At 47.0% G+C, this 144,179-nt stretch overlaps 1 long non-coding RNA gene across 1 annotated transcript; it reads left to right on the top strand.

Annotated features, from left to right (window-relative positions):
* The first annotated feature begins 36,450 nt into the window (after nt 1-36,450).
* LOC144139234 (uncharacterized) lies at nt 36,451-131,742 on the top strand. Its single transcript, XR_013316107.1, has 3 exons — nt 36,451-36,607; nt 130,218-130,317; nt 131,579-131,742. It is a non-coding gene; the product is annotated as an uncharacterized LOC144139234 (long non-coding RNA).
* The last annotated feature ends 12,437 nt before the right edge of the window (nt 131,743-144,179 follow it).

The following is a 144,179-nucleotide window of genomic DNA, read 5'->3' as shown; positions in this document are numbered from 1 at the left end:
AGAGTGTGGACGACGACGATCGCCGAGGGAAGTTTCTAGATTTTTCTTGTTTTCAAGAAATGTATAAAGAAGGAAATCGTGAAGCGTTAACTGCTCGCAGAAGCACACGCACCCGCTGTGCCTGCCCGCACGGCCGACGGTGCGGCTCGAACCGACGCAGGTAGCGGCGGCAACAACTTGTCGCCGCTTTTTAAAATCACACAAATCCGGGAAAATAAGTTCCAGATTTGTGAAAGTGGATGTTAGTGTGATGAAAAATTCTGATAGGTAGTGTCATCAGCTGTGGTTTTCAAAGCGATGCTCAAATAAATGCCGCGATTTAACCTGGCCGGCCGTGTAGGTCGGTCCCGGCAGCGCCGGCCCGTTCACACACGGTGCGGCGAGCGGTCGAAGGATGGCTATGCTTGCGCGCAAGAATCGGCCGAGGCCGTGCAGGAATCTTGATCGTCAATCACTTCAACGGAAATCACCGAGCTCACAGAGTTCCCAGCGCAGTGAAACGTTCTGTTAACGACTGTCACTCGCAACTCTAACGGCGATGAAATATCTGCTGCGACGCCAAGCATAAAGTTCCCAACATCCGATTACGTGCATCCGAAGGCGGCTGCGAGCTGTTGGGGAAGGCCCTCCCGTCGCGCACGCGCGTGTTGGATTTGGGTTCCTCTAGCTCCTTGGGGGCCCGCAACGCTCGGTTCTCCTATTCTAAATCTCCCATTACGCGAAATCATTAACGACGTGTATCGCCTGGTACGCAGCCTCGCCTTCTGTGAGCAGTCGTGAGTTTCGAAATTGATGCTTGAGAAAGGCCGGCTCACTGTAAACATACAAAACACGCTGCAATTATGAATGACCACGCCGAGCACCTAATGAAAACTAAATATAGCCTTTTACAAACCCGCTCGAAGGCGTAAAAAACTCGCGTTCATACCGTTCATACATTGCGGACAAGTTGTGGCCAAAAGTAAACATCATCCGTGCAGAGTACAGGCTACGGAGGTGATCGTTAATCAAATCCGGACATGACTATAAAAACATCGTAGCGGAAATAGGCACTCATTAAGCCAAAATGTAGACCATAACAATAGTTTTAAGCATGTGCGGCGAAGCAATCTGATCACCGTTCTCACATAGTCATTCATTTACCAGGCAATACGAGCAGTACGCGTGGTGAGATCATAAGTGAGCGACGCGTTTCCGTCGTTGTTACAAGGTGTTTCCTTGCACACACATGTCCCGTCACAAGTATTTCATAATGAATTTACAGCGTACTTTTCTCGGCATCAGATGCATCGTCCTTGGCGTTAGCTGGCTGCCTATGTAAGAGCTTTGGAATCGCGACGGTAGCAACTACCTAAACGCGGCGCTATCGCCGGCAACAAGCGAGCCGCTGATTGCTGGCCTGGATTATTTGGTTTACAGAAACATTTTTGGTAATTTGCATCAAATCCAAAAGGAGGGGGCGAGACGGTGGCCACAACAAGAAAACACGCTTCCGCATACGCACGGAAATGTGTTGTAGCAGACGACAACACGATTCGGCGTCCTACAAGTGACGTCACTCGTAGGTGGCGCCACGGTATGTCCTCGAGGCCAATAGACTTCGCGATACTCGCCCACAGGGCTGGAGGTATAGAGTTTCATACAATAATAACTAGAGGGGAAACTGGCGCTAGTGTCAACGCGAACATTGCAGCGGCGCTTATGCTTTAATGGGAATGATGGGTAGTTGTGGAACCGGATTGTGTAGGATCGAAACAAGCTTCTGGCGGCGCAAATTGTGTTTTTTGACAAAAAAACTCTTATTGTCCGGTTCTCCGTTTACAAATTACATGGCGAACACAAAAGTTAGTGACAAAAAACTGGTTTTGTGCGAAATAAAACGCCGCGTTAAATAAAAGCAGACGCGGAGTCGAGGAGGTTTGCGGTGCAGGTTTGCCATTTGCCGCCAAATACAGCAGGACGCGGACTTCTTTAAAAACTACTTGTAAAAAGTTTTGGCGCTGGTGGTTTGTAATAGGAAGCGAAAAGTTTTGTGCTCACAAAAAAAAAAAAAGAAACCGATTACCTTTGGAGAAGTTATTCTTGCCTGAATTAGTGACATTCATCAACCTGCGTTCCTATCAACTGCCGATACTGCTGGTCTACGTTGTAGGAGCCGGCGTTCGCACGGAAGGTGTAGCTGTTCCAAGCGATTCGCAACCGTCGTTAGCTTCGACAATACATTGCTCTGCCGAATAAGCAGCGCCGCAACTCCTTATTCGCAGACAACTTCGCCCCACAGAGCGCCGTCATTTGTGTTTTCGTGGTCGCTGTGCCGGCAACGAATTGATAACCCACCCAATTCGCAACTCTAGTTATAAAAATTTCTACTCAGGGTGGCCTCAGTGTGCGCGCAGCATGCAGTTCAAGGAGAAACGTATTTTTGATAGCTTCTTCCAACACACCGCATAAGCAAATGCGTTCATGTAAATCCACAACGAAAACGAAACTGCCTGCAATCCATAGTAACTTCCGCAAGCCATTGAGCGCCAATCCGAATCCACAACTACCCATCACGCCCATTGAGGCGTACGATCGCAGCGCCAAATTCCCCTCTAGTTATTTGTATGAAACTCTATGGGCTGGAGGAAGCGACAAGAGGAATGGGGGCGCCCTGGGAAGGTACAGGATATGACGCAGGCCTCCGCATATCACGCATTTAGAGTAAAAGGTGACCGGGAGCGTGAAAACCCCCGTTCAGCACGTTCTCTGCGCTTGCAACTGGTGGAGTCTAAGCAGCCGGTGGCCAGCAGGGCCGCCTTCGCTGTGCATAACACGAATGTATGCGCGATGTGATAGTCGATGGGAGACGCGTGGTTACGACCGTTCTACGCGACATCGTCCACGACGACGAAATCTGCGTCCACAGTAAAACATGAATGTTTTTATGATCTCTGTGTACAAGCACAAGTGTAAGGCTTTATTTTAGGTTTATCGCCAGGTATGCAGGGGATCCGTCACCTTTTATATTTGCGCTTACTTTGCAGTACCCAGTCTACACCTATGAGCTAAGAAATGAGTAGAAAGGGCGTGGACAATAAAAGCGAGTTGAACTGTACCCAGTGCTGTTGGGTGATAGTGCTGTTTCACATGTCCGGACCCACACGTAGTTTTTTACGCTGGAATATTCTAATCTCCCTTAGTGACCTGAGACGAGAAAATTACATCGCCGTGTATCTGTGCGGTACCAGGTTTTGGGATGCCTTGATGGCTAAATCTGGGGCAATAACGGAGGCAACGGATTTTAGCTTCGCACAGCGTACATTAACGGTTGGATCCGCTACAGTCTTCCCGTCATATGTAGAGCATTATCAAACAGAAAATGAAACCAGATCCAGCCTGCTAGATTAGATAGATGGTCTTATAATACTAGGGCGATTACTGGAGCTCCGTGATTGCCCCTAGACCTACTGCATAAGTCCCGCCCGATAAATGGAGGCACCTCTTTTTGCTTGAAGCCTACGGACTAAATCGAATAACTGTACGCCGCGGCTTTTTTGGGCATTGTCAGACAGTCAGAACCTTATCATTGCTCATTTTAACTCTTCCACCACAATCAAGGCACTTTCATTTTATAGTGAAAACTGTTGCTACAGGCACAAACCTAAAAAGCGGCTCGATAGGAATGAGCCGCTTTCTGGCGAAGTTACCGAAGCTAGCGAAGCTAGCATTAAATCGCGCAATACTTGAACCGTGGCGAAGATGCAGGATTGCTTCATAAGTGAGCACTGAAGGACACGTCACCACGCACTTGTACAATTTTGAAATTGTTTATTTATATGTTCCGTCGTTGCTTTCGCTGTGCTAGTAGTAGTCATCGTCACGTGCACCGATATCGTCGAGTTCCTCATACCAAGCATTACATGCGCGGTAGCTCTTGACGACAGTGCGCAAGATTTTTTTTTTTTTTTGCTAAAGCCACTCCGCGTGCCGGAAACGCTCGGCGGTCACCGTGAGGAATGCGCTCACGAGTGCTCCGCATTTTCTTGGTATTTTTTCCCGAAACGTCGAACTTGTGGCTTGTACCCCCGCTCCGCTGTTATAAAACCGGGAAACAAAATATTAGGTAATAGCAGCAAACCTGCCAACCCCAAGCTTCCTTGCAATGCGGCCTTCAAGGATGTCGTGAAAATGGACAAGTCCGTAAGGATTAGCGAGCCTAATTTTCGAACACAAAGAATCGAGGGATGGAACAAAGTTGAGGTAAGTGAAACTTAAGCTGGTGTTCACTTTCCTTATTCTTCGAAGCATAGTGGACGAGGTATGACATAGCTGGTATTCGTACCCAGGCCTTGAGGCCTTTCAGAGCATGGGTCTCTGTTTTCATAGCCGCCTACTATCGAAAGCAGCTTCTGGGTGCCGGAGATCTTGACAAAAAAAAAACAAAAAAAACAATGAGAAAAAGAGCTGACGTTCGCACATCGTGACGTTTCTCGGAGGTATAAGGTAAAAACTAATCAGCGGTACCGAAGCCCCAGCCTAACAACAGCTTCAGTCGGATTCTGTGCACTCCGCAGAAAATAGCCTTTCGATCCTTGTTCCCTGGCTTATAGCTATCCCTGGGTGAAATGACGTGAGCGGATAAGAACTCAAATCTTGGCGCCAAAACGATTGCCTGTTTCGTGAACCGAGGCCAGGACTTGTAATGACCTGATCCCTGCTAACTGGAACCATCGGCTGCAATTTCAGAGCTATAATATAAAATGAATGGCTGTCTCACAACGGCGGCAGGTTGCACGCAATGGTAACGGCAAAATTCTGTTTAGTAACTCGCTCGCAGTACGACGTCTTAACGCGTGATGGAGGGTGCTTTGAAGCTGTCTATTTCAAGGGGGCATGTTGGTGGCCATATCCTTTGCGAAGAAACTTAGTTGAGCAGCGTCGACACCGACGAATTGATGTTAGCTGCTAGCCTGAATAAAGGATGTCTTTTTGCTCGACGGGAAATTGCCCTGCCGGTGAAGGCTTATACTTTTTATGTGAAAGCATTAGCTGTCACATTGAACAAAAACTTGGCCTCCGCAAAACGCGACACCGCTGCACTCGAAATATGAAACATGATTCCCCGTTAGCTTCGACGCGTTCAATAGCGCGTACACTAGCAATAATATACATATAAAAGGAGCACGCTGTAAGCGGCAACGCTTCCGCATGCGCCGAGACTTTTAGGGTGTGCCCCAGGCATACAATAAATAATAAAAAAACAAAGCTATCTCCGGCGTGTTCGGGGTAAAAAGAGGCGAAATCGATGGTGGATTTGGTGATTATGTCGACATCACAGTCCTCACGATCATAACAATAATTTTGGCCGTAATATACAAATTACAGCAGTAATGCACAATGTATTACTGGCCGCAATATAAAATTTACAGCGGTCACCCTATCATCCCTAGGATAAATTAAAAATTATCTATAGGGATGACCATCGGCGTGCCCGTATGAAACCGCGAAAGTTGTATCAAAAGTTACAGGGACAAGCAAATTTTGAGAATGATCTAAATTTCGAATAGACAGACATGGAATTACTGACTGTGTTGTATATACACGCACAAGTGACAACCTTTCTTCATTTACTCAGTTTGTGTGAGGTTAGCTTCTTACGTTTTTTGACAACTTAGTAAAATTTCACGTCATTTGAGTGAATTCATTTTCTGGCCTTGTCCGTTAGCCTTAAATGCTCTTTGGTTCCTTGGTGTTACGGTTAAGCGAGTATTTGCCCAATGGAAATAACCGCTCGGTGTTCAGGGCCTGTTGTAGACGGGAGCATAATTTTGAGAGCGAAATTTAATTCTCAGTGGACAATAAAAGGAACATTGCCTGTGTTGCTGGGATATAAAAAAAGAGATCTGCCGGGCACTTTTCGGGTACTTCCTTGCCTGTTACCTTCAAGACATATAATAAACCCACTTTGTTTGTGGAGGAGTATCTCGACAGATTTATTTACGGGAAAGTGAAAACCCAGTTATCAATAAGGCGAATGAGGGCAATCAAATTAAATAACGCAGCCTAACGAAAGCAGGCAAAGTTCAACTCTTACACTACTTCCGCATAATAAAGCTCTTGACAAAGATTAAAGACTCTTAACTGTCTTCGCACTTACATCACTTCATAGATCTATTTATTCATAAGCAAAAATTTCCTTGAATCTTTGAACATTTCATGCGCGCGCACAATTTGCTCTTGAAGAAAGAATATTGTTTAGGGTGAATTTTGAGCAAGCCCATCAATCTTTTTGCCTCTCAGATGGTTGTGTAATCCCAGCAGAAAACCGCGGTTGATTTAGGGGGACGTTGTTGCTAGTTAATTCTAAATAACAGATGGGAGGCATGTTATGTTCTCACGCGAGCCAGTCCCGAGTGTATCCCAGCAGACTAATAATGAAACGTCTGCTATTACCACCGCTAAGTACAAAAACTTTCGTTCCGATTTGCCTTCCCTTCTGAAATTGAATCTGAGGAAGCTTTGGGACACAAGTCCCCCCCCGTAGACCAGATAATAACATTTCTTTTCATGGGGACAATCACTTATTGATTGATTGATTGATTGATTGATTGATTGATTGATTGATTGATTGATTGATTGATTGATTGATTGATTGATTGATTGATTGATTGATTGTAGGGCTCAACGCGCCGACGCAATTCAGGCGATGAGGCGCGCCGTAGTGGAGGGCTGCGGGTGAATTTTGACCACCTGGGGGCCTTAACGTGCGCCGAAATCTCGTACACACGGGTGTTTTTGCTTTTCGCCTCGATCAGAAAAGCGGCCGCCGCGGCCGAGAATCGAACCCGCGGCCTCGTGCTCGATGGGAACAGTAAGTGCGTTTCGAAATCTAAGAGTGTCCGCCGGCATTTAATACATATTTTGCAATGGTTATCACGCGGGAAGATCATTCCAACATCCCTGCACTTCAGGATTTTGTCTGGTCATTCATAAAGCCCATCGACATCACACTTAAGGGAATCGCATCATGAATTACTAACCAGAAAACTTCCACTTCCGCTGGCACAGATGGTATTATTCTCAGGGGCTAAAAAATACGATAGCCATTCCAAGTCAGATCCTCTGTCGCATATTTCAGCACTTGCAGACAGCTGCCCAACGATTGAATAATGGCGAAAGTGGTTTACGTCTTTAAAGTGGCGAAAAACCTTCCTCCGATAACTACCGCCCTATTTTACTGACTTGCATTTGATGCAAGCTCCTCGGAGAAATCAACGCATCCTACATTTACAATCACCTCAGACCTAACAATTTCTTTTTCAATAATCAATACAATTTTAGAAAAGAGTTCTGGTGTGACACTCAACTAGTGGAATTTACAACTGACGTGCACTTTCACATGGTATGGAGATGAAGTGTGAGAACCAACAATGCACAGTTAAAAATCGCAGCAAAAAAAAGAACGATTCAGTGACTGCTCGTGGGAGAAAATGCGAAAGCATTTCACTGGTATCACTGAATTAGACGATGCGGCATTCATTACACACACTCCATAGCACGCTGCAGTCATATTGAGAAGGCGGGAAACCATTCGCGCTCTTTTAATGTGAGCGCTACTTCCCCAGCTTCAATGCCCTCTGTTGCTGGGGTGTATTAAAATCGGAGCTGCTCAACCTGCCTTCTGTCCGTGAATTGGTTAAAAGGGAATCCTGCTCGGCGAAGTGGAGACGGAGATAATGCTAGACCAAGAGATGTGAGGGGAAGTGGCGAGGAGTCAAGGAACCCACGACCACAAGTGGGGAATTCGCGCCTCAACAATAAAATACTAATACACTGCCAACAGCAAAAACTGCCCCCAGACAGGCACCCTATACCACATCGTTTGGGAGGGCTCCCACACGCCGCAACTCACACCAAACCCCAATCCCTCCTTTCAGCAGTGGGTGGAGATGCTGACCAGTTTTGACCTCTCTGACCAGCAAACGTTGGTCGAGAGAGCGAAGAAGGCCGGTAGACTGCAAGGGGTCCTGGACTGAGGACTCCTCTCACCGGGCGGGTGTCCCTAACGCCAGCACCTTGCTGTTTAATAAAAGTTTATTCCTCCTTCTCCTCCTCCCATGGTCGGAATCGAGCCTGGGTTCCTCATTCCTGGGTTCCTGGGTTCCTCGAGCCTGGGTCTATCTCATTTCTCCATCATCGCATTCTTGGCGCTTGTTGTTTCCTTTGGGTTCGTAGAGCGGCCGTCGTCTTTGTGCTTTGGTATAGCTGAAGTGGGCTTTGGCTTTTGACTTTTGCAGTCTGGATTCTGGAATTTTGGCGGGTGAACGATGGACTTTCTTTAACTCACTGAATGGAGAAACGTTGGCTTTTTAACCATCTTTCTTTTAAGAAATCCGCAGACATAAGAAATGCGAAGTTAAATCTAGTGAATTCCACCACCTCCGCTGTTTCCTCAGCCATCGCATCTCAATTCCGGTGGCTGAATTTTTTGTTCTGTTTAAATACCGTCATGCTCGAGTGTCGCCCGATACGACGTCAGGGTCGCTCGCACTAAGCTCCCCTTTGCAGCCCGTGTTCTGATATGGCGTCGTGGTAACGTACTGAGCTCCTTCTCACCATTTTTTTCCCATACAATACTCCAATGCCCAACCTTCTTTTGAAAATAATTCACGTGTTTGTTGTACTTTTACAGCAGCGGCCATCTTTTGTACAGAAGAACGGCAACGCTGGTTTTTGCACAACTCGTGACACCTATTGCTTTCCCAGCACTACGGAGGGACAGGATGAACTCACTTTCAGTTCCATTTTATCTGCAGCTAGTAATGCGCCGCAGCAGCGCTTAGGATATAACGAACTGGGATTTCGTCCTGGGTTTGTAATAGCAGGTCTAACAGGCTGGGGAGCAACCGGTAAACTAGAAACCTTGCTGCGAAGGGGCGGCCGCCGAGGAATGGCCGAGAGTGATAACCGGCTTATTTTTGCATGGCGTCGGTGGCCGGTCCTCGCCGTTCAGGACTGAGCAATATCCGGGTCCCCTTTTTCACGAAGCAGTTTTTTTTAATGATTTGCTGTAACTACGCTTTAGTGTATTTTAAAACGTGCTTCTATTTTATGGCAAGTATGTTGCAACTGAGGGCTAGTGTGCGGACCTAAACATTTTTTTCACCTAAGTAAATAAAAATTGAGTCGCTATCTTGGCCCTACGAGAGTGGAAGCCTGGCAAAGCTGTCGTAAATCTCTACAACTGCTCAGTGGGTTAGGCAATAAGGTATAACTTTACGTGACGGTATTGACAACGGCATTATGGCCACAGTGGTGCACCGCGGTGGGTGCTGCGTCAACTTTGTCTACAGTTTTGGCCATTTCCAAATCCAAATACACTCTTTACCACGTGGTGAATTGATAGGAGTCGCTGTAGCACGCTGGGTTAGACACGTTTCTGATGAAGGTGAAGAAAAAGTCCTGTTTTCCGTCTTTCGCAGTTAACAGTAAAGACACCGACGGCGATACTACTGATGCGTCATCCTGTAGCTTGGTCAATGCGAGGTCCTTGATGTCGTCAATGTCTCGTTTGAATTTGCTTTGTCGGTGACATTGCGGTAATTTAAAAACTTGGACAACACAGAAAATCCGAAGGAAAAAATTTCCCTGCTACAGCCATATGGGAGGAATTGAGCCTCATTACTTTGAAATTTTTTCGTTACTTCCTTGGTCGAAGCCTCTATGGAGTAGCCTAAGTATTCTAGGTATGAGTAGTTGCTGTTTTTTCAAGTTGTTCTGACAAAATGCACAAAACATCAGGGCAGCTTGCGCTCACGCACAAGACTTGAACTGCGAAACTGTTGTAGGTGAGCATTACCGGACACATGTTGAAGTTACTGTATCATTGTTTATTTGCGTAGTTGGTGTGCTGGTAATCGTCGTCATGTGCATCGACGAGGCCGTTCTCTTCTTCACGGTGTGTGGTGGATGCAAAGCATGCTCAGCATTGTTAACTTGCACCAGCTCTTCGTCATCGACTCGAGACAGCGGCCGCAAGATCTGCAATGCACCGCTGGAAGGGTTGGCACACTCGTAGCCATCTATCCAATCATCGATAATGGCTTCTAAAGAATGTGACGGCCACAGGGACCGCTCCCAAGCAGGGTGTATATTCACCTCAGCATTATCTCTGGAGTGTTTTTACATGCGAGGTAGTGCTTGAAGACAGCGCTGGAGTTCTTTATTTTTGTTGCTAAAGCCACTGCCTTGACAAATTTATATCACCTCAACGGGCAATGGAACAAAAAATGATAGGCCTAACATTAAGGAACAGGAAACGAGCTAGGTGATCACGGAACAAATTAGATTAGATTATCATAATCATTTATCCATAGCCTATCTAAGTCCACTGCAGGGCAAAGGCCTCTCCCATTCATCTCCAATTATCCCGGTCCTGTACTAACTGCGACCAATTTATCCCCTGCAAACTTCTTGATCGCGTCTGCCAATCTAATTTTCTGCCACCCCCTGCCACGCTTTCCTTCTCTAGGGATCCACTCTGTTACCCTTAATGACCAACGATTATCTTGCCTTCGCATTACATGCCCTGCCTGCGTCCATTGCTTCTTAATTTCTACTAATATGTCCTTAACACGCGTTTGTTCCTTTACCCACTCCACTCTCTTCTTGTCCCGTAATATTACACCTGTCATCTTCCATTTCATTGCTCGCTGAGCTGTCCTCAAATTAAGTTGAACCCTCTTAGTGAGCCTCTAAGTTTTTGCCCCGTAGGTGAGTACCGGTAAGATGCAGCTGGCATACACTTTCTTCTTCAGGGACAATGGTAGACTGCCATTCATTATCTGAGAATGTCTGCCGTATGCACTCCACCCCATTCTTATCCTTCTAATTATCTTTGCCTCGTGGTTGGGATCCATGGTCACAAGTTGGCCTAAGTAGATATATTCGCTTACCACTGCCATTGCCTCGCCACCTATCTCAAACCGCTCTGCTCTCCCGAGGTTATTGATCATTACTCTAGTTATCTGCACATTATTTTCGCGCCCATGGTTTTACTCTGTTTGTTCATTGCGGTAAGCATGCGTGGCAATTAGTCCCACGAGTTACTTAGAAAGGCAACGTCATCAGCGAATCTGAGGTTACTCAGGTGTTCTCCATTAACCCTTACTCCCACCTGTTCCCAATCCAATGTTCTGAATACTTCTTGTAAACTTGCTGTGAATAACATTGAGGAGATTGTGCCTGCTTGTCTTACGCCCTTCCTTAATGGTATATTACTGCTCTCCTCATGGAGGACAGTGGTAGCTGTGGACCTATTGTAGATATCCTCCAAAATTCTTACATAATGCTCGTCTACACCCTGGTACCGTAATGCCTCAGTGACTGCTGAGGTTTCGACCGAGTCAAATGCTTTCTCAGAATGTATGACGGCTATATAATGGGCTCAGTATGCTCACCGTTGTTCTCTTTCATCCAATTGATCGTGTGAATATGGTCCATTTTTGAACAGAGTTACAAAACCCTGCTTGTTCTTTAGGTTGACTGAAATCTAAGGTGGCAGAAATTCTGTGAGCGATTACCTTGGTAAGTACCTTGTAGACGACTGACAGTGAGCTCATCGACCTGTAATTTTTCGAGTCCTTCATGTCACCTTTCTTATGGATTAGGATGATGTTCGCGTTCTTCCAAGATTCCAATAAACTCGCGGTCATTAGCATTGCGTGTGCAGGTTGGCCAGTTTTACTGGTACAATTTGCCCGCCACCGTTCAAGGTCTGCTGTTATCTCATCTTCACCAGGTGCTTTGCCACCTTTCATTTCCTTCGATGCCTTCCTTACTTCTTTTGTTGTAACTGATGGGATGTCTATCTCCTCTGAACTACTTTCTCGTTCACTGTTATCCTGGATGTCCCAGCTACACCACTGCACTGTACCAGTAGATGATATCATAGTTCTAGTAAACAAAAAAAACGGGCTTGGGCTGGTGATGTAATGAGACGAGCCCAAACCGGTGGACAATTAGGGTAACGGAGGGGACACCACGAGAGACGTCATCGGGAGAGGCCTTTGCACTGCTGTGGCCCTAAGTACGCTCTTGTTGTTGTTGTTTATGATAATATAGATGATGATGATAATAAAATACACCGCGCGAGCCGGAAACATTGCGGTCACCGTGACCCAGGCGCTCTCGAGCACTGGGTATTTTCTTGGTATTTTTCCTGCAACACCAAACGAACGGCTGGTACAACAGCTCCCCTGTTAATACAGCTCTGCGCGCGCTACGGACCTGCAGTGGTTTTCTGAAACGGGAATAAGAACAGCTCGATCAAGAGAAGAAGTGCCCACATGAGTGCCACGCCATTTTTTTTACGCCACCACTCCTATTTTATCAGTTAGACAAATACTACTCCTCTGAAATTTGCAGCTTTTGCTTTCGCTCTTAGTTCATTTCTCCGTTTAACAAAGCCATGAGGAAGTCGTGTAAACAGAGTGGAACTTACGCCTGGTTAGTACATTTTGGACATGCTCAAACAGAGTACGGACAGGTATAAACGAACGTCAGTAATAAAACAGCGCCCCGTCATGCTTTTCCTCCTTTCATTATGTCCGTGACCGTTTTCCAAAAGCCACCAGTAAGCCCCAGTGGCGATCACAACAATATTTATAGAATGTTTTTTATCACCGCCGAATCCGTATAGGCCTCCCTGAACGTTACCTTTAGTCACTAGACTCCGGCGTCGTCACAAAAGACACATTAACCTAGGGAGGCCAAAGGCGTCTGAAATTATTAGGGATTACAAATGGTAAATATTTATTGCACAGTGATTGAAAGTACAAACTGGCAGGGTGGCATTCAGGTGAATAAGTTAAATTAATTGCACTATGACAGATTAGGGTAGAATAACGGGTACTACTGTGGATAAAGATGATTTTGGACGGATTAAAGTCGATAACGGTGAATTACGATAGATCAGGTTGATTAAGCTTGATTGAAGATGGTAAAATACCGTGGCTGCTGTTTCAACGGGTGGATGTGCATATAAGAGGTATCCACCACATTATTACTCCAGGCTGTTGTGCTAAAAGCTCATAACCACACCTAAATGCCCCGGAAAATTCGGGCACTACACATTCAAAGTTCTAAATCCATCATTATACCTATAGGGCCAACTTCGTCAGCTGTGCGTTCCCGAACCTGAAAAGGTCAATGCAATCAAAACAAAAGACATGCCTTCGTGCTGGAAAAGCAGCACTAGGGTAAAAGCAGAAGCATCGTTTTTAGTGATAGCAAACGTCGCCACAAAAATGTTTGGAGTTATTAAGATCTGGATTATTCTCTTCCTCAAAATGAGCCGTTTTTAGATGCAAGGCATCTCTTACACTCGGCCTGTCCCTCCATCCGGCGTCCGTCCGCAACCCTCCTCCTTTCCCCTCGCCCGCCAGCTGCCTTAGCACGTTCTCCTCTCCATGCCAGCTGTGCGTTAGTGCGCATGCGTGTCTCTCTTGAGTCCGTCCGCAACCCTCCTCCTTTCACCTCGCCCGCCAGCTACGTTAGCACCTTCTCCTCGCCATGCCAGCTGTGCGTTAGTGCGCATGCGTGTCTCTCTCTCATCACTCTCTCTCGCAGAGAAGCTATATAACCGCGGTATCTGCAGCGCGCTCCTCGGTCGCTCCGTCAGTCGCTCTTGCTGCTACTGCTCCGACTGCTGCTCCGATGAGTTGAAATGCACACTAACATGCCTGCTGCCGCGTAATTGGAAATGTACGTGTGATTGAGCATCATTTAAGGTTCGCTACACTTCAACCACATTTGGGTAACTAACATAACGGAAACGCGAATTGAACCCCGTCAGATGCCTTGCATCACCCCAGGGTTCCCCTTGCAGAAGATGGTGGCAATTTGTTTTTTATTTAGTGCCTGAACGCTGCTTCTCCGGCGTGTTTCTAGAGCTGTTTTGTTGCGATAAAGAGGAAACGCCACAAAAATTATTTAGCAACGCTCCGCCATACTGTGTCTTTAAAACCACAGCAGCTTTCCTAATTAAATATCTCTACAGCTTGCAGCCTCCCCTCCTCGCATTCTTTTATATCTTAAATTTTTGCGCCAAATGCCTGAGCAAAAGCAAATACACTTATCTTGTTCGACAGGAAGAAACATTGCCCGAAAAAGCGTCGCTTTCCACGAACATGGCAGGTGCCATGGATTTCACCCGAAGGATAATTATTTTGAAGTGTCTCTTTTTCGGGATCCAATCCAATTGCGCCAAAATTAGTCGCACTATGTGTCCGAAAGCGCGAAGTAAAAGATAAGCACGAGAATCAAAACTTCGTGCCTTCTAGGACTCAAAGGGTGGCAAAGAGAGCCAGTTGAGCTGAACCGCAGAAAAAAGGCGGGGCCTTATAACACAGCCCAACAAAACGCAATCCTAAAGCTTTCAGTCGAAAACACGACTTGGGCAGTCCGGCTTGCGTCACCAATTTCGGGTGCTTGTATGCCCTACAGCTCTATTTTCAGCATGACATTGGCGGTGATAAATGACGCTGCGCAAACTTGGCACCGTTTCTCAAGCGTCCTTAGCAAAACTTTATCCTTCTGACAGAATTACAGTGCTGTTCTCTTGACGTGCGCGGAGTTCTTGGAAGTCAGAGGAAGGGTCATCAATACTGATGTTTTGAAAGTTTCTGTCAGCCGCCCAGCAAACAGCGTAGCAGAAAACGGAGTTAAAATCACACGAAGTTTTTGAATTTGTGCAATTTTCAATGGTTAACACGAACGGCTTCTGTACAACACAAATTAAGAAATAGTAATTAATCAGACATAATACACCAGCCATTTTACTTTCTCGATGAGCGTGAACAGATAATCTATTGTGAGAAGAGCTGATGAGTGTGCTACCTAAACAGATAAATGAAAAGGTGCATGCCGCGCTGGTAATTCCCCCGCTACATTTAAAATGATTTGTTTCGGTTATGTGGTGTTCTCGTCTTTATTTTGACCCAACAAACAAAATGATTGATCGTAACACGGGTGCACAGGTTATATTAGTGCTGTAATTAGACGGGATAAGTGTCTATGTATCATTTAGCTTTGCGGAAACGCTATGAAGGAAGGCTACTATAAAGAAATGCTTTGTGGAGCAGTGGGACCTGTCATGTTAGCTTTTTCCCGTTCACAACAAATAGTTTGGGAGTATAAGCTAGCATAAATCGTTGATAAAAATTTCAAGGTCGACTTAAATAAAATTATTGGTTAGCCCTAACGTGCAGTCTGCAGTAATTATTCGGAAATTTCTCCCAGGAATGAAGCCTGCTCACGTGATTTGAAGGCGAAAGCCTAGCGTACTATTGTGACGGGTCATTTTACAAACACGTCCACCCATCGACACAGCGGCAACGCCATTTTTCGATCCCTTGCCCATTTCAATCCCATAATCATTATCTTGAAGTACCAGTCAAATACAAATTATTGTTCACACCTGCAATAACGTGTCATTAATTTCCAGTATTTGGTACAGGTTCCAGTGCATCGCGCTCCTGCGGCGGCTCCATATATACTAGCTTTGTCCTCTTATCAGCCTTTTGAGCAACAGCCGACCGGCCATACGTAACCCGTCTTCTGAAAACTTGAAGCGAAGACTCAGTGCTCGCAGGAGATTTGCGCATCTGAATGCACCTTCGTAAATGCAGTTCAACACTGGAAATTCAAAGGGAAGCTAGCTGATTCTCTCCAACGGAACTTCTACAGCAAGGGTCACTGGGAACATTTCTGAACTATTGAGCTGTTTGCTGGACTTGTCCGCAACCCGCCCAAAACCATCGCTGAATTCGTGACCGAAGCCTATTACCTTCTCACATCTAGCTGCCATCCCCACAATCTACGACATTCTCCACTGATCACTGTGGTCACCCTCATCTGGCACAACAAGCCCTGCCAACAGCAGGGCACACTTCCGTAGTTGACGTTAGAAAGGTGTGTCTCTCTCTCACTTTCGACCTTCCATGTTTTCTCCAAAAACACATAGGCTAGTATAACACTTACGAGTATATTGGAAGACATGCGGTCTCAAAGTGCGTCTTGCTTTAACCACTCAGGAGAACAAAGTTTTGTGCTTGTTTACATTACAGCGCTCTGTCTTAGTATTTTAGCCAGCCAGTCCTGAAAACAGCTGTTGAAATAATTCGTAGGTCGAGGAGAAAGAGTGACATATAAACAAAGGAAGGACTAAGAACGAACAATGTTATAAAACTAATAAAAAATGCTACGCCACTAAATGACCAGGGCCAGGTCGGCCGACAATGTTCTCGCCGTATGTATGACACTGGCGGCACTGCGAAATAGCAAAGCGCACAATTAGCTCGGTACGGCCTTTTCTGACGCTGAAAGCTACGAACACGGCAAAGTTAGCTCGCGAATGACACCGCCAACCTTAGAAACAGGAAAGGACCCCATTTTAAATATCCAAATGCAGAAAACGAAACAAAAATGAGCTGGTCCCCTTCGTTGCGGAACTCCTCTCTTTCTCTTTTATGGCCCTGTGGCTTTTATTACTGCGGAGTTTTCCGCTGGCATTTTTTAAATCTTCAATGACTTTTTTCTTGGGTGGCCGTTTATGCTGTAACGTTCCGGTGGCCACGTTTCATACGTTGTTAAGGGCACCAGATTACTGCATAGCGCTTACGAAACACCCTGACTTCCCAATGCTATTTTCTGCAGGCGCTAAAGGTCGCCTCGCCCTCGCTAACATGTCGCCCAAAAGTTTCGAATAGGAGATATTAGTGTCATTGATACTTAAGGCGACCTTTGTGTCACGTGATATTTGACGACCTTTGGCACAGCGCTGCTTCAAAGGTGTACGAAGTATTAGGTGTACGAAATGAAGTATTAGCGATCGTTGGAGTGATGCTATGATCAGCCGTTAAAAAAACACACGAAAAGAAGTGCCATAGCTTTTATCACTACGGCGGGTATTGCAACTTTTGAGACTTCTTAAACAGCAGTTCCGCGCCAGCCTATGTCGCGTCTCCAGCTCGTTATTGCATGATTCCGCTAAGGTGTCTCGACAAAGCGGAAAACCACAACTATGGCAAAACAGGTTGCTTGAGCACGCTTAGATGCGCTGTGTCGCCGCTGTACGCGTTGATTCGTAGTGGTAAACGGGTGTGAAGTGAATACAGGACCGAGGAGATTGCAAATAAGGCTAGGCTGTGCACGAGAACGTTGTAATGCCGAGACTGCTGAACAACGAAACGAGCGAATGGCTCCCAATGTCGCTGTTAAGTGACTAAAGGTGACCGCTGAGATAGGAGAAACGCATAACACGGTTGGCACGTTGCTTCTACGCGCATGGTAAAGCGCGTACAAGATATACCTAGACACGGTATTTGGAAGCAACTGCAAGGCGTGGCCATCGAACCAAGGGGAAGGGGGGAATAGTATGTGTACCTAGCAAATCAAGAATTATTTTATTATTTCTCAAATACTTTTTTTGTGTGAAATAAAGGCGACGTGAAGTCAAAGCAGATAAAGTAAGACTGTGGCTGAATGTCGCTAACGCCTGAGACAAAAAGTATATTTTTGTTCTAACACATGACACAGACTTGCATTTTGTGGAACTGATGTGTTAAGGTTCTTTAATGGCTTCCTTCAGGACTACGGAGGCGTAAACACAATAAACAAGGCCAAAAATGACTCCAAATCACTTGAGGCTCATGCTAAGTAGCTCGAACCGGTCATGTTAACGGGGGGACTCTTTTTATCAAAGAAGACTAGGTATCGTCCACGGCGAGAACTTGTATGCGACGGAGTATATACTTGATGTGCGACGCCCGAGAAACTGACGATGGAGCGTCTTATCTTTTTCGCGAAGGCTTCTCAGGGAAGGTAAGCGTAAACCTATAGGCGCGTCATCCCGCCTCATGCTTGGCGTTATTGAATACGGCGTTCTTAAGCCTAACTCGATCGGGTGTTATCATCTATGTAAGCTTATCACAGAGCTTTTTTCTGAGTAATCAAGACCTCAGGGAGTGCAACCATTCTAATATTTTTTTCTCTACACACCACGAATTTTAGTCTAAATAATTTATTCTATATTGCTTACCTATACTGCGTACTATGTAGAGGAACCACACCAAAGAGGCGAAACCCTCCATTCTAAAGAAACCGTGGTATATTTAAAGAGTAGGGCTTGAATTCCACCGAGGCAGGAGTTCTTTCTCTAAAATCCTGTGAATTTATCATCACCAAGGGCACTCCTTCTGAGCGACTTTCAAATGCAAAGCACTTACTGCGTCTACGCATGAATCAGTCTTTAAACTAAGAACAAGAAAATTTGCAATCGGTTAGAATAAACGCGAGTAGGGCTCATTGTTTTAAGTGTATGGTGAGGGAAGCGCTAAAACACCAAAACTAGAGCTTTGTTTTCTGTTCTCCCTACCCTTCGCCTCTGAAGCTCCTCTCCCAACATAGACTAGCCTGTTCACAATTTTCATCTCGGCTAATGAGAGAGCGTACCAAAAAAAGGCCCAGTTTCATTATTTTTTGGTAGTCCGAGCAAACATTTCCGCACTATCGTCCAGCGAATGAGAAGCTCAGGTAATTTGTCACGCTTGAGAGTGGAGGAAGAGGGGAAAAACCATTATTGAACGAGCCTTGGGGCTGTTGTTACCCGATGAAGAGCGTCCCTAATCCATGATTCTTATGGTGAATTCCATTGGGCGAACAGGAGCAAGTGGAGCGAGCAGCCAGAGCAGCACACGGGAGTAACGGGGACGTGTGCTTTCGTTCCGCGAATGAAACATACGCGCTGCTCCGGGAGCAGTGAAAAGAGGGGGAGGGCGAGATGTCAAGAGTCATGTGACCAAATGTTTCCCGCGCTCGCTTCCCGGAGCATTTCGCGCGCTCGTGATGTCCGCACGCAGTTATTCCTCGCCAGTTTTGCCAGATACGTGCCGGTGGTTTTGTGTCTGCCTTCCGCATGGCGACGAATGAAGAAACCGAGCGGATGTTCATGTTCATGATAAAGGGGGTCACCATCGTGTCTCCCAAAAATTAGCTGCGAACGATAACAGCGTCCACCGTCTTTTCCAGATACGACTCTACCTTCGGTCTCTGCTCCGGCGGGGTGAACAGGTGCTCGAACATAAACTCATGCAATGCCAAATCGTCGTCGTCGTCGCGGCTGCTGCTGTTCGATGATGAGCTTGCGCTTGAATCTGTGGTGCTTTCATCATCTAAAAGTAGCAGCAATTCCTTGTCCAGACGGCCGCGCTTAGCTGCTGCCGTACGCACTGAGCGACTACCGCGGCTGCTGGATTCCGCCATTTTTCCTCCGCCACCCGTGGATAAAACCAGAAGTGACGCAGAAGAGGTCATGCGACTTCCTCGGCGTTCCCTGTTACTCCGCCGCTGGCGACGGAGCACCGAGAACTGCTCTCGGCTGCTCTCGGCGCCAAAAAAAGTGCTCCTCATCGACCAATGAAACACAACGCCCCTGCTCCTGCCCGACCACTGGAAGACGCCAGAACTCGCGAGAGCACTTTGGGTGCAGTTAGAAGTGCTCCTGTTCGCCCAATGCAAAGCGCTATTAGAGTTTCTGTATATAGCTCCCGCAGACTCCCTTTACAGGCACACAGCACCTCTTGCGATGACCTAGCCTTAGATGGCAACCCAGGCCTTCTCCACCGAAATGCGCGGAGTCTCATGGTCCGGGACTGTCAAGAGCCCGCTGCTTGTACGATGAGGGAGATGGGCTCACGCTTGGGGTCGTTTGTTTTGGTGGCACGACGTCTCTCATTTGTCACTCCTGCCGATAAAGAAAAATTCCCTCTGTCGTTGCTTGGACACGCCTATCATACCGGCGGTGGTTGGGTCGGCGGATCAACCATCGGTGTTTCGGTTCGCTCAATGTCCTTCAATTAGCTACTTTGTCTCGGCATCGAGTTTCTCGAAAGGGAACCACACCCGATATGACGCAAAGTGGGAGGAAAGAATTTGACGTTGCAAGAAAGGCTCTCTCATGCCGACAATTCGGTGGCTTTTCTGTCACGGCGGCAATTCGGTGGCTCTTAGCGAAGGTGGAGGCGACAAGATACGTTTGAAAATGGATGCAATATTGGGAGACAGTCACGTCTGTCGGCTCGCGTCAGTGGCGAGAAACTTGGCTTCGGTTTCACAGCGGGTTTTAGAAACAACTTACGAACGCTGTCGTCAGAAGTGAGGAAAGGTATATTTCCTGTTCGAGCTGTTTCTTCGTGGTGCCTGTCTTGTTTGAAGGCCTCTGAACTCGCGCTTCGAATATCTGACGGACATGTGAGACTGCTCTTCATTTGAAAAAATAAATAGAGAGGGATACCTAATACCTTCTGTATGTTGTGATTCGAAGGCTTCGCATTTATTATGAGCAACGTGCCGATGACGAGTCGTTGGGAGTCTATAGTAAAAGGCAGGGAACACTTGAAAGTATTGTCGCTTACTACAATCATGGCATGACGGCTTGAGTAGGTTGCAGTGGACACGGCACGAATGAAAGCATTGTGGTCTCTCATTATGATAATCTCTCCCGCCATGATAATTCTTGATTTGCGTCGTTTAATTCTTCTGTGTCGTACATCAATAATTGGCACGACCAGTCGCCCCATTTAGTTGCCCTACATTTATATGTAGGGCAAACTAAATTGGGCGACTGGCCGTGCTAACTAGCGTTTTCGCTAACGCTATTTCGCAAACGTATTTTTGTACATCAGTTATTAGCATGCGCAGATCTTTCCTGTGGGTGCCACTACATGTCTTATATAAATTGTTATAAATCGAAGGAAACAACGCTTTCTCCTGGTCCGCCTTATGTCAGCTGCGACCTAGGACCGCCTGTGCAGTAGAGCCCAGGTGGTAGACCAGCCCTCAAAGGGGCCGCGGTTCAGATACGAAACCACAAAATATTTTTTTACTTCACAGGGGGCTGACGCAGTCGCCCGCGCCTCGCTTCAGCGCCCGATTTATGCTGCCAAACTACGGATTGACAACAGTTTACGGCCCAAGCACTGTCACCAGCGTCTGTACAACGACGAAAGGAACCACTCGACACCTCGGTGAGCCTTATTGGATCCCTGCTGCCCAAAGTATCACCGACCGAGATTTGCGACCACGCCGAGTCCGCTAGGCCTACATTATAGGCCCAGCCGCATCGTTTTGAACCAGCGCCGGCACCTCGAGCCCGAGATGAACGACGCGCTTCTTCCACACGCATCGCCAAGCACCGACATGGATACTGACCCTGACAGCGGGCGAACCCTCCCGCCAGACGACCCATGGATTACGGTTCTGAACAACCCGCCGAAAAGACCACTGCTACCACCACGACGTCAAGCGAAGCCACCGGCCAACCCCAGGCACACAAATCGCCGACTCCCAAGCCCTCGACCCGGGAGCCTCCGCCCCGTCTACCGCCTACCAACTACACGGTCATCTTCCGCCCACAAGCCGGCCTCAACGTTGCTACCCTGACCGCCGCTGCACTGACCGAAGCTCTGGCAACCAAATGTGAGATGCCGCTTCCGACTTTCTATAGAGCCGTCACTCGCTTGGTAGAACCTACACCCAATGTTCTCGTCGCAAACACCGCGGATCCTGAGCTGGCCGTAAGGCTGAGCGAGATACAGCAACTACAAATTTGAACTTCGACCTACGAGTTTTCTACGTGTATGAAGCCACCACCGGGAACTTGTCGCGGGTTCATTCATGGCTTTGGCTATTCGTTAAATAAGGACAACCTAAGCACCTACCTCCAAGGCAACTACCCGACCCTTCTCCACGCGCGCATCATGGGCAACACCCGCTCCGCGCTTCTCACGTTCCAAGGGACTCGCGTGCCGTTCTACGTGAATAGGGGCAGTATGCTTCTCCGCTGCCGAACGTTTCGCCACTCCGTGCAAGTGTGCCGCGTGTGCGGTGAATTGGGGCACCGCATGGACGTGTGTCCTAACCCTGACAGCCCAAAATGCTTCCACTGCGGACAACCGACCCCGTCAGCAGACCATGTGTGTATCCCTAACTGCCGATTGTGCTCCCAACCCCCTATCACGGCGGGTAAAGACTGTCCACGCCGCTTTATCCCCAACTCGCCGACGAGCAGGACGTCCACACAAGCCGCCGACAAGGTAAGCTGGTCTGCTCTTGTCTCTCTCGCTCCCACTGCTCAGCTTCCTCCCCAACGCGGTACACAAAACTATCCCCCGCTTTCCGCATTCGCGCCACTTCCCCGCCACCATCCCCCCGGCACTTCTCAAAGTGATTAAAAACCTACAACAAAATGCCTACCTCCCATGCCGGGTAGAAGTCCTTGAAGCAGAGCGAGCCCCCCAGTCTCAACCACCCCCGCCCGTCCCCGTGGTCACCCCTCCTTTCACACAAGCCGACGTAGAGGAAACCATCGACGCACAATTTATGGCTCACAGCATCCCACAAGTTCAGCAGCAGGTACAGCAGTCTACAGAATACCTAAGCAAAATGATCACCGACTCCGCTGAAAGTACCTTCGACCTCTTTTCGAAAAAAATTTTCTTGCTTGAACGCGCCCTACTCTAGGACAACCCACCTCAAGCCAAAAAGTCTAAACCTGATGACCAATAGACCCGCAACGCAAGTGCCCCTGACCATCTACCAATGAATTGCCGATTGTTTAAAAGCAAAAAAGCAGCCCCGAAACTATACGTTCCCCGAAACCCACCGGATATCATTGTATTGCAAGAAACTGACATCCCATGCCCCAGCCTTCGCGGTTCCGATACTTACACAATCCCCCTCACCAGCGCACGGCCATCGCCATCGCCCGGTCACTGACAGCCCAGGTAATACCGATTGCGTCACCCATCGACCACGTCCTCGTTGAAATCCTTCCTCATAAGCCACAAGCACCAAGCCTCTACATACTGAACGTCTACAGCCCGCCCACACAATCCCTATCAGCAATCGAAGCCCTCCTCAGCGCAGCGGTACGGCACACTCGCAAGAACCCCTGCTTACTCCTGGGCGATTTTAACACACCTAATGTTACATGGGGCTATCCACATGCCTCCAAAAAAGGCATGGCTCTGCTACAAGCAACAAAGCACCACCACTTCACCCTGCAGAACGATTTGACTCTGCCAACAAGTCTAGGCACTAGTGCGACCCGAGACACCATAGCGGATTTGACATTTAGCGGCAACACCACCGACCTTGTATGGGATCTGCGACTTTAGGCAGTGATCATTGCGCTCACTCTCCCACTCACGAGTATCCGTCGTAAGATGGGCATGGCGCAGCCCACTGACTGGCAAGCCTTCCGCGAAGCTCCACTTCCAAGCATAGTGCCGACCGATAACCTAGAACAATGGACGCAACAACTCATTGATTTACAAAACTCTCACACCACGAAAATCACGCTCACGCAGGATCTACCGGCAGCAGACAACCATCTCGACCATCTGTGGACGGCACGACGTAGACTACTCAACCCGTGGCGCCGAAATAAACACAATCGCAAGGTTAAACGTCGTATTGCCCAGATTACAGAAGAGGCTCTCAAATACGCCAAACAACTGCAAGCCCAAAACTGGCGCGGCTTCTGTGACCACATGAATGGCACTCTTACAACCAAGAAAGCTTGGTACATCCTACGCCACCTACTGGGAAACACCCTACCAAAACTGCCACTTCGCAAACATCATCACCAACAGCCTATCTACGCCCACTGCAGGGCAAAGGCCTCTCCCATTATTCTCCAATTGCCTCGGTCCTGTGCCAACTGTGACCAATTTATCCCCGCAAACTTCTTTATCTCATCTGCCCATCTAACTTTCTGCCGCCCCCTGCAGCGCTTGCCTTCTCTAGGGATCCACTCTGTTACCCTTAATGACCAGCGGTTATCTTGCCGTCGCATTACATGTCCTGCCCACGTCCATTTCTTCTTCTTAATTTCTACTAATATGTCTTTAACACCAGTTTGCTCCCTGACCCACTCCGCTCTCTTCCTGTCCCTTAATGTTACACCTATCATTTTCCGCTCCATTGCCCGCTGAGTCGTTCTCAATTTAAGTTGAACCCTCTTAGTGAGCCTCCAAGTTTCTGCCCCGTAGGTGAGTACCGGTAAGATGCAGCTGTCATACACTTTCTTCTTCAGCGACAATGGTAGGCTGCTATTCATTATCTGAGAATGTCTACCATATGCACCCCACCCCATTCTGATCCCTCTAATTATCTCTGCCTCATGGTTTGTATCTGGGTTCACAACTTGGCCTAAGTAGATATATTCGCTTACCACTTCCACTGCCTCGCCACCTATATCAAACCGCTGTGCTGTACCGAGGTTATTGATCATTACTTTAGTTTTCTGCATATTAATTTTCAGTCCCACGGTTCTACTCTGTTCGCGCAATGCGGAAAGCATGCTTTGCAATTCGTCCCCCGAGTTACTTAGCAAGGCAACGTCATCACCAAATCTGAGGTTACTGAGGTATTCTCCATTAACCCTTACTCCCACCTGTTCCCAATCCAACGTTCTGAATACTTCTTGTAAACGTGCTGTGAATAGCATTGGAGAGATTGTGTCTCCTTGTCTGACGCCCTTTCTTATAGGTATTTTACTGCTCTCCCTATGGAGGATGATCGTAGCTGTAGACCCATTGTAGATATCCTCTAGTATTCTTACATAATGCTCATCTACCCCCTGGTTCCGTAATGCCTGAATGACTGCTAGGGTTTCGACCGAGTCAAATGCTTTCTCATAATCTATGAAGGCTATATATAGGGGTTCAGTATACTCAGCGCACTTCTCTATCACCTGATTGATCATGTGAATATGGTCCATTGTTGAATAACCTTTACAGAACCCTGCTTGTTCTTTAGGTTGACTGAAATCTAAGGTTGCAGAAATTCGGTTAGCGATTACCTTGGTAAATACCTTGTAGACGACTGACAGTAAACTGATCGGCCGGTAATTTTTCAAGTCCTTCATGTCGCCTTTCTTATGAATTAGCATGATGTTCGCTTCTTCCAAGATTCCGGTACCATTGCGGTCATTAGGCATTGCGTATACAGGTTTGCCAGTTTTTCAAGGACGATTTCTCCGCCATCCTTCAAGAGGTCTGCTGTTATCTGATCCTCACCAGGTGCTTTGCCCCCTTTCATTTCTTTCAAAGCCTTCCTTACTTCTTCGGTCGTTACTGGTGGGATGTCTATCTCCTGTGAACTACTGTCTCGTTCGGCATTATCCTTTATGTCCTGGCTACTGTACAGATCCCTATAGAACTCCTCGGCCACTGTGACTATTTTATCCCTATTCGTGATGACATTGCCTTGCTTATCCTTAAGTGCATACATCTGATTTTTCCCCACGCCAAGACGTCTCTTCACTGCTTTCAGGCTACCTCCGTTCTTTACAGCGTATTCGATCCTCTCCATATTATACTTCCGTATGTCAGCTGTCTTACGCTTATTGATTAGCTTGGAGAGCTCGGCTAGTTCTATTCTGTCAGCTGCGGTGGAGATTCTCATGGTTTGCCGTTTCCTGATTAGATCTTTCGTCTCCTGTGAAAGTTTACCAGTATCCTGTCTATCCTTAGTGCCCCCGACTTCTACTGCACACTCCGTAATAATGCGTGTAAGGTTGTCGCTGGCTTCCTGCGTCGTAAACTCGGCTTCCTCGTTAAGAGCGGAATATCGGTTCTGCAGCGCGATCCTGAATTCTTCTACTTTACGTCTTACTGTTAGCTCATTTATCGGCTTCTTTCGTACTAGCTTTTTGCGGTCCCTCCTCAAATCTAGCCTAATTCGGGATCTTACCATACGGTGGTCACTACACCTTACCCTTCCGAGCACTTCCACATCCTGCACGACGCCAGGGTTGTCGCATAATATGAGGTCTATTTCATTTTTGTGCTCCCCATTCGGGCTCCTCCAGGTCCACTTCCGACTCTCCCGTTTACAGAGGAAGGTATTCATTATGCGTAGGTTATTCCGTTCTGCAAACTCAACTAGTAGGTCCCCCCTGCTATTGCTACAGCCCAGACCATAGTTCCCAACTGCCTTGTCTCCAGCCTGATTCTTGCCTACTTTAGCATTGAGGTCCCCCATAACTGCGGTATACTGTGTTTTTACTTTGGCCATTGCCGATTCCACATCTTCATAGAGGCGTTCCACTACTTGGTGGTCGTGGCTGGATGTGGGCGCGTAGCCCTGCACCACCTTGAGCTTGTACCTCTTATTTAGCCTAATTACAAGACCTGCTGCCCTTTCGTTAATGCTATAGTATTCGTCTATGTTGCCAGCTATGCTTTTATTGAATAGAAATCCCACTCCCAGTTCTCTTCTGTCCTCTAGACCACGGTAACATAGGACGTGTCCATTTTTCAGCACCGTAAAGGCTTCGCCTGCCCTCCTAACCTCGCTAAGCCCTATTACATCCCATTTAATGCCCTCTAATTTCTCGAACAACACCTCGAGACTTGCTTCGCTAGATAAGGTTCGCGCGTTAAACGTTGCCAGGTTCAGATTCCATTGGCGGCCTGTCCGGATCCAGGGATTCTTAGCACCCTCTGCTGCGTCACAGGTCTGACCGCCGCCGTGGTCAGTTGCTTCGCAGCCGCTGGGGACTGAGGGCCGAGGGTTAGTTGGCGTATTCATGGGAGGTTGTGGCCATTACTACACCAGGGTGGCCAATCCTGCTCTGGTGAGGGAGTGCATTACCGGCAATGGTCGCCGGGGTCAGGCCGCACCCCAAGCCCCTTTGTGCAATTCCATCAATACGCGGATTTTTTTTTTAATCCGGTGGGAATCGTCCGGCACCGGGATTCGAACCACGGTCCTTCTGCACGCGAGACGGGTGTTCTACCTCTACGCCATCGCTGCAACCAAACATAGCCCGACTTAAACACAACCACTCTGAACCGCCTGATAAACTACTTTCTCAGATCCGCCACAAGTTATTCGGACCTGCATCACCTCTGACAACTCTCTAGCACCCGGACTACGCTGGCAGCCCCAATCCTCAGCATGATGGCCTTTTTACTAAGGACGAGCTCAGGCAAGCACTCACCCGGCTAAACCGCACAGCAGCACCCGGACACGATTTAATAACGTACAAGCTACTTCGCAACCTTAACGACGACCACTTAGAATCCCTCCTTGCCTGTTAAACCAACACCGAACTAACGGCACAGTACCGCCCCAGTGGAGCCAAGCAGATATCACTTTACTTCCCAAGCCTCACAAACCCATCGCTTTTCACAACTTACGACCGATCTCCCTCATATCCTGTGTGGGCAAACCTTGAACATATGGTGACTCGCCGTCTACCGGACTTCCTTGAAGACACCAATTGGTTACCTCACACCATCACCTCTCGGCTCAAGACGTCCACCTCCAACTCGAAGAACGGGTTCTCGACTGCCCCAGCAAAGTAACCCCAGTTCCGTCCTTGCTCTCGATATACAGGCGCCTTCGATAACGTAACTCACGCAGCCATTCTCCGCCAACTTCAAACCATGGCCTGCGGATCTGCCACATATAACTACGTGAGAGCCTTTTTGACAAATCGAACTGCCACTCTCCACATTGTCCCTCACCAGACAGAGAACTTTCACGCACCGGCAAATGGCACACCACTACTTTTCAAAATAGCGCTCATGGGACACTCGACAGCACTTGAACAAATCCCTCACGTGTCCCACGTCTTATATGCAGACGACCTCAACATATGGTCCAACACAGGCTCTTCCGGACAACAGCAATACAGTCTTCAACAGGCAATCGACACTACGCTCCAATATTTCCAAACCTGTGGTCTCTGCTGCGCCCCAACAAAATCCGCCTTACTCTTCCTCCGAGCACTACCCCGGGGCCGACCACCAAACCCTACCCCCGACCCCTCACTCACTCTCAACGGGCAAGCAATTTCCACTGTCAAGACGCTCCGCATCCTAGGAGTCAACTAGCACTACGACGGCTCCGGGGCCGCGTACCTCCCCAAACTTATACACACAGTCTCCCAACTTACACACCTAATTCAACGAATATGCTCTCTCCGACACGGACTCAAGGAAACATAACTGCCGCATCATACAAGCAATGCTATTCAGCCGCGTCACCTACGGGGCACCTTATCTTACGTTAAAACCACAAGAACATTCCAAGATTGATATCCTAATACGCAAGCCTTAAAGACAGCCCTCGGCTTGCCTACCCTCACTTCTACAGACCGCTTATTGAAACTGGGTCTATATAACACCCTCTCGGAGATTATTGAAGCCCATCTCCAAAACCAACTACAGTCCCTACAGCTCACAACCGCCGGTCGTCATCTGCTCAAAACGCTAGGCCGGAAGGGGCTACAAACTCCAGACTCGCTAAAACGCATACCTCTATCAATGCGACGCAACATCCACGTCCTCCCCATTCCGCGTCATATGAACCCTACATACAACGCCCCGTCATCAGCATCGTACACGCCTCCTCATCAGAAAATACGGCAGCGACCCGACCACCCTCTATACGGACGCCCCTCCCTACCCTCAACGACCCGCTCACGTCGCTACTGTTCCCGCTTTGACAATGCCTTCCTCACCTCGGCAACTGTCTGCACAGCCTCTAATGCTACGGCCGAAGAAGCAGCCATTGACCTCGCAACGACGCAATACATGAGTCCCAGCATAACAATTCTGTCTGACTCACAAGCTGCCTGCCGTCGTTTTGCACTCGGACGAGTCTCGGCTCTTACCCTGGCCATCCTTTCTCAATGCCCCACCCTCTCTCATTCCCTCATATTGTGTGTACCCAGCCACACTGCCCTCCCTGTGAACGAGGTGGCCCACGCCACCGCCCGAGCTCTCCTTCACCGGGCATTCCCAGAACAGGCCGACAACGAAGCCAGTATTGCAAACTCCCTTAGGCCCCCCTCCCCAACCTGCACTGACATCCTCTACCACTACAGAGCAACCCTACGCACCTATTCCCCTCCCCGCCCTTCCCTTTCTACCGCTGCCGCCCGCATTTGGCGCCGACTTCAAACCAACACGTATTACAATCACCTCCATCTCCACCCCATATCTCCTACGAACTATCCGCTTAACTGCCCCCAATGCGATGAGCCTAACATCACAGTTCATCTCGTGTGGCTGTGCCCCACCAACCCTCCGCCACCCAAATCCCCTACCCTTGAGCAATGGGAGGGCGCGTTGCAGAGCTGCCAGCGCGAAGACCAGGAGGCCCTGATCTCTTGGGCGAGGATGGCAGCCGCAGCACGCGGCCTACGGGAATAGGATGGCCGCCCACAGCTCCTAACTCTTTCTCGCCTACCCCGTTCCTGTTGTTTCAATAAACGTTCTCTCTCTCTCTCTCTCTCTCTCTCTCTCTCTCTCTCTCTCTCTCTCTCAATGTTCGGTAACTGTCAGCCGTTTTGAGGACAATTATTTGACTCCCCCGATGCTATACTATAGCCGCGTTTACATGAATGCGACAGAATGCGATAGCAGCGCGTCAGATTTCCTAGCGCATCAGGTGTAATGCGATGCGCTAGCGTTTACATGTCGCGCATTACCCCTGGTGCGATGGTGGCGCCATACGGTGGTGGTGCGATGGCGGCGATGGTGGCGCCATACGCGGCTTATAGCCGCGTTTACATGAATGCGACAAGTGGTGCATCGCATCACATCGCATCAATTTTCTAGCGCATCGCATCCATGTAAACGGGGCTAATGCGCTAGGAAAGCGCGTCTCATTAATGCGCCACACAGGGGTAGATTGAGACGCGTAAGTCGACATTGGAAGTGCATGTAAACGCGAGCGCATCGCATTAGGAATTATGTCGACAAGAAAAGTAAGCCCTGTAAACGCAGCCTTGCATTTAAAAACGTCTAAATAGAGTTTGAGACGCCAGAAAATGCGAGTCGTGAAAAAAGAACAAGAACCAGCCGCGCCGGAAGCTTTGGAAGCGCCAGAAACGCTGCTTTACCTTCGATGTGCGACACCGTATGTCGCCACCATCACCCCAGGGGTAATGCGCTACATGTAAACGCTAGCGCATCGCATTACTCGTGATGCGCTAGGAAACGTGACGCGCGCTATCGCATTCTGTCGCATTCATGTAAACGCGGATAATGGTATTTAGGGAATTGGAGCATTTATAGGCTTTGCCATAAAAATAGTTAAGACAGCACCCGCAGTGTGTGCGCGCGTGCATGCGTAGATGCGTGTTCGTAGGCTCGCTGGTGCGTGCTTGCGTACGTGCGTGTGTATGCAACGTGTGCATCTGACAATGTGCAACTAATAACAGCAGTCGCAGAAATTGCACCTGAAAATTTGCGATGGTTTGAAATGAAGCCTATTACAAAAACCTAGTACGAGAGACAGAACAAGTAACAAAAGCGTTTATTTTCATCTCTGGCGCAAAAGCTGGCTGAAGAGATACGTGATGCTTTCTTAACCGTTTGCCTCCCAGCGTGGCGCGTTTGTGAGTGTTGGAGTGCGCGTCTTTCCACAACTTCAAAGCAGATATTCCTTATGACCCTCTCAGGCAGACACATTCACGTATTCTTGGGAGATGGTAATGTCTTCTCGCAAAAATTAAAATCAAGCATTTAGAAGCTCAGTTATAACTTCAGTAAGCTTAAGAAAAGCTACAGCCGTTTGACAGAAGTTGTGAAAGCAATCTGAGTTTTAAGCAAAAGTACAGAGTCCAGCGTGACCGTAAAGTAGACACTCTTTGTGAATTCTTTGCAACTAATCATGCAACTCTGTTTGCAACTAAAATCATGTATGCCCAGTTTACAGAGTATCATATCCCAGTTACGACAGGTAGCTACGTGCTATCATGCAGGATAGTACAAAATGTGCCGCAGTTTAGAAAGCATTTCAGAGACCCTACACGTTGTACGTAAGCAATCATTAAATCTAGGGCCGCGTTCACATCCGGGGCTGGTAAAGCACCCATCACCATTCACGAATGACGGAGAAGAGAAACGAAAATTGCAGAAGCAGAAATAACCCGCTGGCAAAAAAACTAGCACAAGTTTTGTCTTCTACACAGCCATTGATTGCTACAGCCGAGACATTAATTGCAAGAGTTGCCATTTCACATTAGCCGGAGAAAACGAATGCGAGTGTTTGGTTGCGTCCGATGTTTCCGTGTGAAGTCCGCGTTTTGGGAGCAGTAAGCGAACATATAAAATTACGGTGGTACGAGAAGTAGGAGGCATATGTTGAGCTTGAGGAATAGGCGGCACTCCAACTCGTGTTTTGAGTGCAGCATCACCGAAGCCAAAGGCATAGGAAGCCAAGCACAGGTGCTTCATTAAGTCGAAAACCTATCGAAGCGGAAGCACTGCCCATGCGCCAATATTGGCACACTTGTGTTTGTCGCTTACATGCTGAACATATTGCCATTCTAAGTCGAAATATATACACGCGAGAGAATTTATACAAGTGTTTTTGCACCCTACACCGGAGTACCGCATGCCCGCTTCTTTCAATGGACGCCTAAACTCCAAGGTTTCACAGTACTGCATCGAATTGGTGACAGGTCGTGGAGTCACGTACGCGGAAAAGGGAGAGCTTATATATCGAAGTCGATGGCCCCCACCGATGTCATTCATAATTTCCGCAATCCTCGGAAGCCATTGGTCGCAGCGTTCACGTACGAGTCTGTACACTGCATCAGCGTCACCTCATATGCAAAAAGAAGCTGTTGCAGCTTGTCATCTCCAAAAGATGAACTGATGTGACCTCGCAGCCATTTTGAAACTCTGATGACAACAAGGAGAGATGAAAAAGTGTGAAGCTCGAAATAAACGGCGTCGTATTTAGTTACGAGGACCGCTCATGTGGATTGTGGGAGGCCTCATCGGCTAGCGGGCGTGGAAAGACTGCTTGTATAGGGATAATGATAAACTATGCAGTTGTACGTTTTGGCTGGTACTTCGCGTTTTTCGTCCCAAAGGAGGCCAGGGAAGGGGCTCAAGCCCGGAGGAAAAATTGGCCTCCCTTCTATCTTCTTCGACATCAGCCACACTTCATCTAAACTTCTGCCGCGAAACGGTTGCAGCCGATGTGACTGCTTTAAACTATCCTTACAAAACGGTTCGTTACGTAGCTTAAACATTTATTTTGCATCTTTCAATTGTACTCAGTAATCGACCTCTCGTCATGTGTGACACGAGAGAGTTAATTATACCCATGACATTCTAAATAAATTCTTTGTCTCCCCTGCTGTGGAAGCCACACTTGCCTGTCTGTTCTCTCTCCCTTGCATTTCAAGACCATGAAATTACATCGCCTTTTTGCCAAATCACTGGGGATGCTTCGAATGTACTGAGAGGGCGAAAGCAAGAAGTTAGTTTGACCTTGGGTTGATCCGCGGTTGCACTTACGGTTGACATTTGCGGCGCGCCCGTCACGAACTTTAGCAAAAAGAGCCTTCTCGAGCTCCCAGACCCCATCAACAACACCTGGGAACAAGGGCTACTACCCAAAGATTGGAAAGAAGCCGAGGTACAGTTCACACCTAAACCAGGAAAAACACCACACATCGGCGACATGCGGCCTATCTCCCTCATCTGCTGAGGGGAAAGGTCGTAAAACGTATGGTTCTCAAACCCCTCCAACGACTCCTGGGCGCCACTGGACAGAAGGCGATGACCATGTACGGTTTTCGCGCACGTCTCAGCATCCACAGCGTCCTCCGACAACTTCACGAGCTTGTAATCAAGACTGCGAAAAACGAATGCCAACAGCCATACTGGCCCTCGATCTAAAAGGGGTTTTTGAGAACGTCACTCACGCCAGCATACTTCACAACCTCGAAAAGATGGAAGGCGGTAAGAAAATCTTTATGTACACCAAAGGCTTCCTCAGCAACCACTCAGTAGTCATCAAGATCGGAGAGGAAGCGCCCCAGCCGATCCAGCTGGCTGACAGGGGAACACCGCAAGGGTCCGTCCTTTCGCCCATGCACTTTAACCTGGCCCTTCTACCGCTTCCAGCCATCCGAGGCACTATGGAAAGAATATACCACGCTCTCTACGCAGATGACATCACCATATGGAACTCCAAGGCGGAATCGGGCGGATGGATGGAAGAGGCCCTACAACACGAAGCAACGCTGCCCAAGAATACGCGCAATCATGCGGCCTCAGCTGCTCTCCCGAAAAACCTGAACTCCTTGTAACACCGAGCAGAAAAAAGAGCGAAAGACCTTCCATAACCCTCAGCGCCGACGACACCGACATCAAACCTACAAATTAAGCCCGGATCCTAGGCTTACTCTTCCATGAAAACGGCAAGCCCGGGGCGGCAATCGTCAAACTCAAAACGACATCGCATCAGTTCATCCACATGATTCGACGAGTAACCAATCGTCCAAAGGGACTCAAGGAGGAAGACGCACTTCGGCTGGTTCAAGCCTTTGTAATATCCCGAATAGTATACTCAGCCCCATACCACCAACTCCTCAAAAAAGATATCGACCAAATCGATGCTATAATCAGAAAAGCTACCAAACTGTCCCTGGGCATCCCCGTCCATTCCTCCAACAAAAACCTCCTGGGCACGGCCAAGCACAACCCCATCCGCGAACTAACAGAGGCCCATGTCTCCAACCAACAAATTCGACTCAGTCAGACCCTAGCGGCACGAGCCGTCCTAGCCAAAATCGCATGGAAGGTAGCCTACCACCAAGACAAGGGACCCATACCCAGTATCTGGGCCACCATCATTGAAAGTAAACCAATCCTCCAAAACATGAACCCCGATCGCAAGAAGGGTGGCCGAAAGGTCAGAGTGAAAGCTCTGGCCAAACGTCAGGGCAAAAACGAAGGAATTCTCTAAACAGAGAGAGAGAGAGAGAAAAAGACTTTATTGAATGTTCGCCTGAAGGAGGGACGTGCAAAGGCTCCGCGGAGCCAGCCCGTCTCTCGACGCTGCCTAGGGCGTCCTCGAAGCATTGCCCCGCAGGCGTCCGCCGGTGCGGCGCGCGAGGGGCCTTAGGGGATGTCCCCTCGAGCCCTCCGTCAGCGCCTTCCCGCGCTTCTGCCTGGCGAGAGCCATCTCGAGCTGCCGGACGGCTTGCAGCAGCTTGCCTACCTACTCATTCTACACCTGCAACGATAGCCGTCACAATCGGCAACCTAATCTGCTGCGCTTTTCTCGTCACATCCTCCTCTGAAGAGGCCGAGGAAGTGGCCACAGCGATAGCCCTTACTCAACCCGGCACCAAAACCATCATCACATACTCCCAGAAAGCATACAGCAACTACAGAAAAAGGTGGGTGTATCTCACAGCGACCCGCGTTCTCCAAGAAACAGACCCTCCAAATTCCAAAAGCGAGCTTATCTGGGTCCCAGCGCGCCCCGAAGTCGTGGGCAATGAGTTCGCCCATCATCAGGCCCGCGAAGCTACCCTCAGGGCCAAGGAAACTGCACAACAACCCATCACTAGATACCACGAAATACTCCGTCACTACAGGGAGGGTAGAGCACATTTCCCCTCACCTCACCACTCCCTTACTCGACAAGAACAATGCTTCTCTCGGCAAATTCAAGCCGGGTTCTTTCCGCACCCTCTAACTCAAAACAAAAGTTGCCCCGCGTGATACGACAAGGAATGCCCTTTCTGCAAACGAGTAGGTTAACTCCGCCACGTAATTAGAGAGCGCGACTTTTCCCACACCGTCCCCCCTACCCTCCACCCGGCCTGCACCGCCTTTCTTGAGGGATGGGAAACTGCTGCTCAGCGCCGCCTGGAAGACCAGGTCCTACTTATTTCCATGGGCCTGGAGGCCCGAACAGCATATGGAGCTCGCGAAGAGGCCCCCACTCCATCTGGCGCCTAACGGCTACAGAATTTTTGGCCTAATAAAGTCTATTCTCTCGGTGCACTGGACCAGACCTCTGGACACCACCCTCCGGATCTTGTCCCACCCGCTGACCGTCATCGCCAGGTGCCTCCCATTCGCTCCCTCCGCTACCCTCGCCTCTCAATGTAACTGGCATTGCACTTGCCGCGGTTGCCTACCCCTCTTTACCGCTGCTGTTTTGCTTTCTTGACGCGCGAACCGCAGTTCACGCTCCCCAGTCCGCGCAACTTAACTATCTTTTTTAAATACCAATTTTCTGTGCCTCACAGCGCGCGGGCTTGAAACATAGAGAAATAAGGCTTTCGGCATAAACACCTGCGTCGGCATTCAGCCTTGTTTTGTGGTGATACTGAAGGTCCCGTTGAATATGACGTCAACATACCCGCCCACCATTGTCACAAACCCAATAACGTGTGTTTGCAAGTTAAAATGAAACCTGCCGTCAGATATTCTTCGCCCACATTTCGATTCTCGTTTGGCTTCGGCGAAAGCGGCCACCCGCAAATCTCACGAACTCAAAGAGATGGGACAGTAACGATGACGGCCGCCGTCGAAAACTCACCATCAATTCGCCAGTTTTTGTTGGCTAAGGCGTCAGCATATCTACTCAGAATTTTTAAATACCTACTCGAGGGAATGTGACAGTTGCGCAGGAACTTCCGTCCGAAGCGCGACATTCCGGCCCCATTAAGATCAAAGCCTGGAACTTCTGGCGATATCTAGAACGTTATTTAAACGGGGCGATACACCACACCGTGCCCCTAAGCCAACCTCAAAGGTTGCCAACCTTCTTAATTTTCATAAAGATCAAGCAACAGTTGTCGAAGAAAGTAGCTTTAGAAAAGAAATAGAGAAGAATTGTTGGAACCGCTTGGGGTCAAACTCTGGCCCTTATAGAACAAACCACTATATAAAAGGCCACGGACTCGAAATAGTGGGCTGCCATTACTATTAATCCGAGTGTTTAAATTAAACAGTAGATGGTGCTAGGTTACAAGCCATGCACTTCCTGCATACAGGAAGTGCCTGGCTTGTACCCGTAGGAGAACGGAATGTTGCGTTTCAAGCTCATAACAGATTTCTGTCGGCGTACTCACAGCGTGAAACAAACACAAAATGATATCGCCAATAATTCACTTAACAAGTCTTGAATGTCTCTGCGAATTTTCATCTAAATTTATAACTTAAGTCTTTGTTGTGTTTGGCTAGCTTCAGCGGAAAACGTTCGTGAAGCAATCTAACAATGGTTCGTGTCGCTGACATTGCTCGTAAGACCAAGCGCCGATTGCGCAACGCTACCAACACACGCATCTGACAAATAACACATTCAACTGCAGCACACCCCCGCCTTCTTCCTCTTGCATTTCGCTGAAAAACAAAAAAAAACGTCGTCCGTGTCAAAGCCATTGTGGAAGGAAACGACAAACACTTCACTGGAGGCAGCTGCGGTGATGCGCAAAAGCGCGCGCTCTTGTTTCGCCTTCTTTCACGACTTGTGATTTGTTTATTGCTGTTACTTGCCGTCTGTGTGCCCTTTCTCTCTTCTTTGAATTTCGCCCGAGATGAGGCTGTCCACGTTGCATGACAGGCCCAGACAGGGCGTATTTTCTTGAAAGGAAGACGATGTCTGGCGCCGACAGCGCAAAGCACTGCTTATGAAAGAACGCAGCCTAGTACGTCGTGCAGTAAAGCAAATCCATCAGGTGATGTTATTAAACGCGGTGGTATGATCTTTGAAGACATAGGTAAGCCCATAAACTTTATCCATCTTCTTGTTGTTTTCGTTTGTCGGAGTCTGCACGATTAAAGAAACGGTGTAAGAGCTGTTTTCTCTAACATGGGCGAACAACTTGCTGGCTGGCGTTTAGTTTAAAAACTAAAAATACGGGTAATGGAAGAAAAAATTCGCGCGATGAGAACATTCTTCGCGTTTTTAAGGCATGTTTTGCGTTAAAACATCCAGCGTGACGTGTGTGACACCTGGATGGATATGGATTAAAATTTTCTGAAGTCGCGGGGCCTTTCTGCGAACCACGGTGGCGTGTCTTGTGGCTGCTGGGCGGACATTCTTTTTCTATCTCGCTAGGTAGAATGCCTGCAAGTATTTGGTTTGCTAGGAAACATCCCCACGGACCGAGCACGTAGACAGAAATATTATAAAGTTTACCACATGTTTATAACTTGAACAATTATTATTAAGGCAAAGTTTTAGGCGTCTTATTAAACGCTGAAAGTAATTTCAGTCATTGAAGTCATAGTCTTTATCGCCTTCAGCATCAACACGAAAAGCACCAAAATGGCCATCGCTGTAAAGCGAAATAAAAATGGTTTTATGTAGGATTTGATCCCGGCTGAGCAAAGCAGCAGCCAGCTGCGCTAACCGCAGCGATAACTTTTGCATCGCCAACTTTGTCGAATCCAGCCCAAGTCAAATAGACGCGGCTGCTCGATCTCTAAACGACCGATGTAGTGACGTGTAGTGTCTAGTTGGCTGCTAGTCTTTAGTTAGCTGTCTGGTTTGCTGTCACAAACTTTAGTAGCAATCTTTCTTGAAGCTACCTACAGAGCATTTCCGCTTACGCAAAACCCATTGAAAGATAGCTTAGTTGTGTGCCATTTATGGTTACCTGTCACTTGTTAGCCAAGTCATCCACGCCAGCATTTAAATCACCAGCGGGCATATTGTATTGCATTGAAAGCACTAAACATCCGCTGAATGTTGCCCATAATTTCTACCGCCTCAGGTTCGAACGTAGTGGTAAATTTTTATTTCCTTCAAATTACCTTCGGTGTAATGTTTTCTTTCTTCACTATCCGGTGATTTTTCAGCCATTGTCAAATGTGAGATGTTCCTCAGCAACCTCTTCCATTTATGCCGTTATGTTTCTATATAGGTTTCTAGATGATATGTTTCTAATATGCATGCAAGGTTAGAATCATTGTCATGGTCCAGCTTAGGCCCCACTGGAGCTCGCTTCGAATGCGGCCCCGTCAACCGTTATTTGTGTGGCGTGCTCGTTTGGCAGCCAAACGAAACTCATACCTGTATGTGGGGGCTATAAGCGTAGCTGTGCTTCTTGCGCTACATTAGCTGCTGACCCTGCACTAATTGATGGATTGATTGATCCTTAGTGATATCCCTTTGTAGAGGGGTGATGACGTTTTCAATGGTTGCAAGCTGCATCTAAATGCAGCCTCTTAGTGTTTAGAGCCATCTCGCAGCTCTGCACTACCTCGCAAGAGCCGTTTTCACGTACACTTACCACTGGAGGGTCAGTAATAGCTCGCCGCAGATGAAGAGATTACTTTTGCAAGGTAAACGTCCGCCTGGTCCAGTGAAATTCTGCTTAGAACTGGTCACTAGCAGGATAACGTATCTGCCGTCCATACCGACACTTCTTAGAATTGCCTACACCGATTTGCAATTCAGGTACACACCGAAGCGTTCCCTGCATCGTTATATCCTTATTCCACTAGACACGGAAGCCCTTAATTCGATTCAAACAATATACCAATTAAGCTAGTGCCGGATGAAGAGCGGATGAGTGGATGAGTGACGAGGGTAGTTGTGCGGTACCGAAGTGCCGCGCCCGCCATTACCGCCGGCAAGTACCGAGTGCATCTGTGGATAAAAAGGCCCCTCATGATAAAAACAGGAAAAATATGGTCTTGACAAAATGACTCGAAGTGCGGGAAAGAAATTTGGAGCCCTTCCACTACGGTGAAGCTGCAAGAACAATGAAGCTGTAGTGGTGCAGACGGGAATTCCACAATATTTACAATTTTATTGTGAGCTACGTAATTATTAAAACTGGATATACCTTCCCGTAATGCAAAGTCTTCCTTCCTTTCTTTCTTTCCTTCCCTGGTTTGTTTATTTTTTTTCTGTCTTTCTTCCTTTATTTCTTTTGTTCTTCCTATCCTTCGTTCTGTCTTTCCTTTCTCTTTCCTTCCATCGTTCTCTCTTCCTTCCTTCCTTACTTACTTTGTTTCTTTCATTCTTTCCTTCTTTCTTACTGTCGTTCTTTCTGACCTTCAGTATTTTCACTTTCATTCTTTCTGACTTCCTTACTTTGTTTCATTCTTCCGTTCTTTCTCTATTTTTTCTTTGTGTCTTACTTTCTTTATTTCCTTCTTGCTTTCTTTCCTTCTTGCTTTCTTCCTCTCTTTTTTCCTTCCTTCCTTCCTTCCTCTCTTTATTTCCTTCTTTTCTTCTTTCTCTCTTTGTCTTTGTTCCTTTCTTTGTTGCTTTTTTTCTTTCTTGCTAATCTCTTTATTTTCGTCGGTTAGAAGTACCACGAGCGACAGCCTCAAGACATCGAAAACGAGATACTTGCAATACGGCATGAAGTGGAGAATTTCTCGTTGGTGTATTAGCGAACACTTTGCGTCGCGTGTTCTGCAAAAAAAAAAAACATTTGGACATCGTCGCACGTAACCACAAAATTTCTGCGAACAAAAATGAAAGGATGTATTTGCAGGTCTGCATCGCTCTTGAGCGTGTTCAGCGTTCAACAGCTCAGCTGCTGTTACTGGCCGTAAGTTCGGTGTTTGTGTGCACCGAAAACTCCCCTCGAGGGACGTTATCACGTGGGCGTCGCACAGGTGTGGCATTACCAGCTCTACAACGCACAGACACGTGATAGCGGCCGTCACAACACTCGAGAGGGCCGTGCGCATGCGCTGATTCTCGCAGGAGCCCTTCGCGCTAGACCTGGCGTCGTCATGCGCATGCGCTCAGTATAGCACGAGAGACCTCGCGCGCCACGTCTTCGCAGTTCTCGGCATGGCCCGGCCGCGGATAGTTCGCTTGTCGTGGAAGTGGCCGCGAACCGAAACGCAGGGCGTGCTGCTGAAAATACCTATGTGTCAGTCAATGCTCAACTACAACACTTCGCGATTCAAGTCTTGCGCATGAGTGCAAGCTTCCCTAGATTTTTCTTACAGCATTCCTCGCTTTACTTCGTAAATTCAGCTAGAATCTTCGGTTCTGTCCACGAGCGACGCAAAAATGAAGGAAGCTCAAACTAACGCGTAAGACTTCAAAGTAGCGAATCTGGACGCAACAGTAGCGTGTCTCCTCTTTTTTGTCTCGCGGCGTTGTTTAAGCGTCGCCGCTGTACGAGGGTCCACAGCTGGATGTTCATCCTACTCCATCGCACTCGGCTCAACGCGCACTTAGCCTTCCTTCGTCGCGCGCACTCACCACTGTGGCGGCGGCGTTGCCGCCTTCCTCCGGCAGGTGGCGGCGCGGTTCCCGCGCACTTATCTGGTCCCTCCTCGGCTATCTCTCTCCGCCATCGGGCGCTGCTCCAATCCGGGAGCTTGTGGAAGGGGGTGTGGTTTGACCTCTAGCTCTCAAGGTCAAACCTGTTCACCCCGCGAAGATTTCCCGATATAGCGCACTGTAGCTTTCGCTACAAAAAGGCGATATCGAAGAGAACCAACCACAGGCCTCCAGAGAAGTGTAACAATGCACGCACTGAGAGATCCTCGAAACCTCGTGCACGACGCAGCGGTATCACTTAGCTAGATCGCTCACAACTTCTTCCCTCTGTATACTGAGGGTAGAGAAAACGCATATTTCGCAAAACACGGACAACCGCAGTGTATTCATTCATCAAGTTACCGATAAAATATAATATTGAAGTATGTATAAATTTACGAGGTAGTACTTATCAACGCAGCCCAAATGAGTGTAAGTGTAAGAAAATGTGAAAACCGGTTTTGAACACGGAGGAGGTCGGCCGGACTACGGTAGCCCCTGGGATGTGCCGCGTCATAAATTTCGAGGTTCTCCGCTGCCGGAGCACTCTGAAACTGAGTGACAGCGCTAAAGGTTGCTAGCGCTTCTAGTTGTCTCCTTTTCAGCACAACCGCAGCGCCAAAAGGCAGAGGGACGGACAGGGAACTGCTTGCGCACTGGGCGAAAAAGGGAGGTCATGGGGAGGGGTGGTATTTGTAACCGCTCTCGCCAACTTCCAAACGCACTCACTCCACCTCCAACAGCTTCTGTTCCACGTCTCTCGCCCATCTCTGACACGGCATATCGATCGTCAACGCCGCTCTTTAAGGACTCCAAATTTCCAACAGCGTGCCCATCTCTGAGTTTTTTGCGACTTCGCCTTTCTATGCCCTTGCTGCTTGCTTCCACAAAAACTGTTATGAGTGCCTGGAAAGCACAGCAGACTGACGTAACTCATTCCCGCTGCTATTTTCTTCGCTAGAACTACTCTCAATCGCGTTTTGCAATAAGGGCGCTGAAGAGCTTCGCAAGGAGCATTAAGGAGAAAGTCAGTCGGCTCTGATTTTTCGCAATAAGAATGCAGCGTGAGAACCATTTCAAAAACGGCTCTCAGATGTTTCGGGATAAACGTCGTTTGGCGATAATGTACTGAGTAACCTTTTATGGTTATATAATTTCAACTGAACTGAAAAGATACTTTTCCCCGATACGGCCTCGACTGGGGGGCCCGTGTGCGGGGCGGGCGTATGAGGAGACCCAGTAGCACTAGCCAATCGTTTTTTGAAGAGTGGAGCTGTTGTAGCTGGCCTTAATGGGTGTCTCTAATGCGTTAAAAATATGTACAAAGAAAATACCGAGCGCTCGAGAGCGCGTGCCTAGCTACAGCCGCTGAGCGTCCCCTGGCGCGGGGCAGTGGCTTTATGAAAAAAAAAAGAAAACCAGCCAAAACCCCAAGGAGCACGTCGCGTTGCTAGCAACCAACAACGTCACAGCTGGCGCAACACCTGCTCCACGCCACCTGGACGGGACTTGAGGAATGCCGCGGGTACATCGTACACGTACGTGCCACCGCTGCACCCCAGGTGTCGTCAAGGGCTACCGCGCATGTATTGTTTGGTATGGGAAAACGACGGCATCTATGCATGTGACGAGGACTACTACTAGCACAGTGCAGATCGACTACGGAAAATGCAAAGAAACAATTTCAAACTTGTACGAATGCGTTGTGATGTGTCTCTCAGTGCTCACGTATAAAACAAATCCTGCAGCTTCGCTATTGTTCAAGCCTTACACTACTTAGTGCAAGCTTCGCTAGTTTTTCTTCGGTTCTTTTTCGTTTTCCTTCCTTTTCCTCAAAATGAGACATTCGACATCTGCTCTTTGGATAATAACTATTAACGAATTAATAATTAATTAATTAATGTTTTGTTTAATTATTAACCTTCCCGTCAGAATAAATGAACACGCATCTTACAAACAATACCCGCCCCTTAAAATAACACAACAACGACACCGCCTACGCGAAAGATTCCATAAAACTAATACAGAGAACGTAAGCTCTCTCAAATAAATTCAATGTCTAAAGGGCAGCAAAGCCTATGCTTATAGAGTAATTGTTTTCAGTGCAACGTATGAACACAGAATAAGGACTGGGCAAACCCGAAGGAAATACATTGACTTGTAAATCCCGAACGTCTACCCGTAGTATTTCGGCCCTATATTTGTTAGGGCGGCGTTCTTCAGTAGACAGCAGATTCATTAGTAACGGACTGCTTGAACAAGCTGCACTATGACACCGTGTATCATGAGATACACTACCAAAAGACATGTTGTGGTGGCGAAAGCGTTAGTGCCAAACAGCACCCCCCTACAGAATGTTCACGTGAGCATTTAATTCTGGTTCCTTTGCACAGCAGATCGAGCGCTCGCTTGACAATGGGGAGGTTTGGTATCTGGCACATTCGAGAGACACGCTAGTTCACTCCCGCATGCATGATCCGAATCTCGGATAACTATGTACTCACGACAACAAAACGGTGCGCACTGCGGCATAGGGCCCAGCAGCTAACTTAATTCCATCTCGGTCATTAAGCTACATACTCTAAGCTGCTGTCCCGCACAATGCCTTTGTAACCGATGTTTTGTTACGAGCGCCTCTTACCGCCCGGCTTATGTTATGTTGTGTTCTAAGCAAAGCGCGTGTTCACTTCTTGTGCATTCTGCACCGTATTTCTTGGTTTGATAAAGAAAAGGCAACATGGCAGCGGGCAGCGTTCCTTAATTATTTTACTTCCAAAGGTCCTTCAGGCGTTACGGTTTCTTGCTGATAAATACGTTAAAAAAATCATTGATGAATGAAAATTTCTGTTTTGGCGGCCACTGCAACTCCTTAGCTTGCTCGCAACCTATGGAATGCTTGTCGGTGGTCAACGATGCCACGGATGTAACCCAGCTCATTTATCTTATCCTGGATTTCGAACAGAGCGCCCTTTGGCTTCTTCTATCGTATGCCGCGGCAGGGAAAACTGTTTAAGGGAAAGGGGGTCACCTGTCCGTAAGTAACCTAGAATGTTCTTGTTTGAACCGCCATGTTTTCGATCTATTTCTATGGTTGTGGAGGGAAGAGTGTTCTGATATCTATTCATGAAGATCAAACTCCGCGGCATTCTACTCGCTCACCACCATCTCTGCATGTCACTTTGTTGACTGATCCTTCGACGCTTGTGTATTCTTCAACATTTATTGGGGAGCAGATCTTCGGTCCAACAAACTTTATTCTTCCATACAATCTGCGTCATCCTTGACAGCGTGACGTTACTAGAATGGAACCCAGAAGTCTGAGTCAAAAGTTTAAATTTGGCTTTAAAAGAGCACTCCGGAGCGGTAGGGCTAACTGTTTTGCAACATAACGCGGCATGCTCTAAAACGTGACGTACAGAACAATCTTATTCGCGTTACTATTGAATTAGTTGCGAAGTACTAATCTTTACTAGCCACGACAAGCTCAAACCATCCCTACTGGCCATCTACCAGGGGGCTGGGTAGAAACTTCGTACGAAACACGTTTGTTAAGACTATGCAATGTTCAACTTCCAAGTGGCGCATGCACGTGTACTGCACGGAATTAGGTCTACTTGGCGAACTTTCCCTTAAGCGATGTATTCTGGTTGCCCCTCGAGTCACCAGCCCCTACGCATATGTGGCCACACCCGTCGCTATATCTCCCGTGGATAGAGCTTCCCGTTTCAATTAGAATATTTCCCTCCCTAGCTCGGGAAGGTCGGCAGCTGGCAGAGATAAAGCGCGCATTTTTCTTCCGCTCCTCTCAGCACCTCCCTCAGGCGGGCTGTGTGATTAGTGAGAAAAGGAGGAAAGCGACTCTCGTTACAGGATATCTCCCATGGATTATACTTCCCACTGGGCTTCGCTGATAGTGGTTGCTTCGTAGACGAGTGGACAGGTTTTGTTTCGCGGCCTTCTGAAAGGTACTGATTCATGCGCAGTAAGAAAGAATCGTAAATAACCTACAGGCGCTTTTACGGAGCCTACCTGAGAGACCCGCTTATGATGGTGCAATTCTGAAGCGCGAAATCCTACACCGTTCTTTGAGTGTCTTCACGAGTGCAGATGGCTGTAGCCTGGCATTAAAAAGGGAATGGAGGGGAGGGAGGAACTAATAGCAGAGAAGGGGCAAGTTAACCTTTAAACTGGGCAGGAAGACGCGTATGATTAGGAGAATGTAGGAGGGAATGGAGATGAAATGCGCTGAAAAAGGTTCGTCATCATAAATCGACCCTACACGTCTCTCTGTGAACGTGATTCCCGTTTTCCTCGAAAGAACTCCTGGTACAATCCTAGTTCGGGAAGCACAAACATAAGCGACCCAAGTATTCCCGACGCCGTTATGCCCCAAATAACCAAAACGGTCGTACGAGCTCGCGGGGAGCTTTTTTCGCACGTCCACACCGTCTTCAATTTCAGGTAGTGAATGGTGGGAGACGTTTGACGCGACGCAGCGCCGGACTTCTGAAGTTGCCCCACTTTGCGCGGCTCATTCATGCATTCAGTGTTTGGAATCTGGAAACGTTTACGGTTGAGTTGTAAGGGACGTTAGGATGAGTTCTGCAACTTCCGTAATAGCGCTGACACCTCTTAGAGATAGCACTGGTGCAGATCGACTTAGAACGGGGCCTAGAAACGCGCCTCAGTTATTACAATTATAAAAAAAGGTATCTCAATTATTTATAGACAAGCTGTCAAACACTGTGCGTTCTTCGTCGTCGTCTGCTTCGGCGCTCTCAACTCGCCCTCAAGGATATTATGAACCATTCTGGAGCAGCGTCCTTTCTTCAGTGCTATAACAGCGACCTGCATCCGTCAGTGCAGAGGCAATTAATTTTGGAGAAGAAAAATCCAGCAGACTTCCCGAATTTCGCGAACGTTCTGACGCCAGTTTGAGCAGTCGGCGTTATTGAAATTCAAATCGCCCGCTTTGAAAGTTAGGCCCAAGTCATCTAGGACACGGCGCCTTGTATACGTGGAGTGGCAGGCGCGTTTAATTGTAAAGGAGGTCACGCGCTGAATTTCAGGCCGAACTGTTTGTTTACTATTTATATTGTCTGTAGTGAAGGAGGAGTGGGATTAGCCCGAGGCGCTTCTTTACAATTCCAGTCACAAGGCAGTTGACGCCAGTGTGGTTTATAGAAACCGCTTTTGAAGATTCCATGCTAATCATTCTCGGAAGTACTTTTCTTCTATATGTACGGGATGTACGAGCTAGAACAGGACTTCTGTGAAAAAAACAAACAAAAAAGTGAACGTAGTCTCCCCCCGTATAAGTAACTGAAAGCGAAAGCGCTACTGTAGTGGTTCGACGAGAGCGGCAACTATAAAACAGCTAGTAAGGCGATGAAAAAGGCGCAGAGAAGTGTTCTACATTTGTTTGCGCACTTTCGGTGCTTTTAGAGATTTGATCTCCTTACGCCACATTTCTGATGTTACCAATCACATGTTATGTACTAAGCCTACGGCCCCCAAAAAAGGTTTCGAATGATTATATCCTGCGGATAATATAGTGAGGTCCTCCAGAGATTCCGAAATGGTACGACACAATGGCCAACAGTACTGTGCTCATAACAGAAGGCCAGGCCAAGTGTGCTCGATAACGCCGCCAATCACGGTACACCGCCGGCCAGCAAGATGCAGCAGGTGTAGCACGCAGAAGGAATGAGAAACGGAGCTCATCGGAATGAACATCGTGGCAGTTTTCGAGTAATCCAGTTCTGACCGCCGTCATTCGCCGCGCCGGGTAACCTTCAAGGGCATTTGGAAACCTATCATTGAGGGAATTATTCGCAACGAATCTTTCGTGCTGTGTAATGTTGTTGATCGGTACATAGGGTTTAGAACTGTGTGTTGTTATTCCTGCAGCTTCGATAGTCATCTTCTTCTGCAGAATAGAAAAGCTCAGTGATTTGTACGAAATTATTTTACTTCTCTGTAGTATCAATGGTGTTTGTTGGTGTTGTGAAGAGCTGAGGAGGTCGTTCAGCTCTGTAAACGTATAAACCGCAGTTACGATCTTCGAGGCGCAGTTGTGTCTTCAACCAGCAGTTACCGATTCTTACACTTCGACCAGATTGTGAAGATGAAACGTAGGTCACTGACCAAGTCAAAGAAGCGGTTTGACGTTTCGGTACCCCTACGGGTACCTTGATCACAATGAGCATGTGCGTGGAAAACGAAGCTATATATTGGGCATGAGGCGTCGCAATGAGGTGGCATAGATACGGTGCAGATTGCCGTCTGTTCTGTTGATAGTGTCGGCCGTCGTCTGAATGATGAGGGATTCGAGCAGCAATCGGGAAGACAGATTGCGCTCGGTTGTCAGAACTTTCGCCTCGTCCCAGTCGACCACGTGTCCCGTTTTCTCACAGTGCTCCGCCAGTGCGCTTGTTCTTGCATGGCCCTTGTTTACGTCGTTCCGGTGCTGCGTTATACTTCTGTGAAGATTGCCCGTTTCGCCAATGTACACTGATTTGCAATCGGCGCACGGAATCTTGTAAACAACACCTGGGAACTTGGAGCGTGAGAGGAGGTCTTTTACGTTGACGAGGTCAGAACGCAGTTTGCTAGTTGGCACGTGCGCGATGTGCACACCGCGTTTCTTGAAAATGCGTGCGAGAGCTTCACTGATATGTGGGACGTAGGGAACCGCAGCAAGCTTTGGCGCGCTTCTTATGGACGCTTCTGCTTGCTCACCTTGATGCATAGTTGTGTTCGTCGCCCTCTTTGCCTCTTTTTGGATAAAGTGCTTTGAGTAGCCATTCCGTTGCAGGTCTCTTTCAATCTTCTTCATTTCTTCTTTCAGGCTTTCCGGTTTAGAGCACGTCCGTTTTGCTCTGTTCACAAGTGACGTCACCACTGAACGTTTATGGGACATGGGGTGCGCCGAATAGAAGCTCAGGTACCTTCCGGAGTACGTAGGTTTCCTGTATACGCTGAATGATAGTCCACTCGGGGAGCGTTTTACGAGCGTGTCCAGAAAAGGAATAGAGCCATTGGATTCCTCTTCCACAGTAAAGTTGATTGAAGCCTCTGTATCATTCAGATGCTGTAGGAAGCGTCGAACATGCTGCTTGTCCATGACGCAGAAGCAATCGTCGATGTACCGTACGAAGAGCTTCGGCTGTGGTTGAAATGATTCCAATTCGCTCCGTAAACCGTAAAACGCTCCCCGTAAAACGCTCCTAAAACGCTCCCCGTAAAACGATTCCGTAAAACGCTCCCCGAGTGGACTATCATTCAGCGTATACAGGAAACCTACGCACTCCGGAAGGTACCTGAGCTTCCATTCGGCGCACCCCATGTCCCATAAACGTTCAGTGGTGACGTCACTTGTGAACAGAGCAAAACGGACGTGCTCTGAACCGGAAAGCCTGAAAGAAGAAATGAAGAAGATCGAAAGAGACCTGCAACGGAATGGCTACCCGAAGCACTTTATCCGAAAAGAGGCAAAGAGGGCGACGAACACAACTATGCATCAAGGTGAGCAAGCAGAAGCGTCCACAAGAAGCGCGCCAAAGCGTGAGAGAAGAGAGAGAAAATGACTTTATTGAAGGTTCCTGCGGAAGGTAGGGACCTCGGCCACGGTGGGCCTGCCCTTCCTAGACGAGTATTACGTCGTCCCCGAAGCAGTGCCTCGCGGGCGTCGGCGCGGTCGGTTCGTGGTGGGTGTTCGGGTGTTGACCCGCCGACCCCCCGACGACGCTTCCCTGCGCTTCTGCCCTGCGAGAGCAGCCTCGAGCCGCTGGATAGTTCGTAGTTGCACCTCGTGCTCACCCGAGTTCATGGCATACGTAATGTCCTCGGGCAGGCGCGTTGCACCGTCTGCCTCCAGCGAGTGTCGTTCACATCCCCACAGCAAGTGGGCCAGCGTTGCGTTCGTTCTCGCGCACACACTGCACAGCACACTTTCGTAGACCTCTGGACACACGTGGCGCGCCAGCACCGGGGTGATCACCGAGTTAGTTTGTAGTTGTCTGTATAGCACGGCTTCCGCTCTGGTGAGGTTGGGGTGGGGGGGCGGCTTGAGTCGCCTGCCGAGCCTGTACCACTGTAGTATTTCCCCGTACGACGCGAGGGGTTCTTGTTCGGTTTCTGGGTGCCCGTCCGCCGGGGAGGAGCGCTGCGGTTCCCTACGTCCCACATATCAATGAAGCTCTCGCACGCATTTTCAAGAAACGCGGTGTGCACATCGCACACGTGCCAACTAGCAAACTGCGTTCTGACCTCGTCAACGTAAAAGACCCCCTCTCACGCTCCAAGTTCCCAGGTGTTGTTTACAAGATTCCGTGCGCCGATTGCAAATCAGTGTACATTGGCGAAACGGGCAATCTTCACAGAAGATTAACGCAGCACCCGAACGACGTAAACAAGGGCCATGCAAGAACAAGCGCACTGGCGGAGCACTGTGAGAAAACGGGACACGTGGTCGACTGGGACGAGGCGAAAGTTCTGACAACCGAGCGCAATCTGTCTTCCCGATTGCTGCTCGAATCCCTCATCATTCAGACGACGGCCGACACTATCAACAGAACAGACGGCAATCTGCACCGTATCTATGCCACCTCATTGCGACGCCTCATGCCCAATATATAGCTTCGTTTTCCACGCACATGCTCATTGTGATCAAGGTACCCGTAGGGGTACCGAAACGTCAAACCGCTTCTTTGACTTGGTCAGTGACCTACGTTTCATCGTCACAACCATGCTTTTACCTGACCAGACGGTATTCCGTCAAACTCTGGACTACTTCGACCAGATTATTTTGTTACCCCCTAAAAAAACTAGGCTAAGGGCGGAAAACTACTACGAAGATACTCGCCGGTGATACAGCTTTACAGTCGAGAAAACCGCCGCAGCGCAAATTATCTACACTTCGCTACACTTAAACGTGATTCGGCAAATTCGTGTGCTTATTTCACACTCCTAGCAGGAAGCATTTTCGAAGCTGAGAGCTTAGCGCCACTCTGACTAAAAATGCTGAGCTCACTTCGAAGGCCGAGGACAGAACCGCCACCATCCCGCAGCACCAGCGGCTAATGGAGCCATTCCTCTCTGACATGCTGCCATTCAAGTCTGATATAAAATTTCTGGATTACCTATGCTAAAAAAACTGCCGAAGCTACTGAGCTGCAAACATTCGGTTATTTCAGATGGAATCAGGTCACAAAGCGTTCCGAAGTCCAAGCACGCTTCTCCAGCATCAGTGGACGTTAGCATTGTTTTTTCGCACACAATTGTACAACTTCCAGCAGCAAATCATTGAGATTGGCTGGTTTGTCACAGCTTTTGAGCCTTTCTTTTGTTGTAGACTCACCCTGCATTTCATGTAAATCTCTTGAAATAGCAACTTTTGCGGGGAGTATTTTAATGAAGAAAATAAAAGTACTTTCTTACAGCACAAGACGTGTCCGCTGTTTTTACTGCAAGTAAAGAAAACGTCATTGAATACGCTGCTGAATTAAATTTTATTCGATCTTATATGTGCCCAAACAACAGTATTTGGCACCTATATTTGCCTAAATGGCTCTTTTCTGTTCCTGTTATACGTTCCTAAAACCTTGATTTTTCGTGCCTGAAGCTTCGGTCTCTATTTATAGTATATTTTCCCCCCAGCAAAAACAGAAGAATACACCGTTTAGACGGTGTTTTATCGTTGATTACATCCTTGGAAAAGGTGTTTTTATTTGTTTCTGGATACAGTGTTAGGGTGTTAGACAAAATGGGTGAAAATCAGTTTGCAGTACAACATGGGGACCGAAGCCACAACCTTTAGATTATGCGTCCAGTGCTTTGCCTATGAGTTTTATAACGACCGTGGCTATGACCTATCATCAGATATGTCGAGGTGTGGGTGCAGAGATGATCAACCGGAAATAGTGATAACGCACTAACGTACTACCTGACTATCCCCGCTAAGAAGTTTCGGCTACCCTAGTCGAAGCGCTACCGTTTCAGACCTTGAGTAAAAAATTAGCAGTGGCTTAGCTCGGCTATGCCAAGATATACGTAGCGTGAGTTAAGGTTCACCTGGTTATTCTTAGCTTTCCTGGTTGTCTAGGATTAGCTTGGTTATCGTGCTTACTGCTGCTTCAGTGACACACACACGGTATATGCATAATGTGACACGTGTATATTTATCAAGCGGCTCTGGCGCAGCGTCACCAATCACCGCAGAGCAATGCTGTTTCCACCGGCGCACGGCGGTGTTGCTGCGACGCACGAGCCATCGGTTGCACACCCGGCCACCCCTCACATGATAATCAATTGGACCGGGCCGCCACGTGCGGAACAGAGGTCGTCAGCGAAGACGCTGTGCACGTGGGGTGTGGTTTCACAGGCGCACACCGGTGTTGCTGCGATTCACGAGCCATAGGTTCCCCACCCGACCACTCCTCGCATGATCATCAAGTTGACAGGGCCGCCACGTGCCGCGCTTGCGCAACACGGCTCTCCAGGATCCACGCGAAACTGCTCAACCTCGGCCAGTGTAGCTCACGCTGCAAAACAAGGAACAGAGGGAACAATAGGCCGTGGAAACGACTTTGCATTAAAACAGGCACCATGTGAATAAACCTAAAGATCCCCAGGTTGTCAAAATTAATCCGGAGCCCTCCACTACGGCACGCCTCATCGTCTGCGTTGCGTCGGCGCGTTAAGCCCGACAATCAATCAATCAATGTGAATAAACCGTAAAAGAGTAAAAACGTTCTGTAACTTCAAATAGATGAAAAAGCAATGGTAATGCTAGACAAGAAGCATGAATGGGGTCTGCCTACAGTTGACGCGCGTGAAAGCTAAAAGGCAAAAAAAGTATACCAACATATTCGGCCGAAACAAGCATTGTGAGGATCCCGTGCCCTTTTAGTGGTCCCCTTTTACACCCTTATCTTGTCATTAGGTGGATGGAGCAATCAATCATCGTTACATGTCAGCGAAAAGTAATTAATCCGGTGGGGTTCAGCTTCCTGTCTCCGACTATTTGTCTTTGTTTAACGCCTCCGCTTGGATGCTTCTTCGCGTTGTACTAGCATCGTTGTGAAGAAGGCACTCTTACAGACATTTATTGCGAACTTTCAACAGAAGAACATCCGGGTTATGGGAAAAGAACCCGACACTTCTTTTCAATTTTTCAGGATATCAGCGGGTAAACTTAATAAAGGGCAGTAAAGAAGTCAAAAAGCTCAAGAAATATGAAATTAAATCATATTCGGCTCCTATACCGTCATAAGTAGTTTTTTTTTTGTGAGACTGTTATAGGTCACGGTACGTCTCAATTAATGAAGGCTAAAGCCTTTCGTTTGTTCTTGCGTTAAACTAACGTCCACACAGTGCATGTAAACAGGGCATGCAAAAAAAAAAAAAGAACATTGGCAATTCTTCGATTTGTTCTAAAGTTGTCCGGTTCTTTAAAAATCATTAAGTCTTATTTCAATAGATTGTCCCGGCTATATACAGCGGCTTTCGATGCTTATCACTTCATGTCCGAGGTGTGCCCTCCGCGGTGGCGCAGTGGTTAAGGCGTTGTGCGGCTGAGCTCAAGGACCCGGGTTCGAACCTGGCCGCGGTGGCTAATTTTTTGATAGAGGCAAAAGGTGGAAACGCCGGCGTGTTAAGATTTTGGCAAACGTTAAGCATCCACAGGTTGTGAAAACTAATCTGGAGCCCTCCACTATAGCGTGCCCAGGCGTAGCTTAAGAATTCGGCGCATTAAGCCCCACCATCAATAATAAATCATCATTCATCAATGTCTGTGGTATTGGAACACCCGTCATGTTTCTTGTTCGGATTGAGAGTTTTGAGCTGCAGCTAAAATGTTCCTATATTTAAACACTTTCTCCAAAGGCGTCATTATAAAGAGTGCTTTATTATGAGACACAAAAAACCATATTATAAGACAATATATGAACTAAAAAAATGTAAGTACACATCTTTTTACGTGTTTCGAAGGCAAGAGCTTGGCGTATTGTTATGACAGGTACATTTCACGTACACGTCGACAAAGAAGTCACGGTATTTTATCATTGCTAATCCACCTTCACACATCTTAGTGTACATTAATCCATCCCTGTATATTCTGATTCACCGTATTCTATCTTAATACATCTTTAGCCACCCTAATCAATTAATCACCCTTAGCCTAACCATATTTCAACGTAATTTCACCTTATTTCTCCCTTATCTCTTTTTCTCGCCTTTTTCTAAACTGTTACTATCAATACCTAATCAATCATTATTTCATTTTATACACTTCTTATTACACCTACATTCGGCTAATGCCTCCTAATTCACTGTGATCTATTTTATTCCGCCCAATATTATTACCCTAAATAACAGTACTAATGAATGTTCTTGTTTTAGTAATCATTTGAACTTTTGTTTGCACGGTAGGCTTGTTTTAATACCCTTCTAGGCTTCCTTGGGTTTATTGCCGTTCGTCTAGACGCCGGCTTCATTCGAGGTCAACATTCCATCCGGATATCTAACACTTTCTGCCGAATTAAAGGTTTCACTAGGAGACATAACGCACGTGCGTTAGGTCTCCCATTGCATTGCATTGTATTCTGCAGTATTGCATTCTGTAGTACTACACAATGCAATGCTCTTACACACCCCCTGTGGAGAAGGTAGTGTTGGTGAGGACAATGTCGTACAATGGTCCCCGCATTGACCAAACTGGACAGAATAGACGTGTGCACCCTGGTGATATGGTGACGGCGGGACTCGTTACCCGTTTCCCGAAACATCCCGACTAAGCCAAAAGCACGTACGTGAAAGAAAGATCTTTCAACAACCGCTGATCCCTTTAAGATGCCTTGAGAAGCCAAGTTGAATGGACAGCCCAGATGACTGAATTTGGAATCAGTCAGGAATTCAGGCTTTCTAAACGCGATTTAAGGGTCTTCGTATCACACATGCACAAAATTCTCGTTATTCTATTTCGTTTTCGCAAGGAACACTACTGCAAGTCTAGCTCCGCAAAACACGCATGCGCACGAGTAGTCCCGCAAAGGCAAAGAACTACACCGGGGCAATCCGGGTAAATACCAGGGCGTCGACCGCCGACTCAAGTCTTGGATATTTTATGAGCGCCGACAGAGACTGCAATGAAGAACGCGGGGAAAAGGACGAGGCGACTACGGCTTCACGAATCCTAGAAGAGCCCCCCGGCCGCGTCTGTTGCTTCTGCTGCCGGCGGTGTCTAAAATGTCCCTCCGATCTCGAGAGACTCACTTCGGTGTTGAAAGAGAGACACGGAGGAGGGCGAGCTCGTTATTAAATCGATGTTGGCGGTGACGTTCCCAGGCGATCGATTCCGCGAGCGTGCAAACGCAGAGTGTGGGAGATGTGCTGAGTGCAGCTTCACTGATGCGAGTTTAAAAGGGCTGCGGCGTTGGCACTCCATTTTCTATGCCGTCTAGTCCGGATCACAGGAAACCCGCCGCGGTGGCTCAGTGGCTAAGGCGTTGCGCTGCTGAGCACGAGGTCGCGGGTTCGATTCCCGGCTGCGGCGGCCGCTTTTCTGATGGAGGCGAAAAGCAAAAACGCCCGTGTGTACGAGATTTCGGCGCACGATAAAGATCCCCAGGTGGTCAAAATTAATCCGGAGCCCTCCACTACGGCGCGCCTCATCGCCTGCGTTGCGTCGGCGCGTTAAACCCCACAATCAATCAATCAGGATCACAGGAAGCCTGCGGCGAATGCACTGAACGTGCACCCATGAGGACGTTGGTACAGTGTACTACGTGTTCAGTCGTTAAAGTTAGTGCGCTGCTGCATGAAATGTGAGAAACCAATCATGGGTGACGCAGAAGCCCAGCATGTGTTAGGCTTGCTCACAGCGTCTGGTAGTCCGGTTTCGCATACTCCATTTCACTCTCGTTGTCGCGATTTCCAAATGCTGCACTTGAGTGGACATTTGAACGGGTTATTGGTGTTTATATTTATAGCGCTTACTTTCTGTGCGGTTTTGTGCGTAAAATTGGAATTGGCGCGAACTTTTAGTGGTGCTCCCGTTGTTGAAGCGTTCAGGCTTTAGAGCTTCGCGAAACCATACCTCGTACAGTGTGGCGTTTGTTCCTGTTCTATTCACAATTAATGCTATGTTGAGATTTCCGACGTAACAGGCATGTCACACGCTATGGACGTAAAAAGCGGTGTTTCACGCAATTCGGTTGGCTGAAACCTCACATGACGTCATTATTTAAAGATATTACGACAATTGCGACAACAGTCTGAATCCTGCCTAGTATCGACGTTGTGGGTACCGGGGAGTGCTTCGTGATGGTAGAAAGAATGCGGCCGCTAGAAAGTTGTCCTCGTTCGGTCGGCGCTTGTGGGGCTTGCGAAATGCCGCTCTACACTCACGGCGTTTTGGTTGCATTTTGCTGATGCATTTTTTGTCTTACGCGCTGCCTCATGCTACATTAGCGTTGCTGTAACAACCTCGACAAACTTGCCGGCGTGGAAAAGGAAATTGCATACAACCTACCGACGGTCTTTGCGTCGACTGGGAATTCCGATGCTGGATAGAGAAGCTCCTTCGCCCTTCCCAACTTTTCGCGTTGAAGCAAGCAAAATGTAGCATGTTTAGATTATCCAATCCCTGATTAGCGAACTGTGTACCCACGGAAGTAAACGTGCCTATGGCGACCAAATTGTGCCGCCGAAGAGCGGAGTAAAGATGAATGAAGCAAAATTATGATGTCCCCTCGAGGGTGAATCCAAGGATGCGAAACATATATATTTGCTGAACGTGAGCGATAGCAGTTTCACTAGATAAAACCGGCCTTTGTGATACAACCACTGCGATATGCCCCGCGTGAGCTGAAACTTGTTTCAGAAAAGCTGAAAAAAAGTCCGATGACACTTAGCCATTTGTGACAAGTGGTAAGTGCGAATGCCTTAATGTCGAATCGAATGTTCTGGCAATGACCATTGGCCGTGTAGATATGTCGGAATAGTGGGCGCCCTCACAGAGGAGAAGCGGCCACTGCGCCAGCAGCGAATGCAGTGGCTCCCCTCACAATGAACTACGCCTCCTTCCGGCTTCATGGCTTGGGGGATCAAGCATGTATGTTTGTGTGATTTTTTGTTTTTTGTGTGTTTTGGGTTTTCTTTTTGTGTTTTATTAACGGAGCCGCTTTGGTCTTGAGCGGCGCATGTTGAGCATGACGCAGAGCAACCATTTGGATTTTAACGGGTGTTTCGCTGCTCTACACCGATGCCGACACCAGATGTTTCGCTCAAATGGCCAAGGAGTGCTTTCACATTGCAAAAAAAAAAAAAAAAGACGCTGGTAAGAAGTTGCAGGCGTATATGCCTTATTCAGTGTAAGTGACGTAGAAATACGTCTGTAGAAACGACGTCAAACGTTAACACATTCATTCTCTATAAACGCGTAAATAGAGATCATTGGTCGAATGAATGGTCGAAAACCAATTGCATCAAAAAATACATAATTGGTGAACTATACAAACTTAATTCCTATAGTAGTGCACATCACTGCGTAAACCAATAAAGGAAAATTGTTAAACAATAATATAGCACAATGTATTAGGCTGTTAATAGCCAACAATGGTTATAAACAACTCCCAATAAAAATAAACGGCATAAGCATGCTTACGCAGTAGTAGACAAGTCTCTAAGAATCTGCACATTTTTATTTTTGTTTCCGTGTTCTTTTTTGAAGCCTCCAGACTTTGTAAAATTTTGTTCTCGTTTAGTTAGGGCGCGGTATGAGATCCGTATGTTTGATTTCTTTACAGACCCGCCGCAGTGGCTCAGTGGCTAAGGCGTTGCGCTGCTGAGCACGAGGTCGCGGGTTCGATTCCCGGCCGCGGCGGCCACTTTTCTGATGGAGGAGAAAAGCAAAAACGCCCGTGTGTGCGAGATTTCGGCGCACGTTAAAGATCCCCAGGTGGTCAAAATTAATCCGGAGCCCTCCACTACGGCGCGCCTCATCGCCTGTGTTGCGTCGGCGCGTTAAACCCTGCAATCAATCAATCAATCAATGATTTCTTTACAGTAGCCGAACAATTTTTCTGACCTAGAGGGGAACGAAAAATAGTCCGTACAAAAGAGCAGTCTGAAAAATACGCGAGTCACAAAAACGAACTTTTTTTCATTTAAAAATGGCAGAAGTAGTCGCGAATGGTTCCTTGCCTTAAATTACTCCTTCGAGTGGGAACATCTGCTTTCATCTGTGCAAGCGTCCCATGTTCTTCGTAAACATAGGACAACAACGCCATAGCGTTGGCAATGTCTTGCGTTGACGGTTGCGGTTGGTCGGGAATGTCTTCGTAGGAGTCAGAGTCGCTTTGTGGCGGCGCGGTCGCTTTGCGAACGACCTCGTCGTCCGTTAGCTCCGTGCACAACACTATGTTGCTGCCCCCTGCAGCAAGCACTCGAAATATCTCGAAATATCAGCGTTGGTTACCCCGGCAGGAGTCAAGCCAATCCCCATCCAATATATTTCCGAAGCTAGTTAAGATTCAAAATGGTGTCATCCTGGAATCGCACCGCGGCTCTGCGCGGAAACTTTTTTCCCGAAAAATCGAACTTTTGGCTTTATTTTGTCCGAAATATCCGTCGTTCATATACATTACTCCTATGGGACAACTGATGGTCCCTCGGGAAAGCTCGCAATGTCCCGCAAGTCCGAATTTTTAGAGCCCGAAATACGGTCTGCTATTGTAGTTAATTTTTGCAATAATTTTAGACTAATATCAGTTTGAAATTTTTGTATAATTCTCTTTATTGATTCATCTCTAGTCACTCCAATATAACAAATAAATATGCTATGCCTCCAATTATGCATTTTCGCAAATGCAGGTGTTTTTGTGGTTGGGGCTTCTTTTTATTTATTTATTTATTTATTTATTTATTTATTTGTTTATTTATTTATTTATTTATTTATTGAGGGGAGGCTACTTGGGAAGAAATTCTACGCAATCGACGATGGCCCAAACGGGCCAATATCCCTACGAGACCGCTAGTTGCGCTCAAAAAAATGTTTTGTAGATTGCTGAAAGGCAAAAGTTCCCCGCGAAGCGTGGTTAAGGACGCAGGCATACCGGATATATAGTCGTTTGTTTAGTGGCCCTATCTCGGCGAGCGAGATTAGTGAAAAGGAGGAGGAATGCCTTTAATGATGAGGAGAAGTCAGCCTGGCAGAGAGCTTGGCTTGCTACTCCACATGAATGAGAGGTGCAAAAGTGAAAGGAAGCGATGACACAAAAACTCATACAGACACTACAAACACAAATAGGCACACACAAACTGACCGACGCAGGTACGGCCACTTCACCTGCGATTGAAATCTGGGCTCCATCGACGCGGACTACAATTGCGACCAGGTTAAGCCACAAAACAACATCGACAATTTCAGAACTTGCTGCCTTGCGCTTCGCTTTGCAGTACATCATTGGATTAGTGAAAACTAGGCCTCCCGGCCTACGGAGTGGCACTTCGCATTTACTAAGCTCGCGGTTCCTCCCAGAGGAAATTTCTTAACGCTGTTTGCACACTGCATGGTTCTGCAGGAGTAGGCCCAGCTCTTACCCTTGACACGCGGCCTCCAGAACATCACGGAACTTGGCGGCGCAGCCATTTTCCCATTCACCCATTTCGTTGTGCGGTTGGCCAATGCTCAGGAAAAAACGTTCCTCCGTGAAGGTCATCTTTAAGGTCGAGACATAATAGAGACGACTCGGGTGCTAAGGAAAAAAAACAGATAAGCCTGCTTTCTTATGCTAATTTCCGGCATTAGAGGTGCTTTCTTCTGGAGGTTTGCTGCCGTTCAGGAGTTTTCAGTCAGTGAAAGCGAATTGTCCGGTCTCTTATACTCCCTTCGCCAATCGTAACTGTGTAAATTATGAACGATGTGGAAGCTGGTGAGGATCATTGGTTGTGAAAAGAAATGACATGATTGAACGCTCACCGTACACAAACAAACCCTTGCACAAGCCCTATGGCACGAAACCACTGCAACCGAGTGCCCAAATGTCTGAATTACATAGTTGATGTGACTCGTCCGCGATATGCAAGGTCCCTAGTGAAGTGGGTCGCCGCCCTGTATGCCAATTTCAGCTTGTATAACCCGGTACTGGGAGAGGGGAAGAAGGTCTTAATTATGCGCGATTCGGGGAGGTGGCTCAGGGCCATGGCCCGCGCTTCTTTGCTGAGAGTGGCCGGTACGCGGGAGATGCCCAGAAAGGAAGCATCGGGGTTTATTTCCAGCACCAGTTAAGGTGCGTTTACACTCCGACGTAACGTAGGCCAGCGCGTGGTCCGGCTAGACTACGTCGGCGAATGCGGAGCCCTCTACACTCTGGCGTCGTGTAACCACAGGCGCATTCGGCGGAGCTCGGTGAACTTCGGAAGCGCGGGCGTTAAGATAGGACATGCATCTTTTCCGCACCCAGCGCATCGACGAGCTCGGCCCCGTATAGCAGACTGCCCCTCACCGGACCGCCGGAACTGGGAGCTCGTGCGTCGGCTCGCTAACCCCCGTCCGGGCTAGAGCGGAGGCTCGACCGTTGAGTGAATCTTACGACAGTCGGCACACTAGTTGCGGAACCTTCTGCGCATGCGCCACCAGGAGAGCCCGCTTGGGTGCTGGCTACCATCTGGCTTCGTATAGCTACGCTGCGCCGGTCCTGTTGGAGTGTGCAGAAATAGGAGCAGCCGCTGGCGTAGTCTAGCCGACCGGGCATCGGCGACCGCGCAGACGCGCGCCTGGCCGCTGCAAATCGGAGTATAAACGCGCGTTTAGTTCCGTTTGAGCGCCACAGCCGCAGTCACGTAATGAAGGCGTTCGTTTGGTTTTTGATAACCTGAACGAAGAGGAATGTATTTCTACTGAAGGAGAGGAGTTAGCGGTGACGTTAGTGTCCACTCCTACGTATATTCACTAAGCCCGCATGCGTACATTCTCAATAATCGTGGCTATGGGAAACTGGGGATGTTACGGCTTCCGGCATGCTATTAGAGCCGGCCCACGGCTTGATGCAGAACAAACGCATATGCGTGTCTAAACCATGACGACGAAACATATTATCTGCAGATTTTATTTAGAGCTCTCTACATTCAGTGTTACGCTCCTTGCGATGTGGGGCTCATTCGCCGTAGCCATAACGGGAGCGTAAGCCGGCATGGGAATAATAAGAAGCTAGGCTTCGCCGACAGAATACTGCAATGTGTGTGCCTGCGTATGCATATAGCAATCGCATCGATCGCGTCTTCGTACGAAGCTGCAGCGACGTCGCTGGCCTACACCAGCCGATATTACCGCGAGCGCCGTTAATATGTGTCGCTGTTTTTAAGTGCGAATGCACTTTATAAGCGACCCCAAACCATCCACCGCCGGCGGCGGCGTCGGCGTCCGCAGTGCTCCTCTATATTTAAAGAAGAAACAGCATCCGGCGCCAGGTTTAAGCGACCCCAAACCATCCACCGCCGGCGTCGGCGGCGGCGTCGGCGTCCGCAGTGCTCCTCTATATTTAAAGAAGAAACAGCATCCGGCGCCAGGTTTCGATCCGAGGACTTTGCGGGCCGCAGCCCGACGCTCTACCGAATAAGCCACGGACGCGACGCTGATATTGTCAGTAACGCGCCTTATATCTTTAACGCATTCAAACTACGTCGTCAGCGGCGTGCGTTGGCGACTCAGCGGCGTTATAGCGGCTTGATAACTGCGTGGTGTACACGTGATACTACAAACCCGATGGAAGAGATGGAATAGAAGGTGGCGAGGCGGTGGGCTGCGGGGGCCGAGCGCAAGCGCCGCAAGCGGGCCGACAACCGTGCATTCGCACTTTCACATTCTCCCCCTCGGGGAAATGCGGGGGAATTTTTTTAAGTGTCTTCGCTTCCTGGCATGCCGCTTTGCCGTCGGCCCATAGGGACCGGGCAGCTGGACGGGTGGCGCCACCACTCGGCGCTCCCCTCGTCAGTGGAATGAGCCGGTGCATTGGACTACACAGCCTCCCGTTGTTGTTGTCGTGTTTGCTTCGGTGCTTTGTATGTTTTGGTGGCGTTGTGAGCAGACATGTGAGATGAAACGAAGTCTAAACAGATGTGTTCGGTTCTTAGATGCAGTGATGACTACGTAAACTTGTCGGACGCGTCTAAAGTTGGGTATCGGCTGCAACGGCATGAGTGCTTTTTGCAGCGATCTGCGCTTGGCTCCACCCGTTCTGAGTACGAATAAAACTACTATTATTAGTATTATTTTCTTCTTAAATGCTCTAACGGCTACGCAAACTTATTGGATGCTTGTAAGGTTGGAGAAGGGCTACATTGACACGAGCGCTTTTTGCAGCGCTCTGCGCCTGGCTCCGCGCGATCTGAGTAGGAATAAAACTATTAGCAATATCAGAATTCATTTCTACCACTTAAATTATCTTCACTAGTTTCAATGACTACGGTTTCCACGCCAGCCTAAGCGCTGGGATAACTCGATACGTGTGCTTTAAATAGAAAGGCACCTGCATACGAGATGGATTACCGTGTAGCCGTAGAAATGTTGCGGTAGTTTACACTTTCTGTTACCGTGAGCTTTGTACCTTTGGTTTTGGTGAGCGACACTGTGACAGCATGGGAGCCTGCAAGCCGAAGTGGAAATCCCACGTTTGGGGTGGTCATTTTATCAACAGCCAAAGTTATTCACCAACTCAACAGCCCAAGCTACAAACCATCCCTCCTCCCCTTCCCATTTTACCACCTAATAAAGGCTGGCGCCGATAGTTAAAAAATGTGGCAGTGTTACCGCCAGCTGGTGTTTTTTAATGTTTAAGTATTCTTTACAGAGTACCTAAAAAATCGTGTAATGCCTGGTGAAGACACCAAAAACGCGTGATTACTAGTTGCCTCAAATATGGGTGCATGAGCCCGAGTCCTCCACCACAGACACATTTCCGACACGCTGGAAAAGTTTAGATTTGGAGAGGGGGCATGGAAGTTCAAAATTAAACAGCAAAATCATTTAGCCCTCCGTCTAATGATTATGATGGTTGAACACAAAGCTTTCTTCGTGCGAAATCGAATGGGAAATGGTCAAAGTCAAAGACGCTGCGATCAAAAGACCAAACTGCGCGCTGGTCAAATTCGACGCTTAATTAGTCAAAGTTTAAATCCAGAAGGCAACCAAGGAAACCCATACGATAGAGCTTTGCGATAAACCATCATCGTCGTTAGACGGAGGTGTACATGATTTTTCCAGCGTAGGTGGCAGCTTGTAAACCGACCGCAGCATTCAGTTGTGAAGCTGAGTACAGGTTTCGGGCACCCTCCTGTCTTGCGTCCTTCAGCCACGCAGGAATTGGTTTTTGAAAAACCATTTACCAACTAGCCAGCAACCATTGCAATTCTTGTAAGCAATGCTTCTCCACGACAAGCAATAACATTCTACTATTATGCGGTATTTATTCTATCAACGATTCCCGATGACTGTAGGAAGAGCATTTCTGTGAAATTAAACACGTTTCAGCCGTAGGTAATGAAGTTACGGAAGCGTCGTCCGTCACAATTTCTGTTTTGAGGTAAATCTTCGAAGACACCCTCCAAATTTGTCTTTCGCTTGTGCACGACGTCGATGCCATTTCGTCATCAACTGCCAAAGGCCAGCGCCGCAGCATTCTAGGCTAGATCGGTTGCACACACCGGCTTTTTGGGAGCATTTAGCGGCAATATACTCCTCGATTCGCGAAACTTCATGCAGGCATGAAAAAATTGCATGAAGCAACGAACTTTCACTTCCAGCTTTACTTCCAGCTTGGCGCATTGAGCGTCGTCTGCTATTTGCAAATACTGAGTATGGGTGTAAATAAGTAAATAACACACATGACATGCCTCGTAAACGTCACATCCACACTCAAGATTTACCGATCTGAAAAATGCACGTGGGGTTACGTACGCTTTGCAAGCCGCACCGCAGGAAAACGACAGAAAGACATGCACAACTACGCTGCGCTGACCGCCACCGGCATTCCACTGACGAGCGGTTCGCCACGGACGGCGCTGTTCGCTGAAACGACGGTGGTGCCATACAACGGCCGCCCGGTCCCTATAGTAAGGGTTTCCAAGAGTTCTCAAAAGAATTCGCAACAGTCAAAATAGGCTGCAAAGACATTGTTGCTGAACAGTATAAGCCAAGGCTTCGGTCCCCGAAACAATTCCTGGAGTAAAACGGTGCACTCTGAGGAGACTTACGTACTTGACGTAGTACGGGATCCTAACTTTATAAGTCACCACACAAATCAACGCAGTAGGTCTTACAATAGAGAACCGAGGTTTCCATGGGGTCTTCCTAGGTTGTGCGTCTCTTTAGGATATGAGTGAGTTTTAGTTTAGCGTTTTTACGCTCCACTCCGCTTCGGGTAGCAACGCTAAGCTGCAGTGGAGCGGCGAGCGATTTTTCTCGTTTTAGTTACGCGTAATGCGCAGCGGAACGGACCTTCCGGACTAGCAGCGCCGTCTGGCCAAGTTTGGCGTAATGAAACGGAACCGAAAACCATTTCGCCACTTTAACAAAGTAAAACCAGTACGTATAACTTATTTGTTTATTAAGTATTAACACGTGCAATCGTATTGCGCTACTGGTCAATTGCAATGAATGAAAATAAATTTTCGGCTTGATGATAGCCACGCAATAGCCAATAAAGTTGCGGTCCAGGTCCATTCGAATCATTTTCGACGGCATCGGTCCAACGCGGCGTTTTGTTACAGTGAGCTAAAATATTTCTGTGTCGTTTTCAAATGGGTTCACAGTAGCCACTTCTAGCAGCAAGCACAAGCCCTCGTCGATGCAGAACCGGTTTCACGGTTTGCGCGTCAAACAAGAGCCTAAAGCCGCGGCGCTCGTCGCAGGCGTGCCAGCCATCTTAGAATAAGCAAAGTCGTCGCACGCGCGCGAGAGGGCACCCTCATCGCCCCGCGCCCCGCCGCGCTAGCGGAGAGGGCCGCGATGATTTTAGCAGACCGTGTTTCTCGCTCCGCGAGCCCGCTCAACCGCTAAGCGGACAGTGCAAGCGCAGTCGCACTCCCGCTCCGCTTAGCTGCTGAGCGGAGCCTAAAACCGCAGAACTAAAACTCTATTGAGGTTACCCGGAGATGTTGACCTAAGGTATCAGGGTTGCCATTAGTGTCCCTAGGGTATCCAGAAGATTGAAATAGGCTGTCAAGGCTGTCACGAGGCTTGATTTATCAAGTATTGCTGTATTTCTGGTTCGATTACTTTTTAACGGAGTCACACCATATCATACATTAAATGCTTAAACAGTTCGAAATCAGTAAGCATTCCCGCAGCATTGAGTTCTCTGAATTGTGTATGGTCCCGGAGATGGCGTGTTCAAATTGCAGTGGCGTAGCCACCCTCGAAAGCGTTCGATCCCGGCCATTGAAAGATTCTGTAATTGGCAAACGTGACTCGGTGGAGTTACTGCAGAGCGGTCATTAAAAGCTTCCGCCCCTCTTTGTATTATGCACGGCAGCTAAAATTCCCCACGACTTGTTTCTCCGGATCTGAGCCTCCTTGTTATCCTTGGGGATAGCTATGTTTCGTACCTGGATTTTTAGCTATGTTTAAAATGCCTACACTCCAAACTAAGGCGTGCTCCACTTGACAGTTATTGTGGCATTGCTGCATATCTTGCTCATGGTGGTCAGAAATTTTCATTTTTCAGGCATCTTCTACGGCTCCTAATGAGAGAATTCTATTGTGTTGATATTTGCGTTTCACTGTTATGTCTCTATGTCGTCTCTTCTCCAAGATATTTATATGGTTTGCCGCAAACCTTGTAGTCGTGCTTCCTTAAAAGCGAGGAGTAAGCTAAGCAGCTAGGTATTAAAATTTCCTACCAGGAATAAAGCGAGACTAAACGACAGACTAAATGCAAAGAATAAAATAGAGGTAGTCCTTTTTCAGGGGCCGCTGTCACCCCGACATTACACGAGCTGAACGTTAGCCCTGAATGGGTGGAATTCCGTGCATCCTCGGTCCTACAAAGTGTTTTCCGTCCGTATTACCTGTTTTATAACGTAATGGTGTGTATATCTAGTTAAATCGCACTAAACTGGTTTCTCTAAGCATAATCGTTGGGTATTACACGATGCATTAGAGGGAGCTCTCTAACGCAGCGTCGCTGCAGCTTAACAAAGCTGCCCTCCATAGAAGAGGCCTTTTCTAAAGGCAAAATACTAGCTCGCTTAATTACTCGCTAATGCTGCTTGCCAGAATGCGCGTGTGAATAAAACTGACACACAGGAGACGAGACCAGGAGTGTGGTATTTTTGCTCTCGTCCTCACACTCAATGCCACTGCATCATACGCATTCTCTATAAATCGATAACTCAATCTCAACCGTCCATACAAAACCCCGCTGAAGAAGCTCATCAATGGGGTGCTTGAAATTTGGTTGGCGGGGTGAGTGCTGCTAACCATTGCCAGGGACTTTATGTACAAACCTAGCTCGGGTAAGTATATACCCACAAGTCGATATCTTTCGATAATTGAGTTCCCGCCCTGCGACAGGGTTTCCGGAGCTTCTGGCGGCGACAGTTGCCGCCGGATGGTTGTAAACCGACAAACGCGACAATTTAATAGAGCCGAGGCAGTGGGAGTCGTGGAACGGGTTTAGACTACGCATGCGCGGAATGCGAACAAATGGATGCTTTCACTCGTGACACAGGATAACGGCGCCCTAAATTAGGAATAGTGTTTCAGCGTGTTTCCTTTCCCGCCCAGAGCTGATGGCTCGCTTTTGCATAGCAATATCGTTTCCAATTCAGATTTATTACCAGGTATATAAAGGTGGTTTACAAGGGGTAGAGGTTAAAAAGGAAGACCCCGAAGGGTTCATGAACCGCTTGCTGGACCTCGAGTTGCACATTATTTACAATTGAGAACCGCTAATGTTGCACAAGTTATACTCAATGTAGCCTTGGTATTGCGTTAAAATATAGATGGAATAAACTAATTAATGAACGATGTATTCCTTTGTTTTATTGAGTGACTGATTGATTGATTGATTCAATGAATGAATTATGCATCAAATAATGATTAATTGATCGATCGATTGATTGATTGATTGATTGATTGATTGATTGATTGATTGATTGATTGATTGATTGATTGATTTTAACACAGACATCATGCACGCTGAACACGCTTCGCAGGAATAAACTTGGCAGAGGTGGTACCCTTACAGAATTACACCGCCTCGTGTATAATTGACCTACAAACTACACTGCAAAACGCGCTACTTTTTTGAATTCTGGCAGCGCCAGCAGTCGTCGTCCAAAGGTGCCCGGCATACCTTATCGAGTCTGATGTTGTCGGCATTCGAAGCGACCAGAGGAACGTCCAGGCATCCCAGCAGCTCCGGTACGTACTGCAGGAAAGCCGCGTTGCTTCCGAACACGGCTGAGTTTGTTAGGTGCAGCACAGCGTTGACGTCACCGGGCCGCAGCTCTTCGCACAGGTGTCGCAAGATGTCTCTGCGATGGAAATAGCAGGAAAATGAAAGAAAGGAAACATCACAATAGGCGGCATTCCTCGGTGTGACATGAAACGCGAATTTTAGAACCTCCACAACTTTGACGTTTGTAGAATCACTACGGCGTGCTGGCATCTCTATAGCTGGCTGTTTAAATCTCTGTGCGGTTGCACGGGAATTTCATAAGACGGGTTTTACAATTTTCCGGATTTAATGAAGAAAGTTATATTTATTTTCGGCAGCAGAAAGGTTTATTGCTTTGCCGACTGTACGAAGTTCCTAATTTAACGAAATAACGCGCACGTGTCCGTGAGGTAATAAACAAGGTTTTACAAAATTCAGTTATCGATTCACAGACGGTGGTTATACCGGCACTTTCTGCGACATACTAAATTTCTAAAAACTATAAAAATATATCCTATGGCTCCCGCAACCATTTAGTGGTGCGACGAAAAGCCTAAACGAGCTATAAAGTCTGAGAAACGTTTCATTTCAGCTTAGATTTGGCCCAATCCGCAGCTATTTCGCCCGTTCTTTAACAACATAGGATGCTTCGTTTGTTTAGAAATAAATAACTCAATTAAATATTGATAACTTGTCTCTGGCAGTTTCTCTCGCAATTTAATGGGACGTAAAAGAGTGCGCCGAAATGGAAGGCGCATGGTGGCGCGTCCTAGAAAGCACCCGGCAATAGGTTCGGGCCAAAAAGTATTTCCAAGTACCCTCAAACAAATTGCATGCCGGGGTCCTCCCCATACTCCGCCTTGGAGGCTATTCTGTGAGGATGACTCGTAAGGCATTGGTGTACGGCAGGGTTTTGCTCTCAGCCCAAGCACATTCTCCGAGAGCGTCGAATTCCATGCCAAATTGCTTTCGAGGCGATTTGCGGTAGTGCCGCGCATTTTCTTCCCCCTACATTGTTCCCTCACCCACTCTAGGCATGGGCTTGAGAGACATGCGCACGGTCTTCGCTTGCCCCGACAAGAGCCGCATATAACGCAGGTTGCTGCGCTCAGAGTGGTTCATGACAGAGGCGCCGTCACGAAGCTTCTGCTGGTACTTGCGCTGCTGACTGAGCAGTGACGTATCCGGGAAGATGGCGCCGAATGTCCGGTTCTGCGGAAAAAATGGCGTCCTCCGTCATTTTTCGAGGCGCGGATCAGCGCACGCAAGAGGTTTTTAGAGGCCTCGGAAATGCAGCGGATAGGTGAATGTGTCAGTACGACATCCATATATTTGAGCTCGAAACAGCTGGCCTTCTTGGATGAGCACTTATCATACGTGCTTGCTTGACGAGTGCGTGGGGGGCTGTGCAGTGACGTAATAAACATCGTAGTCATTTGAGCGTGTTGTGCTTCTTTTCTGTTTATATGTCCCGTGGCTGTTATTAAAATTCAGTTATAAGTAGTTTCCAGATTCAGTGGTTTGGGAAAGTTTTACTTATATAAACCTCTACGTCAAGTATTCCGTTACGTTTTGGCCTGAAGGCTAAATCAAGGAACCGACAGACAGACAGACAGACAGACAGACAGACAGACAGACAGACAGACAGACAGACAGACAGACAGACAGACAGACAGACAGACAGACAGACAGACAGACAGACAGACAGACAGACAGACAGACAGACAGACAGACAGACAGACAGACCGAACTTTTTGGTTTGGTGGCCGAAGAAAGACTATGGTCTCGAAAATATGCGTTGATTTTTTATGTATAAAAATAGCTATAACTGCACCTTACAGGCTGGAAAATTTGAGACGACTACAAAGGTGCATGTTGGAAGGGCGAGTGTAATCCGAGCATTTTCAACTTTCTTGATGACAAATATTACGCATTTGGGTTGAAAACTTCCACGGTCAAGCAAACTGAACGTCAAGCTCGCATTAAAACCCTAGCGCAATCAGTCTTATCCATTACGGAAGTGTCTCTAGAGTTGACTTCACGTTTGGTGTTGATGAGAGGCCATGAAGAGAGCTTCTAACTTTTTTTCAGTAAAAAGATTGCCATCCCGGGATAACAAATATACCAAGTATAACCCCAACGGCATTCAATTGAGACTGATAATAAGGAAATCTCAAGGTAGGGTGGCGGCCAGGCTGTCACTTCTTGCACCTAGTGATTGATGTAACTGTTATTGGGCGACGCCAGTAAGGGGGCTGCAGGGATATTTAGGGATGCCGTCAACACAGACGCAAAATATTGTGCTGTTGAGCACGAGGACGCGGGTTCTATTCCCAACCCGGGCAGCCGCTTTTCTGATGGAAGCGAAAAGCAGAAAAGTGGCCGCGTATCTGCTCCTTTCGTTGCAAATGCCGTCAAAAGACGATTGTCTTTATCGGCTTTTGCGAAGTAAATGCCTCTCTTCGCTTTCGCGCTCACCTCTCATGTTGTTCCTCTTGCGTCGCGCTCCTCCCCAGGTAAAGATGCCAAAGGTTTGCTTAAATCATATTAAATTCCCCGCGTTCCACTGCTCCAAACCGGGTGTCTCGATTCCAACGCTGCCGTACTGCGAAGACGCGCGTGAATCGAGGCGCCCTACTTCAACGTTTATAGAAACACGTTTCCCTACTCCACGTGCGTTGAAAGCAGAACGTGGAACCTATCTAGTGGAACCTTGCGTAACTGTTGCCGGTTGATTTCTTAAAATGGCGCCAGAAGCTATAGTGGCGCAGGCGACAGCAGGCGACGGCGGAGTGAATTCTTTTAGGGGCGAAGCTCCTTAAGGCGTGGATCTGTCCATCCTCGACGTATGTATGTAGCCACCTCTAGTTTAGATCTTGGATTGTTTACTAGATGGCGTGGCTACCTCTAGTTTAGTTCTTGGATTGTTTACTAGATGGCAGTACTTGTATATGATGAAAAGATGCGCTTGGATTGTTTACTAGATGGCGTGGCTACCTCTAGTTTAGTTCTTGGATTGTTTACTAGATGGCGGCGAGCGTTGTAATAAAATCCGTTCGCTGTTGGCGCGCGCTCGGAGTCGTCCGATGGATAAGGCTGCAGATGTGCGAGCCCGCGAGGCAGAAGCGCTCCGTGAAGCTGCGCGACGCCGCCGCCAAGATCCTGCCGTACGAGAGCGGGAGGCCGAAGCGTGTCGTCTGGCTGCGCGACGACGCCGCCAAGATCCCAGCGTTCGAGAACGAGAGGCCCAAGCGTCACGGCAACGGCGCGAGGACCCTGCCGTACGCGAAGCGGCACGGCTGCGGCGCGAAGAGGATCTCCAAAACGTCAGAGAACGGGAAGCGGCGAGAAAGCGCGCGTATCGGCAGGCTGACCCCGATGCAGTGAGAGCTCGTGAGGTGTTTGCAAAACGCATCAGGCGAGCTCAGCCCCAAGGTGCCGACGCGCGGTTTAAGCGAGACTTTCTAGACGTTACGTTCGGACACAGATGTAGTGGGCGAACTTTCACTGAAGAGTCACGGTTTTACCGATGATTTCCCCTCAGGAGCTTCGCCCACTCATCATCATTCACCCCGTGGATATGCTGTGAATTTTTTCTGCAGTTGATGAAGTATTTAATTTCGCAAAAGTCAAGCATGTTTGATTTTCTTATAAAGGAACACTGCAAATATCACTTCTGTATTGATTTGTTGTCTCATATTTGCATAATGTCTTGTTCTTCTTCAACAATGTTGACAAGTATGAACATTACACCGGACATAGACGGGTAGATGTAGCTGTGACTATATAAGACTATTGCGCAGGTACTGTTTTGCTTTGGCCGGGTGGCTGAATCGAGTCAGAGAGACACAGATGGACCGACAGACAGACAGACAGACATACAGACATACAGACATACAGACAGACCAAAATTTCTTGGTTTGAGTAGCCCAAGAAACACTATCGTCTTTAAAAACGCCCGTTGCACCGATGCTTCAGGGGGTGTGGCTTTGGTTATGGCACCTGGCATCAGTCTAAACTCAAACAACTCAACAGTACACTGGAGGCCGTTGCAGCACACGTTTATCTGAACACGCTGATCACTGTAATCCTACTTTATATGCCGCCACCGATAATGGGACATTAAAGGAACCTAATGACCTTGCTGACCAACGTCCAGCCCCATTAGTTATAATTGAGGACTTTAATGCCTATCCCTCCCTGGGGGGGGGGGCGACAAAATCAACAGCCGGAGAAAACTAATCGAACAGTGGGTAACCACAAAAGTAAAGTCGTGTTGTGTTCCATAAAGGAGACATTGATTGATTGATTGAAGGGTTTAACGCGCCGACGCAACGCAGGCGATGAGGCGCGCCGTAGTGGAGGGCTCCGGATTAATTTTGACCTCCTGGGGATTTTTAACGTGCGCCGAAATCTCGTACACACGGGCGTTTTTGCTTTTCGCCTCCATCTGAAAAGCGGCCGCCGCGGCCGGGAATCGAACCCGCGACCTCGTGCTCAGCAGCGCAACGCCTAATAAAGGAGACAAGACACATTCTTCTGCGTGTACGGGAAACTTCTCCGCACTAGACCTTTGTGTTGAGAAGCAAGAACTTCAGTTGGACTTTGAGGGGAGTATAGTGAACGATCCACACAGAAGTGACCACTTTTCTGCTGTGTTGCAATGGCCTGAAAAGCTGTTCACCCCGATGGAAGCTCAAAAAGAAGACTGGAAAAAATTCAAGCAACTGGTTAGTTTTGAGGGACTTGATATGAGCAGCATTTCCATTGTCGAGGCAGATGCCTACATCTGCCAGGACCTCCTTGCAGCCGCAAAAGTGGCCGCCCCACAAACATCTGGGCGAATCCATAAGCAACCAAAACCTTGGTGGAAAGATGCCGTCGCGAAGAGCGCAAAAGCAGCCAAGCGGGGGGTGTGTTAAGACGGTACCCTTCCACGGAGAACTGCCTGAGCTTTAAAGGCACACTGAAGTGAATTTGTCAAGCTCCTGTTTTTGCGTGCACTGCGTAGACTGGCTAAAATTAACACACTTTTAATCGTTTGTCCGGTTGATAAGTCGGTAATTATTTTAAAAATTCTAAAGGCTGTGACGTCGGGAGGAGGTGCACTGTGATTGGACAATGTCCAAAATTAGCATTCAAACAAGTTTCGGTTTCGGTTCTGTAAAACAACATGCTCAATATCCGACGTTATCGTTGGATGGGCATTCTCGATATGTCAATAATCGTCATACCGAGCCTCTGCCATGTTGTTGGCTGCAAAATGCGTAACATAAGCCTCCCAAGACGGCTTGAAATCGTAGCAATCACTAGCCAAGGCCTCCGCAGTGGATGAACGCCCTCCCTGTGAGCGCAGACGCTGAAATGCCATGGGCGTTTCTTCCATATTTAAAGCTCGCCTCACTCGTGCCTGTATCGTAAACAGTGTGTTCGCACCAGGCCAAGGGTCTGCTGATCCTCGCCTGTGCCCATCGCCAGCAAGCAGTCAGTGCTTATGGTAACAGCACGCAAACGAGAACTCGCTAGCGCGTCAGTGTCAGTCTGCGTGAGTTCTGAGAACTTGCTCATGGAGCAGTGAACGTTACGGCCCAGAAATGGTGAACGCAGTATATAAAACATCGGCCGAAAACGAAAAAGACAACTCACAAAAAAAAACGAGCGTACCCTCGGGGATTCGAACATGTGACTTGCAACTCAACATACCTAGCGACCACTCGACCACGGGCCAGCGCTGCCGGCTTTGGAAATATAAGGTATATAATGTATAACCAGTTTACACTTTTATTTAGTTTTAGCATTTCAAGTCGCTTAGGTGGCTATTTGTTGTATAACGGTCGTGCAGTAAGCGTCCCCCAAATTTCCACAATATCTCACGTCTAGCAATTGCATTTCTTAGACGGAAAAACGTTCGCAGATGTGTGGTCGTGCTGCTGACCGCTGTGCTTGTTCACCCAGCGCAAAAAAGTGGTTCCTGCTCCATAGTTTTACGCTGTACGGTAAAAGTGTCAGTTGATTTTATTTCCTTAGTACCTATATTGACTTCGCTTGCCCATTCTCTCACCTTCAAGCGGCCTTCAATTTTCTTACTCGCGTACCATTCAGCGAAGCGTCGCATGTGCGCTTGGGCAGAACTTGTGTGGAGCGACCTGGAGTTGGAGCTCGAGACAGTGTAAAAACAAAGTAAAGAAAGGCACTTTCTTCTATTCACAAACTTGTCGTGGCTTTTAGTTTCAACTGGGCGAAGGAATTGCAACGACCTGTCGGCGGCCGGCGGACTAAACGCTGGGCCGACTGACTGCGCTACTGCATGGCTCACCAACTGATCGGCCGGCAAGCCATGCAGTAGCGCAGTCAAGCCAAGTCATTACCTCCTGATGTCACATAAAAACGCCATAGAAAATGGGCGAGGATGCAGAGAGGAGGACAGCATTTTCGAATTGATTTTTATACTAAATAAATTCGCGTAAACGCACTCAGAGTGGTCGATACATGGCCTATGGACTACGGACTGCAATTTGCGCTAGTAATCGCGCAATGTTTACAAATCACTTGAGTGTCCCTTCAAGGCCGCCCGTGCCACTGCCAGGAAAATCAAAATAGCAGCAAAATAAACTCGCGACAAAGCTTTGAACGCACAATAAACCATACCACTCCCACAATGAAAGGTCATGGACCACATGCACAAAGCCGAAGGCCACTACAGACGATTTGCTGTGCCAGTTTTTTCTACCGATGGTGCGTGCGATTTCTTGCAAAATCAAAAGGATATTTAAGGTACCCACTTTGCAGAAGCCTGTAGTGATACAAATTACACGAAACCGTTCTTTAGACACAAGGCTATTGCTGAAACTCACATTAAAAAAGTACCAATAACACTGAGCACTATAAACAAAAATTTACATTGTAGGAACTTCAAAGGCATTAACTCAGTGCTAGGCTACATCAGACAGCGCGAACTCTATTTACAATGCTTTTCTACAGCACCTGAATCACAGCTGCTTAGAAGTGCTCCTGAAGGTCTTTGATAAAATCTGAAAAACAGGTAGGCCGCCCGAAGCATGGAAAAAGGCTGTCGTAATTATTTTATTGAAAGTTGGGAAGCCTCCAGACTGTCCATGAAGCTACCGGCCCATAACCGCAACCACCTGTCTGTGCAAGACATTTGAGTGGATCCAAAATTCTAGATTGGTCCTCATTCTCGTATTCTCGAACGTTCGGGTTACCTTGATAGGATAGGTTGCGATGTGGTTGCCGGAAGTTTCGGTCTACAACTGACCACCTTGTTCGGCTCCAAACATTGTTACGAGATGCTGTCGTTAACAAGCAGTTTTGTCTTGCCATCTTTTGTTTGATATGGCAAAGGCTTATGATATCAATTAGAGGTATGGAATTCTGCACGAAATGGCGGTCATGGGAATCAGAAGACGATGTTTTTCATTGGTACAAGGTTTTCTGCAAGAACGAACCTTTACTATGAGACTTGGCAATGCACTATCCCGTTCTTTCAGCCAGGAAAATGGAGTTCCTCAGGGCAGTGTGTTAAGCGTGACAGTTTTCGCCCTCAAAATAAATTCCTTGGCAAAGGCTATCCGTCCACTTGTTATGTATTACCTTTACGTGAATGACCTGCAGACTGCTTTTTCTTCGTGTAACCAGTGACTCTGTGAAAGACAAGTCCAGACTACTGTCAACTGGTTACAAGGATGGGCGGATGAATATGGTTTCGGCTTTTCACCTGAGAAGTGTGCATGTTTGCGCTCCACTCGAAAACGAGGCGTTTGTGCCAAGCTTGAAATGCAAATTTTGGACCTGCTCGTTCCAGTACAATTTGACTGCAAGTTTTAGGCTTCATATATTTCTTAAAATCCCACGTAAAGAAAATCAAAATGAGCTGTATGAGGACACTTCACATATGGTAATTTTTGTCCCACAAGTAATGGGGTGATGACCGTGCGTGCATGGTCAGATTTCATGGCTGACTTGTATGGTCTCGCCTTGATTATGGCTGTGTTTGTACGGGTCAGCCCGGCAGTCTGTAGTTTCCTCGCTCCATCCAGTACCAAAACTGGGCCTCAGACTTTGCTCAGGTGCATATTGCTGCTCAACCCCTCACCACCCCTCCACCCCCTGTTGATAGTCTTGGCGTTGAGTACAATGAGTGGCCGCTGCGGTACCGTCGAGCGTACCTAGGTGGAATATATGGAGACAAAAAACCGTACATAAATTACCATCCTTCTGCCGGTGAATTGTTTGAGAATACGTACAAGAATTTCTCTATGAAAACAAGCCGCGATTGGTCCGCCCTCTTGCCCTCCGTTTGGAGAAGTGCATATCTGTATTCTTTCAAAATATGCCCGTCAACTCCTGCGTTTATCGGGCGCTGTAGCCCCCTGGGACTATAGTGCAGTCAAATGCGGTCTGCTCTTGTTAAAATATGACTAAAAAAGCTTTTCCATTTCAATTTGTGCGCCAAAAATTTCCTGCACTTTAAGACCAGTGCAGTAGCTATTGCCATCATTTTACTGGTGTTTCCAAAACTGCTGGTCACACTGGTTATGTATTTTTAAACCCAGCGGTGACTGTAGGAGAGAAGACAACTGACGAAGGCAGTGTATTCACTGCAGAAATATTCAGTGTAACCTCAGCTTTTGAAGACATGATGGCAGATGGGGTACGAAAAGTTTCCATTTTTACAGATTCCTTATGCGCCATACGTGTTGTGACCTTCCTTGTCCCTTCAAGGAATGCAGCTGTAGGTATGCTCAAAGCGACTGCGCTGCCTTACATATTCAATAGTTAGTGTCGTGTTTTGTTAAATACCAAGCCACATTGGAATTTCAGAGCAAGAAACTGTCAATAGAGCACCTTCGAAACAGCATGCGAAACTCAATTTCAGTGTACTGGGAAACAGAATGGAATAGAGCAACTGGAAATACGTTACACCTAGTGAAACCATCTAATTGAGAATGAAAACGTTACAGGCATTGAAACCGTTTTTTTTTCAGTTACTTTATGCCGACGGCGAACCATCGCGCCCCATCGACGAGTGACATCACCAAGCGACGGTATAAAGGCCCCGGCCACGGCACTCTCTACCAGTGGGCAATGTGGCAGCAGCAACTGCAGCATGCTCAAGCTCTTCCTATCTTTCACGCAGGTATGTTACTTGAACAATGCGTACTGCGTCCGGTCTGATGATCGCTTTTTGCTGTTGCTGCTTTGCCCACCCCACCTCGCTGCATCGTTTTCAAATGCATTGTATTGTTTTAACGGTCTCATTCGGAGCGGTGATGTCGAAGAAAACCCGGGTCCCCAGAAGGAGGGCCATCTAACTCGCTCCAAGACAGGTGTTAACACCAACTTGCAGGCCCCTCCCGTGCAACCAGATGGCCAAGATAGCACTGACAGCACCTCTGTAGCTTCGATGTTTCAACAACTGCTTGCTACCAAAAAGAAATTGCTCGAGACATAGCCGATATCAAGACGACATTCAATGCACGATTTGAGGCACTTGAGGCAAGGGTAGCCGTACTCGAATCTACGTCAGTTGCGAAGGTAACAGAACCTGCGCGTCACAACTGTAGTACCCAAGACACTTCAGCCAATCAAACTGTAAGAAAGCTCATCTCCAAAGTAGATGACCTGGAAAACCGTTCCAGGCGCAATAACATCATTTTATATGGATTACCTGAAGACAGAAATGAAAACAATGCAACCCTTATGGCCAAAGTCTTCCAGATCTTTTCCGAAAAATTAAACATAGTATCCCCGCATGTCGAACGTCTGCACAGACTCGGTAAATTACGCGCAGAATGCCCCCGCCCTGTGATTATTAGGTTTATGAATTTTGGTGATAAAATAGCGATACTGAAAAATATGCGAACACTTAATGATTCCACCTTGAGCGTTACTGAGGATTTTTCGATAAAAGTACGCGCCATTCGTAAGAAGTTGTGGGAAGCATCCGCAGATTTTCGCAGCAACGGCTGCTCCGTAAAAATGCGCTTTGACCACTTATTTGTTGATGATGTTCGCTACAACTGGGATGACGCTACTAACGCACTGGTCGTGGCTGCCGGTCAACGAATAACAGATACGCAGGAATCCCCAGTCGTAAATTCTTCGTCGCCATCTGCACGATCCGCATCTTCCAATGCTTCCCCTCCAGCAACACCTGCCGCAACTTCCCGTTGACTGCAAAATACAACTACCTCGAATTTAGTCGCACTAAATATTAACGCCAGAAGCATAGCCAGCAAGTTTCCTGATCTGCTTACCCTTATTTCTTCGTATTCGCCTCACATAGTTGGAATCACAGAGACGTGGTTACACGAAGGTGTTTACGATGCAGAGTTCACCCCTCACGGTTACGCCGCAATTCGCGCTGATCGTTCGACAGGAAAAGGAGGAGGTGTCGCACTGCTCGTACGTTCCGAAATAAAATTTACAGTCATTCCGGGCCCATCTGGAGTAGAGTCTGTATGGTGCAAGCTTCATATGGATCGGAATTCTATTGCTGTAGGTGTCTTTTACCGTCCCCCTGGATCTTCCATTGATGGGTTGCATAGCCTTAATCAGTTCATGAACGAGCATGTATTCGACTTTCGAAACCTGGTCCTGATGGGAGATTTTAACAGTCCCGGAATTAACTGGTCCTTCCTTAGCGCTTCCGGGCGTGAAGCAAATATTTGGAATGCGCTGATAGACACAACGTTGTCATTTGGGCTATCCCAGATAGTGGTCGGAAACACACGAATAAACGCTATACTAGACTTGGTATTTCTAAGCTCAAATCTTAACGAAAAAGGCTTCCACTGTGAAGTTATCGATGGAATCTCCGATCACAAGGCACTACTTGTTTCTCTACCATGCGCAGTAAAAAAACCGCACTTTGCTATCACTTCCTTCTTGGATTTCAACCAAGCCGACGATAACTCTATTATCGACATCTTAGCCGAAGCCTTTGAATCCTTTTCAGTCCTAAGCATGAATAGTAATATTGATCTGTTGGTCAGCACATTCGAGAGCCTGGTTAAAACTTGCATCAAACGTTTCGTTCCTACTAAATCAAAAAAAGAAAAATGTTGACGTTCCCTGGATGAATCGAGAAATTCTTCATTTATCGCGTCGCGTTCGCCGACTAAGGCGTTCCAAATCTACTAGTAGCCCGCAGAGCATAGCCAAATTCGATAAGGCAAAGAAAGAACTCGGGAGTAAAATGAAGTGCGCCAAGGATTTCTTTTTCGTAGTAGAGTTACAACGCCTGCTAACAACTAATCCCCGCAAATTTTGGTCATCATTATTGCCTAAAAACACAATGTCAAACTCGTTTCAATTCAACAACGACATTATCAATGATCCCGTTATGATCTCCAGTGCCTTCAGTACTTTCTTTCATTCCGTGTTTAGCCGCGACAACGTCCAATGTCCAGAGTTCGTGAGCCGTAACCCTTCCACATCCTTGGATGATGTCACAGTTAGCGAGGAAGGCGTCCTAAATCTTATCCTGAACCTCAACACAAAGAAATGCAGTGGACCAGATGGAATTCCGAACATGTTTCTTGTTCGGTACGCTCTATGGACATGCCGCTACCTAACTGTCATATTTAAAAAATCACTTGAAACAAGTACAGTCCCGAGTTCATGGAAAATAGCAAAAGTGTTGGCGTTATACAAATCCGGTGACAAGCAACTATTCAGTAATTATAGACCGATATCCCTTTCACCTTATTCAAGCAAATTGCTCGAGCATATAATTTACAAGCACATAATAGAATATTTGGAAAGGAATAACATACTGTCCAACGTTCAACACGGGTTCCGTCGAGGCTTCAGTACCATCACCCAGCTAACCGAATTTGCACACGACATTGCTAACAATCTCAACAACGGAAAGCAAACAGACGCTATATTCATTGATTTTTCAAAAGCTTTCGATATAGTGCCTCACACAAAACTCATCTGCAAATTAAAAGCCATTTTAAATAACACAAAGATCGTCAATTGGATTTCGCATTTTCTCAGCAACCGATCGCAATATGTAGACTATAACGGATCCGAATCCCCAGTTTCCAGTGTGCCTTCCGGTGTTTGCCAGGGTTCTGTACTTGGTCCATTGTTATTCATACTCTACATAAACGACCTGCCTTATAATATCAACTCGAAGATTCGCTTTTACGCAGATGATTGCGTCTTATACGACACTATCACAACAAAACAAGATCACCGCCGTCTCAACGAATCATTCTCAGCATTTTGTGCATGGTGCGAGTCATGGCAGATGACTATCAATTTTAGTAAAACCGTAGTCATGTCGTTTACCCATAGCGCATCACCGTCCGAATTCACGTACTTTTCCAAGGGTGTGCAATTAGAAAAGGTCCCACACTACAAATATCTAGGCGTATACTTTACCAGTAATTTGTCCTGGTCTAAACATATCGATTTCATTTCTAACAAAGCACAAAGAAAGCTTGGCTACCTGAAACGTACACTGCCTCAGGCGCCTCAACACACAAAGTTATTAATGTATAACACAATAATACGTCCGGTACTAGAATATGCATCTAACGTATGGAATCCACATAAACAGTGTGACATTAACCGCATTGAGGCAGTGCAAAAGAAAGCCGTCCGGTTTATCTGCCGCAGATACGACCGCAACTTTTCCCCAACTGCTGCCCTACCATCGCTTAGCCTAAAAACTCGTCTGCCCGCCGTCACGTCGATTCACTAAATTTTTTTCACCGCGTTGTTCATTCTGCGCATCGTTTATCCACTTCCGAATATATCACCCTGGCCAAGCCTTCGACAACAAGAAGCAATAACCCCCTGAACATTTCCCCTTATCACCCACGCATCAACACGTTTAAGTTTAGTTTCTTTCCCCGAACCACAGAAGCATGGAATTCATTGCCAGGCAGCGTCCGTTCTCTTCAATCACAGAAATTTTTGGAAGCACTTGAAAATGACTAATCTATCCCTTGTTAATAATTTTTGTGTTTTGTTGCTTTCGCAAACTTTGTGTATCAGTGCATAGGTGTATAAACGTGTTATTTGTAGGGCATATTGATGAGCGCACGGTATACTTGTGTTTCGTATGTTATGCATCCTCTATCAATATGTACTCATGTGACCTTGCCCATTATAAGTTTTCTTGACTGTCGCGTTCATACCGCGTCCTGCACTGCTAGTGTGGCAAATAGTCTGTATATTTTATTCATGTATGGCTGTACCCTGGTTTTCCCAAATCGATATTTTGTACCTACCCCCACTCCTGCAATAGCCCCAAAGGGGCTGCAGTATGTTTAAATAAATAAATAAAATCGGTCTAACTGTGATCCCACACGGCTTCTTAATCGAAAATGAACAGCAACCGGTGTGCGATCACTGTGGAGATCATATTACTGTATTACATATTTTAATAAGCTCCCCATACCTTGCAGCAGCACATACCAGGCATTTCAGGGCATTATACATCTTTCGCATCCCTTTAAATTCAATGTTTTTACTAAATGATGACCTATTGGTAGATTTTATTAATGTTCACCAGGTTCACCAGCTTTCTACGCCAATTTTAGGTACGTACATCCTTGTGTTCTCCTAAAATAATGGTTTTAGTCATAACAACACCTTGAACAACACCTTTCAATCTTCACTTGAATATTGTACCCTGTGTTTGGCGCATTATAACCGAAAGGACGGTTTGTAAAATTCCACAACTTCATCTTCATCATCTTCATAAAAAATCGCAAAGTTGAGAACACTAAATATTGCATTATTCAAGAATATTTTATTACAAATGTGTCACTTGTCGCCTGCAAGGCTCTTCCAGGCAAGCCTAATGTGGCTTTGGGCTTGATTATGCACTTGATTTCTCTATAACTAATAAATATTATTCTCGAAAGCTGCACAAATCGTTGTAAGGTTCGAGGGAACGCCTGACGCGTCTCCCCACAAATATCGTGAAGCATAATAATAAATGCCGAGTGATGAAACAGATGTATTGTAAGGTTCTACAAACAGCCTGTACCCTTACTTAAATTTAAAGATTTAATGCCAGAAGAATAAACCACTAAATCTGTGGGTCGCACTGAAGAAAAGCTTCTCGTGTGACCTACACGGTTTTGAAGCCCACTCTATATAAAAAGTACGCGCTGCTACACTGAAACAACGTGCTCCCAGCAGCAGTCATGTACGAACTTTCAGGCGTGCATTAAGCTTGAACGCTAACACAGCCTTCGAGGTTAGCCGCTGCAAAGTCAACAATACTCCCGCATATGTCGTCCTGAAAACGATATGAGAGCCCAGCACAGAGAACAGGCTCACCATCAGAAAAAAAGACATCGATCGCTGGCTATTTCCGCTCACAGTATGAACCCCAAATGACAAAAAGATTTTCCGACAGTTCGGTGTTACCGTAGCTTTTACAACCGTCCAGTTAACGGTCTCCAGTAACATCCCTCTAGAACGAGAACGATCCGCAAATGGCAAGTTTGTAGGTGCTCCGGTTCCAGAATCCAATTATTACTTTGTTAATCTTTTTTTTTCCCTTTATGCTCGGGTCTTCGGTCGGCACGTGTGCCTTGAAGACATCCGAGAAAGGGAAACGTACCTTCGTTGGTGCCCTTTGGTCTAAAAATATACCACTGCCGAATAGGGGCCATCTTCCGGAGGCGAGGGTGTACTCTGCGCCGAAATATAAGCTCACGTCTTTGATGTTCAGGCGAGATAGATGAGGTGCTGCTCCAAGCTTAAGCAAAAGCCTAACTTTGATAAATGGGTCACCCACTCTCACATTGCTTTCCTGGGTGAGAAATGCTTAAGGCATAATGATGTCAAATGAGCCCATTGCGGCCGGTATTCACTATGCATTTGCATTAAGGGAGGCATCTGCGTTGTCAAGCTAGCCGGCCTGCCGAAGGCTGAAGGCTTAATGGCTAAATTTACACCGCCGCCCACAGCCATCCCCCCTGAAAAGATCTTTGATTTGCTTGAATGGTGTCTCAATAAAAATCCAGTAATTTACTGAAAATCCTAAAGCTGGTGTGTCTCTATTTCGTTTGCTCGCTATAGCAGTCCGTTTTATACCTCACCCTCGCCATTTTTGGAGGAACCAAAATTCCAATATTTTGTTTTTTAATGTTTCGCTATGTACCTTTACATTATTCTTCCTACTTTCACTGTAAAAGGTAACAACCCATAAGTTACTAGGACAAGCCTACCTCGTTTTCTTGTATATATTTAATAAGAGCTCGTTGCATTGGGCAGATCTGACGGTTTCTTTAAGTACCTTGTCGTAGTCCGACCTGTCAATCATAAAAATGAAGACCATGCGAAGTTAATAGGCAGTTTGCCCGGGCCGGCTCGAGTGATAAGACCTTTGGGCTTAGCATCGTGGCGGATATTTGGTCGTTACTATCTGTGCAACTGCGAATGACAACCCCTAGCACAATTTTTCACCACACTAACACCTACTTTCTCGCGTGTGGAACTTCTTTTAAGCGATCAGATTGATTGCAAGAGTGGCGGCAAGCTGTTGCTACCCTGGTCTGCGGCGGTTCGAGCCGCTTAGAGGGTCGAGCGGGCAGGCGTGGCGGGCGTGTGCGCGGACTGTTTCCGAAGGCAGAAAATACTTCACGATTGCTTTCTTTTTCCATTTCTCGCGAACGACGCGGGGAATCTACAAATTCAGGTCAGCGATCGTCGTAGTTGGCCGTGTTCATCGAGGAACGAGCCGCAGGTTTCGCTTCAGCCGTGGTCACGCGCAGTCTCGCAGGCTGCGAGAGCGACGCAAGAACACAAGCTCCGGCTTTGGAGCGCCCGCTATTTCGGCAAAATAGCGTGCGCGCTAAACGCAAAACCAAACCCCCAAGGACGGCTTGGGTTCTGCGCATGCGCAGTACGGCGCCCCAAGGCGCTTGGGGGCCCCAGAGCGTTGGGGCCCCCTATTCTGAAACTCCCTAATATTAGCCTGGTGCCAAAGAAGATGAGCAGCCAAATATGAGAAGTGCACTGAGACGAATAAAATGCATTTGAGCACGTAAGTCAATCAACGAGCTTTGAAAGTGAAAGCCCTACCTTGCCATTTCCTGGGCGATACATGTCAACGACTTCATCACTGCGACACCGTAATTGCCCACTCGCCGAAAAATGCCAAGGAGGATGTCAATGTAAACATACGTTTTTCCCCATCTTTATCAGGGTACAATAAAAGTTGCTGCGTTCGACCTAGCATCCTCGCTTCCAGTGCTAGCGCCATGCCATTCATCATCTCCTCGCTGAAGCAAAAACAATATTGAGCGGCGACCCACGTCACAGAAGGCTGCTCCACAGGCCGCGAAGAAATGACCGAAAAGCAGAGGCAGCAGCATGAGGCTTCGCAACAACGCGACGGCGGCGAAAACTGCCTCTATAAAAAGGCCTCGTAATTGACGCACACCTTACCACCACAAAGCGCTTTCGTATTTACGACCCATTTTGTCCCCCATTGCACGCCTTCCGCAAAGCGTGAACTCTTATTACCGGAGCCATATTCGGACAATGACCCGGAAATGGCTAGTACTTCCTCAACTAGTCGCTTCTGCGACATAGCCGACATCGATGCTCCATTACGTGAGCTCCACGCCAACAAACCATACGTTCGTTCTCTGCCTCACTTATTGAAAGCGGTTGTTTGGGCAAGGAGATTAGGTCGTATACAGTGCGTAACGAGTCGTTACCAACGTGGCGTTATTGCAATCGCGGAGGAAGGGCAGCAATAAATGGACATTATGTCCACCTAGACTGCAAGGTTTCGTGACTTCCTTCTTGTCTTTACTTTGTATCGTAATGGCTAGTTCCCACATCGATTGGTTACGGTGGTACGACCTCGAGAACACCCGCTGTTTTTTTAAGGAAACAGCGAATTAGACGTTTATGAAGTTCATATCGCAACTGAACGCCAGCGGTGTTTTTTTAATCGCTAACAAACACCTCCTAATAACAAGGGCCCCCTTTCCCTCCGCTGTTATTGCTAATAATGTATTTTTCTTATCATCAGCGTTCGCTTCGAACTTTCTCATACATTTTTATATCTTTTTCGATACGTTTGTGCGAGCCACGGAGTCGTGGTGGTTTTGACTTCGACGCTGTTCTTCCAGTTCTCGTCTACGAACGAAGTGTTTCTCCGCGATGGATACCTTTTTCCGCGTCGTTAGAACGCTTTCGCCGCCTTTTAATTATTGCCCTCGGCGCACTCATCAGAGACGTAAGAGATGTCTCCGGGCTAGACTGAGATCTCCCGATTATAGTGGAATGGTAACTAACGAGATTAGCCTTGGAAAATATTGCACTTTAGAGGAATTGCGCGAATAAAATTGCCGGTGAAGCAAATGATAGGCCATGGTCGTTTATCCCTTTGCCTTGTGAAAAGCGCGGAAGAAGCTGACAAGGTGACCAGTTTGGCTTTACCTATGCATTATGGATGAGTGCAGGCTGGACGTATCACAAGAGGGGAAGAAAGTTTGATAAGTTCAGGTATTCTGTTGCTTTCCTTCGCGCAGTTCGTCTAACTGCAAAATGAAGCCGTTCGAGAGAAGCGTCCAGACAAAATCAGTTTACTTTTTGGCGTATAGCAATGAGACATGTTTGGATAAAACGATGTTTTTTTTTTCCGCTAAAGGGTACCGACACGGAGAAGTCTAACGAGAATACGAAAGCAAGCACACCACGTTCCGAAATGAAGGAATTTTTCATGTGGCTAGAATTGACATACCACAGCGGTGGTGACAACAAACTCACCATCCCGGATGAGATACGTCGCCGGATCAGGGTAGATCTTCTACCAAAAAACATGCACCCTGACTACAACAAGGGCAGAAGGGCGGCAAGGGCTAAAGCCCTCGTCGACTTACACGCCCAGGATAGGCACGCTCGCTATGTAGATGCGGCGGAATATCCACACGAAGCCTTCGCTGCCGTTGTCATAGAGGCCACCACGGGAGACACTGTGACGGCGGCAAGCGTCAAGTGCACCGATGCAGAACGCGCAGAGGAGGTGGCCATCGCCCTGGCCATTACCGACGCAGGCTGCCAGTCGGTGATCAGCGACTCACGAACTGCAGTTCGCAACTACGCCAAGGGACGCATCTGCAAAGAAGCTTTGCAGGTGCTACGCAATGCATGTCTAGAAGGCGCAAGAACTGTTCGAGTGAAGTGGATCCCGGCGCATGCGGGCAAGGACGTGTCGAGTAAGAACTCAAACCACAACGAGACGGCACACGCGGAGGCGCGAGCACTCACCAACCGCGCCCCCGCAACTGACCGTCCAACGTGGTTCGGTGCTAAGGACCGAATGACAGACTATAGCGAAATAACCAAAGCCTACCGCCTGGCTCGGAGGACCTTCCCACCTCCGGACCCGGGGTTGAGCCGGGCGGAGGCAGTGCTACTAAGACAGCTTCAAACCGGGTCCCTACCCACCCCGGCTCTGATGCACCGAATGTATCCGGAAGCATACCCTACTGCCATGTGCCAGCTCTGCTGCAGGGAGACTGCAGACCAGAAACACATCTTATGGAACTGTGTCACGAGCCCAATGGAAGCGAGCTCAAGAACCATCCCGCCACGGCTTGCAGAAGCCGCAAGGAGCTACACCTACGAAAATCAACACTGGGCCGTCCAGCAGGTCCTGCGGGCGCTCGCAAGGCATGAGACTCGCGAGTCGGCAACGGCGAGCTCACGTCTCGGATGAGTAGCCACCAGGACGACGCCGAGGCCCGCGTCGCGGCGCGTAAAAACGTCGTTCTGCCGGCCTAAATAAAGTTTAATCAATGCAATCAATCCAATCCAATCATGTGGCTAGCGTGTAAGCTAACAAGTTATTATCGTCAAAGCCGAGACTGCTATTGGAGGAATAAGCGGGATACATAATTTCGCCGTTTCACATTTAATCCCCCCTCCTTCCCGCTTCTAATGCTAGAGAGGTAACGATAGCTGAGCCCGGTGCCTAAGCAAAACAGAGGAGGAATGTGCACTCGAGCACTCTGCCCTAACAAATGTCCGTACATTTCGGTGAAACAAAGAACTGTTAGCTTTGCTAAATAATCACACCTAAAGTATTTTCGCCATTCTCACAATACGAGGCTCCCTCCAATAAAACAAACAGCTAATCGCCACCCAGTTTAGACAAAAAACATACAAGTTTCCGAAAGCTTTCCAGGATGCCAGACATTTCCTCTGAATTTATTTGCTCAAATTACCGCTAGTACAACGAAATTGGAGCAAGGTCATTACAGAAACGACAGAGCCAGCAGTTTGTCTGCTCGGGCTGTTACGGAGTCACGGCAGACGATAGCAACGGTACTACGGAACAAGGAGCAAACGACCGTTTTACACACACTACCACTTTGTCTCCATCGAATCGTCTTTTGGCGCGAATTGCCAGGACTTATGCTCCCGTGGGAACACCTCGGATGGCGTCGAATTCGCAAGTGCTCTCCTTGGAAAATCAAGTTCAAGCGCTAATGACCAGCCGACCGGCGGACGTTAATAGGGCCAAGGCTGTTTTCTTTGTGTTTTTTTTTTGAAGGTACGGCAAAAGAGGCTTCGATTTCCCAAGCGCATGCATCGAATCTCTTTATACTTAAGACGGGTTTAACTGTGTGCAGCGGCGATAACTGTGGGGTTAGGCGAACAGAGCAAGAACGGGCGGTGCGCGTTCTTGCAGGGCGCGGATGATTACAGCAAGGGAAGAAACTACGATAAGGCCCTTTTTACCGGCTTTGCCCAAACTATTTTCAGTTAACGTGAGTTGGTCAGAACACTGTGCTAAGTTAAGACGAAAGCTCCAACTGTCTCATTGGAAGTTTGCCCTCGAATGACACGTGCGTCGACACGAAGAATGCAAAAATCGCAGTGAACCAAGGAAGGCCACAAGGAAATTAAAACGATCTATAAGAGCTGAACAATGATTGATTGATTGATTGATTGATTGATTGATTGATTGATTGATTGATTGATTGATTGATTGTGTTCGTAAATAAATAAAATCGTTTCATGTCATTGTTTATCTGGGTATTTCCTTTAAAGCCAAATATTGTAGAGAAGCGTGAAAGTAGCAAAGAACTCATCCTGCAAGCAACCCATGGACTTCTTTTTCTTTAACATTTTTATTACTTCAAACGGTGTTAAACACAATCAAGTCAGTATACAAACAACGGTCCAAAAGTCAAGAGACTGCTACGGAACGATTGATTAACCATTCCGAAATAAAAAAAAACACAGAAAGCAGCAAAAACCAAACAAGAAGTAATTAAAACAAGTAATTAAAAAGAATGAATAGCGCTTAGGTAGCGTACAAGTACCGCAAGAAAAAGCAAAAAACTTTGTTTAGCAAAACTTAAAGCTAAAAATAAGTGTTGCACATTATCAGCCCAATCCTAATGTAAAAAGGTAAAAAAGGTAGGGGCAAGAACAGTATGTACATAAACTGGGCCCTTGCACTTTACATAAACTCTAGCTCAAAACACCGAAAACTTGGATAACGTAATGAACAGTAACATAGCAATATAGATTATAAATAACAATTCGTTCATCTCTTCAACAAAAAACTTTTAGCATGTGTTTGATGGAATACAATGGTGATGATGACTTTAGTTCTGCCGAAAGAGTGTTCCAGAATAAAATAGCTGAAAAGGCATGTGATTTGACCATAGTTAGGGCAGACTATGGTAATAATAAATTTTCGTTGGCTGCGACTCTGTTGGAGAGGTTATTTTGTGACAAGTGGCTTTCAATAAATTGTTGCGATACAACAATAACACGCGGTTGAAACAAAAAATAATTTTTAACCGGCACGATATTATTATGTTGTAGCAAACCACAAGCGTTAGCACATAATGAGCTGTTAGTAATGATGCAAAGAGCTTGATGTTGAATATGTTGTAACGGTGCTAGATTACAATCATTAGTGGCACCTCAAGCAACAATACCATATATGATATGACTATGCACGAAGGCAAAATAAAAGGAATGAAGGGCTTGGCGTTAAAAAAGTCTGCGGGATCTTATGAGTGCTCGAACGCCAGAAGCCCTGTTATTTATAAGGTGATCAATGTGTTTTCAAATTTTGTCGTCGTTGCGCAAGAAAGGTTAACCAATGGTTTACACGAAGTTTGTTAGACACAGTTTCTGGCTTAATATTAATGCGAAAACATACTCCAATATCACCACTTCATAATACCTTCCTCATTGCCGTGCTGGAAACGATTAGCTTAGCAAAACGCGCAGTTCAGGCAAACGTTTTAACAGGATCCGTCGAACTCCGCTACGCCAAACTGCCGCAGCGTGAGTACACCTATCAGGACTTGCTCTAATTGTGGTGGACAAAATACCCCAGACGCAATCAATTACTTCAGAAATAAAGGTCAACTTATTCTGTAACAGTTGAACCAAATGATTATTAATTTATTTCGCTCACTGATTTTTTACGTGTCCATTCATTTCTTCATTAATCCCTTTTTCTGACTGTTTGCTTATTGTTTGCTTATTCATTCGTCATTTTCGGCGGGTCAGGTTTCTTCGGTGCCCCCTGTTTTATTGCTGTCAACCCTAACAATTTGTTTTTCAAGAGACAACATGAGGCAGTTTTCCCGCGTCCAGTCGTTGCTGTTATATTACAGCGCCCGGGAATTCAACCATGACGAACAGAGTCGCGTCGCCTCCTTAGGGCACAAGAAAAAACTCACAAAGGACAAAAGCACACGTAATTACACGGCTGACGGAAGGAATGCATTCATGCAGCGAAGCTGGCGGACGGCTCACCCCACCTGAAAAGGAGGAGCTAAAGCATGGAGAGTGAAATCAGCGTGAAAACGCATTATTCTTGTCCCGCCCAAGTATGTAAGGCTGGCCAGCCTCCGCGTAGCTCCCAGACGTGATTACCACGAACAATCGCCAAAAATCGCGAATACGATAACGCGAGCTGGGAGTAACACCGCTGGTGAGAGAGAGAGAGAGAGCGAGCTTCATTCTCTACACAGCCCTAGTCCGGGGCGTGTGTGGAGTGTTCGCGACTCAAGTAAGTATGAGTAACGTCTGAAAGTTTCTTCAGTTGGTTACTTTTCCAGTTTTGGTCGTTACATTGCTCGTATTCGCCTAATGACATGGCTGGCATTCTTACGTACGCTTGTGAATCCCGGTTAATGTTCCTCGTTAAGATGGCATATTTCGTCGCTTTCGTTTTAGCTGTAGGCCTGTACTTTTTTAAATATAAAGAGGTGTGGACCTCAGTTTAAATTCCAATCATTCTACTCGTTCCATAAAAACGAAGGCGTCAATTCTGTCGCTCAATCCTTCCTGGAACCCAGAAATGAGGCCCTGCGGACAAGTAGAGTAAAATTAACCGGGAGTCCCGATTTGAGCCAGGCGACCAGAACCGACGAATGGTGTGAAATAGATAGCGGTAGCGGCAAAGGACAGGTTATGGGAAGAATGGAACGGCAGGAACGCGGCTCTTGCGAGAAGATCTCGGCAGCCTCTTCCGTTTAGATGCGACGATCAGAGCATCTCTTGTCGGCGGCCCTGTGCTTCCTGCGTGCGTCCGTTGTTGTCCGCAGCCACTCTCCCGCTCTCCTCTCCGATAGCGAACACTCTCTCGCGAGGGGCATTAGATTGGATTCGATTGGCTTGGCTTGGCTTGGCTTGGCTTGACTTGGATTGGATTGGATTGGATTTGGATTGGATGGGATTAAAGTGGATTGTGTTGGATTGCGTTGCGTCATAGCCGCGGCAGAAGCACTGGCGCCGGCGCGTGCCCAGGTGAGAGCCTGTGCGGCCCAGCGCACTCTCACTCCGCCGGTGGGCGGCGCTGCGCGTGGTGCCGCGCATGTGCAGTACCCTTTCTCTCCGCGGTCTCCTCTCCTTCGGGCGCGCTGCGCATATAACCGGTGTGCCGCTCTCCGGTGGCCTTTCGGTCGACGGTTGCTCTCCGCTTGCGCTTGAACCCCCCTCAGCGTCGCATCACACCAGGGTTCCCGCGAGGGGAAGTGGGCGTAATTTGTTTTCCTTTATTTTTGTACTAAGCGACTGGACTGGAGTTCCGCGACTCCTAAGCGACCCTCCTCTAAGGTTATCGCCAGTAAACTTTTTGAGCCAAGCTTTTATGACCACAGGTACACCTGTTCATTGTCACCGAACAAAATCGCTGAGTACTTTTTTAAGGGTGGAAAAACTGCGCATCAGAGACAACACAATAAGAAAGGGACAGGACGGGCGCAGTCCTGTCCTTTTCTCATTGTCTTGTCTCTCGCTCGCAGTTTTTCCAACCTTAAGAATGCAATACCAACTAGACCAACAACACGCTGTACTAAGCTCAATACTCCACGTGGATTGTAAGCGCGAGACGTTGGAAGGGATACGGCCCGGTCTTCACAAGACGTTCCGTGAAAGGCTTATTTGTAAGAGGCCGGTTCGTAACAGCGAAATATGCATCACATGCCCTTTCGACAAATAGTAAAGTTCGTCATACCTCCGACAGTCTCCACTTTTTGTTTTTTGATGCTCATATATCCCTCAGCGAATTACTATGGTTAACGACTCAAAAGGAAGAGGTGAGTCATGGATGTAGCCCAGGAAGGACATTTCATTTCATATCATGTCATTTATTCAACCTTAAGGGCACAAAAGAATTACATAATGGGGGGGCGTACCGCGAAGCAGGAAGTTTCATAGCAAAGTAATAATATGAAGGCACACACTGATCACAATAACTAAAGAACTAAAAATACAAACAAAACGAACACGCATAACAAAACATAAAAATACATGGCAGGGGATAAATAAATTCTTGGAAGACTGCAAAAAACAACTATAAACACAAAACGCAAAACAACTAAAAACGCAACTTAAACACGCCTCGCTCTGGCGGCTCGTCTTCGGGGATACCTGATCAACAAGGTCCCGGCGCCACGTAGGTAAGCCTCGCAGGGGCTCGGGCTGTCGGCTTCCGCTGTCGTCGTCGTCAGCATCTCATGTAGTTACAGTACTAAAAAACACCGGGACACTTGTTTTCCAACGCCTCGCGCTACAACGTAACGCTAAATAAAAGTGTATGATGGATAAAACCGGTTATAAATAAGCATGATCTAAACATTTGTGGAACGCTCCCTGTGCATTTCAATAAGCCTCAAGGACAAACAGAAGCTGCTTGTAGACGTGCTCTAATATTTCTTACACTTAAGTACCCATAGGATCTCGACGCTAGGCCTGATCGGGTCGGGTAAACCGTCGAAGCAATAAAAGGCACACTTACCTGGTGACCAGGACTCGTTGATCATCGAGGGCGAGCCCCCATAACATTGCACTGCACTCGAGTTGACTCCTGCCACTACCCCAAACTGGGGCAGATGGGGCATGGAAATTGCCTAAACCGTATCAACGCAAGAGAGGGCGCCACCGCCTCAGCGAGCGCGTGATTGCGCCTTTCACAAGCACATCCCCGTTGCCCAATCAGCGCGCGCCGTGCGGCAAGAGAGACTTAAAAACTCTGAATACACTGATGCACTGCCGGATGTATTTCGTTTAACGAAGAACCCCAGCGCCCATTTGCTTCCCGCTCTCTGTTCACCAAGGCGAGATGCTGTGGTATCTGGACGCTCGATCAACGCGTAGATTTCCGTCCGCTTTATCGGGGGAGCTTTGCTGTTTGTATGATTTTAAAGGAGCCATGAAGACAGAAAACAAGTTTGTTTTATTCAAAAGATTTCGCGTTTTATAGTGCCCCCAGCGCTCGTGCGGCAGCAAATGATGCCGTATTCACTGAGAAATTGATCAATTTAGGTTAAATTTTGGTTCTCCCGTCAAATCGTGGGTTTTCGTAATGTCAGCAATGACGTCACAAGCGCGTATATTCAAGCGAAATTCCACTGCGTCATTCTGGTTTGCGGCCTTGCTGTCGGTCAGCCCTCCCAGATGGCGCTGCTATAGTAATCCACGAACCGTTGTCCGCCGTTTCTTTGTCTCTGAGCGTATTTGCACCTGGCTTGTTTTTGTTACTGTAAAAACTGATCGTCTCGTAAAATCTGGGGTATCCTCGATAAACACGGTCACGTAAGACAACGCCGTTAACGCTAATCAGCCAGTGTCCTGTAAAAAAACTCCAAAGCGGTGGACTGCTGTGCAGCTAAAACAAGCATAGTGCGCCCAGTACCAACAGCAGTGCGCATCGGTACTTCTATGATTACGTACGTTTTCGTAACTTTCATTGTTTACCGCACCATTCTTACTGCTGTACTGCATTATACTTAAGCGCAAATAGTTCGTTCGGAAAGCCTATAAGCCGTGCCTAATTTGCGTTTGCTTTTTCCGTCCTCACCCAATCGCACCGCTGGGCTCATATGACATCATAGGTTCTGTGGCGGGAAATGAGCTAGTGGGTCGCATGGCCATTCCACTTTTTCCTAGTTATGTAGCTTATTTGAGCGAAGTGTTCGTTAACAGTGTTCGTTAACAGTGGTGTCAGTATGAGTCTATCGAGGCAATACTTCAAATGAACCGAACTTGTGTTTTGTCTTCATGGCTCCTTTAAAGCCGATACGTCGATTTGGACGACGGACGTCATGAAATAACGGAATAAGAGTTCCAGGAGGAGGAGAGATCGGTCTAATCGGTAACTGATCGTGAGGGATGCGTGTTTTAGCAACACCCATGCTTGAGAGGAACTGCAACAGTTAACGAAAAGTGATGAGGTTGGCCTCGGTTCCACGATGTGGCAATGAAACCGCTTCGCTACTGCTACGGTTAGAGAACTAGTGAAGGCAGCGCTCAAGGTGCCCAACATCGGTGTGCTCGGAATAAGGTCATTGGTGATTGAAACTGTATTTTATTTATTTATTTATTTATTTATTTATTTATTTACTTATTTATTTATTTATTTATTTATTTATTTATTTATTTATTTATTTATTTATTTATTTATTTTCAAGTGCGCGCTTAAAGCTGTTGGCCTGCTTGGGTGGTGCACAGAATGCTATTCACTTTGAGCCCTCTTGAAGGTAGCGCAGGTGTGATTTGGAAGCTGTTGTAGAGATGCATCCTCACACCATGCTTTTAAATTGCAAAACGCCAGCGTTTTGCCTTCAACTCCGAGCACTAAGTTCCGCGCAACAACACGCAACTCGCTAAAGGAAAAAAAATCATGCGCCGCGGGGTTATACTTGTGGATGTGAAGATAGCTTTGCGGCAGTCGTCGTACAAAAGGTATTTTCTCTACTTTTTTCTTATAAGGTACTCTAGACTATTCATCCTGAGCCACATAGGTAGACGTCCATCTTTCTGTTCCCATCAGGCGGAGCATTATCGCTCATTGAAGGTTTTTTGATGCTGCAGCTGTTTAGTTCTCCAGTGTAGACTAAACTATCTTAGCACAGGTAACAGGCAAGGCGAACGCTCACCCTCGTCGCCGTTCCAGGTCTGGCATGTTGCTGTACAATGTTTCACAGTCATGTAAACCTTACGGTTTCCATCTGCCGGCAGTATCGTTGTGCAAGCAATTCCATGAAGGTGTAACAGTTCTGGAAATTATTTTTTGCAGTGGTCATATCCAAGTCTGTGCGAATTATCTCATTTCCGCAATGGTTTTTCTCCGTTCCTGGGCTTTGCGGTGGGTCGTATGAGCGAAAACGTTTTGCATGTGAGAGTGGCCTATTCGCCAACCCGGGGGGTTATTCAGCCAAAGAATAAAAGACAGCAGCCCGGCCATCTGCGACTAGCTCTCGGTGTTTGAGACATTCGAGTTTATTCGAGTACAATCAAACACACCACCGCAGCATCAGCAGAAGCCGATAGGACGAGCAGAGGGTGCAAAATGCACCCCAGCTTTAACAGCTTAAAATTTATTCAGCTGTACAGCCCGTCTAATCTGGCCGTAGTTTTCAGCCGTTCTCACAGTGATCTGTTTTTTCGGTAGCTGGCTTGCGCCCTTCCTTAACCAGCATCGTATACACGTAGCTCTTCAATGTCCAAAATCGTATCTACCGCCTTTCCGTCAGCCGTCCCAAAGGGCTAGTTCTTTCCTTGATTTCTGAATATTTTCACGGGACACATACGCGCCACGGCCACAGCTCTCGACAGAAGGCGACGAGGGCGACAAAAAAGTGGCTGTGTCCTTCCGCGAGTTATCTTCTGGTCGCCAAATAAAAACAGTGTGCAGATCATTCATCGTTCTTTGCCATGGTTCCTGTGATCAGTGCTGCCGCCGCGTTACATATATTGGTGTAGTGTTGGGGTTCATCCCCATCGTAGTCTCCGCATAGCGTCGTCTTGGCATGGGGCAAATCGTGGAGGGTACACAGGCCACTTCGGGCAGCCCAAGCCCTGCAGCGGCCAGCACTCGCCCTCGTCCACCGCCCCGTGTCCCAAGCCCGTGACCAACCCATCAAGACCAGCCGCTACAAGTTCAGCCCAGACGAGACACGGAGAAGACGCCGTGTCTGCAGCACTCTCGTCCGACGTGTATCCGAGTGCATATGACTTCTCCTCGCTGCTTCAGGACATCGGTACTACGGGACTAAGCATCGTCAATGAAATCGTCGTCAAGCGCGGCGTCAACACCCTCACTCTGCACTGCTACCGCATCGTTTATGTCCATCGCAATCTCACTCCACCGCAGCTACGACCGAGATGGTCACCCTCGGCCGGGGGATATGCCACGGCATTCGTATATGTGGACAATTCCCGAGAACGTCACGACCCGAGACGACGAGAACTATCAAGTGGCTGGAGCGTGCCTTGCGTGGGATCTCTAATGGCAGCCATGTACACAGTGTTAATACTTCGCTCGTCATTGGCAACGACAGTGTCCATCGCGTCTCTCGTGGCGCCACGTAACAGTAATTTAACGTGATGTCGCGTTACTGCAGTCGCTTTATCTGTCTTTTTTATCCCTTGGCGTCTTCCGTCTTTTCGCGTATATGCATCTCTACTAAATTCGCTGCACTTGTTTTGGAAAACCGGGAATTTTTTTATGAAAAGTCCCGTGTGTCTCAGTCTACCAGGATATACGATAAACGCCAACCTGGGGTGGGCCTCAAACCATGTTACCATGAGCGCTTCTGCGATAATGCGCCCAACGAGGTAAGGTGCGCGTAATTCTTCAGGGCCGTGGAGCCGAAGGGAGGGGATCGGATTGTTTGCAGCAGATTGAAAATAGCAAGCCTGCTTGATGATGGCAGCAGAGATGTGACGCGGTACACTCTTGGAATAATTCGACATCAAGGAAAATGTCGTAACCACGGAGTTAAGGTAACCAAGGCACAAGTCTTATCACAACCATGGCAGCGGGCTGAGGCTGCCTACAATGTGCAAAAGAGAATCAGAGTCGTCTCTTCTGCTACCTTCGCAGCAGCAGACCCCATGTGAGTGATTTCTGTAGAAGAAAATTTTTGTCATCACAGCTGCTGCTTTCATCGGCCAGTGCAGCTCCGCCCGGTGACCACATTTGCTCATTTCCGATGTAGGTTTAACAATATTGTTGAGAAATAGAGCGCGACTTAAGCAACGACACAGGGAAGAACGACGAGACAAGCGCTTGTCCCGCCGTTCTTTCGTGTGTCGTGGTCTAAGCCACACTCTATTTTTCAATAATAATGCACCAACTTGACCAAGCGCTTTGTTTGAAGACGTTTGGCACGATCCAGCTTTGGCACGATCAAGCACGACGTGAGGGCAACGGCACATTTGAATGCTCTGTACGCAATCGTGGAATGCACAGGTGCAAGGGTTGGCTGCGAAGCAAGCCGAAGAAACGCTTACCCCGACATCCTGACATAACTTTTCTATGCTCTTCGTGCTACGCCACATCCATGTGGTGTAGATGCCTCTGCCGCCCTTTCACGTTCTGTTGAAGCGTGGCCTTGCAGGAAACGTAAACTAATACAATCGCCTTTTTTTTCGTCCTGCCTCCTTACGTTCCACCTGCTTTCGCGGAGTGCGACAAGTTCAGCTTGCTTCTCTACTGAGCGCAACTTCTCTAGATGTACGCTCCTCGGGATACGTAGTACAGGTTGGCGACGAGGAAAAAAAATGGGGGCCACTGGTTTACTTTGTATTCTACTGCTTTTGGTAGCACTCCTAGCCCACATAAGATCGAGACAGCAAACATGACATAAAATTCCACTGTAGCAGCAACGTGCAACGGTGTCCAGAGAGCGAGCGGCTGCCGAGGATCCCGTGTGGTACCAGGCGTCTCTGTCATTCCTTCATCTTTCTGAAGTTCTAGTAATCAGATCAGCGACCCCATCCCACCTCTCGCGGATATCAAAGAAGCACAGCTCATCCCACCTTGCCTCCCCAAGACCCCTTGTCTCCCCAGCGTCCATTTTATCGCTCTACGTGTCTGCTCTGCCACGGCTGAGGCAGCATTAAGGATACCGCTTTAGGGGCCGGACTGACCCCTTGGCAGAGAAGGATGCCTCAATCGGCTCTCGTAGCCCTTCCGTTTATCTTTTGCTTCTACCATCCACGTGATCGTTGACTCGCCTTTATTATTTTTTCTCCTCTTTGAAGGAAAGAGGAGCAATTCCCCTCAGCCCGCCTTTCAGCATATACCCCGGGAAGGCCTAAGCTTGAGCTTGCGCGCCGTTTCTTTCTGTTTTGTTCTGTTTCTAGTTGTTTTTGGCTGGTGCATGTTGACCTCGTTCCTCACTCGTTTTTTTTTGTGATATTCAAAGCATACTTCAGGGCTCGGCTGCCTGACGGTGAGCACGTGTCCGTTGCACCCACTTACTGAAGTGTTCCCAACTCTCGTAACTACAGAGTAGTTTTTTTTATTAGGCCCACCATTGGTTTTTCTCTGTTTGTTTGTTTCTTTGATTTGTGAAAAACAGTTATTTGGGACTCGATGAACAGAAAAAGACAAGATTCCTGAAAATTTTCCCGCCTCCATCCTTACCGCCCAAGCCGTGTCCAACGATCAATCGTCTTTTTTTTTCTTTCGTCTTTTTGTAATTTCGTAGTTTTATCCACCAACTGCCTTCCTATGGTGCGGCTTAAGTGAACCTAATGCTCATGTTTGGAAGCCTTCTGTCTAAATTCTATCTTTAGCATATTTTCAAAATTTGTTTTCCTTGCCTGCTTTAGAAGCCAAGCACAGGGACACTTTTGAAATTTCGCCACACTCGCGGACTCAAGGGATCTAAAAGCTTTTAACAAAGTTCTTGTACGTTATTAAACAAAGAACAACACAGCACACGTTGTGAAACAAATGTAGGAGTTTTATTCTTTTTTAGCGAGTCACCTATTATCCGTGAGGTTAAAAACAGCAAACAGTTCAAGGATGTTTTCAGAGACCCTGTATACTCAGTGAGTCGTAAAGTGAAATAAAAAGAGTTCGCAAACAGCTCAAGGATGTTTTCCGGGACCCCGAATAGTCGCGGAGTCGTTAAGTGAATTAGAATCGAAAGGGTTATCCTATCCCCAAACACCCCCTCCCCAACTCTGCATTTCAGACGAAAGCCTAAGGTATCTTATAAAACTCGAAACCGGACCTCTGTCGTCGTCGGCATCGATACTGACCGTACTAAAATGACGGCCACTGCAAAGAGGAAATAAATGAATAAAAAGCCGTTCGTGTTTGTGCTGGAATTGAACCGGGGTATCCAGACCGGGGTCCAACTGCGGAACCATTGTGCTAATTCCGCACACTACCAGAGGGGGAACAAGAATCAGCCTGATGCGTGCCGCGTGACACATGAACATGACCGCAAGTAAGTAGAACATGTGCACATGGAGGAGAGCTCTGACTGTGGGCAAGCTGTCGCGTGAATTGCGGCCGGTCTGCCTTTTGAAGTAACTAGTACCGAAATACGAGGAAGCAACAGCGAAGAAAGAGATGCAAACAAGATGTAGCAACAGTGAAGTCCTTGATAATGGCTAGGTTTTCGCCCTCAAATCGCGTATGAAGCGTGAAGTTACCAAATAATCTTGAAAAAATGCGCGGAAAAGACATTGACCAATCCGGCGCCTATTTTCAAGATGAATCAACACCAACTCGCCCAACTGTCCATCCTGTCTACCAAATAATGTTTCCCTCCTTGTCTGCGGCTGCGGAAGATAGACGCAGCGTCAAGGGAAGTGGCTAGCCCTGATGTTCCTTTTTGTGTGCTGGTTAACCGTTTCTGGGGCTGGTATTTTTAAGAGCAATGATCATAACCCTGCAGCGTCCTCCCAAGCACTTCCACCCACGCACACATAAACACGAACTTACGCATACCGACGCAACAAAAAGACTTCTCTGCATTGGACGTTCCCAGAATTGCCCGCTCCCAAACGTAGTTGAACAATGACGAACTCCACCAAGGCTGGGGCATACACACTGCTTGTGCGCAAAACCAATCGATTGATTACGTCATTACGTTTAGGTTCCGTGCAATAAAAATCGAGAGATAGCTCTTGGACGCGGGCGAATCTCACTCTTATTCCGTCAATGTCGGTTGAGCTCAGTGGATATGGGTGACTGTTACTACGCCACTTTCGTCTGAAGGTGGCTTGCTGGCAGTGCATGGCCCGACAATCTGAGGAACTTACGTGGTTTAGCTTCACCACAATGTATTCTATTGGCCAATCCACGCCACCAACAATGTTAATTCGATGGATGAAAGAAACGTGCACCTCATTTGAATAGAAGTATGTAATGTGCGGTGTGGAACTCCTCAATGAAAAGGCTCCGCTTGCCTTATGTTGTGTGGCAGGGAAGACCGAACTTTTGAGCCAAATCGTGTGCTCGACATTGCCATTCTGTGAAAATTTTTTTCTTCGCCGCATCAATTATGCTACTGGTTGCGTAGCGGTAAAGAAGAACCCTGGGACTCCCTTGGAGTGCGGACAGTAGCGTTCTATAGTTTAAAAAAGACAGAGGTCATTACTTGCAGAATGTGGGAGGATTATACACACTCCCAGGTCGTGCACCTATGTAGTCAATAATACGCCTTCAAATACGTGGTCTCAGGTTCAGGCGTTGCGCCCTTATGTACAGAACTTCTAAAAGTACGCGTTGTCACTCGCTAAAAGATTGTTTTAATGACGGAGTTCGATTTCCCTCTAAACCCACGATCCGCAGTGGAGAAATTGCACTAATGCCGAGTAGAAATCAATGGGGCGGTCGATGCTGGAGCAATGAGGGTAGAGAAAGCCCGGCTTCGCAGCGTGGTGAGGCCCGAGCTATCGATAGCGGCCGGACCAAATCGTTCGGAACGGCGGAAATGAAACTAGGAGGGCCAACATTCCTCCTCCTCCTTGTACCCCTGCATCCCTATCTCTTCCACGTTGCTTGACATTCTCCTGTGGGGCAGTGTTCCCTATACCGCTCCACAAACAACTATGGCTTGGACCGGCTGTCCTAAACGACTACCAACAGGCTTCACCATTTTTACTTTAGTTTTGTTTTTTACTTCTACAAACGGCTATATTTGGTCTTGCCGTTCTGGCCGGTTTTCCTTCTGCTAAGCCTAAAAGGAACTTTCTCCTTTTTATTTTTTTGGTCTGTTTCATGGCGGAAGCGGCTTTATTCGAGGGCTCCTTCTATTCGTGACAAGCTGGCGACGAAAAATATGTATGAGTGTCTCTTTTATATATAAGAACAAGACAGCTTGGTTCTCTTCTTTAACACATATACTTCGCGCGGATGTCCCGTGGCGCTTGAGGTTGCCTTTTGCGCTGCTTTTCCGCGTTGTAACTAGTGGCGGGAGAATTTAAAGGGTCGGGTGCCTCTGTCAGAAGCGCGTATCACTGAGTTTTACCTCGTTTACATAAATGTACTTGGTATATCATTAAGGAGTGCAGAGGTCAAGTTATTCTGCAATTTTATTTTGTGTAAATTGTCAACACCTCTGATTTCATGATGGATTCCTTTTTTACGTTCAGTAGCGGAACATACATATAGATAAATATTGCATTATTGTATTTGCGTAAACATTATTTCCTCACCCCTCCCTTTTGTAATGGTTTCGGGCCTTTATGGATATAATATATGAAATGAAATGAAAGCACTTCGGATTGTGGCGCACACATGCGTCGAAAAAAAACAAAAACAAAAAACAGCAAACATTACTCTATTTTTGTTTGTTTCTTGACTGAATTGTTTGGCACGCATTGAAGCAGTGTATTGAATTAGCTTATCGTGCACAGCTGGCACCAGGATCTCAAAGGGAAAAATAATCGAACAGAATGCTGCGTCAACCCACTTTGAAATGGGAAAACTGCTGGATTGCAGCGGTAGCGTAGGCAAAAAATTGGTGCAGTAGAGGTTTCATGACAAAAATTAGAAAAAAAAACAACTTTCTGAGAGTCGCCGCAATGTAGTAGCAATGAATTGGCGCAGTAGAAGTTTCACGAGAAATAAGAAAACACTGAACTTTCTGATAGCCGCCAAATTGTTCTGAGATTTTAAACACTATTATAAAGAAGGACCGTACCCACAAAGCGTGTTTTTTGGCTTGTTATATCTTATGCTTTCAAGACGTAGCAAGTAGCCGGGAATCAATGTTTTTCTAAGGAGGTGATGGGATGAACTCGCCGTAGTGGTTTTTCAAGGCTACATGCCGCAGTAAATTGGATCACAGTGAATGAATAAATGTCTATCTCCAACGATTGATGGGCCAGACGTTATGCTAAAAGTAAATAATGGTAACGATAATCCGATAATGCTAACCGTAAAACAAAAAAAATTCCGCCATCTCCACGAAGGGAATGATGATGAGAGGGGCGAAGCAGAAATGCTTATCGGTAAAACCGTGAAACATTCGCCCGCACATCATATAAAGACTTGACACGTCAAGCTTTCCACCGCTCCGTTGACAAGGCCGTCGACGACGTCGCTGTTTGTGGTGGTTATGTAGGGGTTGTTTTGGACGATGAGAATCCCCGTGGGTAAGTTGGCGAATTCGGTGTGTGACATTTTAGCCACCTTGGTCGTCGCCTTCTGCAAAGCGTTTTGTGTCGTGAACCCCCGGTACGTGTCTTGAGCTCGCAGGCGACTAACAACAACCTCTTCTTCGTCCTCTCCTTCTTGTTGGGTAGCAACGAATGCGTTGAACGTTTTGACCTCTTCGGCCAATCTGTTGTTGGCCAATACCCAGGGGGATCCTGCCACAATCATCATTAATGGGCCCGATACAGCAGCAACGAGGGACGGGACAGGGCCCGAGCAAGAGGAGCTTCGCCCCTAAAACAAGCTAACAGTAATGCTAGGACCTCCACAGTGTTTTTTACACCGCTAACGTTATCATGAACAATTCCTTTGCAGCAATGCATTTGCATATGGTAATGAAGCCGATGTACTTGCACTCGCTGTATACAAAAGCCGACAGGTTATTCAAACCTGGAGGAGAACAAAAAATAGTCCAAGTAAAAGAGCAGTCCGAAAAATACGCGAGTCGCGAAAACGACCTTGGTTTCGTTTAAATGGGACTTAGAAGGACCCCGCAACACAGTTTTCAACTTTTTTGAAATTTTAAATGCTTGCAGAACGAAGTCACCCAACACACCCAGTACTTAGATTTGGGGGTGGTTAAGTACCTCAGCCAAACATTACTGCTCTATGCCCATCAGATAACTTGGAAACTCGCTGAAAAGTTTTTTTTTATTTTTCCCGGTCTCGACGTCCTTCGACGGCCCGAATTACGTCACAGAGGCCATGTAGCGGCTATTGGGCGGTTTTCCGTCAGCTGCAACAATGAACACTTTTCGATAGAAACTTTAAAAATAAAGTCTAAAAACAAATCAGAAACGGAAGGCATATCTGGTGCGACGAGCTAATCACGCAGTGCCGCTCCGTGCTAGCGATAACTCTAGCTTTCGCGGTGCTTTTAGACGCGAAGGAAAGAGTGAAAGCGTTTATCAAAGTGTTGCAGGGTCCCTTAAAAATCTGGAATGGTTCCGTACAAACTTTCTGAGAATGTTGCTTATAAGTCGGCGTCACCGGGTGCATAAAAAATGTGGTGTAAAAAAACGAAAAAAAAAGGTCACGTATGACGCCTTTCCAGCTTTCGAAATTACTTCTAATGCAGAGTGTACATGCAAAACTATGGCCTCGAAGGTCAAGTTTGTTATCCCGCCGGGAGTTAAGTCAATCGCCATCCAATCAGAAGCTAGCCAGGTGGCTTAGGATTCATGCTGACGTCGTCCAGGAGTCTTGCCCTGGATCTGTCGCGGAAAAGTTCGTCCGGAAAATAGAATTTTTGGTTTACTCTGTCATAAATATCCATTGTTCATATAAAACACTCCCATGGGACAACTGGCGGTTTCTCCGCAAAGTTCGGAATAATCAGCAAGTCGGAATTTTCGGAGTCCTAAAAAGCGGTCGCGTACTGTAGTACTTCTTGGCGACACTTGGGGTTTTTTTTATACAAGGTATTTCATAGAAGGCCGAAGTGTGTGCGGAAGGTATCATCAGACTGCTTAAGTAGCCTTTAAAAATGCTTTCCAGCGCTATATTTGTGTATATTAGAAAAACCGCGTGTATATAATTGAAACATTTTCTGTCTCTGCCTGTTCTAGAAAATATTTCGCCATCCACAACTACGCCCTGAGCTTATTTTGCCTACTCACTTTATGTCGCATCGCTTGGATCACGCTGACAAAGTTGAAGTACTGTTCACAAGAACAAATGCATTTCTTCAGTCTTTCACACCCAAGACGGAAGGGCAGCAATCAGGAACGCGAAACAAGGCAAAGGGGAACAGGTTGTTCGGCATTTATTCTCTTTGAAATAGATATATTTTTCAAGATACTTCGAAAATAGAAAGTGGAACAAAACTTGCTCACCTGATGGATTCTAATAACAGGTTATTATTTTGAAACCTCTTTCTGAATTAAATCTAAGGTGATATCCGTGCATGATTGTTTATCGACCTGTGAAAGCTTCCATTGATATTTGAACTAAATCTATTTCCTATAAAACAATGCCTTTCGTGGCAAGGCGTGATTACCATGACACATTGAAGCTTCTTTTAAGCAGAAAAAGTGATGCTCTTGTGTTATAGTATCGCAGACGACGCCCAATTTTCTTGGTCTGCACAACATTTGACATTGAAGCCATCATAATAATTTTCGCGAGCTGTCCTTCTCACCACGTACTTTATTTTGAATATTATTGCTTTTGTGCTCTTGGGCACTCCATGCCAGCTTGATATCGAATGTACAGTCGGGAAAACCCTTTTGTGTAACAGCGATTTCCACTTCACGTATTTCCATCTGAAAACTTCCCATACGTATAGTCCCTGAAACATGTTGTAGAAAAAAGGTGTGGGCTAAGACATTAAAACGCCTCCCTAGTTGTCTTGAAATCCCACTCGAGCGAGGCAGGATAACGCTGAAAGTGTGCAAGTTGTGTTATAGACAAGTGTTTCACCCGCTGTACTTCTAATTGAAGCGGCAAAAATGACCACTGGAGACCACCGTGAAGACACCGCCGGCGTAGGGAAAGCAAACGAAAGAAATAACTGATGTTCGGTGGCGTCTTGGTCATTTAAAAAGCAAGAAAATAAACTCAAAAGCAGGGCGAGGGGCAGCCATCGGCGCTACTTGGTAAATCTCTACAAAATAATCAATCCCATCATGATGAAAGCGCACCTTTCTGGTTGGTAGTTTACTTAACATAATAGATTTATTGCATGATATAATAGATTTATTGCATTAGTTGTGCAGTAGGCTCAAGCGTAGGAGAATTCTGCCGCACGTGGCAGAATGGAAACAAAAAAGACACAAGTCCAAGATTACGTTCACAAAATGAGCATATCGCTTAGAGTAATGCCGGTGAAATATTTTCGTGGCCTTATATTCGTGTACCCCACTGTTTTGTATAAAATGCGAATCAGTTCAATGTAAAAATGGCCCGGGATACTTTTTTAGTGTTTTTTGTGTTTCGTAATATTCCCTCTAAGCGAAAGCTCCACCCTCTGCGTCTCACCTATTCCTATCGACGGAAAGAAGGTTATGGTTGTACAAGAAGAAATATTACCCAGCTGTCGTGTGCCGACTTCAGTCCTTGTTTTTACTTTTCGTGGGTGGTTGAATGCAAACACTACTCTTCAACCCAAACAATATTTCGTTTTCTCAACAACCGAGGCACGCAATTTCCATTTCCACAATTCCCCATGTAGTTGTTGGTTCAATACTGGCGATATTCTCCGCAGCAACTTTAGAAATCGCCGGCTCAATAACATAGCGTGGGAGCTCGATCGGTTCACTGGATTTGGCTTCGTGTATGACTATAATGGTTTCGGAGTTTCTTGCTTCTAGGCTTTAAGGAGGGCTGTTATGCAACAAACTCACGGGGGAAAGAACAATGCATTGCGTCAGTGAAGTACACGAACTGTTTGTGGTTGACCCACTGCGTATCTTTCAAGGTGAGATTGGGTGAGTGAGTGAGTGAGTGAGTGAGTGAGTGAGTGAGTGAGTGAGTGAGTGAGTGAGTGAGTGAGTGAGTGAGTGAGTGAGTGAGTGAGTGAGTGAGTGAGTGAGTGAGTGAGTGAGTGAGTGAGTGAGTGAGTGAGTGAGTGAAAGCTTTATTGAGGCTAGATTCGGGCGCTCATGTTTTGGCTACCTCGTGGTGTGGGCCTCCTCTAGACCTCAAAGCATTGGTCCGCTCTGGCTGCTGTGGCTGTCTCCACCAGGCTGCGCTAGATTGAGGGGACGGTGCTGGCCAGCTGGCCGCCCACTGCTCGTACGTTGGGTGACCATTGGGCGGTGAGTGATACGGTTTTCTGACACTCCCGTGTCATGTGGTACAGGGTGCCAGGTAGGGAGAGAAATCACAGGGAGCACAACAGAGTGTGGGACACATAGCATGGAGGAGAATGCTGTGGGGATAGGAATTCGTCTGAAGTCGGCGAAAGGCAGTCTCCACAGATCTGGATAGATAGGGATGTGGTGGAGGGAACTGTCGTCGCTCGTGGCGGTACTGTGCGAGTGTTTCTGTGCTCGACGAAAGAGGAATAGGCTTGAGAGAGCGAAGCGACTGCGTGTCTTCGCCTTCTTGAGAAACGACTCCGTGGGTAGGAAAGCAGGCACCGGCGTGTGTTGTCTCGTTTTCTTTGGAGGACTCGTGTCCGGGAGTCCAGATGAAGAGCCGTTCTGGAAGTTTGCGCACACTTTGCAGTATTTTGAGGGCCACAGGAGATAAGCCACCCAGCAGGAAGTTGCGGCAGGCGTCTTTGTAGTCGGTCATATTAGTAGGGTCAATCGGTACCAGTGGTGGCGGCCAAATAGATGGTTCTTCTGCTGCCTGACTAGATGTAGTGAAAACTGTAGAGCAAAAAACAATCAGGAACCTTTCTACTTTGTAAAGTTGGATGACCAACCAAGCTTTGTAGCGCGCGACACTGAGGCAACACAGAATTTATGTAAAAGGCATTAGCACATTCATTTTGGCTTGGGAATTGGTGGTGGTGATTTCTGAGGAAGACACGTGCAGCTACAGTCGTTTTCTGCTAAACATACCCGATAAAAATGGCCTTTCCTTAAGGGGATTTTGCACTCGAAGAACAAATCTGCTCAAAACCCCAGCCTATGTCCGTCCCGTAATCAGAGCAGTTTATCCTGTAGTACTTTCTCGACGCTTTTGGGACGCGTGCTGCTCTCGAGCCAAAATACCAAGTTCCCCTCTAAGGCAGACGAACACCTCGGAGTGCAACTGCGCGGTTGCCATCGAAATTATTGGCCTTGTAAACCATATGGGACATACAACGGACAAATTTGTTCTTCAACGCGTCGCACTTCTGTCCTCCTCGCCCTTTTAAACGGCTGGCGTCTGGGGAACAAGTGGCGCAATCCGCGAATATTAGGTGACAATTCTGACTCCAAGACGTGAGTCAAGGCAACAATTTGTGGTGGCGATGAAACGGGGAAAACATCGGGACGACTGCGACCATAATCGTGGAACGAACAAAAATGATACAGGCACTTTCGTCTCAACCCGTCTTTATTTCAAATGGTGCTACTTGAACTCCATTACGCAGTTCACAATAGTGACATCAATGACTATGTAACAATATGTAAAGATTTTCTTTACGTGTATTCCCACATATGCCTGGGACCCTCCCATTGCGTTATCTTATTTTCTCGTGTTCAGCTATGGCGGCTGGTCTGACCTCAATCAGTGGTGGCACCGGGTAGTCGGGAAGCAAGAGGAGCGTGAAATGCTGTGTGCTCATAGCTGCCTGACCCACCTCAATTCCGAAGCTGCCCACGTGTCCCTGCACCCAGCCGACCCCGATATTAACGGTGTGTTCATTTTGTAGAGTTGCGCGAATCTTCCTAATGAGGTGGTACACTGAAACATTAGTGCTTGGTCCTTGGAAGTGTCTGATGGCTTTTTGTCACTGGACAGTACTGACATTTTTTCGGTACAGCGCACAGAGACAACGTGCCACCTCGGTGCTCACCACGAGTGTCACCATCCCCACGTCGTAGGACTCCAGTTGTGGAACTACCACAACAGTTGTACTGTTGCGATAGTCATGAGTCTGTGAACCCCTTTACGGCCAAAAGGGTGCGACTAATACAAGCGTGGCCTCCCGTGCGTCCTCGTTCTAAGCTGTGCTTGTGTAGACCGGAGTAGCCCGTAGCTTGAGGTTACTGGTGCTGCGTGCACGCGCCTTCGGCTAATCCGTGTGTCTCCCCTTGCTGATTTTCTGCGATGAAGGTCTAAAAACGAGCATGTGGGCGCACAGTTTTATTGAGAGCGATAGAGCATAGATTGCCAATGACGCATTCATTAGCTAGGCCAGCGCTGGAGGTGGTTCACATCGACATATTGCCGTTTTTTCTGGCTGCCAGCTTCGACTCTAAAGGGGAAGCCTAGCGTACCATCGAGCTCCTCAATGTACGCATGACGCGGGATGCCGATGAGCTACGAAATGTAGTCCCAGAACAAGATTTCCAGTCTGTGAATTTGTGCTTTTTCAAAGTCAATGGGCACAGCTCCACAGAACACCTATAGCGTGAGGACTGTATTCACGAGAGCTCGCAATACTTCGTTGCAAGCACCGCCGAAGTGGCTAGAGATCCTCTGAACAACGTATAGTATCAACTCCCACGAGTTTTCTAGCTGCGATTGCAAATCGATAACAGTGCCATCCTCGTTGAAGGGAGAGTACGTAGACGTCGCGAGTGTAGATGTCGCGTCCAGCCATCTATTGCTTGCGATACGTCATTTGGGTTCATGGTGCGCTGCATATGAACACACTTGACACCTCCAGATGGCCAAATGTTGCGTCTTGGTTGAAGGCACCTGTATGCTTGGTAGTCCTAGGTGTTCTGAGAAAGGTTCCACGTCGCTTGCACAGCAATCACAGTGGCTTCAGCGCCGGTATATTGCTGTGGCTGTTGTAGTGGATCCAAGAGAAAAAGCTGAATCCAGATTTTCGGCGCCTTCTTCCTCACAACTTAATATTTATTTAGAACAGTCATCTCATCCTTGCGGTTTTGTGCGTTTAAGGTGAACGTTATGGAATACCAACTAGCCCGAACGCAAGCCCTTCTTCATAAAAGCGTTCAACTAGCTGGTTTTTTTGGCTGGATATAGGCGTGTAGCCTGTACACCTTGAGTTTGGTCCTCTCATTAAGCCTAATTTAAAGACCGGCTACCTTTTCGTTAATGCTGTAGCATTCGTCCATGTCAGAAGCTATGCTTTTATTGACTAGAAATCCCACTCCCAGTTCTCTTCTGTACACTAGACCACGGTAGCACAGGGCGTGTCCATTTTTCAGCAACGTAAAAGCTTCTCCTGCCATCCTAACCTCATTAGGCCCGGTGGAATCCCATTTAATACCTCTAATTCTTCAAACAACACCTCTAGACTCCCTTCGCTGGATAAAGTTCTGGTGTTAAACGTTGCCAGGTTCATATTCCAATGGCGGCCTGTTCGGCTCCAGGTATTTTTAGCACCCACCCCCTACTGTGTCACAGGTCTGACAGCCTCCGTGGTCAGATGCTTCGCAGCCACTGGAGGCTGAGGGTCATGGATTAATTGGCGTATTCATGAAAGGTAGTGGCCATTACTACACCAGGGTGGCCAATCCTGCTCTGGTGAAGGAGTGCGTTACAGGCAATGATCGCCGGGGTCAGGCCTCACCCCAAGGCCCATTCTGCAATTTCATCAATACGCGGATTTCCTTATTTTAAATTCGGTAGGAATTGTCCGGCTCCGAGATTCGAACCAAGGTCCTTCTGCAAGCGAGGCGGATGCTCTACTTCTACGCCACCGCTGCTGAGAGCATTAGACAGCAAATGGGAATAGCAGCGTACAGAAATGGTTTTTCCTCAGTGTCAATTGCCGTAATACAAGTATTAACACGCAGCCATTGACACTGCAGAAAGTGCAAAAACGTGGCCAGTGGAATGGTTAGAGTGAAAAGCATGGCTGGCGGTGTTTTCGATGGGCGCGCGAGAAATGTCATGTTACACTCTAATGCTGGAGGAAAGTGGGTATACTGAGTGCCTAGTCGCAAGTTCGCCTATAAGTGGTGGAGAGCCTTACGCATTCAAATTCGACGAATAAAATGTTATGTTGTATTCGTTGCAGTGTGCAAGGTTTGCTGAATGCATACTACCATTGCTATTTCATTGGTCTGAAACAAAATTATGAAACCCTACAATTACGCCCTTTCTTGCGTGAACCAAAATTTGGATGGAACTGCAGCTTCCAGAAGGAGGGCGTCCTTCGCAACACGTCTAAAATTTTTTAACGAAGTACGACATTAGAGTAAACTTAATTTCTTTTGGAGTATTAGGTTGTGTGCACGTAACCATAAAAAAATCAAAAATAAATTGGAAATGAAGGTACCCGTTTGACGTCCTCTAGAATCAGCGCTGCAAAAGCTCATCAGAATAGTTGATTACATTAACATTTCTTGCTTAGAAAAAGGGTCAAAAACTGCACATAATGTTTATGTGAAAGAAATTATATGGAATGTCCCTGAGTGTTTCGTAACGGTCCGAAACGGTTCGTAAAGGCATGCAGGCCCGTTTTGATATAAACTAAACTAGTCAAGCAACTGTTGTAAAAATACTTGATTTAGTCAGCACGTAGAAGTGTTTAGGAAGATTGTGGCACGTAGAAGTGTTCAGGAGAATTGTGCTAAAAGAAATTGGGTTAAAGCGGCCCTTTCATCTTTGTGAAATTCAACGCACTAAAGTACGTGCCCTCCGCCCCCTCTCCCTGTTTATTACAGCTGAGCCGCACAGGAGATATCACGACCTGGACAATACAGCAATTCCAGCTATAGAATAGAAATAAATATTTTCTGCATCCGACAGTAAAAGAAGCACAGCAATTATAGGAACGACAGGTTGTGAGCAGTGTTAAATAAATGAATTTTGCTGTCAACTGAGGCTGATCAATTAGCAGGGCTGCGCTGAAGGCTGGACAGCTGGTGGTGTTGTGCGGGCTCACTTTGATGTGGATAGAGTGGACCCAAAATGGTGGGTCTGGGCTGCTGCACAGTGCGACTGAGTCATCTGGTTGCTCTGCATGCAGTGGGCCTCAGTACACTTAGCGTACTGTGGCTCAACCCCAATGTTCGTTGCATCCGGCAGTAAAAGAAGCACAGAAATTATAGGAACTACAGGTTGTGAGCAGTGTTTAATAAATGATCTTTGGTGTCAACCGAGGCAGATCAATAAGCCGGGCTGTGCTGAAGGCTCGAAAGCTGGTGGTGTTGTGCGGGCCTACTTTGAAGTGGGTGCATGTATCCAAAATGGTGGGTTTGGGCTGCTGCACAGTGCGACTGAGTCATCTGGTGGCACTGCATGCAGTGGGCCTCAGTACAGTTAGCGTACTGTGGCTCATCTTCAATGCTCGTTGCACGGCCGCACTTTCTGCAGCTGTAGTCCGGTTGGACTCCGAAGACCGCATTTCGGCTGATCTCTGGTGGCCGCATTTCCGCCGCACACGGGTTTCTGTCGGCCGCACACGGGTCGCTCCTGTATTGCGCTGCTCGAGCCCATTCTGTTCCACCAAATTTCCATATTTCTTCTCTCCATAGTGTTATTGGACTTCCCCTTCGTTTATGCCTATTTCTTGGTATCCACTTTGGGACACTGGCGGTCCACCAGACGCTATTTCTCCTTACTACAGGGCTGTCTAGAGTACATTTCTAACTTTGGCTCCTTAGCAACCTGTTTTTTTATTGCTTGCTTATGGGGTTGCGCTAGAGTCATTTTCTCTTGGAGAGGACTGCCGGATTTTTGTTTCGCATACCCAATAAGAGTTTCGCTTTAAAAATGCTACAGCTCTTTCCGCGCTTTCCAAAATCTGTTTTTACTTCACGATGGGGCCGTGCCCTTGTAATTTACAGCTCCTTTTCGTTGACGACCTTTTCCCCAATTCAGGTTGTTTGGAGTCTCATCTCTTTCCCAACCTAAACAGAGCTGGCCCAACCAACGACCTTCACCTGAGGACCCCACCCACGACTGTATTCTACTAACAGAGGGTGCATTCCACGAATGGCGGTTCGTAAGGAGGACATACCGCCCATGGCGCTGGTTAAGCCGAGGGGTATCCATCCGTAGCCCAAAAAAACCTCCCGCAGCGATTACGTCACCTCGCGTTGACTGGTAACCCCTTGGCGAAGCTCTGCATAGCTTCGCACTCGCTTCGCGAGCCTATGCATGGCTCTTCCGAGCCTCAGGAGGCGGCGCCCCTTCAAGCGATGACGTCAGAGAGCAACACATGGTACAAAGGCTGGTGTGCAGCGGCGGCGTCCAGGCTTTCTCGTGTGTTTTCGCGACGTGAGGAACTCGCAAAATACATTAGAAAAAATACCGAGCCCACTTGAACGCTCGCCTCGCAAGGGGCGCTCGATGTCGGCCAGCTCGGCCTTTCAGAACACTCTACACAGCGTTGTAGGCGTGCCGTCTGGCGTGCTGTTCTCTTTGCCAGTTCACGCGCGTTCTAGCTGAAGGGGAGAGCACAGACGCCGAGTTCGTGAAGCCGGTGGTCGCGGGTTCCTGCGCGTGCTCACGCGGTCTGCATTGGGAGAGATGCGAAAGCCCGAAGACTTACTAAACTCACTTGAGCCAGCCATTCATGGAAACCTTTCAGCGGCAAGTTTGGAAATCAATGTGAGGTGCAACAGCGGGCCTCCGACGAGGGGAGAGCGGCCTCCAGATGGGCTCTTTCTGCAGCCTTGCATCCTTAGTGCAAGATGCGGCAGTGTTTTTACATACGAAATGTTTGTTGCGTTACACAACGAACCTTTGCGCGTGCTTGCGGGTGGGTGTTGAAAATGTTAACACAAGTTTGAAAAATAAAACATTCCCCACTTTTACATGTCTTCAGATACAACCGATGCTCCGGTGCTTCCAAAAGGGGAACAGAAACCATAGCCGACACATTATGATAAAATGCGAAAAAGTTCACAAGGAAAGGTGCATATATATAGATACTTGCCCTTAAGACGAGGTTACACGAGGTTTTATAGAAAGGTTTACCCTCTTATTCGTTGCCTTGCATCCATCGCATGTCCCCGTTTCCCCCATTTCTTGGTTGCGTATCTGTTCATCGCTCTACAAACCGTTCCCATGGCATTATGCAATCCCCACCTTGCTTTGTTGTGTTCTGATGGTGTTAAGCTTCTCGTGCCAGCGTTGCAAACTTCCGACCCTTTTGTTAGATTCTCCCCAGTAGGCGACTTTGCTCTATTGTTCTTCCCGCTACCTTCATCCCTCCTTTGTCTGTATACCGCATTCTATGTAACAGCCAGGATCCTTTCCTACGCCCCGGATTGTTATTTCCTCCGTTCCAGTACCTCGAAGCTGACGCCAGTGGCCCCCCAATATTTTTCAGCGCACCGTTTTTTCTCTTTCCGTGAGAAAGAAAGCACAATGACTCATACACAAGGACGCTGCCCTTTTCCCAAACCAAGTGTATATTTCTGCGGCCTCGGCCGTTTTCGTCGCGTCGGGCAGAAAGAACGACCATTCGTTCTTATTTGGTCTCGTTTTGCTAGAGTGGCCTTGCAAGTGCGCTCAGAATTGTTGTGCGCGATGTCTGAATTGCTTCACTCTAACTTTACCCGTTCACTTTTACCTTTCCCTTTACCCTGAGTGGTCCGTTCCCGTCAAATCTCGTCTTCCTCTCATTCGTAATCGAGTCCGCTGGTGCCGACAGCGGTTTACTTTTACGTCTCTCGAGGTCTTGCCGAACTTGAACAGAATTTTAGAGTCGTGGCAGACGAATCGTAGCGAATGGCTCGGTCTGAGCCGTCCAAAGCGGCGCTCTCCAGGAACAACCGTAATTTTGGTGTGCTGAGAATTCGCTTTGATTTATTTCTCCCTAAAAATGATGTTCTTCCACCCGCCACAAATATAGCCTCATTTCCCTCCGTCGTTGATATTGTCACGAAGACAAGGACGACGCAGTTGTCTCGAAGGAGAAACAAGTTTATTGGAGCGAACTTGTGCTCCCCTAACAACTCAAAAGAATACAGAGGCGGCGAAGCAGCGGTCAACAAAGTGACTTGCGTCGACGAGCGTCGCAGAATCGAATGCCGCGGCGTCTGCTCCGCAGGCTTTTATCTTTCAGCGCGAGAGTTTCAGGAACCGTCGATTCACATCCAGAACATTGTAGATCACAGAAGATTATTCTGGGCTAGCGGCGTTAGGGCGAAACACTCTGCTTATCTGAATGAGATAGCCCGTGTGGCATAAAAATAAAGAGTGGAACACGCGCTTCGCATGGGACACAGATAACAGAGCCGCGCGTGGCCGGGCATTAAAAACAAACAATAAATAAACAAACCCGTACACGGTTCGCGGCAATATGAACGTTTCCGAGAAATCTGTCTGCAGGCTTTTTTGAGTTATTTCAAGGCTACAATGGAGTACGTTTTTACAGCAAAGCTGTATGTCGGAACCCTCGATGGTTCAATCGCTTCCAACGTCCGGCGACAAAAGACGCCTCTCGGCGAAGCCAACGTTACCGCGAATGCTGTACGGCCCTAAATGTAACATAGGTATCTCGGAAAAAGTCACACACCAATTGGCACTAAGACGACGAATTTTATTACGATACTTTCGTTTACCAGTCGTGATTATTTTGGTTTCCGTGGACTAGGAAACGATTCGGTAATCTTGTTTGTTCTAAATACGTGGACATGTCAGTGAAAGATATGGCTACAAAAAGAGCCGTGCACTCGTGGTTTACCAGAAATATTGCGAAGTGAATACAATAACTTTGCTCTGCCCGAATGACTACATAACCGCAGAAAGTTTCCCCTCAGCAAGTCCAAATCTTACTAAGAATAGCCTGAAGCCCAGGCTGCTGAACAATTCCATGTGCCTTAAGGTCGTATGGATATAAGACGTATGTAAGTCTGCTGGTTCAAAACTGTGGGATTGCCTATAGCGTATAAGCCAGAAACCAAGGAGAACAATGACTTCCTGCTAAGTCAACCCTGCTTGAGCAAAACTGAGGCTAGATAAATAATCCCCGCAAGGAGTATTAGAGGGGGAACTACTCTCTTAGACGGCGAACTACGAGCAAACTACTCGGAAGTAAAAGTTTCTTATACCTTACCAGTTGTTTTAGATCGTATGCGCGCATGCAATTTGATGTTCCCTCGCTTCCTCTTAGGAATTGCGGAAATCCTGTGTTTCACTCTCTTAAGGAAGTGCCACTTTCCAACTCATCGCAGTCCTTTCAGAAGGCATTACTCCGGAAATCGGTGTAATGGGGCGTGTTTCGCAGAGTTAATATAGAACGCTACAGCTGGCTTCTCACGCTGTTCGAGTTTTTCACTTTGCTCTACCACTACCCAGACCCACGGAGACTATCGACATAAAATCTATGGGCACTAGTTTTTACCAACAGGGTACCCAAAATCTGCTTATAAATCCGCAAAGTATTAACCGCAGAGCTGTTTAAGGAGACATAAATTTGTCTGGCGGAAACACAAAACACCAATCACACGTGAACGCGTGCCTCGCGGCGACCGCCCGGCGTCCACGGCTTGAGGTGCCGGACACGGCCTTCGCTCAGTGGCTTTAGCAAAAAAAAAAATACCGAGACATGGGAGTGCGTGCCTCACGGCGACCGCCCGACGTTGTGCAGGCTTGCACGTGAGCTTACTCCATATGAGGAGCTCCCACTGCTGTCGTCATCGTCGTCGTCGTCGTCGAGTAGCGACCAGCGTGCGGCGGGTCCGCCGCGCCGAAAACAATGAACGCGAATCTGTGAAGCCATCCCTCCACAATCCACACGTGCAGACGACCACCGGACCAGCTCAAAAAGTGGAGGTCTTCCGAGGCGGGGACGCACTGCGCAAGTATTTACCCTACGTGGCTGTGCCGCCGGAAGTCGATGACGAAATGGATGACGATGGTTAATGCCATATATGCTTTCCAGTTATGTCCAAAACGGTTTTACACTGCTGGGGTACAACTGCTCCGTGTCTCCTGGGATCCGTGGTCAGTGGGGGGAGAAGCAAGGGCTACCCCAGCTCTGCTGTTTTTCCAGCCTTGCCCCAATTTTTACAGCATCCATATCCAAGCCATGTCCTTGCTGTGTGCAAACTATTAGTGCATTAGCCGACCGATTTTCCCGACCTGGGGGGGGACGAAAAATAGACAGAATAAAAGAGCAGTCCAAAAAAGGCGTGAGTCGCAAATGCGAATTTTATTGCATTTAAACTACACTTAAGAAGTATCGAATGGTTCCTTGCCTTAAATTCCTCCTTCGTGTGAGAACGTTTGCTTGCACCACTGCAAGGGTCATGCTTTTTTCGTAAACATAGGACAACAACGCCATAGCGTTGGCAAGGTCTTGCGTTGACGGTTGCGGGCGGTCGGGAATGTCTTCGTAAGAGTCAGCGTCGCTTTGCCGCAGCGCGGTCACCTTGTGCACGATCTCGTCGTCTGTTAGCTCGGCGCACAGCAGTACGTTGTTGTCCCCTGCAGCAAACTCTCAAAATGTCGCGAAAGATCAAAGTCGGCTGTCCCGTCGGGGGTCAAGCCGATCCCCATATAATCTGAAGCTAGCCAGGTGGTTAGGATTCAACATGGCGTCGTCCTAGAGTGGCACCGTTCCTCTGTCGGAGAACATTTTGTCAAAAAACTGAACTTTTCACAATATTTTGTCGGAAATATCCGTTGTTCATATACGTTACTCCTATGGAACAACTCGCGGTTCCTGCGAAAAGACCAGAATATCCAGCAAGTCCGAATGTTTGGACACTGAAAAAAAAGGTCGACTATATTCTGCCGAGGTTTTACTAGGTTTCTTAGAGGTCGGCCATTTCGGTACAAAAACAGGGGTTTTCTTTGTCCTGTAATTTGTCTGGGTATTTTACGCAGTGTTTGCAATAAAGTTGTGTTTGCCTCGTGGAGGGAGATGCGGGCTCATATCCAGCTGCTTTTTACATCAACTGGTTACATCGACCGCCGCGGTGATACACTGTAGCACACACATCCCCGTCATATCCATTCAACACTTCAACACAAGAGGTCTGTAATTCCTAGTCACTTGAGCAGGGCTTAGGTGACATACAATTTATTATTCCTTCCTGGTTTTGTTAGGCTAATTAAACGTGTGCTACATCGCAAACAAAGACAATCACGTGTTCCTTGTCTCGTTGCTTAGGTTATCTGGGCGAGGGCGTTCACTTGATACATTTGGGGAAATTATTCGCTGTTTTGGGCGCGGCCCTTTGGCGACGGCTACTTTGGTTTGACATCATCGTCGGCGTCGTAACCGAGCGACTGAAGACCGAAAGAAAACGGGGGAGGAAAGCGCGGCGAAAGTGTGACGGTGACGGCAGTGTGCTAAGCCCGCACGAGACGCTATTCGGATGCGATGCATGTGTAAAGTGTGAGGTGGAGGCAGTGAGACTTACTGGGCAGTTGCGACGCGCTGCGAGATGACGCCATAGCAGCGCGTGCCGTCATGCGCTCGTCGATGATGTGCGCCGTTCACTTCCTGAGACGCTGTTCGCGCCGCCAACGATGAACGTCACCATCGCTGCAATCCTGAGAACCCACTACAGTGAGTGCTGCCTTAGCGCACTGCAGCACTCAGGAGTGAGTGCTGAACAACAACGAGTGAGGCAACCGGTTGATATGCTTCGCGTCGGTCTCGTTTGGTGGCTCATCCGAACGGCGTGACAGTTGCGCGGGAGGTCCAAACATGATGTCCAACTACATGTTCGCCGGAGTCGAGGCGGTGGGAGATGAGGCGGAGTAGCACGCACCGACGTGCGTTTGCTGATCATGCGATCACTTCTTGAGACGCACCAGCTACTAGCCATGACTGAGAAAACTACAGTTCGTGCAGCTTCGCACCACTTTCGCATTATGGAGCATAGTTCTCGTCAGCCGTTTTTGCTTGCAAAGTTTGTAGCCTATACATGACACAATTCTGCAATCCATCAATAGGTCAAATGCGGAAAGCATTCGCAAATATTGTTTTGGCCATGAGCATGTTAGACGCTGATACATTGTGCGTTCATGTGTGTTGCTCACGTACTTCGAGATCATGCTCAATATTTTAGAAAAGCGGCTAAAGCCATCAAAACAGTGTGACAAGCCAGTCAACAAAAATTTCTCCCACCTCCCCTCGCTGGAACCCCTGTGTAGATGCGACGCATAGGGGGTTCCGTTGTTGTTTCCGTTAGGTTGATTCTCACATCGCGTGAAAGGTGCCGTGAACCCCCCTGCCGCGGCTATGACGCAACGTGACGCGGCTCTGACGCAACACAATCCAACACAATCCACTTTAATCGAATCCAATCCAAATCCAATCCAATCCAATCCAATCCAATCCAAGCCAAGCCAAGCCAAGCCAATCCAATCGAATCCAATCCAATGTCTCTCGCGAGAGAGTGTTCGCAATCGGAGAAGAGAGGGGATGAGTGGCGGAGAGCGCAGCGCGCATGGCGAGGAGAATGGGGGAGGGGTGTGGACGGACAACAACAACGCCGTATGGAGGGACAAGGCGAGTGAATGAGATGCAGTCGCATCTAAAACGAAAATAAGACAAAGTGCCAACAAGAGAAACAAGAAAAAGCACCGTTATTGAGAGAAATACAAGTATTTGACAAAGGTACACTAACAAGCAGTGCAACATAACAAATTACATGCTTACCGGCGCGTCGCCTCCAACAGAAGCGGAAAAAAGAACAGCTATAGCACCCGAATTTATGCTATAGCTTCGGTGTCTTGCAAGTCACCCACCCCGACAAGAAGGCGCAGAATTTGGGTCTACGCACAGAGAACAGCGCGATTCTTCCACCTACACGACTGCTAAGCCTTGAAACCTCAGGCAGATTTCACAGAGGTAAAGAATACGCAGTTGCCAAACTCACCTTCTTTTGTTGCTTTCCCCCGCTTCCATGCAAAATGGTTGTCCGAATTGCTGTGTCGTAAGAACACCGAGTATGCGACTACTCCGGCTTCATTTGGAGTACAGTCAGGGCTCCATTAGGAGTTTTTTGAGAGCGCACGATAAGTGGACGGCGTCGTTTCTTCTCTTACCAGCAAAAACAAAGGTACAAAAGAACAGCTATGAGCGGTTGAAAAACTCAAGGACAGCCACTGCTCCTTCGACGTTGAATTAAAAGAGGAGATAGTTGGACAGGAAAGACTGATTGCAGCGCATTACGAAAGTCACCACTTTCATGGGTGAGAACCTCTCAAGCATCAGTTGCGCGATCATGGGGCCAATAAAAGAAAAACAAACGATTTAAAGAGCGCTGTGCCATTCAGTTTCAGCTTCTCGTTCATATCTGCTCAAGATGCCGTTATGGGTCTTTCACTCATACGGTAGGATGTGCACGGCTTAAAGTCTGTGCTAGGGAACTAGTGATTGAGTAACGCTACCTTTAAGCAACACCAGTCTTCTAGTGAAAGATCGTTACGGCATGCAGTGCACCGTGAGTGGTTGGGGAATTCGAGAATGGAGGAAACGTTAAGCGCCGGTGGGAAGGAGAGGAGAAGGAGGTGATGAGGACAGGATGTGACTAAAGGTGCCAAACTTGGAGAAGGAAATGAAAAAAAAGTACAGAAACAGTGTGGGCAAGAATTACGGTATAAAATAAGGAATAAAGGCCAGAGGAAGAAGGAAGTAGTTAAGGAAGGAATAAAGTAATCATAGAAGAGTCGAAGAAAAGAAGTATCGAAGGCAAGACCAAAGTAAGCAGGTACGGTTGCGGGAACGGTGGAGGGACAACATACGCGGGAGACATAAGTTCGGTGTAGAGGCCGCAGTAAGTGGAGAAAAAAAAAAAGAAAAATTCGCACGTCGCCAGTCACCGATTACCTGTCACAGAAACGCCAATATTGGGGCATGTAAATCAGATATTATTATTGTTTCGGTTGGCTTCGCTCACCTTATTCCAGCCTTTACACCTTTCCCTTCTCCTCCATCCCCTCGCTCTCTCTGCGGCCCATCACACCACTCACTTCTTCGCCCTTTAACCTGCTAAGTTCAAAGATATATTTCCGCCTCCCTCCTCCGCTTCTATTCTCCTTGAGCTTTCTCTTATCACCCCTTCAATCCCTTTTACGCGCTTCTGTTCGGCGATCAAACTCCGCCCTATCAAAAAAAACCGCTAGTAATGAAATGATCAGACAGATGCCGAAAGACAAAAAACTGGATGAGGAGTTGGAAACGCAATAGTAATCAACAAAGAATCGAATGGAATTCTGGAAAGATGGGTGTTAAAAGGACGAATAGAAATGAAGCCCAAAAGGGAGACGTCAACAAAGATGGAAGGACACTCGGGAGGAATGAACTAAAAAATCAAACAAGATAAATATTAAAGAAAAAAATTAACGTGAAAGCGAATAAAAGGAACGATACAAAGTAAACGAGAAATTCGTTAAGACGGAATGTAAGAAGCAACGCACACAAAGGAAGAAAAGAAGGATACAAGGAAGAATAAAGGAAAGTAGGGAGGGAAGAAGAGAAAGAGGAAAGGAAAAGAGGGAAGAAGAGAACAAACAGTACAAATTGTGAATGGCGCAATCTTGGCTTAAAGCAAAGTGGTACCGGGAGAAAAAGATAAAAAATGACGTAGGGAATGTATGCAAGGGAAAAAGGGAGAAGCTGTAAGAGGCACGATAAAAGAAACGAAGCAGAGCCCTTGAAACAAGCACCAAAAGCCTCAGTTAGCCAGTGGTGTACAAATCCCATAGGACGGGGGAGAGCCACTAATAGGGAAGAAGAATGAGGTGAGAGAGATAGAAGGGAGAGAGGAAGCAGGGAGAGGTCAGGTTGGGACGATTGCAGTCAAAGCTTCAGCGACATGGAAGCACCAGCAAAAACGGCATATGCGGCGGACCTGGCTAGTAGCGACGCTCACCTTGCATACACCGCCTCAACCCTAAGACAAAAATGACCGGAGAGGATAAGAAACAAGATGGCCGGCGAGGTAGGGAGAACGGGTGCGGCGCAGGTCACTTTCTTTTCGGCGACCGCGTAGCACGACGAGACCATGGCAAGGGATCCGTTTCGCGTGGCTGCCGCTGCCGTCGCTTCTTTTTCTTCGTGCGATAAGTGCCAAGAGCAGAGACTTCCTACCACTCCTTTTCTACCCCCGTTGCCTCTCTTAAAGCGGTCGCATTGTGGACGACAGCTCCAGAAGCGCGCTCGCTTGATCAGCGCTGCAACCAAGCGAGGCGTGGCCGTGTTGTCATTTGATGCTGTCGCAGCGCTGAGAAGTGCGATGGCTCGATGCAGAGGCGTTAAGGGCAGTTGAGCGCAGAGGAGATTCACGTCCCTGGTGACGCAATAATCACACGTTGGAACGTAGAAGACGGCTGTTCTGGGAAACCTTCGTTGACGGCTCACTACGCAAGCTGAATTTATCGTTGAATGTAGTATCCCACTGCGGGACGGCCAATAGTGATTTAGTCTAATCTGCTCCGGCCACTCTCTACATCAAAATAATTGTGAAATGAATTTCGATTCTGCAAAGCAAGAGTCAGATGGGGCCGTTGGCTAGTAACATTTTGGCTAGCACCGCAACCACAGTGACCTTGAAGGCAGTCGAGCGAGCTCGCCTGAGAATCCTTCAGCGCTGGCTTGTTAATGCTTGCGTCAGGCAGTTCGCTCACCGATATGGTGTGCGGGATACACGAAGGTGGGCAGGATCTCACTTTTCTTCTCACCTCGGAGTCAGACAGAAATGCCTTTGCAAAGGACCCGCTGCACAACCGAAGAAACAGCAGATGCTCTGGAGTTAAAACGAACTCGTAATCGGAAGCGTTGGTCTAGCTCTAATGTCGGTCGTTATGGGTCATACCCGAAGTAATGAGATCAATTCACCATGAGCGCAGAATGCTCAAGAAACCGCAGTTAAAAACGTCTTAAAGGGAACGTTTAGAAGGCCCTTTATTTTTAAGGTCAACTCCTCCAAAGCGTGCAAATGGTTATCAAGACTACTAGAAAGTGATATCATGATTGAAGCCGACTTCAAAAAGATTAGGTGTATAGTGCTCCACGGAAAAGGATGGCGACAATCATATAAAATGACTCAAAGTGCTCTTGGCAAAGTGCCTTCCCTGCAACGCATTTGGGTATAGTGAAGGGGACATTAAAGACACCTGATGTACATCCCTTCATAGGGATGCATTGACATTCATGTAAGACTGTTTACGTTACCCATAGTTAAATATTTTCGCAGCAAATGGCTTGCGCACGGTAGTGAAGGTGACCTTAAAGAAACTTAGCGTATTGCACATTTTCGGAACACATGTGGTCTGCGCACGTTGTTAAAAATATCCTAACATTTCCCGTGTCAACATGTCGCCTCTGGTATACATTTGTGCGCCGTAGTGAAGCTGTCTTTGTAAAAGCTCGGTGGATAGCCGAGCAGCTGAAAGTATTGTTTACGAATGATTAGAGAATCCCCAGAATTTCTGTACCATTTTATTGTATTTTCGATGTGTTTCGATCATATTGCTACTGTACGTGCATAGCCTATGCACCACATTGGGACATGTGCCAGATACTAGCCGAAAGAAGATGACGGTAGCGCACGCGGACTCGAAAAGCGAGCTAGATGTCGAAATAGAAGAGGATCTTGCGCCTGGCCTGCGGGGTGCTCTCGCGATTGTAAATACACTGTGCGGATACCTCTTGTACCGCTTGGCTACACGTCTTCCTTCACGTCACCGTAACATCTTGGTGGAAGTGCCCAGACATCCCCTCCCTCTCGTCTCGGCTATCCGAGCCTAAAGGCGTCGTGATCCTTCATCACACATCTCCGAAGCGGCCGTCATATTCCTCCTGCCAGCATGGCTCCGCCGAGCGAGTCGTCGCCTCCACTGGTCGTCGTTTCGCAGCCCCGAGAGCCCGGGTTCTTTACTGGCACACCCGATGGCCTTTACCAATTCGAGGTCATGCCATTTGGGTTGTGCAATGCGCCAGCGACCTTCGAAAGAATGATGGATTCTCTACTTCGTGGAGTCAAATGGTCGACGTGCTTGTGTTACTTGGGTGACGTCATTGTGTTTTCCCCATCATTCGAAACTCACTTATCTCACCTTGCGGACATCCTTTCCCTTTTACGATATGCTGGCCTGCAACTAAACTCTTCTAAATGTCGATTTGCTCTCGTCGGCGCTGAAGGAGTTCAGCCTGACCCAGACAAAGTCAACGTCGTGAAGAACTTCCCGGTTCCGTGTTCTACAGACGCCGTGCGGAGCTTTGTCGGACTTTGTTCTTATTTTCGACGTTTCATCAAAAGCTTTGCTGATATCGCCCGTCCTCTCACTGACCTTCTCAAGAAAGACGTTAAGTTCTTCAGGGGTATCGACCAAGATGAGGCTTTTCACACCCTAATATCCCTCCTTACATCATCCCCAATTTTAGCCACTTCAACGCAGCCGCTCCTACCGAAGTGCGAACCGATGCCAGCGGTCACGGGATCGGCGCCGTACTGGCTCAACGCCAGGACGGTCACGATCGCGTTATCGCGTACGCCAGTCGTTTCCTCTCGCCTGCCGAACGCAACTATTCTATCACCGAACGGGAATGCCTTGCACTTGTGTGGGCCGTTGGAAAGTTTCGCCCCTACCTGTACGGACGGCCCTTCACTGTTGTCACCGATCATCATGCGTTATGTTGGCTCTCTTCATTGAAAGATCCCACCGGACGCTTGGGTCGCTGGGCACTACGCCTTCAAGACTATTCTTTCTCCGTCGTCTACAAGTCTGGTCGCCTTCATCGGGACGCTGACTGTCTATCTCGTTATCCGGTTGACCCTCCTGAGCCTCTGCCACAATCCTGCTTGTTGTCCATTTCGGGATTACTCCACATCGGTGATGAGCAGCGTCGCGATCCCTTTTTGACATCCATCATCGACAGTCTCACCATCGGCTCCCCTGCACCTACCACTCATCTGTTTTGACTCCAGGATGGCATCCTTTACCGCCAGAATCTCCGTCCAGATGGCCCTGAGCTCCTGCTTGTTGTCCCTAACCACCTTCGTTTAGACATCCTCAAACAGTTTCACGACCTACCTACGGCTGGTCACCTGGGTGTTTCCCGAACGTACGACCGTGTGCGTCGTCGATTTTTTTGGCCCGGCCTTTACCGTTCTGTCCAACGTTATGTGGCCACGTGTGACCTATGCCAACGCCGCAAGAAGCCCACCGCGTCACCGCCCGGTCTCCTACAACCGTTAGACATCCCCACTGAGCCCTTTTATCGTGTTGGTGTTGATCTTCTCGGTCCGTTTCCGGTGTCTACCTCGGGCAACAAGTGGGTAGCAGTCGCCACCGATTACGCGACACGCTATGCCATTACCCGTGCTCTCCCCACCAGCTGCGCATCCGACGTTGCCGACTTCCTCCTACGCGATGTAATTCTTCATCATGGAGCACCTCGCCAGCTTCTTACTGATCGAGGCCGCTATTTCTTGTCCCGAGTTGTTGAGGACCTTCTTCGTGCGTGCGCAACACAACACAAGGTCACCACTGCTTACCATCCGCAAACCAACGGCCTCACGGAGAGGCTCAACATGACGCTTACAGACATGTTGTCGATGTACGTCTCCAGCGACCATCGCGACTGGGACGTGGCGTTGCCTTACGTCACGTTCGCTTACAATTCGTCCCGTCACGACACTGCAGGCTCGTCCCCATTCTACTTGCTCTACGGCCGCGAGCCATCTTTGCCGCTCGACACCCTTTTACCGCCTTCTCAGCCCACAACTGAGTATGCCGAAGCCGCCATCGCCCGTGCTGACCACGCTCGCCAAGTTGCCCGCTCTAACCTTCTCTCCTCACAAGTCTCCCAAAAGGCGCGCTACGACTCGCGACAACGAAACCTTTACTTCCCACCGGTATCACTTGTTCTGCTGTGGTCGCCGTCGCGCCGCGTGGGACTTTCTGAAAAACTCCTCTTTCCCTATCCTGGTCCTTACCGTGTCATCCGACAAGTCACCGATGTCACGTACGAAATAACACCGGCCATGCCATCGCCAACTTCCAACCGTTCAACAACGGACGTTGTTCACGTAGCCCACCTCAAACCGTACCACGGTCCGCGACCCGCGTCGCTATAATTAGCACCGAGACGGCGCTTTCCGCCGCGGGGGTTATGCTGCGGTACGTGCATAGCCTATGCACCACATTTGAACATGTGCCAGATACAAGCCGAAAGAAGATGACGGTAGCGCACGCGGACTCGAAAAGCGAGCTAGATGTCGAAATAGAAGAGGATCTTGCGCCTGGCCTGCGGGGGGCTCTCGCGATTGTAAATACACTGTGCGGATACCTTTTGTACCGCTTGGCTACACGTCTTCCTTCACGTCACCGTAACAATATTAAGACTCGACACGTCATGCTTACCACCGCTCCGTTGACAAGCCCGTCGACGACGTCGATGTTTGTGGTGATTATGTAGGGCTTGTTTGGGATGATAAGAATCTCCATGGGTAAGTTGGCAAATTCGGTGTGTGACATTTTAGCTACCTTGGCCGTCGCCTTCTGCAGACCATCTTGTGTCACCTACCCCCGGTACGTGTCTTTAGCTCGCAGGTGACGAACGACAACCTCTTCTTCTTCCTCTCCTGCTTGTTGAGTAGCAACGAACGCGTTGATTGTTTTGACCTCTTCGGCCAATTTTTGGTTGGCGAATCCCTTGGGGGATCCTGCCACAATCATCATTAATGTGCCGGATGCAGCAGCAACGAGGGACGGGACAGGGCCCGAGCAAGAGGAGCTTCGCCCCTAAGATATTGCGGCAATATTAAACCAAATTTGTTACTGTCGTCGTTCGATAGCCGAGGTGACACCTCGACTTGGAGCGTCACATTAAAGCCTGCTGCAATAGCGAGACAGGAATACCCGCCGTTGCCTTGGAAGCGTATAATGACGGAGCAGCGAGATTTGTGAGAATAGAAAGCCGCGGGAGAAGGGGCGTCATTGTTATGACAGCCTGTGACCACCGCAGAGTTAATTGCGATAGCTCCTCGATAGGCATTCGCGGATGATGACGCGCTTGAGTAAGGCAATGTTGTGCACAAAGAAAGAGAGAGGAACAAGAGTAGCATGTCGGTGGTACGATTCCGGCAAAACTTTCGGCTTTCTCCTCTAATAAAGAGCTTTCTCTCTCTCTCTCCAAAAGAAAATAAAAACTATACCCAGTTTCACCCACTGTGAAGTCGGCTGAAACAGCGGAGCTGTGGTTGCTTTGTGCTGGCTCGAAGATCAAAGGGCCCTCACCCGTGAACGGTAGCACTGCCGCTGCGCAAATTCTACCGGTAGCGCAAAAAAAAAAAAAAAAAAATCCGCAAATACACGTCAGCGGCGGAAGGCTCTCTCCGCTCTCCCTCTCCTAGCAGGAAAAAGAGGAAGCTGCCTTTCCTAAGGTCCCTGAAATTACTAAGGTAGCGCCGTCTTTAAATCTCTCCGCCTTTCGCCATCGCCCGCGCTCCTTTCCTCCTTCGTCTTTTGCCATTTTCTTTTTCGCCGGCGAATGCCGTGCGCCATTGGCCAACGGCCAGTGACGTAGTACCTCGTCCCCGCGTTGTTTGTTTTTTCTTCTCTTCGCCGCCACTGTCCATTTAAATTCGCCATTTTAGGCTCAGCTGCCTCGGAGAAGGCCTTATCGAAGCCGCCAGCGTATAACAAGCGAAGAGTCAGCTGCTCGTTTCAAACAAGTGTTGCATCGGCGTCACTTTATGTAGCTTCGCGATGCCGAGTTGTTGTGCCTTCGGCTGCTCGAATAAGGTCGGTTCAGTCACGGCTAGCTCGGCTGTAGCAAACTGTAATTTATCAAAGCCCACACATCAATCAATGTTAGCTGTACAGCATAAAAATGATTCACAATTGCGCTTGTTAGCGCGCTTCTGGCCTTTGAATACGGTAGTTATTATAGAACTGGGCACTACAGCTAATTGTAAGCGGAGCGCATTTTTTAACTGCCCGTTCTTTGTGCCAGCCTTTTCCAGAAATGCCCGACAGGGCCTTACTCGAAGTAATTGTGAACGCCAATCGCACGAACATTGCTATGCCCCGGACGCACTGCCAAAAGTACAGCCGTCAAGGGCGAGGCCAACGAGGAGACGCGAGAACTTTGACCCTGACAGCAGCCTATAACGACGTGAAGGTGACATATATTTTGCAACAGCATCAAAGCACCGGAAAGTGCACGGAATAAAGGTGGCATGAATGTCAGTAGCTAATGCGGGACGCATACTGAGCGCTGCCTAATGATCTACAACTAACGCAAAAAAGCCGGCGCAGCGCTCGAACTGCCGCGAACCAAGGTCACCGTGAACCATGCGCAAGCCCTCTGTGCAGCGCTTGCACGACCACAACTTAATCACGCAAATGCAAGAACGGAATTACTGTAACAGAGCAATTTGAAACGTCCACGTTCGATCCTTTCGCGTTCGCGAACTATCCTGAGCATGCCGCACACGTAAACAAACACCGCGCTGTCCGTGTGCGCCAGCGGCATCCATCCCGCCAATATCCCCTTCTACACAAAAATATACAACAAAACAGCCTCACTTAGGGCGTGTTGGTAATACGGGGCTCTAAAAACGCTGTGTAACCGAGCAGTTTGAAACGTCCACGTTCGATCCTTTCGCGTTCAAGGACTATCCTGAGCATACCGCACACGTAAACAAACACCGCGCTGTCCGTATGCGCCCGCGGCATCCACCCCGCAAATATCCCCTTCTAGACAAAAATATACAACAAAACAACCTCACTTAATGCGTGTTGAGAAAACGGGGCTCTAGAAATACTAATAATGCTACCAAAGAGCGATTGTGGCGCGAAAACAAGAGCAAACTGCATGAAAAACTGCAGCGAGCGGCCCGAAGCGTTGCGAGGGCGTCTGCTCTGCAGAAGCCAACAAAAATGGGGGCCCCGCCGCGGAGTTAAAGGCACCGCGGCGCCGCGGGTGAGGGGAGGAAAAAAAAAGAGGAGGGCAGCGGAGAAGGAGGGAGCAGCTGGCGCTACCTTAGTAATTTTAGGGACCTTAGCCTTTCCCAGACCACTGCGCCCTCTATCGGTTGGTAGTGGAATAGGTTTACCCGAGGCCGCCGTAGGTCCATGGACCTGCTCCCGCCCAAGCGCAGTCTTTGGCAGTGACTAGTTACTATAACGCAATACCGGTAACTAGTTACTTTATTCAGTAACTTTGAGGTATAACTAGTTACTTTCAAGTTAGAGGAAGTTGTAACTGTAACGCAATTATTTTTTTATAAAGTAAGTGTTACAGAAACTACCGTTACAGTTATTTCCTTTTTATAGAAATTATCCAATGGAAACACTCGTTAAAGGCCGACGTACAGCTCGGGCTTTCCGCTTTTTCGCACTTCTTCCCCATATCATCTCCACCTTTCCCTTTTCCCCAACCCGACTCCCCTCGCAAGTAAGAACAGGAGGTCGCTAGGAGGATTATCTTCCCTTCAGAAGAAACCGGTTGGAGTTTGGCCTTAAAAGTGAATTCTTAGAAATTCTTTATTGCTCTCAGCCGAGCGAAAAAAAAAGAAACTGGCAATTGCACCTCCAAAAAGAGGGAAGCTCGCGTATTAAAACTTTGAGAAACAACTCATTCAAAGTTACAAGGAGTTTTGCAAATAAATTTGCTAACCGAGGGAGCATGAATAAAGATGTTGATGCAACAAAATGAGTCGGACATCCCGTTTGTTGGTTTTTTGTGTGCCCCCTTTTAGGTTCCCTTCGTCTAAGGCTGACCACTACCCTCTTGACTACCCGCGTACTTTCGTTTGTTTTTATTCTATAATCTCTATTATATGGTTTGTGATCATTCGCTTGGTTCCAAAAAGTAATGGAAAAGTAACGACGTTACATTGTCAGGGTAACCGTAACAGTAACAAGTTGCTTTTGGAAACTAACTGTAACTGTGACTGAGCTACTTTTTTGTCTTACGTAACTGTAACACTGTTACGTGTTACTGGTAACGTGCCCATGACTGTCCCAGCGTGACCCAGTACGTTCAGCAGACGGACAAAAAGGCTCACGTGCAATAAATCCGCTGTTAAAAAGACTTCGTCGACAAAAGACCGTAGTACCCCGCCGATAAACAAAAGCCCTACTCTGACATTAGCGCCAATGTGGGACAATGCGTTGCCTTCTGCTACCTATGCCGACTCAATGCGGTCGGATTATCCAGCGGCTGCTCTAAATCTTTTAATTACCAAACCCAGAAATCGTGAGCCATTTTCTAAAACGTATGTCAACAGAAGATGAGAATTTTGTGAGGTGAAAAGTCTCGATAACGTTTTGAACCTTTTTAGTCGCCTCAAACTCTATAGAAGACGGAGATTAAGTACATGCAATTTCTGCCTGGGTGGTCACAAAATCTCTGCGATCAAATATTTCTTCTTTGTGAGGATAGCAATTAAAAAAGAATGATTGAAATATTTTCTACCTGTTTCTCGCCTGGTTTGAAAAGAGGGATGTGTATGTGTGCTCACATAATGTTACACCAGATGTATCGCTGCTGTCGGCCCACCCGCTTTCAAATGCTTGTGTAAACAGATTTATTAGCCTATTTGAAGAACATTGAATACCAGAAAAAACATTCTCTACTAGCTTTTTGTTCCACGTCGTATGCATGCTTTGCCATTCCTAGAACGGCAATTACTAAACATACTTAGATTGCCATTCCCGTCAACGACATCATCAAAACAGCCATAGCCCGCAAATATTCCTGGATCGTATTTCTTCTAGTCGACTGCGATGCTTTGTCAGATGCAGATCGTTAGCACAGTAAACTCGGGACACAAAGGAAAAAAGTGGGGACACCTGGGAGCTCCCCAACTTAACCTTAGCTAATCAGTAAGATCATTCGTGTTGACGTTGGGAGCGCCCCAGACTGTCTGCAAGCAGTCGAAGAACAATACCCAGACAAAAACCTCCGCAGTCAGTTCTTCCCAGTGTCGGCGGCTGATCTGCATACATCAGCGTATTTGTCGTTGGAGCGGCACCTTTATTCTGCGCCAGCAAGTTTCACTGCTTGTTATTCCAGACGTCGCCTGTGACGCTCGTACAGTCATGCGTGCAACGTACGAGAATCAATGAATGACAATTACCTCTCAACTTGTTCGCCTCCAGCGTTTTTCCGCTTGGAAGGCTGTGTTCTCTAGCTAGGATCACTGGCGGGCTTGTTAATAATTGTTGAACTGATGTGTCTGACAGCGCAACGGTGAGTTTCAGAAATGAGCTGGGGCAGAATGACGACGGAACAGAAACAGCGTTTGTTTGACGAGACCAGCTGAAGAAAGGCGGCCCTACCTTCATCTTGCGTCCTGCGAAACAAGCGCAGTTCCCAAGGATGTTTCATTTAGATATATATTTAACGAGAGTTAACAATGGCGGCGACAGCACTTCTTTGAAGGAGCCGTGTTTTCAAAGTGATGTTTGAAATGGAACATTTTATTGCACTCACACAGTACACTCAAGCAGTTACAAATTTTCAATACTTGCATATTTTTGTTTCCGCTCTTTTATAAACAGCCTTCCTTGTCAATCAAAGCCTTAGTAAGTGTTGCTACTGCAGCAAACTGGCTCTCACTCCCTTATTTATTGTCATAAAAACTCATCAATTATACACTACCAACTCATATACACTTTATTTACACACATATAAATATAAATTTGTACAGTACAAATGCCCAGAGACTCTCTGGGCATTCGAAATCTACTTGGTCAACTTTTCTTGGCCAACTTTTTATGCTGTAAGAGAAGTGAACAGGCTATACCATAGTCGAAAGTAATTGGAGACGTAATGAGTAATTTCCATGAAATTACTGACCTGAAGTAATTTCTTACATTACTAAACTACCAACACTACAAAGTAATTCATTACAATACTCATTACATCAAAAAGTAATTTAATTACTGTATTTCATTACTGCCCAGACTGCTGTAATACTTGCGACAAAAAACAATAAAAGTATTACTTCCGCAAAAGATTTACGGCACCCCTTCGCTAAATTGCTTGAGTATATTTTAGCCGTTGTATCTCTGAGTATTGTTTTTGACTGGCTGTGCATTGTAATGTTGCTTGTTTACTGATGACTGCAGTGAAATTCCTTCCGGCACTATGATGTAGTTCAATACAGCAATATTTCGCACCTATTCTCCATCGATAAAATGAGCCCACACTTTTCTTCTCGCCTTAACGGCTTTCGAAGTATTGTAAACTCATCTGCGTTTTATCTCCGCATCTTTCATAGGTCCTCCTTATTCTTTCTTTTTTTAGATGCGACTGCATCTCATTCACTCGCCTTGTCCCTCCATACGGCGTTGTTGTCCGTCCACACCCCTCCCCCTACACCATAAAAAAATAATAGTTAGCGGCGCCCGGTTTCGATCCCACGACCCTGTGGGCGGAACGCGAGGTACATGGTGCTCTTCCCACTTCGCCACAAAACCGAGACAGAATGGAAGGCTACGAACGCGCCTTATATCCTTGACTCATTCAAACTACGTCAAGATGCTACTGATAGAACGCGTAATGGGGCAACGATTAACACTTGCAATAAAAGAAAAGAAGCTCCCACTTACAGCAACAATGATGGAGTAAAGGTCGTTGCGACAACGAAGCCCCAAGCATACCACTTAGAGAGATTGACCAAGACTGGCCAATAAAACATAATAATAATCATAAAACATAATAATCATACGCGTTCCCGACACTTTTCGCGCGATTTCAGAATCAATCCAACGGAAACACCAAGTGAACCCCACGATGCGTCACATCTACACAGGGTTCCCCTCGCGGGAAGGTGGGCGCAATTTTTGGTTTCCTTTCAGTTACGTACAATACTTCAATTCAGTGATGCTCCGTGCGGGTAATTATCCCTTTTTCGGGGAATTTTCAGCTGTAATGTTGGCCAAAAGAGAAAAAGAGAATCTCTAGTAGATGCAGGGAATTTTAAGAGATTTGGAGTAAAGAGGAAAAATAATGCTAGTAAGCCAGACCTCGCATCATTTATTATTTTGTTTTATTTTTAAAAGTTTCACTACACTTCGTCGGAATTATGTTCAAATATACGTAGTCGTGCTCGCGCAAGCAGCAAGCATTTCAGACCGCTTCCCATACAGTTTATAAAACAGGAGGGAGCATAGAGGAAAGAATACTCTATAACTAAGATCTAGTAGACCGTGAAACAGCGGCAGCTCAAGGCCTGAAGCCTGTTTGGATGTATTACTGCGCCATCTATAAAAGCTACTTCGGGTACGCCTTAGTCCGCGTGCTGTCAAAAAGTCGCGCCACAGTCCCGGAGCTGAGCTAAAATACCTGAATTACCCAACAATGTGTCGCCCTTTTTCATATAAGCAGTTTTAACTTGGAGATTTAGCATGCAAAGGGGGCATGCTGTTTGGTGCAGAACGTGAAGTGCGTAGTGAAATCCTTCTGAGCGGCGATGTAGTAGAATTCAGTTTACTCGGAATCTCTGATTCTCGGAACGGCATCTTCGTCCGCTAGGCTACGTAAAGTAGGGAAAGGTGGCGCTGGATAACTTCTAGAACCGAATAGGAATCCGCGGAAAGATCTATCAGCTACAAAACAAGAATTCAGGGCAATTTGGGGAGAATTTTCTGGGAACTCGCGGAGAAAAGTGCCTCAAAATACGGAATTTCTGAACCTAGAAATGGGAATTTGTCTTCCCACTACGGAACATCAATGCTTCAATTGCGGTTTGCGCGTTGACTCCGCGACCAGTTTCAAGATACTCATTACAGTTCAACGATCCAATACAGTCTGGTATATCCGGGTACAGTTTCGTATTTCGTATACACAGTTGTAAAACAAACATGTGCATAAAGTGTAAGACCTGGTTATTATGAAGTCGTTTAAACGAATTCCCTCTTTAGGCGACGTTTTTGCCCTTCCCAACTGCAGTGCAGTGAGAGGACGTCCTCCCGGCTATTAACGAGTTTTTACTTATAATGAATTCAGTTTTCTGTTGCGAGCAGTTCCTTTAAACGTTGTTTGAGTGCTTGCCGTGTGTAGGGGCACCGAAATCGCAATTTTCGGGTTAGCCTGTTTATGTTTATTAATGTGTTCTTTGTTCTACTAAATGTGTTTTTCGGAGGCTATGCTATGCAGCTGCTTGGAATAGTTCCAAAGCAAAACTTTACATCTGTGTACCACGTACGAAACCTTACAGGAACAGAGCTGAAGAGCAAGGAAGGGTGAATACTTTGCGGTAATTGTGCGTTGCAACACATCTCTGAAAATCGCGTGATCTAATCAACTGGCAAAACAAGGTAAATTTTCTATACCTTCTTGTAAAGCGTCTCTGCCTCGTTTTTTTAAGGTTTGCCGACGCTTCGCTATCGATTTTATCGTTGCCGCAAAAAACCGACTATTTACGTAAGTTGCAACATTTTAAACCAGGCCACCACGGATGCTTTGCGAAAGGGGCCAAAGTCTGGCGGCGTCAGGTGCGGTTTAGAGCGCCAGGAGGCATCTTATTTTAGGAGCCCCTTCACAAACAAGGTTTCGCTTCGAAAGGTGAACTATAATGTACCCAAGCCTCAATGTACCCAAGTTGACGCGATCAAACGAACAGCGTCTTGTCGAAAGCATCTAAGCGTCGCTATTGGCGCCATGACTGTCCCAATCCAGAGATGATTAGCGAGAAAAACAAAACATTCAAGAGTTTATGCATTTTGTCTCCATCAAACAAGGCTGGAAGCGTTACAAATAACATTTATGCAGAAGTAGTGGCGTGCGTTGGTGGGATGGCACAAGTGTTTGATATCTCCACTCTTTTAGTGGCACGAGGATGGGTGTGAGGATAGCGAGCACCAAATTATTCTTATGGAAGACGAAAACGTACACGGAATACACACAGACAGAAGTAATCGTCGTCCCCGCTTGCAATTCATTCCTGAAATGAACTCCGTGAAACCAAGTACTCTGCTGAAATTCTAACCCCTTCGTTTAAATTGTACGCTTGGTCTTGCACCACTGGCGGTCACAATGTCACACCCACAAAACCGTGCACCCGAGCGCCAGAAGAACGAAGTAGTAACTAAGAAACATTGTTGTAAGTTTTCTGGAGGCCGCTTGAGGTTTTCTGAATATATCCGTTCATGTATAAAGTACGTCTTCGCAATTACCTTTACATAAGAGCATGCGAAACCAACTTCGAAGAGCCCGCTTTCGAAATAAAGCGAATTTGGTGACAGCAAAGTCATTCAGGGTGACATATTGCTGCTTTTTTTAAATACTATGCTGCACGTCTTCAACGCGTTTTATTTTGCGGGAAGAATTTTGTTTCAGGGCTATGTCTTCAGTAACCTGAGATGATTTTGTAAATTGTAAACTTGTTTGGGAAAAAATAGGGCCTACTGCGACTTTTCTAGACTTTCAAAGAAAAGTGTGTATGTCGCGATATCAGTTTTTTTAAAACAAAATACCGGTTTATCTGTGGAACCAATAAACCGCGGATTGGTGTTTGTGGTGATTATTTATTTGTTAAATTCTTGTGTTGATAATTTGATTTCAAATTTTTTGTTTCAGCTGGCCTGGAATTTCCGTACACCAACTAATCTAGAAGTAGTAGCGAGAAGAGTATAGTGCCGAGTGAATTGCGTTTTTACTGCATACGCAAGCACAACATCACCATGCAGCATTCTCTTGCCACCCAAGAATTTTACAGACCAAGCTTTCCAGCCACAAAACTGCGTGCATCGTTTTTATCAGAATAGAACTCCTGTTTCGTTACACTAGCAGGAATGTTGCAATAAATACGCCAGGAGGAATGTTGGAATTTAAGGTTTATCTTCACAATCAAACTCCATTGGGGATAATATAGGACCCTGCGGCACCCCGCTCTCACGACCACGTTGCCCACATTTCGCAGGTGAAGGCGTGGTCATAATTGTCATTACGGCGCAACTTCATTTCTCTGCCGTGTTCGTTCTCGTTACCAGTGGACGCACGTACTGCTACTATGATTTTAAAACTATATTTTAACTGACAGCATCGAATAAATAATCGCTCGTTACGCAGCGGGCTCGTCAGCACTCACGGAAGAAAAGTGGGTCAAACAATGTCTGGGGCTTTTTTTCTGCACGTCACGAAATCGTCAGAAGGAAAACAATTATGTGACTCAAGAACGCTCACTGTTGTGATTTAATCAATCATTTGTCCGCCTAAATGAATTAATCTGTACCAAGCGTATTATTTTAACGTGTTTTCGCAGACAACACGCTATTAAACGGAGATGGTGAGTGAAGGAGAAGGCTCGAGGCCATAATTAAACCCTGAAATTCCTACCAGCCGCAATTATCCTACCAGCCACTTTAAATGTCCCTGCTCTTCTATAGATACACAAAAGTGAAGTATTATGGATGCTGTATGGATAAAAACAACTGCTATGATTTGTTGAAGCACAACTACGTGAAACACTTTATCAACGCATAATGGTGTCAGCGGAGAACTGTTTCAATGTTGAATTCTAAACATGTGGAAATCAACGCTCATTGTACAAATAAAATGGTGTCATTGTTCCAACAAAGGCGTATGCCATGTTAAGTTGAACACAAAAATTTTGGCTATATGGGTTTTACGTTTTGAAATCCGTACATTTCTTTTTTGGAAGGTGCAGTGTCTATTGACCTTTTTACTCCTGCCTTAATTTATGTGTGACTTGTTGGTATTTTGGGGGGGTATTATACGCTATATCTACACTTGGGAACTTGTGCTTCACTACTCACCAGCGTTGTTTCTTGCAGATGAACTGATTTTCTGGTGCCGATTTTTTTCTCTTGTACAAAAGTTACCGGTCACGTTTTAATTACGTATATACAGTAAATCTTAATACTTATCGCACCTGCTAAAATAAAAGAAATAAGATTGAGAGTATGCTATTGCTATTTCATAAATAATTAAGCTATGTTTGACCAAAGGCGCTCGGAGGCCGCACAAACAGTAATTATGCACCCAAATATCAATAACACAAGAAAGTGGCGTTGTCTTGAGGTGTAACTGAGCATGCACTGACCAAGAACAACTTAAGAAATTCTTCTGGTTTGCTTCACATTTTGTGCCTTTAAGCATTTCGATTCACATCCTCGCTTCCGCTTACATTCATTTTTGTGTGTGTGTACGCGTGTGCGTGCATGAGTTAACATGCGGAAATGCATTAAATTTATTGCTTTACCTTTTTCTGAGGCTGCAATGCATGCGGTTGACATATATATATATATATATATATATATATATATATATATATATATATATATATATATATATATATATACAGGGTGTCCCAGCTATCATGCACCATGATTTAAAAAAAGAGAAATTGCGTAACTCGAAGAAAACCTAGCGCATAATGTTTGCAGTACTGTGAAGAAGCGGAGAGTAATTTTTTCGTTAATGAGGCTTAATTAATTTATTGTAATTAATTATCTAACTCGAGAAATACTGTCCTAATCCCTAAAGTGTCAATGAGGCACTTGTAGGTAACCACGAAGGGCATCTAACTGCGCTATTTTCAGCGACGAACTAATTGCGTACTCATTTATTCTGACTAATAAAGGAAACCCGCGAAATATGAAAAATACCACGTGACGGCGCTTACGCGCGCATTGTAAAGCAGCGTCCCCAAACAAAGCTGATTGAAAGCAACTGCTTCGCGTGTTACCCGCCCGAAGAGACAGCGCATCACCTTGATAATAGCATGCATGGAAGGAGCAGCAGCAGCAAGATTCGCGGGACGCGTGCGCAGGTAAGGAACAAACTCGGTCGCGATTTCTTCTTTCTTTCTTTTGTCTGTTTCATTCTGGCTAACTCAGAGGCAGCCTGTTTGAGGGCGTTGCTTTACGGTGCGCGCGGAGGCGCCGTCACGTGGTATTTTTCATATTTCGCGGGTTTCCTTTATCAGTCAGAATAAATGTGTACGCAATTAGTTAATCGCTGAAAATACCGCAGTTAGATGCCCCTCGTGGTTACCTACAAGTGCCTCATTGACACGTTAGTGATTAGGACAGTATTTCTCGAGTTAGATAATTAATTACAATTAGTTAATTAAGTCTCATTAAAGAAAAAAATACTGCTCGCTTCTTTACAGTACTACAAACAGTATGCACCTGGTTTCTTTCGAGTTACGCCTTTACTCTTTTTTTAAATCTTGGTGCATGATAGTTGGGACACCCTGTATATATAAGAGAAGAAAAACTTCGAACAAGGTAAAAGCACGATTGTGGCCGACGTTTCAGCAAAGACATGACCATTGTTATATCCAGTGTGGAACACGGCGGGTCAATCCCTCTGTTCCTTCTACCCATCCAAACCCATCGCCACGGTCATCTGGGTATAACCATCATCATCCCCGGACAGTTCCGTCTTTCGGTGGCCTGTGCTCGGGAGCCTAATTAAAAGTGGTCCTTCAGCATCTCGGAGCTCTGTCTCTCAATATATATATATATATATATATATATATATATATATATATATATATATATATATATATATATATATATATATATATATATATATATATATATCATTTAGAATCCTTCTAATATTTGAACTATAATTTAATGCCAACGTCAACCACAGACCTTCTGTAAATCACTTTCTTTTGGGCGCATAGCAACATATTACTATGTGCCCTTGAGTGCACATAGCAATGTGTTGAAATAATCCTTTTTAACTCGCGCTGTGAAAGCTTGGAATGCGCTACCAACTGAAGCTGTTTGTAATAGAAATATTGCTCAATTTTGTTCATTTGTGGAGCTGCTAACGAAGGCTGTATAGTTTTTTTGTTGTTTTCGTTCTGATAACTCAAAAAGGGCCTTGCAGTGTTGCATTGCACTTTTTTGTACATCTTTTTTTTTATGTGTAGCATGCGGTTTCTAGTATTTTTTCTTCTCGAGTATGCAAAGAGTAACAATATACTATTGATGTACTTTCTATTGAAAAAGCGTTTCGCTTTCCGCTTATCCTCCCTAGAAATAATGTTTCTTTCAACTTGTATCTTATTAGGTACCGGTGATATTGCATGCCCGCTACCTCAATGGTTCTGCAGAAGACCTACAGTGTTGAGTGTTGATAAATAAAAAGTAAAACATTCTACTTTAAGGGAAGATAGCAACACTCATATATTTTCGCAGACTAACAACTATACCAATAACCAGGGTTGATTATTTGCTCCCTTATTCAGGTTAACCTTCATTTACAGTTTTCTCCGAGGCGATTGACGCATGGTCGTGACAACGACAATGCCTCCGTTTATGTTTCAGCTGTCAGTAGAATATATCTCCCCTGTCTTTACAGTTGCTTTCTGCTAGATTCTACTTCCTACACCGAGGTAAGCCATTATGGCTCGCCCACATCACCGGGCTTCCCTATTCGCCCCCAGGCAACGCCGCTGTCGTCGCAGAGGTCGCGCTGCATCCCGCATCCTTCCGAATCACGCCATTAAGTAGTCCTGCGAGTTCGCCTCCGCTCCACTAGTTTCGTCGAGTTTCCTCGTTAGCAGTCCACCAGCGACACCGTTTCTTGCGTTTTTTGTGTTTCCCACCTTTTCCCTCCGTCCAGCTTTTTCGCCTACGGAGTCTCGGTGACGGCCATGGCCTCGGGGTAATTCATTGGCATGCGATGCCAGCCACGCAAGACAGAGCACTATAGATGGGAAAGGGGGTAAGGCTGCCCTTTCGGAGAAAGCCTCTTTCTTATACAAACCGGCAGTGTGTCAATGGCATGGGCATCATTGCCATACGACGCGACCTTTTGTTGGTGTGTTTGTTTTCTGGAGCGCCATTTTGTGTCGAAACGTTCCTCTGTCTGGAGATTTATGAGGCTTTCGAAAAGCGTTCCATGAGGCGGTTTTTTGGAATAATGGGCCGCCTCTGAGACAGTACAGTGGGAACGCTAGCTTTAAGTAAAACGGACGGCAGGGATTTCTCACGCGTTGGCCTTTTCACGGACGGTAACAGATTCGGGGGTAGTCAGAAGCGAAGGGTGTTTAAGGCAGTGATTGGACGAAATGATAGATGGTTTTTTCGTATACTTCCTTGAGAGTGCTGTCCGCGTCTCGATCGCTGAAGATATCGCACGATTTCATTTCATTTCTTTTATTTCCACCTTAAAGGCCCTAGGGCATCACATAAGGGGGGGCTCTTGGCCGAGGTATACAGCATATGAACAACAAACAAGGGTAAGAAAAAAGGAAGGCAAAAAATAATTACAAGATAACACAGGTAGAACACAACTCGTAGAAGGAAACAGCATTACACTTGTTTTAAACAGAGTTTAAATCCCAAAAGCACTGGTAGCGTAGCAATTCGACAGTTTAGCTTGTCACTAAATGTTATTCGGTTACTACATGAGATGATATCATCCGGCAATGTATTCCACATCGCTATAGCATGATGAAAGAAGGACGAGTTCATTGATGACGTATGACAAGTGATTCGGGCAATGGGATGATTGTGATTCAAGCGGGATGACGTTCGTGGCGGCGGTATCAATAAAGTGTTTCTTGTTTCAGGAGGGTAATAGAAAGCGTAAAGAACGCAAAGGCGAGAGATAATGAGACGAGATGCAAGCTTGGGAATACCGAGGGTTTGTTTGTGTGATGTGACACTTACTTCGTTCAAGTACTGTGACGTGATAAAACGAGTTGCGCGGTTTTGAATTGATTCCAATCGTTAGAAAGATATGACTGCGAAGGATTCCAAATAGATGATGCGTATTCCAGCTTAAGGGAACGAATGTTAGGTATGCCAGATTTTTAATATCGGATGATGCAGACTGAAGATTTCGGCGCAGGAATCCAAGTGTGCGGGAAGCGTCAGAGCAGATAAATTCAATGTGTGGAACACAGGATAGAGATGACGTAAGGTGCACACTGAGGTATTTGTACTTTGTAGTCCTATCAATCACTGTTGATTTGATGCTATATGAATTCTCGGTTATGTTGTGCTTACGAGAAAATGACATGACTTTACATTTAGAAAGGTTAAGAGGCATCAGCGCTTTATCGCACCATGAAGAAATGGAGTCGAGGTCTTACTGCAGGGTGCTGTTATCGATGGTGCTTTGGATAGGGTTATATATGACGCAGTCGTCTGCAAATAAGCTTAATTTTGTTTTTATATTAGTAGATAAATCATTTACGTAAATTATAAACAGCAGAGGAGACAGAAATGCGCCTTGGGGTACTCCAGATGTGACGCTGGAGAGTGGCGAGTGTTTGTTATTAGCAATAGTTAGTTGCATGTGGTGAGTTAGGAAGTGTTACAGCCAGCGCAGTAAGTTCGAGGGAATACTTAGGGTAGATAATTTAAGCAAGAGGTGATTGTGCGAAACGCGATCAAATGCCTTTGAAAAATGTAACAATATGGCATCGACTTGTATTTTAGCATTCATGCAGTGAAAGATGTCGTGTGTAAATTCAGCCAGTTGGGTCTCACATGATAATCATTTGTGGAAACCATGTTGGTGAGGGTAAAAGTTAATTGATTCAAGTTAGTTCATAAGATTTGATGCTCTAATGTGTTCGAGTAACTTGCAAGAGACACACGTAAGGGAAATGGGGTGGTAGTTAGATGGTACCGCTCGAGTGCCAGATCTGAAGAGGGGAACAACTTGGGCTATTTTCCATTTGGCAGGAATGATGCTGGAATAAAACGATTGTGTGAATATTAAACAAAGTATCTCACTGGGAAGAACTATGGTATTTATTAGTAGTTTGCTGTTGATTTGATCAACACCGGCTGAAGAAGATATTTTTAGTGACTTGATAAGGTTGGAAATACCCTCAGGGGTGATCTGAAGTACACGCATCGTGTTTGGGATAGGAGTTAGCGCGGAGGCGATGATAGAAGTGCTAGTATGCGAAACCACGGAACAAAAATAATCATTGAGGGCATCAGCGCATTTTTCAGTACTTATAGGCAGATCGTCGAGGCACATAAATTCTATAAGGCTATTTTTTTTACTTATTGCTAAGAATACGCCAGAATTTGGTAGTGTTCGACTGAAAAATTGTGAGTAAATCGGATGGAAAAAAATTATCTTTAGCGGCAATTAACTGTTGAATATATTGTTTGGAACATAACTGGTATCGTTGCCAGGCTTCCGGACTGCTAGTTTCATTGGCTTTCCTGTACAATCGTTTTTTTTTTCTATTAAGAAGTGATTTTAGCTGCCTATTAAACCATGGGTGGTTGGAATCAGATTTGACAAGATTGTTAGGTGCGTATTTATTTTTCAGGTTTAACATGATATTCTTGTATATCTCCCAATTAGTATTAACTGAGCGGTTTAAGTACGAATTCTTAAAGACTTGAAAGAAATAATTTAATTCCCTGGTAAATGCTTCAAAATTTCCTCTTTTATAATCGGATATAAACTTTTTCGAGGGTGACCTTTTGATCACTGGTAGGGAAACAGAAATATGAATCAGAATATTGTCGCTTAATCCAGGAAGGAGAGTTACGCCTTTTACATTGTCAGGATTGGATACTAACAGCAGATCAAGTGTATTATCGCCCTTATGGTGCACGTAATGATTTGATGGAGGTTGAAGTCCAGCGCTAAATTAATGAACTTTTTGGCTTCACTCGATGGCGAACCACTAAGTGTAGTCAACAGCGGCCATGAAATGTGCTGAAAGTTAAAGTCGCCGAAGAGGAAGACGGCAGCATTAGGAATTTTACATTTAACAAAATTAAGTGCTGATTGGAGGCTGGCACAGAAAGTTGGAGGGTGATCGGGTGGGCGGTAAGATACCAAAGACTGATTCGACAGTTTTGTTTGAGACAAGAACCCAGGTTAGTTCTATTTCATCGCCATAAAATATAAGTGAAGATGACACTGTGTTGTTGATGCCGATGAGCACACCTCCTCCTCGCCTGCCGTGGCGTTCATGACGGTGCAGGGTTAAATTAATATCTGCTGGGAACACTTCGTTATCAGAGATGTCATCGTGTAGCCATGTTTCTGTTAGTAAAACGACGTCAGCAGTGGTATCTTCAATGAAGCTGCATAATAAATCACGTTTCGGAATGACGCTGCGGATGTCAGTAAATTAAGTGCACACAAGATGCTACTGAGCAGTAGGGCGAAACAGGGAAAGTTTGTTTTCTTCTGCGTCATTTTCCAGCATCAGCAAGACTTCTTGGTACACTATCTGCAGCAATATCTGTAAGAGCGGCTGATGTACTTTCTGATGGTAATTCTGTGCGGTTTGCGCTTTACATTACTGTGTCCGAAGCGGCGTCGTAGAAGTAACACTTTGGACCTACATGAAGTTTATCAAGCTGTAATTTAAAGGCACATTTTTTGGGTCGGATGAACTGCAACAATTTGGAACGTGCGAAACGTGTGACCGATGCGAAGTCTTCCCGTATGGCTTACTCTGTGTCTTTTAGTTTCCGGCCACATGCAAGGATGCTTTCTTTTGTTTTGTAGTTGACGAGCTTGATTATAATTGGGTGTTTTTTGCTATCCTAAAATTTACCAATTTACCAAGACGATGAGCTCGTTCTATGTCCATGAAATTTATTTCAAGATTTAACTTAGTTGTACAAAGCTGAAGTATCTTTCGTTCTGATTCTTTCCAGGTTTCTTTTTCGCAGTCATTGAGGCCTAGAAAAAGAAGGTTATTTCGACGCATGCGATTGTTCGCATCAATGTGTGCGGCTTTAAGAACTTCAAGTTCTTGTTTTATTTGACACATTTCTTCCATTTCAGCACTGATGATTGGTTCCGATTGTTTTAGTTCAATGAGATTGATTCGATTACTCAGCGATGAAATCAGTTGTTCGTGGGCGGATTGAGCTGCTTTTATGTGAGACAGTTCTGTACGGAAAACCGTTTGGGGTTCTTCAAGGCGTATAATGATTTGAATGGCACGGTTACGTAAAGAATGCCAAATGAGTATCTTTGTGTGAGAAAGACCTTTACTCAAAAAATTTAAAAACAGATCGAAAGTAACATGAGATTAACGACGAAGTAGCACATTTTGACTACCACAGAAAATGTTTAAAGCGAATCTTTGCTGGTCTCACTGATGGCGGTGTCGGTACCTAGAACACACTGCAGTAAAGTCACCTTAACCCAGTGGGAGGGCAGATAATGACGACGACTACGACGACGATGATGATGATGATGATGATAAGAGAACAGAAAAGCTTCTCCTGGTCGGATCAAGCCTATATCTTTCGTGTTATAAAGCCGGCATCTATTCGAATGCGCCATTCCGACACGATCGAAGCTAAAACGAAGCTTAAGACACGGTGTGGAGGTTAAAACCAATGCAAAAGCTTCACATTAAGAGGGCTGGTGGGGCGGCGTCTCAATTTCCGCGTTTGAGATTCTATTCTGTCGTCTCAGTTTGGACTTTGACTTGCAGGCAGTTTGCAATTTGATTGTTAATGTTCTGACTTCGATTGCAGTGACTGAATTTGGTACTCCGCCATTTAGTTTTTGCACGCACGAAACCTTCGCGTTTCAACCATCGCAGTCGTTAGACGGAGGGGAGTTCAGTTTTGCAACAAGGCTGTGAACATGATCAGTGACGGTGTTGCTTCGCAGTATTGGGGATAATCAAGAAAGTTGCACCTTTTTAAGGAATTGCGACACTATTTCTAACAGCCACAATATAATCAGCCTGCTAGTACAAATTTGAAAGTGCCAGATCAATTCCTTCCTGTTTTTAACGAATGGCAAGTATATAGTGAGACTTTTGTTGATCATAAACCAAGCGCAATCTCTTCTTGTAGTTCCATTCTGTTTGATAAGAATGAGACGCATTTTGAGCTACGGCTCCATCAGTCGGGGGAAAAGGCTCCGAAACTTCTCGCCGGTGATTTTGCAGGTACTAAGAGCAAACGTTTAACGCGTGAATAAAAATGTCTGAAGCAGGTATGCGCCACCACAACGAAAACATTTGCTCTACGCCTGAAACATGCCGAGATAATGGTGTAGATTGGCACTGAGCTGCTGCTGCGGAAACCCTGGTTCAAATGCGATTGGGTATTTTTCTATTTACTCTTTGCATCGACGGCCTTATTCTTGACCAGAGAACAACTACAACGGCAACAATAGGGCTTTTTCGCAATAAGGGGACTTAGGGCTCCATCTTAATAAAAAGACCCAATCACCATCAGTGCCATCCCCTAAAGCACGAGTGTGTTTTACTTAAAGAAAAAAAACTCTCAGGTCGATAACTGCTAACCATCTCGCTTCCAATGTCAATAAAGCCATGAGTTGTAATTTATATGGTAGAAAATGTGGCCGACCAAACGAGGTTGCTTGAATTCACCAATTATAAGGGTCCATTTACCATGAAAGTGACGTAACCCAATGTATGCACCACTAATTGTATGCAAAGACCATTATTTACGCAATAAATTAGACTATACGTCTTCGTTAACGTGTGTATATCTGCAAGCTTACCATCACCAGCCATCCTCTTTCCTACCACATTCGAGAGATATCCATCATTGTTCACCAAGCTTTCCAACATGACCTTCATTCATGCCACGACGCCCAACATGGTTTCCAACCATAATCTTTGTGGAATTATCCACTGCTCTGTCTTCAGCCGACGAAATTTATTTTTAAATATGCTGAAGGCTCTCTGCCAGCCTCCGCTTATACATCATCACCCAGCTCAGAGATGCAAATATGTAGGCACAGTGCTGGATATAGTATGGCGAAATTATAAGTCGACCGACATAAATCTTTGCCAAATAATTTGCATAACTAAATGACTTGAAATAACAAACATAGCCCGGTAAAACCGAAGTCGAATTGCCAGCCATTTATCCGTGAGCAAGGCCGCCCACTGGTGTGCTTCATAGCTAGTTTGTCTGCGTCCAACACTGCATTGACAAAAAGGCGGCATAACGGGCCGCAAACATCCGTGCATCCGCCAAGCTTGCTGTGCCTCACCCTATTTTAGCCACTTTTATTATAGAGGGTGCTTCGCTTTAGGCCTACAACCTGCGATGGCAGTCGTCTTCAAATGACTATTCACTGTTTATGCTGCCTTGTGAAGTAGTCGGGGCAGCTCTATCACGAAAACCGCCTCTTGTTACAACTGTCGCTCGCGAATAAGATGGAGTGAGAGAGGAATAACGCGCTCACCTCTCTTCTTCCAGCAGCTGTCGTATTCGACGCGCACAGTACGGTCCCGGCATTACCCTTTCATGAACTAATCATAGCGTGCCGGGCGGGAATAACTCGGGGAGTACGAATCAAGGCTGACGCGAAGTGCGCTCGGCTGTGATGTGTCGGTCGCTTTCCAGCTTGTACGCTGCGGCGTTCATTAGGGAGACTGCACAGGCCGCGCAGAATATCCGCTCCTCTTTGCCTCCTTCCTTCTTACGGCCTCTTCCGTCTTAATCCGCAAGTTCCGCGTCGCCACTCGAGAGGAAGTGATGACTACGGCTCGGTAATCAAAGGGTGTAATTTAGCCCGATTTTTTTATGGAAAAGAAGGAGGTATCGCGGCGATTTGAAAGTGACATTTGGACATCATTGTACTTGCTCGAATCGCAGTCGTGAAGAAAGACATAAAAGGTAGAAAAATGGTTGAATAAACGTGACCTGAACGCAAACTGCACTAAAGGAACGTGCGCATATATTAAGCAACAAGTCTTTCATTTTGCCGCAGGAGCATTTGCACCGCGTTCCTCAGTAATTGAAAAAGGGTAATTACCATTCAGCGGCATATGTCCTTCCTTCTTTTTGATTGTTCAGGACTGCCTCCAACTCAACATTCCCCCAAAAAATGATGCACAAGTGATTAGCCGGATCGTGCCGTACGATGCAATTATCTAGCCCCTCCTATCAACGGGCCCTCCACAATGCGAATTCAGACAATGTTGCACAACAAAGTTCCCCTTCCATCCTTCGCGCCATGTCGTCGCCCACGCGAAGACGAATTAAGGGGAAGTTCGCGCGCACCACTGGAGTTCAAAACGTTTCTCGAAAGCAATTGGTTTCCAGCGCATTCACTACGCCCATTACGTACTTCTTCTCTAGCTGAATATTGGTAGCTGGTAGCGTAGCAATCAAAAATCTTGTTGAAAATACAAACCAAAAAATACGACGGCTTTACGCGTATCTTGTCCTGGCATGCGAGATGCCATATTGATTCATGCCAAACCTTACAGCTGCCCTGACAAAAAAGAATTGTGAACATGAAACCGTGCGTTATGTACATATTCCGTAGTGATTGAGCTGACTATAGATGCTTGTCTTTTACGAGGAAGCAGATTCGGCATCACTCATTATGAGAAGCGCTGCATTCAACGCGAAACAATTATATTTGAACTTAGCCTCCCAGGTCATCCGTCAGTTGCAGAAGTTCTGATAAATGCTTAGGAAAGTTGGAAATAAAATAGACACTATAAGCATTTGCAGAATTTTGTTGTGATCCTGAAAATTAATTGGTTCCTTCTCTGAATTTCACATTCATCTATCTGCTCTTCCTTCCATCTTACTATCCCTTCCGCTTTAGATTTGTGCAGACATTCTCAGTGCGGACCATGTCGCCTCATTCAAATTTATTGAACACGTTTTATTCCCGGTTGCAAACCAACATCGCTAGCGACTGCATAGCCAATGCCCACGCAGCGGACGTCCTCTATTTCTCATCAGCCCAGTCTCGCTTCCCCTCCGGGATGCGGAAGAGCGGAGGAGCCGCACTCCTCCCGACCTTGCGATCCACTCGCCTCTTTCACACACGCCAGGTCTCCATCAGACACGAGCTCGCTTCGTCTGCGTCGTAGGGAACGCGAAAAAGCCGCCAGTGTCGGCCTGTAGCGCTTAGCGCCGGAATGCCGGAAAGGCTGTCTGTACGCCTCTTCAACGCGTACTGCAGGAAAACACAGAAGCCGCGGCTCACGCAAGGCCTCACGCAATTCCGAGTCGTCACGTGTGCGCTCAACCTGAGCTCGGAATTTTTTCGTCTCAACCATTTCAATCACTGCCACTTGACATGGTACGCCAACTGGGCCGACCGCCCTCGTCGTCGTCCTCGTCGTCGTATCGCTGAGCCGCCGAGGCCCGTTTAGCTGAGCCTCGTTGCTTCTTCTCGAATCTCGACAAACTTCGTGGGTTTCTTTCTCCTTCGTACGTTCTTGCTGGTCGCC

Source organism: Haemaphysalis longicornis, unplaced genomic scaffold (assembly GCF_048455015.1).
Source record: "Haemaphysalis longicornis isolate Haplotype H1 unplaced genomic scaffold, Haemaphysalis longicornis Haplotype H1 scaffold_5, whole genome shotgun sequence".
Lineage (NCBI taxonomy): Eukaryota > Metazoa > Arthropoda > Arachnida > Ixodida > Ixodidae > Haemaphysalis > Haemaphysalis longicornis.
The sequence above is the reverse complement of the archived record's forward strand: the minus strand, read 5'-3'. Positions and strand labels throughout refer to the sequence as shown.